The 144,179-nt window shown below is 37.2% G+C and overlaps 2 protein-coding genes and 1 long non-coding RNA gene across 5 annotated transcripts; all 3 read right to left on the minus strand.

The window, feature by feature from the left end:
• Positions 1-12,044: 12,044 nt before the first annotated feature.
• Positions 12,045-21,069, minus strand: EMB1144 (chorismate synthase, putative / 5-enolpyruvylshikimate-3-phosphate phospholyase). Its single transcript, XM_089992407.1, has 13 exons — positions 20,749-21,069; positions 18,653-18,806; positions 18,424-18,500; positions 18,225-18,283; positions 17,989-18,072; positions 17,813-17,905; positions 13,814-13,894; positions 13,574-13,705; positions 13,243-13,345; positions 12,967-13,061; positions 12,824-12,889; positions 12,636-12,720; positions 12,045-12,557 (listed from the first exon to the last, which is right to left on the minus strand). Exons 1-13 carry the CDS (start codon positions 20,909-20,911, stop codon positions 12,427-12,429), a joined length of 1,323 nt encoding a protein of 440 aa, XP_089848533.1. The 5' UTR covers positions 20,912-21,069; the 3' UTR covers positions 12,045-12,426.
• A 9,877-nt stretch (positions 21,070-30,946) lies between these two features.
• Positions 30,947-54,612, minus strand: LOC149814005 (putative E3 ubiquitin-protein ligase LOG2). 3 transcript variants are annotated; one of them, XM_089991303.1, is made up of 4 exons: positions 53,921-54,612; positions 45,059-45,551; positions 31,258-31,400; positions 30,947-31,169 (listed from the first exon to the last, which is right to left on the minus strand). In XM_089991303.1, the coding sequence occupies exons 1-3, from the start codon at positions 54,436-54,438 to the stop codon at positions 31,281-31,283; spliced, it is 1,131 nt and encodes a 376-aa protein (XP_089847429.1). In that variant the 5' UTR covers positions 54,439-54,612; the 3' UTR covers positions 30,947-31,169; positions 31,258-31,280. The 3 variants fall into 3 exon arrangements, with proteins under 3 accessions (XP_089847429.1, XP_089847428.1, XP_089847430.1); XM_089991302.1 differs by having other exon boundaries at positions 30,947-31,400; XM_089991304.1 differs by lacking the exons at positions 30,947-31,169; positions 31,258-31,400 and adding an exon at positions 32,196-32,331.
• Positions 54,613-74,262: 19,650 nt separating this feature from the next.
• LOC149814006 (uncharacterized) lies at positions 74,263-85,445 on the minus strand. The gene is made up of 2 exons (XR_016428195.1): positions 85,399-85,445; positions 74,263-74,788 (listed from the first exon to the last, which is right to left on the minus strand). It is a non-coding gene; the product is annotated as an uncharacterized LOC149814006 (long non-coding RNA).
• Between the last annotated feature and the right edge of the window lie 58,734 nt (positions 85,446-144,179).

The raw sequence follows: 144,179 nt of genomic DNA on the forward strand, positions 1-144,179 counted from the left end.
CTCCAACGTCAACTCCTCTTTCTATTTTTCATGAATCAGCATGCAAAAGCAAGGTACGGGTCTCTCTTTCTTGATTCAATAGGCGAGGAAACCTAGCATTGGTCGATGCAAATATAAGTTCAAGAAAATATAAGATTCTGTTTATCTTGAAGATGTGTGTTTTCGGTCGCATGCCTGAGAAACAAAACGGAAAAATAAATTGGGTTTTTTATACTGTTTTTTATCGCATGGCAGAATTGATTGAATTCTGATTTCTTTTGATTTTGGGTATCACAAGATTCAAATTGTATGGTAGGATACTTTGACTAAGAACATATGTATAGACTTGGGTATGCATAGATTTCTCACATTAGGAAATTTCTGTATGTTTTTTTTATCTTGTTAGGATGATGAGGTTGGTTATGTTCTTGGAAAAAACTGAGATATGTTTTTATTGGAAAAACTATGATTTTGTTAGCATGGTTGTTTTAAAAGAAAAAAAAAAACTAATTCTAATAGGTTTGGTTGTTGAGACTTTTTCAGGGTGATTTATTTGGTAAACAGAGCAAAAGATCATTTTTGGGTAAGTCGGCACATGCATTTTTCTTTCTTTGTTATTATTCTTAGATTTTCTTTGTGTTGCAAACTATCTGCGTTGAATATTGGTAAGGCTTTGTGTTTTCTTTTCTATATTCAGGTTGAAACATGGTGGTATAGGTTCAGATTTTTTTGAGTTTTGTTTACTGTATGCTCAGTATGAAGTATACCTGTACAAGGCCAAATTTCAACGTTTTTTTTTTGTGTTCAGATCCCCTGAATAATTACATATGATCAGGCCCTGTGTGTATACACAAACACATGTATTTGGGGACAAGGTTTGAACCATGCACTAACAAGTATAATCAGACCCACACGTCCATAACTGATATGGTCCGTGCATTTTGCGCAGGATCGGATCCGTGTATGGATGCCAATGATTTGATCTACATGTTTGGCGCTGGATCAGATCTATGTATTTCTACTTATGTTCATATTAGTGGGTCTGCAAAAATAGTAATCTAGATAATATATATATATATATATATATATATATGAGTTCTTAGATTTATGCATCATCTTTGGGGTAGCTAATTCGATGTTTGTGTCGTTAATTCAGGGACATTGCTGAATATTCTGCAATATGCAGAACTTTGCAAATGCAGAATATTGCAAAGTCTCTGCAGAACGTTGCAAAGTTGCTGCAGTGTGCAGAACTTTGCAAACACAACACATTGCAAAGTTTTTGCAAGGTGCAGAGCATTGCAATGCTCTACAAGGTTCCTACAATGTGAAGAACATTGCGAACTCTCGCAATGATAGTGTACCTACGGTTTATATTGCTTAGACTTTTGAATTTTTCTTGGTGCAATATGAAATCTATAGAAGATGAATTTTGTTGATTAAAAAGGAATTTTTGGATGTTTTGCTATTATGATAAATCGGTGTTGTGTGTTACAATATACAGTGGTTCATGTGCTATGACTATGAATATTTCAGTATGATTGCACTGAAAATTTTGCAATGCCATTACATTAAATTATGTAGTGGTTATGGGCTTTTGGATGCTAAGAGCATATGTTGCTTATGAAATAATAAATTTTAAATGCATTGCAAAACTGTGTTGTATTACTTTTGAAATAATTATATTATTGAAATTGATAGAGCAAAGGCTCAAATTTGTTATTGCATGTTGATTTGCATAATTATTCTTTTGTAAATAACTCTTAATTGATAAAAAATGGTAAAAGAGACCAAATAGTATAATAATTTTTTCTTTTTGGTGGCCCTTTGAAAGGGCTAAAACCCCAGATAGTGGTCACGTGGGATCGTGAGGATTCTAAACGCCATGTGTATTATTTTTCTCAATAACCCGATGTGTGGTTTGTGTTCCTAGCTACGGTTCTAGAGAAAAATCTCCACTTTACCTGGGAGTGGTATTGTTAAACTCAACTATTGTTATTGGTATACTAAGAAAATGACATCAATGAATGTTAATTTTTTTGTCATCTTGACATTATGTGATGATTCCTAATGTTCTGATTGATGATAATAATTCATGACGTCGATCGAAGAATATGTGTATAACCAAATAAATAAAATACAAATTATGTGTTAAGATATTAATGGAAACTGCCTTAAACTTTGAAAATTTGACCCGTTTTGAGTATCTGCGAGTTTTATATAAGTAAGAATTTAATTATGTGCATTAAGTAGGATTATGCATTCAAAATCATTACTGATAATTAAAGTTAAAAAGTCATTCATGCATATTGCATTGAGTCATGCATTCTTAAATATTTAATTTAGCATGAGATAGTTTATTGTTTTAATTGAACTCTTATATTGCAAGCTTGTTCTAAATATGTGATGTTTGTACCCTCTTAAACTTATGTTTGATTTGATTTATGCTAATTTTCTTACTATTAGATTTTGAGAGGGTCTCGTACGAGAAATTCAGTTCTTACCTTATTTTTAATGGAGAGACCAACTTGCTGGAGGGAACGAGGGTTATGATATGGTAGCCTGAATTCTGACAGAGGTGCGAATTTTTGTTTTGGGAAAACATATTGAATCTTAAAGAAGAATTATTTTATTAAATTTAATTCAATTTAAATTCCTAGTTTAATTTATTCTCTGTGTAGAATAATTGTTAGGTTGTGTGTATTAAATCTTTAATGTGCTCTGGGTTCTTAGGATATCTTTCTACAATGCTTTAAAAATATTTATTTGTTTTAAAAGAACAAAATTTTTTTAGAGTCTGTTTGGGTCATTACATGTAAGAGGCATATATTTTGTCAAAAGGTGAGAGAATACGCCGTATGTGAAAAGGGCGCTTTTGGATAAACTTGGCAAATAAAAGTCCACATTCTTTTTTCTCACATTTATTTCCCTCTCTACGGTTTTCTGGCTCTCATGAGTGGATCATTATGGACTTTTTCCATGCTTTTTGGTACTTTAAACACCCAAACACCTTAACTTCAAATCTTTTGAAGTTATCATCATCTTATAAACTTTAAGACTTCAGAGATAAATTCATGAAATCATTAAGTTGGACTTTCAAAAGCTTAAAACCCCATAAAAGAGAGGACAATCAATCGAGGAGAAAAGAAAATATACCACTTAGCCATGTCACGTTGACATGGTTCATAAAAGAAAGGGACACACTATTCTTGTGTAATTCGCCATTGACACTAACACACAAGCAGAGGTTCCCATTTAACCTACCTTGATCCAAAACCAACCCAAAAAATTGCAAAAATAATAAAAGAAGAAATTTCCCCCAAATTACTTGAAATTGCTTAATAAAAGGTATGCATGAAATAAATATGAGATCTTGGCATGCCTAGTTAAGGTCATCGCTATACATCTCTGGGGTAAATCCTGTCAGCTGCGGTCGCGACAAAAGGAGTGTGGATCAAGTGTAGCGACACACTATAGTGTGCAATGTGATTGCACTTGATATGTCATCTCAGTTGAGTCTGGCCATCAATTCGTTAGTTTTATTATTATTATTATTATGAGAAAACATGGGGAGGGGGCATGTTATGGACCCTTTCCTGCCCCGAGTTCGACCAGCTAGATTTGCCCCAGTCAGGACCCATCCAGCTAGAGTCTTGCTCAATTGGGACTGCACAGAGGGAGTTTCTTTTTTTCCCAAGACTTTTAGAGAATCTCGTCCAGCATAGAGTCCTGCTCAAGTTGGAACTCTGGTGGGACACCTACTAGAGTCCCCTTTAAAATGGAAACTATGTTTTTTTTCATTTTTTTTTTTCATTTTATCCTCTTATACATTTATAACTCCGCCTGTGTAGTTATACACTGCCGGTCCCAAGCCCGGATAAAGGAGGAGGGTTGCGGTAGGCCTGTGACAGCCAGCATAAAAACTTTGTCATATCCTATGAAAATGAACCAATATGAGAATTTCGTTGGGGCGTTCCCTACTGAGCGACGCGTTGTACTCTCTAGGCCCGGAGGCAGTGATAAATGTGCAAGGGTTGCTAGGTCGTCGCCCAGAAGCGACGCGTCACACCGGCGCCCGGGTGTGGTGTCAAATAGGCAAGGGTTCCCTCACTTTGTTGGACGGGTGGGGGTAAAGAAGTTAGTCCAAGACCATAAAATTAGGTTAGCCACTTGGAACATAGGGTCTTTAACTGGTAAGTTGGTAGAGTTAGTAGATGTTATGTGTAGGAGAAAGATTGATATTTTATGTCTTCAAGAGACCAAATGGGTAGGTGAGAAATCTAAAGTGATAGAACCTTGGGGATATAAGATTTGGTATACAGGAATAAATAGGAATAGGAATGGAGTAGGGATTGTTATGAGTCGTCAGTTTATAGATAATGTAGTTGAGGTCCGTAGGAAGGGTGATAGAATTTTACTTATTAAATTAGTATTAGGTACGGATATTATTAATATTATTAGTGTTTATGCACCTCAAGTAGGTTTAGATGATTCCATTAAGCATCAATTTTGGGAAGATTTAGATGGAGTAGTACAAGAGACATCTTATGGAGAAAAGCTTTTCATCGGCGGTGACCTTAATGGACATGTAGGCATTAGTAGGGATGGATTTGAGAATATCCATGGAGGCTATGGTATAGGAGAAAGAAATGAAAGTGGAGAAAGGATTTTAGATTTTTGTTTGTCCTATGATATGATCTTAGCAAACACTTGGTTTAGGAAGAGGGAGTCTCACCTAGTAACATTTAAAAGTGGGGTTAATACGAGTCAGATAGATTTTTTCCTACTTAGAAAGAGAGATAGGGGTTGTTGCATCGATTGTAAGGTTATACCAGGAGAAAGTGTAGCTACACAACATAGAGTCTTAATTTTAGATCTTAGAATTAGACAATGCCGCAAAAGGGATAGACATAGGATAGATCCTAGAATTAAGTGGTGGGCACTGAAAGGAGCTAAACAAGGAATATTTGTAGAGCAGGTAGTTAAGGAAGTTGATTGGTGTCTCGAGGAGGATTCAGAATCAATGTGGAATAAGATAGCGGGTGGTATGAGAAAAGTAGCTAAGGAGGTATTGGGTGAGTCTAAAGGCGGTGCACCACTAGGTAAGGATACATCATGGTGGAACGAGGATGTCAAATTAGCTGTTAAGGTTAAAAGAGAGTGTTATAGAAATCTAAGTAAGAGTCGTGATAATGAGAATTTGGAGAAGTATATGATAGCAAAGAAGGAAGCTAAAAAAGTTGTTCGAAACGCGAGGGCTAAGGTATATAAGGAGGTTTATGACAAGTTGGATACCAAAGAAGGCGAGAAGGATATTTATAGGCTTGCAAAGATGAGAGATAGGAAATCGAAGGATTTGGGTATGGTTAGATGTATCAAAGATGAAACGCAAAGGGTTTTAGTCAAAGATGAGGAGATTAAGGAGAGATGGAAAGATTATTTTGATAAGCTATTTAATGATAGTCATGCTCAAGATCTTGGAGACTTCTCCATTCCTTTTCATGAGATAAATCGTGACTTCATGCGCAAGATTCAAAAGAAAGAAATTGCAGAGGCTTTGAAGAAAATGAAATCGAGAAGGGCAGTTGGCCCAGATGGTATACCTATCGAGGCTTGGAAATGCTTGGGAGAGAAAGGTTTAGAATGGTTGACAAATCTTTTTAACTTGATTTGGCGAACAAATAAGATGCCTAATGAGTGGAGGAAGAGTACTTTGGTGCCTTTATATAAGAATAAGGGTGATATACAAGATTGCACAAACTATCGTGGTATAAAACTCATGAGTCATACTATGAAACTTTGGGAGAGGGTGATTGAGTCTAGGTTGAGGAAGGTTGTCATGATATCGGAGAATCAATTTGGTTTTATGCCTGGAAGATCAACTATGGAAGCTATACATCTTCTTAGACAACTTATTGAAAGATATAGAGAGAGGAACAAAGATTTGCATATGGTTTTTATTGATTTAGAGAAGGCATACGATAGAGTACCTAGGGACGTTCTCTGGTGGACAATGATGAAGAAAGGTGTTTCTCTCAAGTACATTAGTACAATTAAAGATATGTATGAAGGAGTAGTAACCAATGTCCGCACTTGTGGAGGGGTGACAACCAATTTCCCGATAACGGTTGGGTTACATCAAGGATCTGCTTTAAGCCCTTTCCTATTTGCAATAGTGATGGATGAGCTTACGAGATCAATTCAAGAAAATGTACCGTGGTGTATGTTGTTTGCTGATGATATTGTTTTGATTGATGAGTCTAGAGCTGGGGTTAATGCTAAGTTAGAATTATGGAGACAGACATTGGAAGCTAGAGGTTTTAAGTTGAGTAAGAGTAAGACTGAATATATGGAATGTCGGTTTAGTAAGCAACGAAGTAGTGATGGAAGTGTAGTGAAGCTTGGTGAGCAAGATATACCGGTGAATGATTATTTCAAATATTTGGGATCCATCATTCAAAAGTATGGAGAAATTGATGGAGATGTAAATCATAGGATAAAGGTTGGGTGGATGAAATGGAAAAGTGCTACTGGAGTGTTGTGCGATCGTAGAATGCCATTGCGGTTGAAGGAAAAGTTTTATAGGACGACTATTAGACCCGCTTTACTATATGGTACGGAATGTTGGGCTGCCAAGAGACATCATATTCAAAAAATGAGTGTAGCTGAGATGCGGATGCTTAGATGGATGTGTGGAAATACAATAAAAGATAAGATTCGGAACGAAGAGATACGTAAGAAGGTAGGTGTTGCACCCATTGAAAATAAGATGCGAGAGAATCGTTTACGGTGGTTTGGACATATTCGGCGAAGGCCTAATGATGCTCCAGTTAGAAGGTTGGAGAAATGGGAAAATCTATTAGTTAAAAGAGGTCGGGGTAGGCCTAGGAAGACTTGGATGGAGATGATAGGAAAGGATATGAATGCTTTGAACCTCACCGAGGACATGGCGTTGGATAGAAATGATTGGAGGAAAAGGATTCATGTGGAAGACCCAAAATGAATTTCTTTTTTGGTTCATATCGCTGACCCCAATTGTTTTGGGATGAAGGCGTAGTTGTTGTTGTTGCCTCTTATACATTTATATATAGATGTATCCTGCTTAGTTTATTTAGAGATTTATCTAATCTTCATTCTTGCTTTGTATTCTTGTTCTCTAAGGGAACATATTTCTCCATCGCCTCTCTTCCATGTCTGTCATTGGAAACGTTTTTCTCCATCCCTTGTCATTGACCTCCTATCCACCTCACACTTTCCTGATCAGGAGAGATATCTCTCTCCCCCAACGTTGCAAAACCCTCTTGCTCGTGGTGTGTGCCTCTCTGTAGAGTCATGCCTTATGTCCAGCTCACCAGAATCCATAGAACCATCTCATGTGGAATTTCAAGTTCTAACAGTTGTATCAAAGCATCGTTCCCGAGAACCACATCAATTGTCCAACCGAAAGGACCTTCGGCAATAAGGGCCCAAGCCCTTCATGCCTCTGCACGATAAATCTAACTACAACCAATGGTGATTTGCATCAACCGCAATGATCTACATCCCAGAATCTCTCCTCTGATCATTCCAAGGAGATCACATCGACATCAGGTTATTAGATTCTCGTACTTTCAAATTATTTTTTGAATCGTTAGAATCTAACCTCTTGTGACCAGGATTCGACTTTTAGAAGTCAAACTAAATTTCTCCATGTTCTTAGAAAGAATCGATATAGGCCTACATCCAAGTCCGGCTTTTTAAAAATTCATTCTAGTGGTGACAACTCTAAAATCTTAAAAAAAAAACATTGTAGATAGCCATGTCTGTTTTAAACCAAACCCAATTTACATATCGGAAAAATCAGATCCCAATTTGTAGATATCATCGTTTTACCCAAACCTATCAGATCTAGTGATTGGATCCTGACAACCTAACATTTTTTAAACTTCAAAAAATTTATAGGCTTGATCCTAGATTCACAAATCCTAAAACTTTTACCCTAAAAATGTACATCTATTAGCTTTCAAATTCAATTTACAAATTCCAAAAATTCGTCTGGATAACTGAGATCTAGTTTGATCTCTAAAACCTGTCAAAACCCAGAAAACTGAATTGAACATGTAACATCTTGACCTAACGTATAAATAAATTAATCTTGACATTAGAAAACCCTAAAAAAATCCCAAATTTTTTGTTTCCATACCTGATACCCTAGACTAAACAACCAAACGCAAAGTCTTCCTTAACCCTTAGCCTACCCTTCTGCATCACCCAAACTTCAGACTGACAATAATCTATCATGCATGCAGTGTTGTCATGGAGGAAAATCACATTGTCTTTATACACAAATTCTACCCTCTTTACACGCAAATTCTACCTTATTCGAACCCAAAAGTCTTGATTCTTTTTGCAGCTGGGAACATGGGATTCAGACCTTTTACCGGAAGATATTGAGTTTTCAATCAAACAAATTCAAGAGTTGTATGAGTAGATTAAAGGATGATGACTTGGTGAGAATGATATCAACATGATGAGGTATATTAGTTTCATCAACGACACACTAGAAATAGTTCATTGGATTCTCACTGATGTGCAGTTAATGGAACAAATTACTGCAGTACAATTCTTACCCAAGGATCATGATATGTTAATCATCTCACTCAAGGCTTATAAGGATCAATATGCACACCCAATCCAAGCTGAACATTTTATGTAAGAAAGGCTAAAAAATGTCACTTGCCAAGTGTTCAACGAAATGCTCGAGTTGCTTTCAATAGTTGCTATGAGTGATGACTCATCAGCCATTGCGAGGACAGTCACATCCGATAGAGATTTGTGTGAAGGGATGGAAGAAGGTATAATTGAAGCACAACCCTTCAATGACCATTGCGGATGCACCGAAACCCAGTAAGAGTGTAATTTAGTTGTGGGCAAAATGAGTATTGATCTTTCTTTGCTGATTGTTGCCTTTACTGACCATCAAGAGCAGTTAGTGAAGGGCATTGTGTTCCATATATTCACCCATCTAGACCAGATCAAGCTACTTTAAAATGGATCTATATTTTGTCTCAATAAGTCAGTCGCTCTGGATCCGTTTGACCTGTTTCAATTTGGAGGCTTGTCACATGACTTTGGTTAAATAAAAAAGAATGTTTATAGCTTCAATACGCATGTTGGGGTAGATCCTGCTTGGTTCATTCAGTTTATAGAGCATTCATGAGATCGGATTTCATATTTTAGACCCATAACACATAAGGTGGAACGAGATTGAAAAAAAAGGAGGATCGATTTTACAGCTCAATGCTCGGAGTTCTCACTTTGAGGTTAAGGCGAGTTTGAGATGAGTGGTTTGTTACAGAACCTTTCCTGCTCGGGGTTCGACTAGCTAGATCCACCCAACTAGAGTCTCACCCAGTTGGGATTGCGTAGACGGAGTTTTCCTTTCTCCCAAGACTCCCAGAGAAAGCCGCCTAGCCTAAAGTTTTCCTGAGGCTGGGACTCTGGTGAGACCCCCCCTTAGAGTTCTCTTTAGGATAAGAAATGTGTGTATTTTTTTACTTTTTTGCGCCGTCAACTCCCCATCCACCTCACGATTCCCTGTGCAGTCAACCAGGAAAATGACTCTCTCTCTCTCTCCCCTCCCCAATGTTGCAAGCCCCATCTTTTTGGAGTTGTGCCTCATGTCCAGCTCACCGAGATCCATAGAACCATCTTCTATGGGAGTTCGGGTTCTAACAGGGCATCAATCCGATAATTGTTGATATTAATAACTAAAAATAGAGATGAAAACATTTTAATAATGTTTGAGAAACACTGGATTATCGGCCACCTGATTGTCCTCCTCTCATCGATGCATTCTAGATATTTGTTCGCTTGTATAGTTGAATAAACTGGTACGGATCTGCCTAACCTCAGCTTGCCTGAACTATCCATTTTACACTTGTATAGTGGTATGGTCCATGAACTCCGCCGGACCTAGAGTACACCCAAAGCATTACTTGTAACTGAAATATCCATTTTACACTTTATACGTTTGCAAATAACTTCATATCTCAAATCAACCATGAACCATCAACAACCATGGACAGATTAGAAAGTGTTTTGGTCCAACGGAGTTCATGGACTGATTTGAAATGGTTATTCTCCAATGCCTGATTGGCACATCACTCCATTGCAGTCCAAGTTTTAACCAAGATCGACAGGCGTTCTGGCAAAGCCCTCAATTAGCAAGGATCTTGTGTCCTGGGGCTCCGCTTGTTTGGCAGGAGCAGTTAGTGTACGTCACCACGTGTTGGGACATTGCAAGTTCGAATCCCAATGGTATATGGTTGTGTAACTGGTAGGGGTCTGCCTAACCCCAGCTTTATCTGTCGAAAAAAAGGGATCTTGTGTCCTTGAAGAACATAGACAGATGCTGAGTGTGTTTAGCCGATTAATTGTGACCAAGCCCATGGCGGTTTGAGACCTTCTTGGCTATCTCGCTCAGGTGATTTGATATATTCATGGCCATGACAAGCTGTGTGGCCCCTCGCCAGGAGAAGAAGGGCACAAAGGTTATTGAGTGGAGGGTACCCGATAAAAAACACGGAATCCGGTTTGCAAAGAAAGTTACCAAACCACGCCTACCACTACGATTTATCTAGAAATATCTACCATTATCTAGTAAAGCAGAAAAAAAAACAAAATAAAGAGATTGAAATAATTGGAATTTATCTAATCTCAACTCTGAATAAAACTCCTAAATAACCCCTCTACTTATAAGGGTTTCCTAATTCTAAACAAAACAAAATTATCAATTCTGATAACCTTCTAAATAGATCAAATAAATATGGATCATGCACAATGATTCAATCTTTAAATACAAAAGAAAAGTCCAAATGCCCAAATACAAAATATCTAAATAACAAAAGAATTCCAAATAATAAAATGGATTTGGATGGACCTTCCTGGAACCTATTCGCTTCGCTCTGCTCCTGTATTAGAGACTAATATCAAAGTTGCACCACGGAGTGAGATTGTTCAGCGGTGGGGTTGGTAGACGACCCACCTTAAATTTGAACTTGTGCAACTTACGCAGCATTTGCAGACCTTGGTCAATGGCAAAACGCCTTTATCAATAGGCTTGAGAGGATTTCTACTTCAATGCAGTCTCTATCATCAGTATCAATAAGCATACTGGCCCCTTCACACATTATTTACCGAAGTACTGCATAATCTTGGTTGGGTATCAAGTGGACCCTTAACTGCAGATAATATGAATCTTAATCTGTTCAACACAGCATTTGCTCTCTCTCTCTCTCTCTCTCTCTCTCTCTCTCTCTCTCTCTCTCTCTCTTACGGACACAAGTACCTTGGTTCGCCCTCTTCTATTCTCCCTTCCTACCTGGCAATCTATTCTTCCTCTTTTTCCTTCCCCTCTTTCCTTCAAAACGCTGAATGATCATTTGTCATCACAATAATCCACCGGATACAAAGAATAAACAAACATGTATTTCTTTGAAGGTGCATCTGCACAGAGTTCAGCTCACACACTAAAGGTATACACATCCCATTGACGACCTCGAGCAGACCATGAATGAATGTGCCATGTAAAGAACAATTATTTTTGCAAAGCATATGAGTTTCCATGTCCTGGTACTTGGCTAATACATATTATAAACAGAAATAAATGAAAGAAGCATAAAATGGTCACAGAATTGTACTCAAACAAATGAACAACCGGAGTTTAATTTCAAAATAAGAGATTAATTACACCAATAATTAAACTTATATGCTCTGTGTTCCATCTTCTGTGCACAAAGTATCTGCTGAAGACCTTGTTAGTTAAATCTCATCTATAATTAATCCTATATGCTTCTTTAGTTATCTTTACAGAATATATCAGCTCAACATGGTGGACTGTTTAGCTCATTTTGATCCAACATCCACAGATCCGCCACAGTGACCCTCCCCACTGCCGAAAGAGATATACTATTGATCCTACAGTGAGAGGCTTCCAGAAAAGCAAAAGATATTGTGTATGTGCATGCATTTGTGCGCATATGTGCACAAGAGAGAGAGAGAGAGAGAGAGAGAGTATGAAGGTATTTGCTCTTCAAAATTTCACAATCTTAAGGTAGAAACAAATAACAATATGTAGGAATTGTGTGATTTTAGGTTGCAATAAAATCCCCACTAAAGATTCTTGGAGCTGCTTTAGAATACAGGATACTAGAAATAAAGAAACTACCTCAAGAATCCTGGAATCAGAAAAAGATATTTCTAAAATATATAGTATTACAATGACTCAAATCCTTGCATAGGACCCAGCTAAGAAAGCAAATTTTAAAGGGAAAAAAAATCTTATTGGTCAAGTTCAACAAACGGCACTAAAGACTAAATTGAACATAACAATCATCTCTGCTTCAAAGGCACGGTAAAAAGAACTTATGATATTTCCTTCGATCTTTTCCAACCAAAGATTAACAATTATCTGGAATGTCCAAGTGACAGAGGTTCCTGGAGATCCAGGTTGATTGGGAACAACTCGCACTGTGCATACTGAAGCATCAATTGATCCAAAACCACCAAGGCTACCATAGCTTCGACCATTGGCACAGCTACAAAACAACAGCACCAGATCCTTTAGTTTATACAGACAAGGTAAAAATAGAACACAGTAAACCACAAGCCCATACCTCTAGGAACAACACATGGGTCATGTCGACCACGAGCTAGGAGTTCGGTTTCTTGTTTGTCTCTAGTAACTGTATTTTGCTTTCTCTGCATGTACAGTAAAGGCAGGAATGTTAAACAAATTGAAGGCACTTGTTCATTCCCAGCTTACCAAACTAAAGAATATTTACAAACTGCAGAAAATACTAACTGCAATAGTAGAAGTTGGCTTGAAAGCTATTCTCATGGTTATGGTTTCCCCATTTGATATCCCACCCTGTACAAGAAAAACATCAATGTAACAGACAAATGTCTTTGAGCACTCATTAAACACCATTGGTTTAGAAATATTACCTGTATTCCTCCAGATCTATTCGTTCTTGTCCGGATTCTCCCATGCTCATCCGTGTAGAACTCATCATTATGTTCACTTCCAGTCATAAAAGTACCTTGGCATATTCAGAGCATAATATAAGATAAAAGCCACACCTTTATGAGGCTTTAACACAAACTAGGTCCTAAATCACCAAAAGCACCAAGCAAAACACTGTTTATTTACTCATTTATTACCGCATAAGCCCACTGTTGTATTTTTTCAGCAAAGAGTTATCTATACGAATACTACCCTACCTGAAAATCCGCTGCCAATTTCAAATCCCTTGGTTGCGGGCAATGACATCATAGCTTTAGCAAGCTCCGCCTCAAGTTTGTCAAATACTGGTGAGCCAAGCCCCTGCGATCAATAAAGCATAAGCACATTAATCAGTGGAAATCCCAAAGCACAGCATATATAAAATTAAGAGGCTTTCAAACATCAACGAGGAAATAAGAATGCAGAGGCAAAAAAGTAAAAGGGACCCGTGAGACACAATAACAGAAACTAAATATGATAAACGGACTCACAAAACCTTGTGCGCTTACGATTCAACACAACTAAACACAAATTTTGGGATATACATACACGGGGGACATTTCTCACAATGCATGTCACAACACCACCAACAGAATCCCCTCTAACCCTGACAAGGTCAATAGCATCAATCATCTTCTCAGCATATTCTGGATCAGGACACCTTACAATATTGCTTTCAATCTGGAAAATTTTCACAAAGTTTTGACATTTAGGAAATGGCTTGTGCCAAATGAACTCCACAAATCATTAGAAAAGAAATCCATATGAAAAATTAACTTGTGCCAATACCTGATCCAATGTCACACTCTCATTATCAACAACCCCATCTGGGAGCACAACTTTGTGCACTTGTGAAACGTATGCAAGAATCTGCAAGAAACAGAGAAACCCAGGTGATCAGCAACATGTATATGCAAGTGCATTTGTGTTTCATGATGACATTGTTAAAATATATGTAATATATATATATATATATATATATATATATATATATATATATATATATATATATTTATCATTCCCTACCCGATAAGGGGTAGTTATGTAATCTCGCCCAGTAGGGGCATTTTAGACTTTTTCTATTTCTTCTTTTTTCCTTTTTCTTTTCCTATTTTTCCTTATTTCTTTTTCTGTTTTTTGTACCTTTTTGTGCATTTAATGCACAGCCATTGGGGGCTTCAACAAAGAGTCGTTGGGCCCCCAACGGTCACAATTGTGACCGTTGGGAGCCCAACGACTCCTTGTTGGGACTCCCAATGGTCCCTCTCTCTTGCTTTTCTCTAACTCTCCCTCACTCCTCTCTTGCCTATAAATAAGTGGGGTCTCCCCCTTTGTAAAGTGTGGCTTCTTCAAGCCCTTTAGTGCCTTTATAAGATTTTATGCTTTCTAGCCATTATTGGCTTTTGTGTATGTTCTCTTTTGGACTTGTTCTTTGATTTCTATGCTTGAATGTCCATTGTAGGACATACATTTCTTTTCCGCATATTTCATTACAGACATGTCTATCTTTCAGCTTACATGTATCCAAAGATGTTACCTTTTTAGAAAATGAGAACGGCTTTGAGAAAAATAAAGATATTGATGAAAGCGAATATGCTTTCTTATTTGATCTTCTCTCTCAAGAAGATGTTTCTCCTCACGTAGAGGATGTTCCTAATGATTTAGAGGATACTCCTCTTAGTAATGTTGAAAAAGAAAGTAATGATTTTGAAAATAGGCCAATTCAAACCTATGCTAGGCGTGGTCAAGAAACTCCCATAAGCGCGTTAGAAAAATATTCTCAAAGTTCCAACATGGAAGAAACCTCTTTAAGAAGATCTAGCCGAATCTCCAATCCCCTTAATAGGTTTGTTTCCTATGAGTCCCTAACACCTAAATATAGGGCATGCCTAATTGCATTACACTCTTATCATGAAACATCACAAATATAATGAAGCCAAAAACATTCCTCAATGGGTTGAAGCCATGAAACTAGAACTTAGTGCCCTTGAAAAGGCTAAGACTTGGGAAATAACTTCATTACCCACTGGGAAGAAGTCTATTGGATGTAGATGGGTCTTCAAAATTAAAACTAAAAGTGATGGGTCATTAGAACGTTATAAAGCTAGGTTAGTAGCCAAAGGATATGCTCAAGAGTACGAAATAGACTATGAAGAAACCTTCGCTCCCGTAGCTAGAATGACTAGTGTTAGGACTCTTATTGCGGTTGCATCCGTTAAAAAATGACTTATCTATCAATTGGATGTTAAGAACGCATTTCTTAATGGCGAACTAAGTGAAGAGGTCTATATCGATCCTCCATCAGGAGTATCTATTGGTGAAAACAAAATTCTTAAACTAAAAAATGCACTGTATGGGTTAAAACAAGCTCCAAAGGCTTGGCATGACAGATTTAGCAATGTAATGACTAGCTTAAATTTTCGTTCATGTTATACTGACACAGAGTTATTTGTGAAAAGTGCAGGGTCCTCTGTAGTTATTCTACTACTATATGTTGATGATATGATCATCATTGGAAGTGATGAGCAAGGAATCCATGATATTAAGAAAATTTTAAAAGAAAATTTTGACATGTCTGACCTTGGTTTCTTAAGATATTTTCTAGGTATTGAAGTTGCATATTCTGCGAGAGGGTATATTCTCTCTCAGATGAAACTTGCTGCTGACATTTGTTCCAAGTCTGGAATTTCGGATGATAAGAAGACAGAAACCCCTGAGGTTATCAATGCAAAGCTAAGGCTGAAAGATGGGACACTTCTCGAGAATCCTACTCCCTACCGTCAACTCGTTGGGTCTCTGACATACTTATCCATCACTCGGCCAGACATAGCTCATGCAGTTCACTCCGTCAGTCAGTTTCAACATGCACCTACAACTGTGCACATGAGTGCAGTCTTAAGGATTGTCAGATATATTAAAAACACCATAACTAAGGGAGTTTTTCTTTCCTCTTCATCATCCCTTGATTTAATTGCTTATACAGATGTTGATTGGGGAGGAAATCCCAATGATAGAGTCTCAACCACTGGTTTTTGTGTTTTCTTAGGTGACTATGATTTCTTGGAGATGCAAGCAGCAGCAATAAGTATCATTATCCTCAATTGAAGCGGAATATCGTGCAATGGCCACTACAACCATGGAGCTTGTGTGGCTTAGAAGTCTCCTCTGTGATATGGGCATCGTCATCTCAACTCCTTCGAAGATGTGTTGCGATAACAAGAGTGTTATCTATATTGCAAGCAACCACACCTTCCATGAGCGCACTAAACACATTGAGATGGATTGTCACTATGTTCGAGATGAATACCTAAAAGGAACCATAGCACTGCCCTACGTCACATCCGAGTACCAGTTGGCGGACTTCTTCACCAAAGCTCTTGCTGCTCCTCGGTTCATGTTTCTTCTCAACAAGCTTTCCGTTGTATCCCCGTAAAGCTTGAGGGAGGGTGTTAAAATATATGTAATTTATATATATATATTTATATATATATATATATGTTTATCATTCCCTACCCGATAAGGGGTAGTTATGTAATCTCGCCCAACATGGGCATTTTAGACTTTTTCTATTTCTTCTTTTTTCCTTTTTCTTTTCCTATTTTTCCTTATTTCTTTTTCTGTTTTTTGTACCTTTTTGTGCATTTAATGCACAGCTATTGGGGGCTCCAACAAAGAGTCGTTGGGCCCCCAACGGTCACAATTGTGACCGTTGGGAGCCCAACGACTCCTTGTTGGGACTCCCAATGGTCCCTCTCTCTTGCTTTTCTCTAACTCTCCCTCACTCCTCTCTTGCCTATAAATAAGTGGGGTCTCCCCCTTTGTAAAGTGTGGCTTCTTCAAGCCCTTTAGTGCCTTTATAAGATTTTATGCTTTCTAGCCATTATTGGCTTTTGTGTATGTCCTCTTTTGGACTTGTTCTTTGATTTCTATGTTTGAATGTCCATTGTAGGACATACATTTCTTTTCCGCATATTTCATTACAGACATGTCTATCTTTCAGCTTACATGTTAAACATTGCAATGCAATCTCCCAACACTTCTTTTTTCAATTTCCCCCTTCCCCTAGAAGGTGTAGGGCTAAGAGGAGCAAAAAGGGTTAGCCACAGGGCTGCACACAAGCCAAGCCTGGGCTGCTCAAGCTTGGCTCGTTTACTGAAATACTTGTTCAAGCTCGGCTTGGGGGTAAGCTAGAGCTGAGCTGGTGTAACAAAAAAACTTTTACATTGAATTGTGGATGGGGTGGGATTTGAACCAGCCATCTCTTACCTACAAGGCAAACATCATACCCATTACAGCAAGAGTTTTTTTTTTCTTTTGGGCCTTACATTCATCAAAATATATGCATATTATAATCCTAAACCCTCATACAACTATATATGCCGAGCTTAATTGGGCTAACCAGGGTTAAATGAGCTCAAATTCCTGATCAAGCTTGGCTCATTTACATGTAACGAACCTGAGCCCTTGCTCGAGCTCAGCTTATTTACATAATTGAACGAGTCTGACCAGGGCTTAAATGAGCCGGGACCAGGCTAGCTCAGCTCCTTGTGCAGCCCCAGTTATATATGAAATGGAAACTGAAAATTATTAGGCCCGTGCAAGACTTATGAATAAGTAATTGTCTGATAAAGAGCAAGAAACGCCTTTCTACTAAACAAGATCTATTCAAACTCATAATTCATAAATATATTTTATGAATGTCAACCAAGTAAAAGGATCAGAGGAGCTACAAGAAGCATCCATAAGCATAGGACAGATGTCTAACAATAGAAGGAACACAAAGCATACCTCTGTTCCTGATTTCATTTTAAGAATTTTTTTTGCTACAGCTCCAGCTGCAACTCTTCCAATGGTTTCCCTCGCTGACGATCTACCACCACCCTGAATTTGCACGGAAGCTTCAATAACTTGACTCATTTTTTTATTACTAAAAATCTACATTAGGAGCAGGAACAAGAAGTTACCTGCACAGATCTGACACCATATTTAAAATCATAGGTTGCATCAGCATGAGAAGGCCTGTAGGCCAGTGACATCTCACTGTAATCCTGCCAAGCAGAACAGTGAAGGAACACAATCCAACTTAGTAGTCATCATAACAGAAGATGAACGACATAAATATTCAAACTCAACTTCATATCAATGATGCAGTTGATCTATTTTCCTTGGAACTACAGTAAGCTTTTAATAAGGTACTCACATGTCCTCTTTGATCAGTATTTGGAACAAGGACAGCGATTGAAGCTCCGGTAGTCATTCCTGCATTTGTAGCTCACATTAACCTCCAACGTGAAATTACATGTAGATCAACTAGTAAAGGGTTTGATGATGAATGCTAAATTGCAAAACATTAGTATCAAGCAAGTTTGAAGTATAAACCAAGATATCATTATATCAACCTTCAGAAATTCCTGAAATAACACGGCACGTGTCAGTCTCTTTTCTTGGGGTGGTTATTCGGCTCTGTCCTGGCCTCCTGCAAGCATATAATATAATCAGAGCTGGACCATTTGGAAACATTATGACGGCTTATGCATGTTTTCTCAGTTGAACTTTAGCATTCAGAGACAACTTCAATTCTGTCACAGGGGATCAATAATGGAAAGAATATGCAGTTAGAAACAATACCTCCTATCAAGTTCCACCTGCATGTCAGCTTCAGAAAGAGGAACTCGAGGAGGGCATCCATCAATAACACAACCAACACCACCTCCATGCGATTCTCCAAATGTTGTAACACGAAATACTGTTCCAAATGAACTTCCAGTGCCAGCATGCACTTCTGTTAATTTATTCATGGCCCAGGATGTATTTTAGTTCTTAATATAAATTCTACAGAACTCCACATACAGAAGAGGCAGAAACAGAAAAAGAAAAAGCAACTATCTTGATTTGCTGAAAACTACAAACAGAATCAATAAGCCTGCAAGACTGCCAAAGGAAGTAGAAAACCAACCAGAGTCCGAGATCAAAATATTGAGATGTACAATCATGTATATGGATTTAGTGAAGCATATTGTAGAACAATAACACCCAGTCTTGAGGCCACAGGTGAGATAAATATTATGAACAATCTCGATGATGTTTTAATACACGTAAAACAAGTATCATGAAGTGCATTCATATTGCTGCTTTTTTTCTTCTTCCTAACCATATAATTGAGCAATATACAATATTAGCATGACATACTTGCACAAACAATCTAGATGTTTTCCCTACCGTTGAGAAAATTGTCATTTCAGGATATCTTAATACTTTCATTTATATATGCTACCCAAACTTGAGGAACCTGAAAAGAAGGAAAGAAAGAAGAGAACAGAACAGAAAAAGCAAAAGGGGAAACAATATTATTTGTCCAACTTTTATCAATGCTACATGTGTCATGAAAGATTTGCTGCATTTGCAAAATGGGAGTATGGTCATATATTACATATGAACATGGTTTTGACCATGTCCGATACAGGTTTGATTGTATTCATGAAGTGTTGTGGCATACCCGGTGTATATCAAATATTATGTCATGTAAATGTTCATGCTAAGTGAAGCATCTGTGTGACATCATACGTATTTTTAAATGTTCACGTTTAGAATTTCCATCTTGGGTCAACAGTATGATGGCCAGCTTGTTAAAGTTTCTCATTTTTTTCATTCTTATCTTTATTTTCTCCATTTTTCCTACTGCAAAACTCCCCCAAGATTTTCCAATGAAAAATCTAAAAGAAACTACACTTTGTGTAGTTGCTTCAGCCGACCTTTGTTCATGGATAGGAGAGTTTAACAGTTAATCACAAACCTAAGCGTTTCTCCCTTTTTATGTACAACCCAAAAGAAACATTGATTTCCACTATTCTGCCTTTCTTGTAACCATGAATTAAACAATTTCCCCCCAAACAGCCTTGGAACTAACTTCCGAGGCAGACCTCATACCCTTGTTTGGAAGCTATGGCGGGTCCCAGCGAAAGCAGTATGAGGGAGTAGAGTTGCCGTGGTTCGGCATGGACTTCCCTATTGGAACCCCCATAAGCCATAATTAAGGGGGTTGGAAGCGAGCATAGAAGGATGTGGTAATGGATATGATTTCCCTTGCTCAAAGGGTACCAATCCCACATTCCTTCCGAAATTGATTCTGAAAGAGGGGGGGCTGGAGCTGTTATCATATCTGATGATTGTTCCACGAAACCGTGTCATCTGGGGAAGATGCAGTGACCACCTTTGCGTCTTGATGGATGGAGGGATGATTCCCTGTGTTCCGTCATTCAAATGCAGAAAGAGTGCCGCGTTGGTAAACGGGATGGTGGAAGGCCACGGAAATGGAACACAGAGACAGGGGGCGGAGGGTATTAGTAGGGAAGTGGGTGGTTTTCAATAGCCTACCACGACTGACAACCTACCACGGATAGAGGCAACTGCTTGTTCATTCTAATCACATACGGCCGCAAGCAGAAAGAGAATTGTGGTAAAACGACACTGCCATCGAGTTCGGTCTATGTCGATAACTTCTATGGATTGTATAAGAAGCCTCTGAAAGAGGGAGATACGAGCAATCACACCATCCTAAACAATCTACAAACAATTATGCTGTTGTGAACACCATTAAACAATTGAAGAAGGTGGAAACATCTTCGTCTGTCGCAACAAAGGATCCATGCAAAAGAATTTTGAAAGATAGATATAAAAACTATTTTTATCAGAAAAGACGATCAGAGAGAGAGAGAGAGACTAACCAAGCCTTCTTGGGGAAACCTTATTGTGAGATGGACGGATCGTGGAAAACCTGGCAAGATCTGTGCCGTTAAGGCGGCGGAGTCCCAAACGAGAGTCGGTTGCCGCCCTCCCCAGGAAGGCTTTGTTGGAACTCAGGGATCCCGACATTGCCGCCATCGACATATCGGGAAACCTTGTCAACAGGAGCAGCCCAAACCCAGAAAGAGAGAGAGAAGCGAAAGAGGCGAGGAACTCTTCACACCCAATGTTAGCTTTTAAAGAGAGGAGAGGAGAGGTAGTCCTGCCCTCCTACCAACCTTTACCGTCGCCTACCCCTCCTCTTGATTTCCCCCACCAACTACCCTTTTCTCTCTCTCTCTCTCTCTCTCTCTCTCTCTCTCTCTCTCTCTCTCTCTCAAGTCAATAGTCCACACATCCCACCAAATCTGTAATGATGAGCGACGTGTATTTGTATCACAAGTAAATGGGCTGACCGTCCGTCTAGCTCGTCAACCGCGGTTAGCCGAAAGGGCAGAGCTTTGTCTTAAGTTGGTTCAAACTTGGCTTGCTTTGCTCAACCCGCTCGCATGTTCGAATTTCAGCCTACCCCAAGCACGGGCTATGCTCGAGCTGGTTCATTTTAGGAATTATAATTTTCATTGGGACAACAAATTAAAAAAGGTGTTCCAATTTATAGGGAGTGAGAGGGAACAAAAATTAAAAGAAAAAAAGTTTCTATCAGCAATTTAAATAGAGGCCGGTCATGACATTCTCTTTCATGGAAAAATGGACATTAGAAATTTTTACCCTAAAGACTTAAAAGACGTGCATGTTCAGGGCATGTTTGATGGCTTGTTCATGAAATTATGGAACAAAAGAACAAAACCAACAGAATAAAGGTTCTCTTCGTTCTATAACAATTGTACTAAGTTCAACATTTGTTTAGACCATACTGGGATGTTGTGTTCTAAAATCCAATGTTTGTTTTACGTTGTGCGTAGACAACATGGACAGACAAGAATAATGGGTCAAATTACTTTGTTTTGGATCATATGACCCAATCTGCCCACCATTTTATAAGTTTTAACAAGTTTATTATAGATTTTTTGCCCGAATATGAATCCAATTACAAAGGTATGTCTAAAATTATGGATTTTTGCCCAGAATATAGATCTCAAATTGGATCCAAATATCAAAAAATAGAAAACATCATATTTTTGAAAAATAAGATTTTGAGAAAAAATAAGAATTCATACTTTTTTATATACAAACCCAAAACCCTAAAATGCATATTTATATTAATTTTATATAAAAACTAAAAATGCAAGAAAATAAACCATATTCATATTTTTATACCAAAAACCAAAATGCAAGAATTCATATTCATAAAACCAAAATGCAATATATTTATAACAAACCAAAAACCAAAAAAATAAAATTAAGAATTCATGTTCATATTTTATATAGATAAATCATAAGACCTTAAAATGCAAAAAAAATAATCATAAATAAACCAAAAAACCCTAAACTATAAGAAAATAAACCATAAATTAAATATCCAAAACCCTAATAAAAAAAAAACTAATCAATGAAAATCAAAGAAAAAAACCCTAATCAATAAAAATCAAAGAAAAAATCTTAATTAAAGAAAAAAAGCCCTAATCAAGAAGAAAAAAAAAGAACAAAGAAGAAAATCAAAGAAAAATCAAAACAAGAAGGCAGAGCCAAATAAGTAAAAATTAAAGAGAAAAAATCTCATCAATAAAAAAGACCCAAGGTGTGTGATTTTGACGATGGTGGGAGAGCCTGCAAAAAGGGTTAGTCTCCTCCCACCACCATGCCTGATAATCCAAAGAAGAGGGTGACATCTTTATCTGTTCTCATATTGCAACTGGAATACAGAGAGCGGATTTGTTTCTTTGGCATAAGATTGTGCATGATGCTGAACAAACTTGTTATTATTGCAAAATTTTACTTTTGCAAGTCAAACTGACCTTTGAAAAATATTTTGAAAATAACTCACCTCCGTTTTTAAAATACGGGAAAATTCTGAAGAATGAGACTCGTCTGTCGGTACGAGGTTCAACCGTTTCTGGCACCATAACAAGGGGTAATCGAACCAATGATCAATCATGTGCTTTGCTTTGCTCAACTGTCTAAATCATGGTTCTATTCCTAAATGCATAATGAATCAGGCATGTGCTATGAACTTTAGAAAATGCAGATTGAAAACATGATGTATGCTTCAAATATCTTGAAAATACTTGAAAAAAGATACTTCAAAAATTGTGAATCACATTGAAAAAGGTTTTTTTTTTTTAAGAAAAGGAAAAATTGATTTATGAAGAAATCCTAATGTTTTGAGAAAATCGATTTTGAGAAAACTTAAATGACTTTGAGAAAATCAATTTTTCTGGATTAAACTTTGAAGTAAATCAACAGGGATGGGCGTGTGGCCCTAGGAAATCCTTTTCATGATGCAATCTAACCTAGATGAATGAATGAATGCAATTTGCAAAAACTATTTTCTAAAGAATTTATGAAAGATCTTTGATAAAAGAATTTTTGTGCCTTATAGAATTTAGATGAAATAAATTTTCTACATATCCTTGACTATGGCCACAAATGTGTATTGAATATAGTTTATTCAATTCTAAAAAGAAAAAATATTTAGAAAAGTTTAGAAAATATGCTATGATTTTTTAAAATGCCTAAGAGTTTTGGCTGTTTGTGGATAAATCTGGATATTGTTCGTATTTTGACTATGACCACAAATACGAACTCAATCAAGTTTATTAACTCCTTAGAAGCGAGTGCATGTCCCATTCGTGTAGACCATTGCGAATTTGAATATGCATGAATCAATCTATCACACGAATCATATTATTAAAGTAAACTATATGCAATGCAACCCTAATCTAAGCAGAAAATTAAATTCTTATTCTAATATTTATAATTTACATCAATAATAAATTAAAAAAAAGAATAAATAAAAATATAATCTTGAATGTCCCTGCAAAATTAGCAAACTTATTAGTGGACAAATGTCGGCCTTTCTGGATTTATCCAACAATATCTGAAAATTGCTGGATTTATCTGGATATAAGCCTTTTTCTATGTTTTCCTGAAATAAACATAATAAAAGATGATGCAAAATCAAATAAATAATAAAAATAAACAACTTTAAAATTTAGAATTTTGGAAAAATAACCAAAATGCCCCTGAAAACAAGACTATGGCCTTGAAATCAAGGTTTTCAGAAAAGTTTTTTGTAAAACTTTTAATTCAAGGATCAAACAGATTCAAATCAACACCAAATTGGGTGTGGAGCACCCTAGCATGATTATGAACATGATCAAACCCTAAAAATATAAAACTTTTCATAAAAAATAGGAATATTATAAAAATATCAATTTTTGCTTGTGTTTCAGTTTAATCAGGACTCCGCAGGCATCCTGTTTTCATGATTTAACTAAACAATATATCAAATGAATTCCAAAATCTGTAAAAATATACATGGATACTTTTAATAACCTTAAAATTAAAGTGCATTAAAAAAATATTTTTGGTATTATTTTGATATGAAAATTAAATAAAAAGCACAAAAATATATGATTCTGCCCATGGGCATATATCTGTCACAGTGTCAGACCCGAATCAGGCATCAAATAGTATTAAAAAATAGTAAAATTTCACATTGAAAAACTAACATCTTAACAAAAATAATCCTTTTTACAGATCAGGAAAAGCATCTTTAGTTAGGGAGATATTGTTTCGGTAATAAACACTTGATTCTGACAAATACGTAACAGCTCCAGAAAAGACAATTCTGATTTTGGCTCAAATAAAAATAGCAGACAGAGTTCAAAAATTACAAAAATCACATTAATAAAACTAGACATACTGTTGAATATGTGACTTCTTACAGATCATCAATCGGATCTTCGATTAGAGAAATATGATTTACACAAGTTGAACTAGGGCTTAAACAATACATGACAGTTATGGTAAAACATATTCTTATTTCTGGCAGAGGAAAAATAAAAAACGACCATAGAAAATTTTGAAATTTTCACAGAATATACTAGACATCAGGAAGAACCAACTTTTTTTATGGATTGTCAATCGGATGTTCGGTGAGGGAGATATCACCTCAACAAGCCATCCCTGATTCCATGTAGCATTTTCATGGTACAAAAATTAGGGTTTGGTTTCTGATTTTTTTAGCAAGGTTACAGAAACCAAAATAATCCAAATTTTTTATGGAGGGTCTCTGACAAATATATTATTCAACCCTAAAAAAATCAGATTTTATTGAAAGAAAAACGCATATGAAATAACATTGTTTTCGTGTGCCCAGAATCAAGATACACATATTATCAATAAAGCACATTAACAACATTAATTTAAGCATGTAAAATCATAAAAAAAATTATAAATAATGTAACAAATCATGATTTGATGCTTGAACAAACAAAATAAACATTAATATGATAAAAAAAATAAAAAAAAATCAGGGAAAACATGGTTGAAATTTGATTTAGCCATTAAAAGAGAGATTTGACCCATCGAACAGTCGAATCTCGATCTCTTTTGGGCATTTAACATACTAAACAAAAAGTAAACATGGTTAATGGATCAAAACATGTAAGGTACCCTCAAACATCCGTTGATCATCATCTTGGGGTCCTCACATGATTTCTTGAGGTGAAAAAAAAAGAGAAAAGCATGCTAAAAGGGGCAACAATGGCAAAAATATAAAAAATAAAATAAAATAAAAAAAGAAGAAGATGACTCACCTTGGAGAATGCAACAATAGAGGAGAGAGAGGGCCACGCTTTTGAGAGAGGGAGAGGGTGAGAAAACATGTGAGGGTTGACCAAGAGGTTCCCTATTTATAGTTTTTCAAAACCCTTTTGATTAGGGTTAAAGAGTTTTATTTTTTTCAGAACTTTTCTAATTAATCCAATTAAGGGGGGGGGGGGGGGGGCTTTCCTTGGGAATCTTATCCTAACTAAACTCTAATTAGTCAACCCTAATTAACCTAATTAAGACTCGTAATTAGTATTAAGAAACCTTAAATGTGGCACCACCCATGTGGGTCCACATTTGGTTTTTAAAAAGTTCTAATTACAAGTTTTAAAAACAAGGCTTTAAAAAATGAAAATAAAGGTTAGGTTTTAAAATCGATTTTAATATTTTTGAAATTTTAATTTAATTAGGACACTAACCAAACTTGAACTAGCCTAGACTTCTTCAAATGTGGCGCCACCTACTGTGGGCCCTGTTTGATTTTTCAGAAAAATGATTTTTAAAACCTGAAAACAAAAGGGTTAAAAACAAGATTTTCAAAAAGGGTTTTAAACAAAAGGTAAAATTCTAAATTCTAAATCTTCTAGAATCCTAGATGAATTAAAAATCTCTCGAATGTAGTACCAGGTATGTGCACTCCACGTCTGAGTTTTTGAATAGGTTAAAATAAAGATGAAAAGAAGTTTTTAAAACCGATGAGAATGAAAGCAAGGAACAAATTCGAGAAAATTAGAGTCCTAAAATTTTGAAACTCTTAAATTTTGGTTTTTGAAAGACAAACAAAGAGATTTTGAAAGATCTTCTTAGAGATTAGCAAAAATGAACAAAAAGACGAAATCAACGTTAGAGTCCTAATCAACTGTGACTCTAGAATAGAGTCCTAAGATTTTGAAACTCTTAGAATTGGATCACCTTTTAAAAAACAGGTAAAATAAGAATAGAAAGATGAAATCAGAGTAGAGTTCTGAATCAACTGAAACTCTGGGGTAGAGTCCTAAAATTTTGAAACTCTACAATAAAGTCCTAGAATTTTGAAATTTGGTTTCTGGAAAGATGAATGAAGAAGTTTTTGAAAGATTTTCTCAAAAACGAAGTCAGGGTTATAGTCCTAATCCGACTGAAACTCTGGAATAGAGTCCTAATCCGACCGAAACTCTAAATTTTTTATTTCTTTTGAAAGATTTTGAAAGGTTTTCTTGAAAACAGGTAAAAATAGAAATGAAAGGTAGAGTCCTAATCCGACTGAAACTCTGTTATAGAGTCCCAGTCTGACTGAAACTCTAAGATTTTGGTTTCTTTCGAAAGATTTTCTTGAAAACAGGCAAAAATAGAAATAAAAGGTAGAGTTCTAATCCAATTGAAACTCTATGATAGAGTCCTAGTCCGACTGAAACTCTAAAATTTTGGCCTTTTAAAAGTTAGATGAGAAGGTTTTTTAAAACAAGTGAAAAACAGGAATAAAGGATAAAATCGGGATAGAGTCCTAATCCGACTAAAACTCTGGGATAGAGTCCTAGTCTGACTGAGACTCTAAGAGTTTGGCCAAAATGAAAGAAATGAGCAAGGGGTAAGGCTACTTCAGATTTAAAACTAAAATAAAATTTTGAAAAGGGTTTAAAAGGTTAAAAACAGAGTTCTAATCTGACTAAAACTCTGAAATTTGAGAAGTTTGGATGAAAGAAGGGGTCCAGAAGCGATACCACCTAGATGGGTCTCATTCGAGAATTGAGATCAATTAAAAATTGATTTTAAAATGAATCTAGATCGCTTTCTAAGAAAAATATTTTGAAATAAAGGAATGTAAGATCCTGGGGGTTGACAAATGGCAAATGTCGATTTAAAACCCAGGTTTTTTAAATTGGTTTCGAAAGAGGGTTTTAAAATTTGAATCTGGATTAAAATTTTCAAAAAACAGAGTACTGGATCTCGAGAATGACATGCAATATGATGCAATGCGATGAAATGACATGAAATAATAAGAAATGATATGCAATGACATGCAAAATGCAAACCCTGGATGAGGGATTTGAAATCCAGACCCCTAACAGGGATAAGGTATTACAAATTTCTGTCTAAAGATAAGAGTTGATATTTGAAATTGAGCCAAAATAGAGATTAAATCTTGATTGCAAGATGAAATATTTGGGTTTTGATGTCAAACTTGGGCTTTGAATAGCCTTGGCTCAGGTGTCGACCAGCTGGTTCTCTGAAGGCTTAAGAAAGTGGGCCCTAGTGGCAAAAGGTAGGTGTTTGTGAATGAAGGTAAAAAATTGGGGTGTTTACAGATGCCCCTCTTTGCTACTAAGTCAGTGGAAAGACGAGCTTAGTGAAAAAGAAAAACACACTAAATTTTGGCTCTAAAAATGCCCTAGTTAGAAGAATCTCACTGGGTATGAAAGAATTTCCTATGGTGATAATGATAGATATGGAATGGAGAAGAAAATTCACCTCATCGGAATGAGGCTCAGGCTTGACCCTTAACCTAAATATGATGAAAATACCTCATGGAGGAGGCTCAGGTGTAACCCTTAACCTGAACGGGTATAGATAAAATACCTCATGAAGTGAGGCTCATGTGTAACTCTTAACTTGAACATGTATAGATAACGAAATCCTCGAATGAAGAAACTATGATGGAACCTTTGGATTTTGCACAATAAATCCGAGAGGGGTTTGCAAAAGGATGAAAATGGGGTTCCCTAAAGCTTGAAAAATGGTTGATCTTGGGCATCTCATTGCTGAGACTGAATGGCTTTTAAAACAATAATCTTTCACAAAAATAATTTATGTTGAACCCTTACCCTGAACGAGAACTGTCTATGGTGGGACAGTGGGGAACACAGGGAAGTATGCGAATCTGAGAGCCCAGGCGCTCAGATTAAAAACAGAAGGGAAGGATCTTGAAAACTCATGTTATCAAGTCCTAAAGAGGGATAAAAACAACGCCGGGATATATCAAAATAGACATCAAACTCTCACTTCATATTGGGATAACTTAAAAAGATTGTCAAAATGATAAAAATTATAGTTGAATAAAAATGATTAAAAGTAAACACATATGTCAACACTTGTTATGAGCCAATACATGATCTTGGTATGTCTCATTCTCCATTCCTTCCACTTTTTTTCGTAAGTGGAGATGACTTTAATTCTTTCTACCTCCGTGAGAGGTATTTTTTTCTCTCCATCTTTTGTAAGGATTAGGAGAGGTTCCAACTCAGTCTCATCTACTAATCCTCATAGTCTTTTTTTCATATAAGATGCTTCATGATTGAAGCCCATGTGACATAGTTGAAGTCATTGAGTTTGATGGGCTTAATGGTGACATTATCATTGTCACCCATTTTTACAATTTTGAGAAAGAAGAGATAAAGAGGAAAATAAAGAGGGTAAATGCAAATAGGAGACAAAGAAGATGATACTCTACCACAAACGGTGAGTACAAGTATTCCTCCAAGCTTTCACACGAACGTAACTCCAAAGAAACTTTACTTCATTTCAAAAACTTGAATGGCATGCTTCCCAATGCACTAAAAAAACTTAGCTTGATCACTTCAACCAACAACTCTGATACCATGTAAGAAGATGCAACCCACAATTTGAATCCTCAAATGATTCTCATAAAAGATCTTCCACACAAACCATAAAGGTTCATAAGCAAAGCTCACTCACAGGAACAAATGAGGTTCATATACAAACATTACCCAAGAGAGAATACAAATCCAAAATGAAAAATATAATTTCATTCATGTGGGATATGACCCACAACCAAAAAAGAATACATTACAATGGGATTAGGCCCCATATTTATAGAACTAATAAAGAAGAGGGATAGGGAATTGTTGGGCTCCCAACGGCTCTATTTAGAGCCGTTGGGAGTCCAACGACTCTCTGAGTGCTTTTTTACTTTATCTAAAAGGCATAAAGCCTATTACATGTCCAAAAAATAAAAAATAAGTGATTTATACATTTTGAGCTAGTCGAAAGGCATAAAGACTATTACATGTCCAAAAATAAAATAAAAAAACTAACTAAACTATGGAACTAAACTAAAAAGATAAGATTACATATGATAGTGATATATTACATATGAGATTAGCTATGAAATTATAATTTTAACATTTTTTCATTTTGCCCATGACCAATTTAAATATTTACAAGTATACTCCTAAAATATGAATCAAAATAAATATTCAAATTTGCTAAAAATATCTATTTGGATAATATCCAAATTCATTAAAAGATTTATTTTATTTTCAAATATAGATTTAGATCAATATCTAGATTCAATAAAAGATCCATATCCAAATATTATTTAAATCAAGCTTCTGAATTTTGGATCATGTCTAGATCCGGTTCAAGATCCATAGGTTTCATATAATAAATTTTATTTAATATTTAAAAATTACAATTATTACATCTATGCTTTTTCATTGACATTCAAAAAAAAAACTTATGAATGTGGTTGAAATGCATAATATTCTCAACAAAATGTGTTTGAAATGCATATATTTTTCTGTGTTTATTCATTTTATTTATCCTAAAAGATTAACAGAAACTCGACCCATCCATATGGATGTGCCGTTATGTTTTAATTTAAATATATATTAACCCATATAAAAGGGTATGTATTACCTTCAGTTACTCAGTTATATATTTTAAAAACAAGTTATAATGTGTTTTAAACATATACATATTTCTGTCTTTATCTATTCATTTATCATGAAAAGGTTTATATGAACATGATCCATCTAAGCCCGGCCACGTAGAAGGGCCGTTAAATATCTAAGAATATTAATAACAGTATTAATAAATTTAATCAAATTGAGACCATCGAAACACAACATTGCGCTGCCCTTTACACATTCCCACGCATGAGGGTTTTGGGCACCAATATAGATACCAGACTTGGCTATGAAATGAGAAATCCTGAGCAGCCGAAATCGACTTGTGACTGTGAGCAATGGCTGGCGGTGGGAACACCCACCACCTGCTGGTTCCAAAGGAGACAGATTTGTAAGGTAAAAACACGCAGAACTGGACCCTCATTGGCAGTAATCAGGATTTGTATTACAGCATTGGGGGCTATCCTGAAAGGATGAGACGTGCATGCTTATCTCTTGTGCCATTATGATCAGAGATGCCTCTCTCTTGCACTTCAGCACGCAAGGCAGCCAAAGCGGTAGGCACTCTCTATACTGCAGCCATGCAAAGTCTGCAAAGAAACACTAATGCAATTAGGACCTTAACCGGGTTTGGATTCCTTATACAAGCATCCACTGTTCTTCTGTACGCGGGGCATGCACAAGCCCTTCAGCAGCCCGCAAAACAAACAGTGGCATGCTTGCTTAACAAAACCCAAAAAATGAGAAATGATCATTTTGCTAAGAAAAACCTCTGGCGTAACAATCAGTGGCACACTGCCATTCACGAACAGAACACGAGGTTCAACTTAAAGTTTATCAAAAAGGAGTGGGTGGAGACGAGTTTTCCCTTTTCTTTCCATACTTCCTGTCCACGGACTGAAATTCACGGAGAAACTCCAAAGCATCCTGGCCTCCCACAGAAACAGTACATAATCAGAGGCCAACTCCATACATAGTAAAATACAGTTCCCTCACAACTGCAGCTGAGATGAAGCAACGGAAGAGAAATAGTGAAGCTCACACTTTCCATTATTCAAAACCAAGGATGCAAAGATGTTGACAGAATTTTACTATTTACAGGAGCCCAAGGCCTTTCAATCTTCAGTTATGTCGTTCTTCACGTTTATTTCTAAAAGTCGTTCAACTGGCTGGCGGCATATTGGACAGCGGTTTGTCTGAAACCTAAGAACTTTGGCACACTCGCTGCACATGCACTGAAAAAACAACGCAAAGCAAGCAATTAATTAGCATCATTTCACACTTTTCCATTCAACTTTGGCAAGGGACACCATTTGTCCTGAAACCTAGTTAAAATGACTAACGAGAGAAGCAATCGGAAAAACGAACGAACTAAAAAAGATGCACTAGAAGCGTACGAGTTCACAAAAGGTTAGTTTTAAGGTCATCCGAATAGCTAAACACAAATCTGAAGCTCCTAACAGATATTCTGATATGAACAAGGGCATAATAGTGGACTAACTAACAATGCTGCCAGAAATTTCAGGTGGCATGCTTACTAGCCATGCACTTCCTCTCTGCCTCAAGTCAACCTTGAAATTTTCTGAACCGTGATCACCAGGAGCAGATGCTCAAAAGTATGCAGTAAGTTTTTGTTAACCATTATTTAAGACATAATGTGAAAAAATGTGCAACATTTGATAAGTAAATGAACATCTGTGAAGAGGATATAATTTCAAGAGAAGTGACGGGTCCCCTCCTAGCGGATGACACAGTTAACTTGTAAACAATTAGAAGACTCATTGTAACGCCCCAAAAATTTTAACCTTAATTATAGTTCAAATATTAAAATTTTGATACCATTTTTTTATAAGTAAATCAGATCTTATAATGCGGAAACGATTTTTAAAAACGGTTAAGACTTTGAACGCGGTTACACTAAAGATAACAATCAAATCAAAATATACGGGATATACACATTTCAAACCAAACACGTACAATATAAGACTAAAATATGAAGAGTTTTAATTTCATTTCAAATCAGAGCATGAAAACAATATTTTAGTCTCTACATGATCAAGTACTTAAAACAAAAAAGATCATGAATACCAAGATCGCAAGGTAAGAGTGAACCCTCGAAGATGCAGCTCGACTAGCCCTTCGCTCAAACTACTCATCATACTTTACCTGCATTGTCCGTCCCCCATAAAACGGGGTCAGACTCGCTAAAGTCTGGTAAAGCAACCCAAACTAAAACTTAAAGAAAACATATCAAGCATTTAAAAGTAAAGATATTATATTCATTCATCGTCAAGTGATAGACAAGAGAACAACGTCCTATGAGTCAATCATTTCAAACATTCGAACATAAAGCATTCAAAAGCATTTCATCACTTAATATTCTATTCTACCTTAACTCACGTAATAAAGCATAATTTATATGCATTTAAGTCATGCAAGTCACCGCATATATATATATATAAGACATTCAGATTATTGCATCATTTTCATATGCATTCTTAATTCTTATAAACAATAAGTCAAATCACATTTGATCGTTCCAACGTTAAGTAATTTAGTTAGATATTCATGATACACATCAATCATGAAACATAGGTATGATAAATTTACTGAGACAATCATAATGCAATCATTTGCAAAGAAACTATGTAGGCGTGATGTATCATTCACCTAATAAATCAAAATTAGTCATTTGTAGGCGTGATGTGGCATTCACATATACGCTAACATAAACGTCGCAATCATAACCTCATATCAAGATCTAAAATCAATAAGGATTTGATTATCATATCTGAGTTCAATATATAATCTTGCTATAATGGAAAAGCCAAATCTATAGATTCATAACTGGCTATCTCAATCTACTCAGAAGATCATCACAATTCATCATAACATTTCATTTATTAATAATAAAGATTTACAAAATCCACGCCGAATCACCTGGTCTGAGAAATGTACAATATCACAAGAAGTTATTGCCCTAGACAGATGGTCTACCTAATCTAGGACAATGCACTTCCTCACAGGAATATACCGTATTCGCGGGCTACCCACTCTTGGACAATGCACTTCCTCACAGAGACTTACCGCTCTAGCCGGATTACCTGATCTGGTCATGCAAACCCTCGCAGAGAATCCTTTGGGAACAGTTCTTCAACAGGTACCATATCCAGTGAAAACTATTGTGATACATGCATCAATACAATTGACCACTCTCAGGGTCGATAGTCATCAATACGGGCATAAGCATGTATACAATCAAAGCATCACATCATACATCACTTCATATGGCATTAAAATTATAAAATCACACATTTAACCAATAAGGCTTCATGAACTAAAGTTCACTATTGAACTTAAACATTTATCGCATGCATTCATAATTTCATTTCACGTGGCATTTAAATCATATCATATATAAGCATATTATCCTACCCATCATATCATCACCACAAAGAACATTGAACTTCGTAAATTGAACCTCGAAGGATGCGTATACAAAACATGAGTTCTATGCATGCATACGTGAACATGCACATTCCATAATACGACGCAACTAAACCTCAACATACATAACTCCTACGTAATTCGAGATTTGCACACACGATAAAAGTCATATGCATTTTTCACCACATGAATCGATATATCACCTTAGATATAATTGTGTAAAGGTTGGTCAAAATCTCATTAACCATCCTACCATACATCATACGCATATATTTCTTAAGCAAACAAGACATACAAGTTTAAAACAATTTATAGCATTCGCATATTTTTTTCTATACAAGAATAAATGAGTTCATCATAAAACAAGACAATATATATAACATTCACACTATGCATCGAACACGACTTATACATATACATAGTAGTTATATGTGCACCATGTATCAAATTCATACAAACACACAAAGCAATATAGTATGTGCAAACCAAAGTATGATGACACCCATTGCGTACATATTATACAATCATAAGTGCACATGCATTCACACTCACACACAAGTGTACCTGCAGCAAACACACTCCATATTCTGCTAACTACAATCATGACAAGCATGATCTCCGAACTACAATCACAAGAGTCCTAGATATCCACAACTTAGTGAAGTGTATGAGCATAACTTGTATTTGCAATTCATTTAGATATCCAGTGTAACATTATGCTTACACAATTAGTGCATAAACATGCTCTCTATAAGTTCAGTTAAGGTATCTTACCTTAATAATGTGAAGAACAATGAATCAAAACTCAAAAGACCGATGAGTTTCGAAGTGCGTAAAGACCACTACCCAAGCAATACAACGAACCCTTCGTGTGCGATCGCAAATGCCAAAAACTCAAAAAAAATGTCAATTATAACAAGATTAGCCAAAAATAACAAATTACCTTATAAATCATTATCAAGAGTCAAATAACACACAAATACACTCCAATAATTTGCAAACTCCATCAAAAATATATTTAAATATAATATATATATATATATAAATAGTGATTTATAGCCCAAAATAGTTCTATAAATGCAAATTATACCCTGATTGGCTTGAATGAACAAATGAATATGTAATAAATAAATAAATGAAATTCAAAAGCTAGAAACACATTTCTAATTTGAAGATAAAAAAATGAGTTCTTTATTTATTAATAATCCTTAAAAATTACGGGTTTTACATCCTACCCCCCTTAAAAGAAATTTCATCCTCGAAACTTATACAATCATTTAAACCGGTAGGAGTATTTATCAGGTCATTAACTCTTTTTACCCAAACCATCTGACGAAGAAAAGATCACAAAATAAATATAAGTCTTAGGCATATTTTTAAGTTAACATCAACAACATTTCAAACTTCACAAATCATACAGGTCTTTCACATTTAATATTGACACATTTCATATATGTGCATCTACAGGATTTAGAAACGAATACCTTACTTGTGACAGTCGTCTTACTCGCATCTCGTGGCCACTGTTACCAAACTACTCTGATACCATTTGGGTATGGAGGGATTCATACAACCTCTCTTCTTCACAAGCAAGAGTAGGCATTTACATCCAGCCCTTTGCCCATGGATTCCCACCGAATCACGCATGGAAACCCATTCATATTCGATCCCTCATCCGAATCAAAAAATAGTACTCGTACCTTTAGAGGAAAATACGAAAGGAGGGTTGTGGAAGGTGCTTAGCTGAGCAATAATGGTCTCCACCCTTGTTCTTCAATCACCTCCTTCCTTCTCCTTCTCCTTCTCCTTCTCCTTCTCCTTCTCTCCCCTCTATTTTTTTTTCTCTCTTTTCTCTCTCCCTTGTTTTATTTTTATTTTCTCTTTGAGCAAATGAGGGAGAAGGGTTGTCGCCCCCCCTCTTAATAGCTAGAAACTCTCTAGAGAGAGTTTCCAAAGATGGGTCTCTCTCTCTATGGAAGTTTCCAATTTTTTTTGAAACTCCCTTTTTTTTTACTTTTTGACTTTTTAGTTTATTTGAAAACCTCTAGTCTCCTAATTAGTTAAGGAAGAGGGTTAACCCTAAACCTCATTAACCCAAATCCCGAAATTAGTAAAAATTAATAAATTTATTTATTTATTTATTTATTTATTTGAATTTATTTATTCTTAAATATTTGAAAGCTTCCAAAATTGGTCATATTGACTAGGAAGACTTTTTATATGAAACTAACTTCAATTTAAAGCCCCTAGCTGAATTTAAAGTTATAAAAAAATGTTGGGCTTGGATCCGGATCCAAGATCCAAACCCATACCCAAACAAAAATTTGGAGTCAGATTTTTATAGGACCTAACTAGGACCCAAATCCATAAAAATTCAGATCCTAGGCCTTGGATCCAATCCAATCCATCTCTAGATCCATTTCGATAAACTGCTAAAATTTTAGAAAAACATGATTTTTGGGCCAACCGAAACTCGAATTTAGAAAAGTAAAATACCATTGCGCTCAGAATTTCGAGACGCATCCAACAATATATTACACGAATATCAAATTCAGAATTTCGCCCGAAAATAACCCGAATTTCGCTTGAATTTAAAAGTCGAAATTAAAACTCTTTACTACGTTTTGATTGGCTCCCCTAAACCTTGTCGATGAGACTTGGGTCAAACCCAAACTCTAAGACATTGGTCTAAAAATAGAGCCTCAAACGATTTTTCTACCAGACTTAGCCAAATTTCGAAAATTTTGATGAATTGACTAATGACCAAAAATACGCAATCTTACATCCCTACTCCCTTAAAAGAATTCCGTCCTCGAAATTAGAACGTACCAAATAAATGAGGGTAGTGTTAACGCATATCCGCCTCAGGTTCCCATGTGCATTCATCTAGCCCATGATGCTGCCAACACACCTTCACGAACGGAATCGTCCTACTGCGTAGCACCTTTTCCTAGCGTTCCACAATCTCTATCGGCTTTTCGTTCATAGTTAAGTCAGGTTGTACCTCGATCGCCTCATAGTGAATCACGTGTGAGGGGTCCGGTAAGTACTCTCTTAACATTGAGACATGAAACACATCGTGAATCTGTGAAAACTGAGGAAGTGCTACACGGTATGCAGTCTGTTCGACCCTTCCAAGGACTTCGAAAGGGCCAACATACCTAGGACTCAGTTTTTCTTTCTTTCTAAACTGGAAGATACTTTTCGTAGGCGAGATTCAAACAAACACGTAGTCGCCTACCTCAAAACTGAGCTCTCTACGCCGCTGATTGGCATAACTCTTCTGCCTACTTTGAGCTGCAATCAACCTTTGTCGGATTAAACGCACATAATCCGCATAGTGCTGGATAATTTCTGTAATCCACCGCTCTCACTCCAACTTCATCTCAACATACAGGAGATCTACATGGTCGGTCATATAGTGCTTCATATGGGGACATACCAATACTAGCATGAAAGTTAATGTTATATGAAAACTCTGCAAGTTTCGCATGCTTGTCCCAATCACCTGCCCAATCCAAAGCACACGCTCTCAACATATCCTCGAGCGTCTGGATTGTTCGTTTTGACTGCCTGACTGTCTGTGGATGGAAAGCGGTACTGAACTTCAAGGTAATGTCAAGGGCCTTCTGAAGTTGGCGCCAAAATCGAGATGTGAACCTCGGATCTCGATCTGACACTACCGAACGAGGCACTCCATGAAGTCTAACAATTTCATCCACGTAGAGTTCGGCCAAGCTTTCCAAGCTTTGACTTATCCTGATCGGAAGAAAATGAATACTCTTTGTCAAGCAATCCACAATCACCCAAATGGCATCTCGCTGTCGTCGGGTCTTAGGCAACCCTACGATGAAATCCATTAAGATATCATCCCACTTCCACTCTGGAATCTCGAGTGACTGCAAAAGTCCGTCAGGTCTCTGGTGTTCAATCTTCATCTGCTGACAGGTGAGACACCGGAACACAAACTCCGCGATGTCCCGCTTCATCCCATTCCACCAGTAAGTCCTCTGAAGATCTTTGAACATCTTGGTGGAAACAAGGTAAATGGAATATCTAGACCTGTAAGCTTCACACATCATCTCCTCCCGCAACACCTTCGGAACTCACCATCTGTCTCCGAGCATGATGATTTTGTCCTCTTGGCGAAATTGCGCTTCTGGCTTCTAGGCACTTTCGCATAACTTCTTAAAATCTGGGACTATTGACTGAAGTTCTTTGATCCAATCTATGATCTCTGGTCTTGCCTGCATCCTCGCACAAAGGATGCATTCAGAGTAACCATTTGTAACGCTCTAAAAATTTTAACCTTAATTATAATTCAAATATTGAAATTTCGAGACCATTTTTCTTTTATAAGTATAAGTAAATCAGATCTTATAATGCGGAAACGATTTTAAAAAACGGTTAAGACTTTGGGTGCGGTTACACTAAAGATAACAATCAAATCAAAATGTAGGGGATATACACATTTCAAACCACGTGCAATATAAGACTGAAATATGAAGAGTTTTAATTTCATTTCAAATCAGAGCATGAAAACAATATTTCAGTCTCTACATGATCAAGTACTTAAAACAAAAAGATCATGAATACCAAGTTCGCAACGTAAGAGTGGACCCTCGAGGATGCAGCTCGACTAGCCCTTCGTTCCAACTACTCATCACACTTTACTTCATTACCTGTCTTCCATAAAACGGGGTCAGACTCGCTAACGTATGGTAAAGCCACCTAAACTCAAACTTAAAGAAAACATATCAAGCATTTAAAGGTAAAGATATATTATTCATCCATCGTCAAGTGATAGACAAGGGAACAACGTCCTAAGAGTCATTCATTTCAAGCATTCGAACATAAAGCATTTAAAAGCATTTCATCACTTAATATTCTATTCAACCTTAACTCACATAATAAAGCATAATCTATATGCATTTAAGTCATGCAAGTCATCGCATAAATATATATATATATATAAGACATTTAGATCATTGCATCATTTTCATATGCATTCATAATTCTTATAAACAATAAGTCAAATCACATCTGGTCATTCCAACGTTAAACACGCGCACATACCTTATAAGTAATTTAGTTAGATATTCATGATACACATCAATCATGATACATAGGTATGATATATTTACTCAATCATAATGCAATCATTTACAAAGAAACTATGTATGCGTGATGTATCATTCACCTAATAAGTCAAAACTAGTCATTTGTAGGCGTGATGTGTCATTCACCCATACGCTAACATAAGCATCACAATCATAACCTCATATCAAGATCTAAAATCAATAAAGATCTAATTATCATATCTGAGTTCAATATATAATCATGCTATAATAGAAAAGCCAAATCTATAGATTCATAACTAGCTATCTCAATCAACTCAGAAGATCATCACAATTCATCATAACATTTCATTTATTCATAATAAAGATTTACAAAACCCACGCCGGATCATCAGGTCTGGGAAATGTAAAACCTCACAAGGAGTTACCGCCCTAGATGGATGGTCTACCTAATCTTGGACAATGCACTTTCTCACAGGAAAATACCGTCTTCGTGGGCTACCCGCTCTTGGACAATACACTTCCTCACAGAGACTTACCGCTCTAGCCGAATTACCTGATTTAGTCATGCACACCCTCACAAAGAATCCTTTGGGAACAGTTCCTCAACGAGTACCATATACAGTGAAAACTATTGTGATACATGCATCAATACAATTGACCACTCTCAGGGTCGATAGCCATCAACACGGGCATAAGCATGTATACAATCAAAGCATCACATCATACATCACTTCATATGGCATTAAAATTATAAAATCAAAGAGACTTACCGCTCTTGGACAATGCACTTCCTCACAGAGACTTACCGCTCTAGCCGGATTACCTGATATAGTCATGCACACCCTCACAGAGAATCCTTTGGGAACAGTTTCTCAACGGGTACCATATCCAGTGAAAGCTATTGTGATACATGCATCAATACAATTGACCACTCTCAGGGTCGATAGCCATCAACACGGGTATAAGCATGTATACAATCAAAGCATCACATCATACATCACTTCATATGGCATTAAAATTATAAAATCACACATTTAACCAATAAGGCTTCATGAACTAAAGTTCACTATTGAACTTAAACATTTATCGCATGCATTCATAATTTCATTTCACGTGGCATTTAAATCATATCATATATAAGCATATTATCCTACCCATCATATCATCACCACAAAGAACATTGAACTTCGTAAATTGAACCTCGAAGGATGCGTATACAAAACATGAGTTCTATGCATGCATACATGAACATGCACATTCCATAATACGACGCAACTAAACCTCAACATACATAACTCCTACGTAATTCGAGATTTGCACACACGATAAAAGTCATATGCATTTTTCACCACATGAATCGATATATCACCTTAGATATAATTGTGTAAAGGTTGGTCAAAATCTCATTAACCATCCTACCATACATCATACGCATATATTTCTTAAGCAAACAAGACATACAAGTTTAAAACAATTTATAGCATTCGCATATTTTTTTCTATACAAGAATAAATGAGTTCATCATAAAACAAGACAATATATATAACATTCACATTATGCATCGAACACGACTTATACATATACATAGTAGTTATATGTGTACCATGTATCAAATTCATACAAACGCACAAAGCAATATAGTATGTGCAAACCAAAGTATGATGACACACATTGCGTACATATTATACATTCATAAGTGCACAGGCATTCAAACCCACACACAGGTGTACCTACAGCAAACACACTCCATGTTCTGCTAACTACAAGCATGATCTCCGAACTACAATCACAAGAGCACTAGATATCCACAACTAAGTGAAGTGTATGAGCATAACTTGTATTTGCAATTCACTTAGATATTCACTGCAACATCATGCTTACACAATTATTGCCTAAACATGCTCTCTATAAGTTCAGTTAAGGTATCTTACCTTAATAATGTGAAGAACAATGAATCAAAATTCAAAAGACCGAGGAGTTTCGAAGTCCGCAAAGACCACTACCCAAGCAATACAACGAACCCTTCGTGTGCGGTCGCAAATGCCAAAAACTCAAAAAAAAATATCAATTATAACAAGATTAGCCAAAAATAGCAAATTACCCAATAAATCATTACCACGAGCCAAATAACACACAAATACACTCCAATAATTTACAAACTCCATCAAAAAATATATTTAAATATAATATATACATAAATAGTGATTTATAGCCCAAAATAGTTCTATAAATACAAATTATACCCTGATTGACTTGAATGAACAAATGAATATGTAATAAATAAATAAATGAAATTCAAAAGCTAGAAACACATTTCTAATTTGGAGATTAAAAAATGAGTTTTTTATTTATTAATAATCCTTAAAAATTACGGCTTTTACACCCATGATGCAGCTGAGAGAGAGATAGTTATCTTATTAAAGACAAAGCCCTTAATGATGCACATCCAAAACATGAAACAAGGAGTAAAAGCATGAGTGTGCTTAGTACACATTCGATGTCACACTCCTATTAAAGAGTAGGCAACAAATATAACTTGACTAGTACAAGCTGCTTTTTATATTGCATGAAGTGGAGTAAATAGATAATAAATGATTTGAAGGTGTTTGGGTTTGCAGTATAACTCCCTACTAGTGGCATGTATGAACTTATGATATCTATATAACCAATATAACCATATCAGAGCCATAAACATTGAAAGCGGTATTGATGGCTTAATTTGCAGTTACTTGTCCTGCCATGGACTCCTTAAAGGCAGCAATAAACAAGCAAGTGACTCATGGACATAAGGGTACCATACATTACAGCTGATGGAACTGAATAATATTTGGAAATCAACTGGTTGACGATATAATGTAATGACGCCACTGAAACACATACAATTGTGAGCTGGCCACAAAAAATGGAGCAGAACTTTAGAGGCTCTCTTGTGTAACTGCAATCAGCTTAAAACAAAAGTATATCTAGTCTTTTAAGCTCCAGAAATAGCAACTGAAGAAACTGAACTCTAAATAAAAAAGCATGGACAAAGAGAACAAACTTACATGGTTGGAACCCTACTTGGATCATTCTTTAATCAAACCATTCTAACCAGGATTTAGATGCCCGCTTTTGGCCATATAAGACCTCCTTCAACCAAAGATAATACTAACCACATGCAATATACCAGGTGAAGGTTCCATATAAGACCTCACTCATATCACCATTCGGGAAAGCAAGCTTCATGCACAATTGATGAAACCATCCCCACCAAACAGTACTAGAAATGACCACACAGAGTTGTCATCCAGGAAATTAGTCCAAATTTCTCATTATAGTCAACAGCGTACTCCTCTCAATGACAACAAATCACAGCTAATGAATCCACATGAGTAGGGAACAGTAGGCTGATTCTTGTTTACATCGTAATACAGGCAAGTGAATACAACAAAGTGTATGCAAGGAAAATAATATCCCCAATCTATGTCACATGGGTGCGGGGATGCGGCACTTTCAAAAACCTTGGGTGTGGGGGTGCGCTGGGGTCCAGGGGGGCGCCCCTGGCGGGGGGGTCGTAGGGGGGCAGCGCCACCCGGAAGAAATTTTTTCTTGGGAGGGCCTCGGCCTCTCCACTGCCGAAAACAGGGAGGGGCTCAAGGGCTCGGCCCCTCCACTGCCGAAAACAAGGAGAAGCTCGGCCCCTCCGCTGAAATCAGAGGGAGCAGGTGGGGGGCTTGGCCCCTCCCCTACCGAAAACAGGGAGAGGCTCGGCCCCTCCATTGCCGAAAAAAGGGAGGGGCTCGGCCCCTCCACTGAAATCAGAGGGAGCAGGGAGGGGGACTCGGCCCCTCCCCTGTCGACCCAACAAGAGAAAGAGGGGGAGCAAGGAGGGGGGCTCGGCCCCTCCCCTGCCGACCCAACAAGAGAGCGAGGGGGAGCAGGGAGGGAGGTTGGGCCCCTCCTCTGCCGACCCAACAAGAGAGCGAGAGGGAGCAGGGGGGGCTCGGCCCCTCCCCTGCCGACCCAACAAGAGAGCGAGGGGGAGCAGGGAGGGAGGTTGGGCCCCTCCTCTGCCGACCCAACAAGAGAGCGAGAGGGAGCAGGGGGGGCTCGGCCCCTCCCCTGCCGACGCAACAAGAGAGCGAGAGGGTACCTGCGATGAGGGAGAGGAGGAGGAGGTGGCGTCGGGCTCCCCTACGAGACGTCGGGAGGAGAGGAGGCGAGCGAGAGAGCGGAGCTGCGCGGGAGAGAAGAGGAGAGTATTAGGGCAAAAAAAAATTGCCCTAATCCTCTTTCGCAGCCCCTTTTGATTTTGCATCAGAATTTTATTTTATTTTTATGTTAAAAAATGGACGAAAATGACCCTAGGTGTGTTGACCGCACCCAGCGTCGTGTTGACCGCACCGGGTGCCGCACCCACATCGACGTGGGTGCGGCACCTGCTTTGCCGAGTCCCTGTGACTTAGTCCCCAATACAAGTTCGAAGAATCAAATAACATAAAGACAAGGCCAAAGACACATGCATGCACACACACACATAAATGGTTGATCACGCAAAGTATTAAAAAATGAAAAAAAAAGGGGACTAAAGGACCAAGCATGTGCATCATTGCGACATTGGCACAATGATGCCACATACATAGGGTGAGACAAACAAAAAGTTGCCAATAGAATCCCGATGGTGACTACTATCAACTAATTATGTGACCATGGTCCTTACCCTCTATGAGTTTTCAGTTGTCTCTGAATATTGCAAGGGAAAAATGTGCTTTCACCTAAAGAAAATTGGTTAAGGTCAGATTGAGGTCAATTATCTATTCTTCTTTATTTTGAGCTTTGGCAGCAACTTTTATTTCCAAAAGCCAGGTTCTTGAGCCTTATAGAGACATATCTTTAGGGTTTGAGACACATGTTGTTAGTCTCTGTAATCCCACAGATCAGATATCAATGCATAATAAAGCACAGACATCACTAGGGAAATCTGGGTGGATATTGACATGAGTTGATCAAGCTGGCTACACTTGCTTCAAGCATGGCTTGACAATAGTTGACTTTTACCTAAACCGCTAAATTCATGAATGTGTTTTAGCTTCAGGACACGCTTGTCAATTTTAATCAAATTTTTAGGAGCACATGGAATTTCATCCCCAAGAAAGATTTTATGGATTAACAGAACGGACATTTTCTCCAACAAAGAAAACTTTTCCTCTTAATGACTTCTCTCCATCAAGTTGCAATTGGCATCACTGAGCCATTAAAAATCAGAAGGTATGTGATCAGAAGAACATCACAGTCATCCTACTCCAAAATGCTAACCTAAATATAGAATAGAAAAGCAGAGTCCCTTCATATATGAACAAAGTGATCATAAAGAAGAACATGATTGATGTGGGAGTAGAACCATAAAGCAACTAAATATCTAGAGATATAATAACACGTATGTCACAAACCAGAAAGTTATGCTTGGTTTGCTTCTCAATGTTTGGCATGTTACAAACGACCAATAGATGTTTGATTTGCTACTATTGATCTGTAAAAACTTGGAAGTTTCTTGATTGCTTAATTCACATCTTTCTTTTAATAATATATTCAAATACACATCTTAAATGATTGAACATATACTGTTATTTCTCTTTCAAGTATACAAGTGATTCAGAAACACACTTGCAGAACTTGCAGAGTAAATTTTAGAGTACAGGAAATGACCCATAATTTCTGTAACTAACTGATTATCTATACAGCTAGACACCATTCACATATGTGCAACGAAATGACTCATGTAACATTGCATCATTGCATGTAAGAAGGAACTCTGCCCCATAAATCTCTTTCTGAAAAAAAAAATCCAAAAAGCAGGACACCTTCTATAAGAAATATCATAATAAGTGTGATCCAGTAGAGTTTTCTAGAGAAGTAGACCATCACTTACATTAAATCTTCTAATTTTTCATTCTTCTGTTTTTCTTTCCAGGAAAACAAAAAACATGGTTTAAGGACTTTTTCAATATTTTATGGAAGTTAAAGTTATAATTTCTTAGTGAGAGCTATAGTGAGCATTTTCATATAGGAGTCTAGCAATTCATTTCCCCATGAAAGTGCAAGATCAAAAAGCTAATTTCAGTGACACGCAATAAGATCACATACACAAACCCAAAAAAGGCTTTCTAAAACAGGAGTGGTAGAAAACATTATCATTTAACAATGATGATGATGATGACTATTGCTATTATTATTAAAAAATAGCCATCTTTGGATTTTGAACTCAATAACCCCAAGAAAAGTGAGCTATCACAATCATTGCATTGCTATCATCATTGTTATACTACAATTACCAGTCAACCAACACCATTATTACTACCACAAAATAGCAGCAGTAAATAACTTACCATATGTCGGCAGGGAAGGACAGTTGTATCCCGTGGCTCTGATAGGCAAATCACACATTCTTTCCCTTGGTCGCTTCCATCAAAGTCATTATCAACTGAGTTTCCAATACCATAAATCTCCTGCAACTCATACCTAGTGGAATTCACCCACAGAATTTGCTTAATCACCTTAACTTGATATTTATCCTTTTCCTTCTTCTCAAATACTGCTTGAGTAATCTGTGAATTAGTAGCAGCTGTTATTTGGGCTCCGTCATCATCAGATGAAGATGCTTCGGCCTTCACTGCCAGGGGAAATACATCCATATCTCCTTTACATAACTCAGCCTCTTCAAACAGAGATAAATCAATTCCAGTTCCTGAAGGCTGCCTAAATTTCTGACCCAGTCCTTCTTTAAAAGATACAGTTACAGGTTCAAGTAAACCCTCCTTCACCTTCACTGATGTCAAGCTACAATCACTGCCTTCTTTTGCAAAGAAGAAAACACTTATTCTGAAAGCACCCAAAGAAAAAAGGAATATTTATATTTTTCAATCTATAAAAGTCTGCAAAATAATTCCACTAATAGATGCATAATCAGTGCAGAAGGTAATAGAGAGAAAATCACATCCTTAAAAAAGTAAAGTATCGACATTGTTTAGGAATTAGCAATAATCATCATGGAACAAATTCCATGTTTGACAGGGAGTTTTCTGCAAATATAAGATGGTTGATTATATTTTAATTATGTTAGGAATCAAATGCGGTCAGTGGAAAATCTTCAATTTTTTTCTCTCTTTCATATTTTTTGCAATGTAGCATTTTAGTTGCTTCAGACTAACAAGATTTTGCATTTATTGCACCTCTTTCTTGAACAAAGTTGAAGCCTCTCCATCAGTCATGTTGCTTCTAAAGTTCTCTTGTTTACAAACTGGTATTCATGACAAATAATGATTGGACAATGAAATCTAAACCATATTTTAATGCACAAGTTATAGAATATCTACTAAAATTCCATCTTCATAAGAAAGTGGAAATGGACAGCTGTGAATTGCTGCAGATGAGCCTGGAAGTTCAAGAAACACCAAATGCATGCAGACTCAAGTGACCCTGCCAAACAACTATGACATCAATGCAATGTGTGTTATTGACTGTGGACTGGACTACTTGATAGAAATGTAAAAGAGCAAGTTGTTAGAAGACTAGCTAGACTATTAGCCGGCTAGTCAAGGGTAAAATGTGAAGTCAAACTAGAACACTCATTAATGTCATGTAATATATACCAATTTTAATTCTCTTTTGTAAATAACCTTAATAAGGGTCTCATTTTAACAAGATTAGTCAAGGGAGCTGCCCCTCATGCAAATAATTGGGGCACTCAATCTCTCATCCACCTCTCCTTTCTCTCTCACTTCTCCTCTCTCTTGCTGGAAAATTATGATGGCATGAGAGCTAAGGATTAAAGAGGTGTGATTACTCCACCGTAAAGGCCTTTTCTCATTACTCGCAATCCTTTCTACGCCTTTCATCAATCTTCATTCCTCCCTCTGTCATTACCAACACAAATTTTATCAGTTTTCTCAATGATTTACATTCAGCCCGTTCAGACCTAAGATTTTCATTTGGGAACTTCATAATCTTTCACATCCAAAATCATGAAGCCCAAGACTAATCTCTATTCAAATCCATCAAGTTTTCTTACAAAACCCATCTATTCCATCCACCTTTTAGATCATCCTAAAGTGACACTACAGAAACAAGCCATTTCTCATCCAGAGTTTCCGCCTCAATAAGTGTGTCAGTGCATACATCATCTCAGATTGTGATTTTGGTGTGAACCGACCCTTTCGGTGGAAGTAAACTAAGGGAAAAAGAGGAAAGAAAAAAGTAAGATGAAAGAAGCTTAATAGTTATAATTGTGTTTGCAAGATTGTGTGATTAGTGCCACAAGATGGTTGAATTAGAGATATCAACGGGTCAGATCAGGGTCAGGTTGTGTCTACCCCAGAGTTACCGGAAGCGCCTAGGTAAGTGGGGAAGCGCGCTTCCCCGAAACGCGCTTCGGAAGCGCGAAACATCACGCTTCCGAAATGCGGGGGGAAGCACCATTTTTAAATGGGAAGCGTGCTTCCCTTTTATGGGAAACGCGCTTCCCATCATGCTTCCCCCATTTTTTCAATTTTTTGTATTTTTTATTTTTTATTTTTATTTTTATTTTTTTCACTTCCCCCTAGCTTCCTAGGTCGCTTCCGGTTCGCTTCCTAGGTCGCTTCCGAGCTATGTCACACGGACTCGGCTAGGGGGTCAATGCACCCGCGTCGACACGCCCCGACACGGGTGCGGCTTCGGACACGGTCAACGAAGAGCCGGACTCGGTCAACACACCGAGGCCGAGTCCGTCCACGTTTTGGACTCAGTCAACGTTGACCAAGTCTATATTCATCCATTTTTAGGGTAAATAACTTAATATATATATATATATATATTTTAAAAATATATATATATATATATAGATATAAACAGACTGTGTTGTGTGCACAGTCATAGGTCACAGTGACTGTGCAGACTGTGTTGTGTGCACAGTTATATATATATATATATATATATAGTCGAGTCCCCGTGTCCAAAATTTTTGAAATTGCGCCGCACCCGTGTCGCACTCGCACCCATGTGACATAGCTTCTGAGACGATTCCTGATTCGCTCCTAAGTGGTCCCACGCTTCCCGCTTCCTAAAATTTTGAAAGTGCCTCACTTCCCGCTCCTGCTTCCCGTATCGCTTCCCGCTCCCGCTTCCTCAACTGGCAACCGTGGTCTACCCTAACCCACCCAACTAAACAAGAATCAGGTTCTCGGGTTCGAGAAGTCGTCATGTCAAATATGAAAGATCCCATACCCAACTTGATAACATTTGCAATTGCCATACCCGTTCTAGTGTACCACCCGATCGGATTAGGCAGGGTTGGGTTGGACTAAATTTCAGGTTAGAAACAGGAATATATAGAAATTTTTTGCCATGATTGCTAGCAAGCAAGTTGTAGCTCACTGGTTGTGCATGATTCTTTCACAAAAGAGAATAAGGTTTGAGTCCCTCTGTTGTGATTTTTACTATAAACAAATTATGTATCTGACCTGGACCACTTCTTTGTCGGGAACATTTAAAACTTTTTCTACATCTGAACCCAAACCTGATTAGGTTTCAAATGCAATACCATGTCCAAACTTTTTTACTTGCAGGTTTTCATATTTTAATCCAAACCCTAAAAATTGGACCTGGGTTGGGTAAGAACCCAGACTCAGATCCAACCCATTGACAGCCCTAGGTTGAATCCTCATCTTCCAATACATGAAACACTTCCTCTACTCAATGCATTGCCCCATTTCTCCTTTTGAGCTCTTGTAGCATCCCATTTCTAAAAGTGAATATTGTTAAGATAAGTCGACCACTCTAAAGTAAAGTTTATTTATTCTTAAAGTTGTTTTTGGTAATTTATTAATAATGAGGGACTTTAATGTAAATTTGTTCTCTTGGCTAATCTCTATTTAAACTAAAGGAGATTAGACATAATTAAGTTTCTAAGTTCTTTCTTTCTCTCTTTCTCATTTCTGAGTATTCTCTGAGTTTTTCTTTTACATGGTATCAGAGTCGTCGATCTGGGGAGCGCGATCTCGAGTTCTGCGTCAAAGTTCGAGTGAAGGGTATTAGATCACGTGAAGAGGATCAGAAAAAAAAGGTTCACGTGAAGAGGATCAGATAAAAAGGTGTGTCATTTTTTTTTATGAGTGGTACAGATCTGATAACAAATCTAAGGTCTGACAAAAGTCATGACTCAGATCTGTAATCAAATCTAAAAGTCGTGTGGATCTATGGGTCTCTGTCGACCAAACTGAGTGGATACAGGTATGGGTATTGTTCTGAAGTCGTGCAGTGGGTGACGGTAAAAAAAAAAAATGGTGGAGATTAAATGCAGTCCATTGTCGTGGATCTTTTTTTTTACAGTATGCTCTGGGTAGTTCAGATCTGATCACAAATCTGAATGTAGTGAAGATTAAATATAGTTTTCAGTTGTGGACATGCATATTTTTAGTTTGATTCGTTCAAATCTGGTTGTCGTGAAGAAGTATTCATATTAAATAGTCATGGATTTGCAACTTTTTCCAGAGATCTGATCACAGATCTGAGTGTGGTGAAGATTAAATCTATTTTTCAGTTGTGGACCTGCATACTTCTGTTTTTTTTTTGTCCTTCATATCTCGGTGTCGAAGAAAAACAAATACTTTATATTAAATAGTCGTGGATTTTTTTTTGAGATCTGATTACAGATCTGACTCATCTGAGTGTGGTGAAGATTGGATATACTTTTCAGTCGTGGAACTGCATACTTCTATTTTGGTTCACTCATATCTGGTTGTTGTGAAGAACAGTTTATATTAAATAGTCGTGGGTTTTTTTTATCAGATCATTTGTTCTGGTTGGTTCAGATCTGATCGCAGATCTGATGTCATGGTGAAGACTCATCATCGTAGTGGATCTGCATAGTGTGGAGCCGATCTCTATCAGATTTAACATTTTTTTTGTGGAAATTCTATTGCAGCAGCACTATTCGTGGTGACTACTGAGGAAGTGTTATTCAGTATGGGTGACGTTTCGAAATTTGATTTCAAGAATGAGGCTATTGGGGAATATAAAGCCTTCGCAAATCCTTTCTCCTATGGGTCTTCTGTGAAATTAAATGAAACTAACTATGCACGGTGGTCCAGAACGTTTATGATGTCGGTGTCTGGAGTAGAAAACACATACTGTTGGAATTTGAACCAAATGATAAGACGGGAAAATACATTACTTGGGAAGAAGATAATGACATTGTTATGTCATAAATCATGAATAGCATTTAACCTTATATTGCAGATGGCCTAATTTACTACAATACGGCTAAACAGATGTGGGACAATCTTCGAGATACGTACTCTCAAGAGACTAATGTGAGTCGTATTCTCCAAGTTAAACAAGAAATATATAATTTGCAGCAAAGTGATCAGACATTGGACCAGTACTATGCTTCCGTCAAAGCTACTTTTGAAAGACTTAATGCTCATAGACCATTGTGTTGTTCAAAACAAAAGGATCATCAAGAACAGACTATGGTTGCTAGGTTCCTCACAGGCCTATCTTCAGAGTTCTCAGTTGCTAAAGTCCAAATATTAACCGGGTCTGATGTTCCTACTCTTGCTGATGCATACAATCGGTTGAGTAGACTTGCCATCTCTCTTTCACAATCTCAACCTGCATCTCAGTCATTTGCTTTAGTTGTTCCATCTAGTTAGTTGCTCATGGCTTGGCTCGACAGCTACACGAACCAATCACAAAAGAGTTTGTGGCAAGCCAAACTAAGCCAAGTCATGAGCTGGGCTGTTAGAGTAGGACATGAAAATGATATTCTTTATATACTATTATAACAAGCTTACTCGGGTTTGCCAAGATTCATTGAGATTGGTTGCCTTATCAAGCTCGGCATACGTCACATACATACAGGGGGCAGGTACATAGGGTACGATAGAGGACTTTCTAAAAGCAAGGGTAAGAGGGTATAGCTACACATATATACATACATATATGTATATATGTACAGTTTATTTATGTTTTCTTGAGAAAAATCATGTATGCATACATGTGTGGGTTATTGAAGATAGGGGTGTCAACGGGTCGGACCCCAGTAAAATGGGTGGGTCCAAATCTGGATCCAACTAAGTGATACAGGTATCAGATCCGGATTCGGGTCCGACTGGATTTTTCATAAGAAAAACCATACTTGAATCCGATAAGAATTACATAAACTAGACTCGGTAAAATAATTATTTTTTAAGTTTTTTACATTGAAATTTTGTGGATCTTAATCAAAACTGGGGCCGGACCCAGGTTTGGTATAAATTTCCATAAACCAAACCCGACCCATTTAATAATCGAACGTCATGGGTCTGACCCAGATAGTTAATGGGACCTCCTTCTTTGTAACCCAACCTTGACCCTATAGGATCTGGTACAGGTCGGGATAGGGTTATACCCAATCCGTTGACACCCCTAGTTGGAGTTACATGCCATTATTAAGGGCACACTTGTCTTTTTGTATGAAGAAGGCTTTATGTTTTGTTTTCAGGGGCATTTTTGTGTCAGCCCCGTTTCTTTTATAAAGAATAAGTACATGTTGCAAATAGAGAAATGAGAATACATGATTTGTGCTCTAACTCTCCTCTCTTTCCATTTTCTATTTCTCTACTTCCTATCTCTTCTCTCTACTTTCTTTTTCTTGGTTTCTTTGCTATCTACTAACCATGTAACATGGACATTCAATCAGAGTGGGTCTGATGCTTGGAGGGGGCTATCTTTATGGAACTTGAAACCCTAATGTGACATCAGCCATTGGAGATCAACTGGCACAAGTTGATAGAGTTATTGTTTGGGTTTTTGAGTAATGATATAACTCGCTTTTAGATGATTTTATATAATTTTCAAGAACCTTTGGGGATTATACGAAGCATTATTAGATTTCACTATGAATTTTCACTCACGGGCTAGTTTAGGCATTTTGTGTGTTGATTTCAAATCTGGTGCGAAATCTGTTGGCATTAATCAATTTGGTTGGTTAGAAATGTCAACTAAATGCCTGAAAGGAATGATGAAAAATCACAAGGATTTGATGTTGGGATCATTTTTTGAGTGTTATTAGAGGTGGTGGCAGGTTTCGGTGGAAACTACTAAAGTATCGACAGTTTAAATGTTGCTTGTTAGTTACTTTGATGTTTTGGGATGATATTTGATATTTTTTAGCATAACTTTGTGTCAGCATGTAGTTTGGTGTTTTTTCCTCGATATGTTAGTTTGTATTTTGATATTTTTTACTTGGATTGATGGTGCAGGAAGGCTGTTAAGTCTGTAAGAAAGTTGAGGAGAGCCAAAGAAGAGTTATTTGGTATTGAAGATGAACCCTAATACAAGTTCAGGTGAAGCCAAAGAGTGGGAGTTCTACAGTGAACCCCAGTGGAGGAGGCTCTATAGTCAGTTGTTAAGCAGTGGCTAGTGTTGAAGGGTTTCAAATAACCAATGTTTGTATAGTAAAAATTATATCCAGTGGGCTTAGTCCATGGAGTTGACTATTGTGGCAAAAGGCAAGTTTGAGTACATAATGGGTGAGGCCACTAAACCAGAAGAAAAAAGTTCTAGATACAATCTTTGGAAGAAGGAAAATGACCTATTTATTTCACGGCTTCTCGGTCTATGATTCCAAGTACATCTCAAACTTTCTTGTACCTTCAAACTGCAAAAAAAGTGTGCATAACGGTAAAAAAAAAAACTATCTTGAAAGAGAAAATGTGGCAAAGGAATATGACTTGTTGGAGAAGTTTATGAAATGCAAACAAGGAAATCAATATATAAGTGAGTACTACACTGAGCCAAGAAGTCTATGCAATGAGTTGTACCACTTTCATCAAACAGATTGTCTGTCACATGCACATAAGATAAATGAAAAGATTGAGAAAAGAAAAGTGTCACTTTTTTAAAGTGAATGTACAGGGAGTGCCTCCAGAATATGAAGCTATTAATGTGAATGTACTAGGAAGAGAGATTCTTTCATCTTTAGGAATTGTGTGTATATTGCAGATTAGAGGGGAAGATAAAAGGAAAATGGAACAAAAACTATGGCTGAGACTTCACTGCCTGGTAGGAGGCCTTGATGTTACGAGAGCACTCCCTTGATGAGAGTCGAGGATGAGGGGGAGCTCCAGGTTGTTGTCATGGTATGAGCAAATGGATAAGTCAGAGACAAACTGAAGTGTGCCCGTTGTGGCAAAACTAGAGACAACAAGGGGAAATATTGGAACATCATTAGGAAGCCCAACTTCTTCAAGAACAAGGCATTTGACTCTATGAGTTCAGAGACTTCAAATGAAAATGCTAAGGTTAAAGATGAAGATACACTATCCAGTTTGATAAAGGAGTTGGAAGAGCTCAAGATAAAGTTTGAGGGCAGGTCTACTCCTACATTTTCTCCTGCTAACATTGTTCATTCCTCTAATTCCACTCAAGGTAATCAAATTAACTCTATTACATTGCTTAAGAGTTAGAGTATATATTAAGGAGCTCCGAAACACATGGTGTATGCAAGGAATTCTTCATGGATTATACATCCTTGCCCATAAAGCATTCCATATGACAGATCGATGGCTCTACTATTTCTCATGGATGGGAAGGACAGTATCAAGATACAATATTTCACCTGATCTTTTGTCTTTCATATGCTAGCTTTTCCAATAAACATGGCTGCTTACGAGCAACTTTGAATACCTTGCTATTACCTCATCTTCTAAAGCTTGGCTTGTTTAATACAATGGAGAGCTGATTATCTAAGTTAGTCTGTGGTTTCCTTCAATAGTTGGCCTTTTTATTTTTCTGAAAGCAGCAACGATTTTTACTTACACTCATTAAGAAAATTCAATTTCATTTTCTACAATTGTAACTACTGTTGCTACTTATCTGCATTAATCTTAATTTTCCCATTTATTACTTACCATATCTCAACTTTGTTTCCTTTCCCAAACTAACTCCTCACTTAGGTGGAGAGGAGAGCAACGAACATAAACAACCAAACACGACCAAACTGTCGCACCTAGACCAATGAAGAAAAAAAAGAAAGAAAGAAAGAAGAGGACGAATACAAGAAAGAAAAAAGAGAATCGTCGAATAACTTCAACCAATCAGATGCCCGAATTGCAACCTAGATATCTTGTAGGGTAAAACGAGAGAAAGATTAACCCTGTGGAAAGAAAAGGACATCCAACATATGCATGCAGGGGGGAAGAAAGGAGGGTAGCGTCTAGGGACATCACCTTCCAGCAACGGTAGCATCAAAAGTGAAAGCCACGAGAAAGCGATCGGGGTTCTCCTCGTCGGACTCCATGTGGAGCGTCTCCTTCTTCAAATTGACGTCGTTGCGGATGGTGACAGCCTTCTGGTACTCCACAAAGGGCATAGAGACATGGGTGGCGTTGGGATGGCGGTGGTGCCTCCCCGGATACGCCCAACCGGCCAGGCTGTTGTCCTGCACGGCCTGAGAGCGATTGTGATGGGGGTCGTACGGTAAAGGAGAGGGCAAGGGCGGAGGGTAATACCCGTTGTAGTGGAAATATTGAGGGTGAAGATTAGGGTTTTGGTAATGGGGATGTGGGTAGGAGTTAGGGTAAGGAGTTGCTGCGGCGAAAACGTACCGGCTTCCCTGAATTTCAGATTGTTGAGGACGGTGGGAAGGTTGTGTAGGAGGCGCGGACGGGGGCTGGTGTTGCTGATGGTGGTGGCCGCCGCTTCTCCGTCTGCTACCGCCGCCGCTGCTGCTGCTTATATTACCCATCGAAAATCACGATTCCTTTTTCTTTCTTTTCCGAATTCAGTGTAGCTACAACTCCATGAATTGTGAAAAAGGCAAAAGAGGGCCAAACTGCATTTGAATGTGGAGAGAGAGAGGACGAAAATAGCGGAGAATTGGGTGATGGAACAGGAAGGCTCTCTCGCTCTCTCGCTCTCTCGCTCTCTCTCTCTCTCTTGTGTGTGTATAATTTTGTGTTGTCGGGGAGGGCATTACAACTAATTGGTTGGAGGTTGCGTCAGCTTCCACCAGAAGCAGATTCGAAGGCAGGCAGAACAGGATATAGAAAGAGGGCCCCACCAAGTGCTCTCCGCTTTTGCGTCTTTAATTAATTTAATTGTGAAGTACTTGCCGGTCTTCAACCCACGGTTGAGCCAATTAGATCGGGGTTAGGCCTTGGCTCTGCCATGTCCCACACTCTCTCAGGCCTCCAACCCACGCTTGCTTTGCATTGCACCTACGCTTAGTCTTAGCCGTCTCAACGAAATGACTGCCAAGGAGCAATTGTCTCGTCCGACTGCACGTGCCTTTATTCGGCCCATTATTCATGCCATGGTTGCCAAACCAAGACGCGGGTGCCAGAAGGCGTTTGATTCCCCATCTGCGGGATGCACGGACGCTAAGTTGGTGTGTTCTGCAGAGGGTTATTTGACGTCCGCCGCTGTTCAGTGCCCTTCTGCGAAACAAAAAACAAAACTAAACAAAAGAATTATGTTTTTTTGGGAGGGTGTGGACAGGGCCGAGTCTTGTCCATGCATGGACGTTCCGGCGCATACTGTTCACGCGCATTCACGATTCAAACGCTCCCTTAAGAAACACGTGCATGCATGCCTAACGTATTAAGCTTTTGCCAAATCATAATAAGCAAGTAAAACAATAATTGAAAAAATGACACCCCATTTGTTTTGGCATCGAAGTTCCTTTCATTTCATATGTATTGGCATGACATTACATTCATCAACGAAGGCAACTTCCAAAGTATGAGAATTGGCCCCCCTAGGTTGTCCATTTGGAGAGGATGGATATATATGGGATGCATGGTGGCGTGTCGAAATGGAAAGAAGTGCTTTAATATTTAAGTCCATTGTGACCTTTGTTGTTCGTGTGGCTCAACATATTGCATTGGACATGAACTACCCCAACTCATACTTGTGAAAAGGTGGCAATTTTTTTTTTAAACAATTACAAAAACATTCTTAGAGACTTGAGACCTTTACAGTTATAATACAATCAAATCACAAAGAATCTTATATTACTATTATCCAAAACAAACCAACTTTATTAATTGAATTCATATAGTCCAGATGACATATGCAATAGAGTCACGTTGTTCCAAAAAAAGTCTGTCAAGTAGTCGCATCACCCTCATAGCTCTTCGCAAAGCAAGTCCCTTCACTAGACCTCAGAGACTGTAAAAACACAAAAACAGGAGTATCAGAACCCAAAGATCATGCATACAGGTCTCTCTAATAAAACAAATAAGCAAAAAGAATTTAAATAAGAATCATATAATATTTTAGAGAGATATAATTATGACAAATTCATAATCCATTTAACAATTTATACAATAAAAAATAATCGTTAAATAATATAGAACAAGTGCTAAATAAAAGAGAACAATTATTATTAATAGAAAACATTAATTGAGCAATAAAGACATTTATCATGCAATAGAAAGCAATATCATGCAATCATCAATACATCACAAGTAAAGAAACAAGTAAATATGCATGATCTAATGCATAACAAAAACATGCATGATTCCAGTGCACATGCATGAATAAATTATTATTTTCTATCAAAATTTTTGTTTATATACATGTCTCTATTAAATACACATAAACTTTAGTTCCTCTTTTTATTATTGATGTCCGTGGATACTTAAAATGAATGAAAATTTTATAGGTCAAGTGGGTCCTCAGTTATAGATTAACACACAATTTGTATTTTATTATTAGGTTTCACACTCAACCCTCAACCGATATCAGGAATCAACAACATTCATCGAAACATTAAAAATAAACATCTAATGTCAGAACATTATGAAAATCAATATTCACTAATGTTATTTTTCTTGGAGTACCAAAACAACAGTTATGTCTATACACCACCCAGAAGCAAAGTGGTGGAATCTCTCTAAAACCGTGGTCGGGAGAAGAACCTCTATATCGGGTTAAGGAGCACAACAACGCATACAGAGTCTTAGTATCCTCATAGTTCCCCAAAATCGCAATGTCAAGGATTCTTATACTATAGAAGGGACATGAAGGAAGCGTAAATTACACTGTTCTCTACTTTTCTTTTATCTTATTATTAATTCATCTTTTTTTATTTGTAATTTAACATGTAGAATTAATAACATAGATTCGTAAATCAACATGTAAAGCTCTTCACGAGACCACAGTCTGTGGCAACATAGAGCAGTGCAACTAGAACAATAATATCAAGTATGATTTTTTTCATGCATAAACAATTAAATAAGGAGCAACACATGTTAAAGGCTCACACGGCCCACGACAACCCGTTTTGATAATCGATGCATCCATATGCAAAAATCATAAATAGCATGCAACTTATGCATTAATTTTACATGCTTTGTCAATGCACAATCACATATGCAAACTCAGAGATGTGAATAAACAACAATATTTATATGCATATATTCACATAACCATGCAATTTACATGCATTCATTCATGAACCAACTCAACTAAATATGTGAACACTCATGCAAGTATGCATATGTTGAAACACATAAATTTTCAGGTTTGCATATGCATAAGAAACAAAACTTTGGATTAATATCTTGATGATGTGTAGTATACCAATTCTAGGCATGTGAAAATCTTATTCTTAGCATACACAAAGTCAAATCTATTACAATAAACAAATCTGAAAATTAACATACCAAAACTGAATTTTTATTCCAGATTCAAATAAGCACATAGAATGAGCACAAGCTGAACATTTACATATACACTCTATACTACATTTATGAATAAACTAAGAATGCAAACGGGATCTGATGCATGAACAAATCACCCTAAAAGTTTGGACATTTTTTAGACAAGCATAACATGCATTACAAACCTTTTCTCTATTTTACATATATGATATTTTCAAACTCTGCCCAAATGGGGCCACACCGAGCCCATAACAAGTGTCCAACCGACGTGTAGTCGGCTGGAGCTAAGGCCAACAATGCCCAACCGACTGACAGTTGTTTGGGACTAATGCAAAATAATGCCCAGCTAACTGTCAGTCGGCTGGGACCTTTAGCTAAAAGAATGCCCAGTCGACTGGGTCTTCAAAAGGAACCCCTCTTTTTTTTTCATTTTACCTTTTAAAAATCCTGCAGACCGGGCTTGGCATGCCTGCACCAATCCAACCGAGTGGCTAGACTGGGCCTGATAGAGCCAAGGACTGCCTAGCCGAGCCACTCAGCTGAGCTGCCAGGCTGCCCAGCTGCCAACAACCACCAGAAAAATATCTTACTTTATTTTTTTTGTCTGCTTTCTTTTCTTGACTGTATGCCAGCCCAGTCGATCGGTCGGCTGGTCTGAAATTTCTAGATTCACAGATTATGTACGTAGGTATATGCATATCCAAAAGTGCATGCATGTCCAGATTTAAATTCAGATAGGCATATGTATATAATTTTACATTGAAGCATATACAAATTTTTCATCTAAGTAGGCATGAATATATAGCCCTACAATCATGTTCATCTGTTTTTACACACTCATATCTCAAATATGTATGTATAGGCGACTTACATTCAGGTATGCATAGACTCATGATCAGACTAGCATGCTTATGAAAGTGCTATAGGATTTAGGCAACGAGCACTAGAGGGGGGTGAATAGTGCTTTTAAATATCGTCTTTGGAATTTTGAAGGATTTTGAGATTCACAAAGCAATCACACAAAGAACATAAGAATTTATCCTGGTTCGGTCTTCCAGACCTACATCCAGTCCCTAAACAAAACCCGCTTGATATTTTCACTATCAACCTTGTGTAACCACAAGAGCATACAGACCAAATCTGGTCCCACTTCCAGTAACAATCCTACTGAAAGCAAACAACTCCTTTAAACCAAGGAGTCATTTCCTTTTACAGAAATAGTCAACTTACAATCAACCTGCGAGCCCTTCTTATGAATGCAAATGGAATGCAATTGGCTTTTGAGGTTGTTGAAATACTCAATTCATGAATTCACTGTCTCTCAAAAGAATTTGAGTGAAAAACTGGAGTGAAAATATAAGTGAGTGAGAAAACAAATACTTGAATGAATCAGAGTGAAAAGCAAAGAATTTGATCTTTGTAATTCAATTGGATTTGATTCAATTCGATGTTTTTTTAGTGTGGAATTTACTCATAATTATAGTTGAAAGATTCCATATGTTGAGGGTATGAAAGAGTGTCAAAATAGTCCATTTTGAACAATCAAAATATTTAAAAAATGAAAAGACACGCCTTTTAGAAGTTTCAGGAAAAATAACAAAATTATTCGACTGGAACAGTAGTTAGTTGACTGAAATCAAATATTAGCAGACTGACAGTTATCGTCGGTCGACTAATGTGTTTATCATAGCCGTTTGAAAATCTAAAGTTTTGAAACTTAGTCGACTAAAGAAAAAGTTAGTCGACTGATAATATCATTAGTAGACTGAAAAATCTTTCAATCGACTGCTGCTAAATTTTTCTGAAAACACACGTTCTGTCCGGTCGACTGATAAAACCTTCAGTCAACTGCTGCTAAATTTTTCAGAAAATAGGCATTTTATCCGGTCGACTAATAAAACCTTTGGTCGACTAATTTTATAAAAAAGATATTTTTGCTTAAAAATTTTGGCGCAAAAAGGTTGGTCGACTGGTGAGTCTATTGGTCGACTAATAAAAATGAAAAATTAAGTAAAGAGTTTTCTAAAACGATTTTCATGAAGGGTTCTTTTAGAAAAGTTTTTCTAAAGACTTTTTAGGTTAAATGCAATCGAAATATGCACTCTAAGTAAGGCTCTTACAAGAATCTAAGACTTTTAATAAATTTTATATTTGTGCACTAGTCTTCAAAGATTCTTCATCAAATTCTTCAATTCTTGTCATCTTTCTACATTGCCTTAGCTGAAATGCAGTTGATTCACTTGTTCATCATAAAAACGTTGTACTTGAAGTATCGTGTACGACTTCATTGTCGTAACAATCTCCCCCTTTTTTATGATGACAAACTAGTCAAAGATAGAACATTTAGATGCATAAATGGAGATTTTACTCCCCCTATCAATATGCTAGAAAACATAAGAAGTTAGCACAATCAAAACACATATATCATATATTGATTATTTTGAATTTCCATTATGGCTTCATGCATTTCTAAAAAATTTCATGAAGGCAATTTTCAATGCTTTCACATGATGCAATTGCCATGTTTGTCTTTTTCTCCAGCAATTTCCATCCATGTGTCTTTTTCTCTCTTTTTGTCATAATCAAAAGGAGTAAGTGCAGTCATAGTATAAGCAAAATACAAATTCAAGTCCAAAATATTACAACTCAAAAATTATCAAAGTTTATATAAAGTAATGTTATTTTATCAAAGCAATAACCGTAAACAAAGTTCAAGAAAAATGTTAGTCTTAAAATTTTTCAAGTAAAACAAAAAAATTTTAAAAAATTATAAGTATAATAATGAGCAAATGCCTAGTTCTTCAGACATGGCCAAAAGCCAAAATTCATCATCACAAGCCTCATTGATATTCTTTGGTACTATTTTAGATATGAAAGCAATATTTGCAATATATTTTTCCAATTGTCTTCTAGTTTGGACATCACTCTTTATTTCTTCATTAATCTGCTCATATGGATGATTGGGAACTTTTTTCCAAACTGGTGGAAGAGAAATATTTTCTTGAGAAGTGTTCTCTATCAAAGGTTCTTCTTGAAGTATGACTTCTTCTCCTTCGCTTAGAGTTATAACCTGCTCACAATTCTCATCAGATGGAACATGTAAAGATTCTTTAATGCAAGATGTTCTTTTATTAAAAACACGATAAGCTTTACTTATAGAAGAATATCCAAGAAATATTGCTTCGTCTGATTTTGAATCAAACTTATCAAGATTATCTTTGGTATTTAACAAGAAGCATTTACTAGCAAAAATTTTGAAATATGAGATCTTTGGTATACGATCATAATACAATTCAAAACATGTTTTATGTAAAATTAGTCGAATAAGAACACGGTTTATACCATAACATGTATTTATTGCTTCAGCCCAAAAGTATTTTAGTAAATTTTTATCTTGAAGCATGGTTCTAGCACATTCTTGCAAAGTTCTATTGTTTTTTTCAATAACTCTATTTTGTGGAGCCACTCTACGAAAAACAAAGTTGTGAGATATACTATGTAAATCACAAAACTTTAGAAAAGATTCATTTTCAAATTCACCACCATGATCACTACGAATTATAATAATAGATATAGATTTTTTATTTGTAATTCTTCTACAAAGTTTAGAAAATTCAGAAAAAGCATCATTTTTGCTTTTTAGAAAAATCACCCATGTAAATCAAGAATAATCATCTACTATAACAAAAGCATACTTGCTACCATTCAAACTTTGAATTCTAGATGGTCCAAATAGATCTAAATGTAAAAGTTCAAGAGGACGTTTTGTTGAAACTATATCTTTTGCTTTAAAATAACTCTTGATTTGTTTACCCATTTGGAAAGCATCACATAAGTGGTCCTTCTTATATGGTATTCTAGGTAGGCCTCTAACAAGATCATTCTTAGATAACTTAGAAACTATTTTAAAGTTAACATTGTCCAAGTCTCTTGTGTCATAACCATTGAATTTCATTTTAAGTGATAAGACATTTTTTATTAAAAGTGGATAACTCATCAAGATAAAATTCATATGCATTATTCCTTCTTTTACATTTAAAAATGATCTTTTTAGAATGAAAATCAGAAATTAAGCATAAATCATATTCAAAAGAAACATGAAAACCTTTATCACATAATTGACTAATGGACAACAAATTATGCATCAAACCATCTACTAAAAGAACATTTTTTATCAAGAGAAATTTTGAATTACCAATGTTACCAATACCGATTACTTTTCTCTTGTTATTGTCACCAAAAGTGACGATTCCTCCATCCTTACTTAAGAGGGTGGAAAATAACTTCGACCTTTCAGTTATATGTTTAGAACAACCGCTATCTAAGATCCATTTGCTCCTTATTTTGTGTACCTACAACAAAATTGGAAAACAAAGCATTTGACCCCTTTATATTTTTGGGTCCATGAGAGTTAGTCTTAGGAACCCATATCCATTTGGATTTTGGTTTCCTTTGAGAATAAATATTCTTTCTATAAAAAGATTTAGCATTTTTAGAGTAATCATGTCTAGGCTTATAAGCTTTATAAATCCCATGATTAAATGCATTTCTATTATGACTGAAAAATTGAGTTCTTTTAACAAATGGTTGAGAATTTTGTCTTTAATTCTTTACCACATAATTTGATCTGTTTTGGGTATCAAAGAAGTTATATCCCAATCCGGTTTTGTTAACCTAGCATCTTTGAGAACCAAGAAGTCTTTCTAGATTCTCTTTTTCATTAGTGAATTTGGTCACTATAGAAAGAAGATCATTTGATTTTTCTTTTAGACTTTTTATATCTTCTTGTAAGAGATTGGTTTTAATTCCAATTTCTTTTATCTAAAATGCTTGACAAGCGTTTTCCTTCTTGAAATGTTCTATCTCTTGAAGTAACACTTTGTTTTGAGAGTCAAGAGCTGAATTTTCAGTTTTTTAACTCTTTGTTTTTAGAACTTAGACTCTTAAATTTAGCATATAAATCATTAAATGCTTCTAATAAATTATCATACTCAAATTGACTTACCGAATCTTCTTGTGCTACAAAGCACATGTTGGCGACTTCTTCATTAGATTCTTCATCGAAAGAGGAGTCATTATCATCCCAACATACATGAAATGCCTTTTTCTTCTTGAATTGGTCCTTAGACTTAATTTTGAGAAGAGGACAATCTTTCTTGACGTGTTCAACTTTTTTGCAGTTAAAGCACTTGACTTTATTAAGATTGGGAGAATTTGTTTTCTTTACCTTTCTTTGAAATCTTCCCTTTTTGATGAATCTTTTGAATTGCCTTGTGATGAGGACAATATCTTCATATTCTTTTGAATCTTTAGAGTCAGAAGTGGCCTTAAAAGCAAGAGATTTCTTCTTGGGTTCTTCTTCTTGTCTATCTTGAAGTTGAACTTCATATGCTATCAAATTACCAACTAAGTCTTTAAGAGAAAGGTTATTTAATTCATTGACTTCCTCTATAGCTATGGTCTTTCTCTCCCATTCAGGAGTTAAACACCTCAGAACTTTTCTAACTAAATCCACTTGCGAATATTCTTTCCCAAGGGATTTGAGAGTATTAGTAATATCAGTCATCCTTGTTACCATGTTCGATATAGACTCATTTTGCTTTATTTTAAATAATTCGAATTTATGAACCAAAGAAGCAATCTTAGATTCCTTTACCTTTAATGTATCTTTATGAGTAACGAGAAGAGTATGCCAAATTTCATTTGTTGTGGAACATTGAGAGATGCGATTGAGTTCTACCTTGTCAACGGCACAATCCAGCGCATTCATAGCTTTGGCAATGAGTGAAGCTGTCTTCTTTTCTTCATCGGTCCATTGGCTGAAATAAGTTGATGGCATTTGGTACTTTTCTGAAACAACTCTCCAAATTTTGAGATCCATGGATTGTAGGAATATTGTCATTCTTACTTTTCAATGTCCATAGTTTGTTCCGTCGAATAGAAGAGGACGAACATAGGAGCATCTTTCTTTGTGCTGAGAAGATGTTGTTGCCAAGCTAAATGATGGTCAAATAAAAAAATTGCAAACCGACTCTAATACCAAATAAAAGTGCTATAGGATCGAGGCAACGAGCACTAGAGGGGGGGTGAATAGTGCTTTTAAATATCGTCTTTGGAATTTTGAAGGATTTTGAGATTCACAAAGCAATCACACAAAGAACATAAGAATTTATCCTGGTTCGGTCTTCCAGACCTACATCCAGTCCCTAAACAAAACCCGCTTGATATTTTTCACTATCAACCTTGTGTAACCACAAGAGTATACAGACCAAATCTGGTCCCACTTCCAGTAACAATCCTACTGAAAGCAAACAACTCCTTTAAACCAAGGAGTCATTTCCTTTTACAGAAATAGTCAACTTACAATCAACCTGTGAGCCCTTCTTATGAATGCAAATGGAATGCAATTGGCTTTTGAGGTTGTTGAAATACTCAATTCATGAATTCACTGTCTCTCAAAAGAATTTGAGTGAAAAACTGGAGTGAAAATATAAGTGAGTGAGAAAACAAATACTTGAATGAATCAGAGTGAAAAACAAAGAATTTGATCTTTGTAATTCAATGTAATTCAATTGGATTTGATTCAATTCGATGTTTTTTTAGTGTGGAATTCACTCATAATTATAGTTGAAAGATTCCATATGTTGAGGGTATGAAAGAGTGTCAAAATAGTCCATTTTGAACAATCAAAATATTTAAAAAATGAAAAGACACGCCTTTTAGAAGTTTCAGGAAAAATAACAAAATTATTCGACTGGAACAGTAGTTAGTTGACTGAAATCAAATATTAGCAGACTGACAGTTATCGTCGGTCGACTAATGTGTTTATCATAGCCGTTTGAAAATCTAAAGTTTTGAAACTTAGTCGACTAAAGAAAAAGTTAGTCGACTGATAATATCATTAGTAGACTGAAAAATCTTTCAATCGACTGCTGCTAAATTTTTCTGAAAACACACGTTCTGTCCGGTCGACTGATAAAACCTTCAGTCAACTGCTGCTAAATTTTTCAGAAAATAGGCATTCTGTCCGGTCGACTAATAAAACCTTTGGTCGACTAATTTTATAAAAAAGATATTTTTGCTTAAAAATTTTGGCGCAAAAAGGTTTGTCGACTGGTGAGTCTATTGGTCGACTAATAAACATGAAAAATTAAGTAAAGAGTTTTCTAAAATGATTTTCATGAAGAGTTCTTTTAGAAAAGTTTTTCTAAAGACTTTTTAGGTTAAATGCAATCGAAATATGCACTCTAAGTAAGGCTCTTACAAGAATCTAAGACTTTTAATAAATTTTATATTTGTGCACTAGTCTTCAAAGATTCTTCATCAAATTCTTCAATTCTTCAATTCTTGTCATCTTTCTACATTACCTTAGCTGAAATGCAGTTGATTCACTTGTTCATCATCAAAACCTTGTACTTGAAGTATCGTGTGCGGCTTCATTGTCGTAACAGCTTACACAGATTTACATTAATTTTTTTATGAGAAAATATATTTGACATGGACATACACCTTAACATATTGATTTAACATCAACGAAAATTCTGTTTTAGCATAAAAACAATCATAAATAGCAAATACACATAAAAAGAATACCTCTATGTGCAAATCACAACACACTTGTTCTTTTCAAAATGTTAAAACCCTAGATCTGCATCATTATATATATATATACTTTCACGTATATTTTTATTCTAAAATAAATTTTTGAAAAGAAGGAAATACTTTCACGTGATTTTCACCATGAATCTTAGAGTAAATATTCAGATTTACTATTTTCTCATGAATTTCACTAAAATTCTTGCATAGAATATAAATACATGCTCTTTTTTCTCATTCAAAACAAGAGAAAGATCCGTACCTTAATCATAGATCGAATGAAAACTAAGAACAAATGGGTTGTTTGGAGAAGAAGCATTCTTCTTCTTCCTTTCTTTTTCGCTATTTCTCTCTCTACTCTCTTTTTCTTTCTCTCTTTTTTTTGAGCTATAAATAGGTGAAAAGGGAGGTGACACCCCCCTCTTATCCATTCGGCCCTTCTAGAGAGGGCTGGAGACTAATCCCTAATTGAGACTCTCACTTTCTTAAAATTTTAAAACTCCTTTCTTTATTGACTTTTCAAAGTTTTCATTTTTTAAAAGTCTTTTACAAACCTTCTTTAGCTTTCTAAAGACCATTAAGGTCTCACTACAAAAAAAATGCGTATTAGCGATGGACGTTATCCGTCACAAAATCTGTCATTAAACAGTTTAGCGACAGATTTGTGATGGATTAGCAACGGATAACGTCTGTCGCATAATTCTTGTCGCTAATTAGCGACAGAACTGATTTGTTGCTAATTTTATTGCTAATTTGTGATGAATTAGCGACAGACATAATCCGTCATGAGTCTGACGCTAAATAAGCACTGATTGGGGTTTGCGATAGATTATATTTCATCGCTAAAATAGCGACAAAATTAACGATGAAATATAATCTGTCGCAAACCATCAAAAATTCATCGCTGAATATTAGCGACGGATATTATCCCTCGCTAATCCGTCGCAAAAAAAAAAAAAAAAAAAAAAAGAGCCCTGAGGCATGCCCCTCATATGCCTCAAGGCAAGGCGCGCCTCAAGTCGAGGCGTACACACCTTGAATTTTTTAATCAAATAAGGGACAAAGTCCTCATTTGACAAAAAAATTAGGGTTTTTTACACAGTTTTAACTAAGTTGCTAGTAAAAAATCGGGTATGATCCATAAGAAATAGGGTCTCAAACATAAGTCGGGAACTCCCAGACCCCCCTCTAGTAAGGAAAATATATGATATTGCTAAATAGTATAATACAGTTAACACTTAGAAAAAATGACATTCTTACCCAAAATGAAAAAAAGAAAAGAAAAGACTAAGAATGATTGAAGTATATTTAAATGAAAATAAAGTTAACACAATTGAAAGTGGACGAAGCAAACATGATTAAAGATAGAACAAAGTAGTATTAGGCCATGCCAGAATGCCTGCAATTCATTTAAGTTCATACTCAAAAATGAATCATGAATAGTTTTGTTCTTATAGGAGACACATGAAGAATGAATCATGAATAGTCACGTTCTGGGTTCTGGGCAAGAATCCATGTGCTTCTTGAGGCCTAGGTTAAGATACTCAAAAACCAAGTACAAGTGCTTTTCACTATGTACAACATCTTGCAATCTGTAATTCACAATAACCCTATCATCAGTGAAGGCTGACAAACATTTTATCTGTCTACATACACCTCAAACAGTGAATATAAGTACAGATATCAATATGACACAAATAAGTCAAGACATGAATCACATATTACAGGCATTTAGATTAATAAATGGAATAACCCTAAATGTATTTTACTGAAACAGAAGAAGCTGTATCTGCAGCAACCATCGAGTAAGTTCATCAGGGAGAAGAAAATTTCTAAGTCAAGCACAAGGCCAATTTACAGCATAGCAGTTGCAAAAGCAAACTTCAGCAATCCAAAGCCAACTTTGTACAAAATTGGCAACTAAAGTAACTAAATAAACTGAGTTCTTGTAACTGAACCATTCAATTGCTCTTTGCCTCTGAAAGCATTTGTTTATTACATTTGATGAGAGACAGTAAATCCTGACCTTCCACATCACAACATTTGCAACAAAAACCATTTCCCAAGTAATAGTGAGTACGGACCCAGCTCATAGGACTGAAATGAAAAAATCCCAACAAGAAACATAATCAATGAAACATCCAGCATGAAATCCTACTAACTTATAATCAACAAAGACAAAAAAAGGCAACATATAAATTACACCAAAACAGAGGCAGCATTAGAACCTACCTATATTCCCATGTTGCATCTCTTTGAGCAAGGAGATCTTGCATATTGCTATGTTGGGGACTTCCAAAGCCCTTCCTGCTAATATTAGAGTAGCAACAATATTTACATATAAATCTCAAAAGTCAACTTTAAACTTTTGAAGCTTGTCATAGCTCTGTACACAAGCATCCATTCTCCCTAAACGATAAAAAATCTGTGACTCTAGTTGCAGAACACTGGGATTTTTCTCCTTTGCTTTTAAACAATCCAGTGCTTCTTGAAGCCTATTCTGCTTGTAACTCTGCACTAGAAATGCCTGCAACACCCTTGTTGCAGAAGACCTCAAAAGCTTCTTTGAGTGCTTGTCGCAGTAAGAGACACACTCAGAAGGTGACAGAACATTTGACATTACACAAATCAACATATTGATCAAGCTAAGCTTCTGAAAAAGGTTGTGGTTTTGGAAGCAGTTGTTAACATAGTCCACATACTTGTCATGGAGCTCAATTACATAATACCTAGAGATGATAGGAAGAATTCAGCTATTGTAGTATACTAGCAGTCAGTCAGAGACAGTGTGAAACAAGGATTGGAAAAATATAAATACCTGATCTTGCAAACCAACATCTTTCTCTTTAGCTTGATGAAGAAAATGCCAATATTAGCAATAATTCATCAAAGAGACAATATTCACAAAAAAAGTGAATCTTACGCATCAAAACTAGTACATATAAGAGATGGGGGCCATTATGCAGTTAATAGACTCAATTTTTCAAGAAATAAAAGCTCACTGGTACAACATGGCAACATAGCATTTTTGAGGGGTGTTCCACAAAAAATTCAAATAACTGACAATCTCTAAAAATGAGAAATTCTTCTCCAAAAGGAAAAAGCACATGCAACAGTAACCTATGCCAGAAATATGGAAAAAAATTTCTTGTAGTGGAAAAAGCACAATGCAAATTTCCGTCACTAATTGCCATTTTTCTTGTAGTGGAAAAGACGAGGCAAACTATGCTAGAAATAAGTAAAAGTTTTCCAGAACTACCGAAGTTAGTCTCCATTAATGAAGCAAGACAATCATTCTCTACAATGACAAAATGATCACATTTAACCATCCAAATGACATAATCCCAGTTTACTTCAAACAATTTGGTTTTAAGAAGTCAGAACATGTGAATACATGAAGGTAGATACTAGTGTCAAATTGGCTCTTCAATGCATATTCATTGTAAACAGAGGCCAAAGATGGAACAGTAACCTACAGTGATTACTTGGTTCTTTGACAAGAGAATGAGCAGACTCATGCTTAACAATCATTCACTACGTGAAATGGCTAATGGCAATACATATTTTTCATACAGATACCTAGCATACAGAGATGGTTGTGATGATGATGGATCAGGATGCAGAGCCAACAAGCATTCATTTACCAGCAACTCAGTCTACAGTTTAGCATTGTTTATCATTTCAACCACCAACTGACAAATCAAACAAATGCTGGCAAAGAGAGACATGAAAACTTGCAACAAGCACCTTGGATCTTGGTCCTCAATTTGTGTCAGAAACAATAATTTTGTGCTTGCAAAACAATTGAAAGGAATTATTGAAGAAAACTGAACCTGTACATAACTTTTCTTTTTTGCAATTTCTAAGATGATACAGGCTCGTGAACATTACATTTACACAATTTAATACTCCAGAAGCATAACTAATCGAATCATATTAGCAGTACAGATAACTTCTAATGAAATGTCATCGAGTAGGATGAACTACAATGTATTGGGATCTACATAACCTGAAACATAAAGAATTAGCACCTTAAGCACCTTGTGATGCTCTAAATATCATTAGTCATTAAGATAATAAATACGTAAATGGTAAATGATTAACTTTTAATCCTATTTATTTTCAGGAAATACGCTGGTGGCTCAAAGAAAAGAAAGGTAGATTTGAGCTTTAAGGTGGGATTTAGGACAATGTCTGAGGTCGAAATAATGGACGATGGCTACAAATGGAGGAAATATGGAAAGAAGTCTGCAGATATGGAACTTAGTAACACCAATGAAAAATCACAAAACAGAGACGAGAAACAAAAACCTACGAGAAACTCCCATGTAAATAAATCACGATCAGGCTTCTTACCTTATGCAAATCGTCAGTAATTCCACCACCACAGCCACCTATCAGCCTCAGACTTAGGAACGAACTCCGCACCTCTTTTCCTGGCACAACACCCTAACAGGAGTCAAAATAAAACCCAACCTTAAAACCAAAAAAAGGGGAAAAAACTAAATAGAAGGTGGAGCCATCTTCTGCAACCAATCGCTGCCGCCATCGGCCTTGCCGGAGCCATCTTCTGCAACCGAGAAGGCGACGACTTTGTTTTTACAACATCAAAAGGGGATTTTTTCCCTTTTGCTTCTGCCGGAAGGCCGGTGGTGGTTGACGGCGATCGCCGTCGCTATCGATCGACCGTCTGGGCCAACTGCCCAAGTTGGCGACTGACAATCATGATCGATCGTCGGTGGAGGGAGCAACTCCGACGAGAAAAAAAAGTGCTAACCCTTACCTTTACTGGGGTTTTCGTCGTGGGTCATCCTCCAGACAAGGGGGTGACCTTCGTCGGGGGTCGCTGATTCACTGATAGCCTAGCGTTTCGACGGATAGAGAGAGGTGGCGATAGCCGAAGAGAGGGAGGGGGCGGTCGAGGGAGAGCGGTGCGGGTGAGAGAGAGAGAGAGAGAGAGAGAGAGAGAGAGAGAGAGAGAGAGAGAGAGAGAGAGAGAGAGAGAGAGAGAGAGTGCAAAAAAAATGAATTTGTGCCCTAGGGCATTTTACATCGACATTTAGCGACGGATGGACGACAGATTGTTTCTGTCGTAAACGCCATCGCTAACTTGCGACGAAAAACAATCCACCGCTATATCTGTCGCTAAGTGCACCGGGTTTTGTGACATAAAACTTCGGTCGTGAATCCGTCACTACTTAGTGACAGATTTGGAGACGAAATGTTTTTCGTCGCTAATTTCATAAATATTTATGCAATTAGTGGCAGATGGTTTGCTCTCGCTAATCCGTCGGAACGTTGCGACGGAAAAAATCCGTCACAAAGTTTTGTCGCTAATTAGCATTTTTCTTGTAGTGTCTCTAATAAGGAGTCCTAATTAGTTTTTAATTTAGAATTAATTAAAATTGATTAATTATTTATTTATTAATAATTAAATATCTAAAAACTTTCAGAGGGTACCTTATCCTTCTAAGAGTCTTTTTAACTCCAAATTAACTTTAATTTAAATATAAAAATGAATTTAAAGCTGGATTTTCATTGGGTATGGGTTTTGAATTTGGATCTGGATCCAAGATCCAAATCTATATCCAAACCCCAATTGGATCTTGGGCTTGATTAATTCCATATTAATATGGGTCTTGAACAGAGTCGAGATCTATATTAATTTGGATCAAATGCATTGGATCCAGTCCGATCCAAATCCAGACTTGGCCCGTCGAGCCGATTCTTTTTTGAAAAAATATGACTTTGGGGTCAATCATAATCATAATTCAGAAAAATAAAATATCATTACACTCAGAATTTCGAGACGCATCCATTGATATATAACTTGAATTTCAACTCTCAAATTCATCTGAATTTCGCTTAAATTTAAATGTCAAAATTAAAACTTTTTATCAACTTTTAATTGTCTCATTTAGGTCTTGTTGATGAGAACTGGGCTACGCCCAAACTCAATTATTGCATCCTAATATCGAGGGTTTTCTACAATACTTAGCCAAATTTTAGAAATCTCAAAATTTAACTAAGTATAGAAATGCACAATATTGCGTTGGACGTGCTCAATGTAATCTGTGTAGCCTGGCCTAAGGATGGGCTTCATTGGGTGTGTGAGCACCGTCCCCTCCTCTTGTTCAGCCAGGCAACTCGGCTGCTTTCTCACCTGTAATATTGTGGCTAATTGATGCCTTTTCCTTGTGGACTGCTCGTCCTCCTATTGTACATAATTTCTATTAATATTATTATCTTATTCTTCAAAAAAATTTCAAAAATGACGAAAACGGTTCAAACAAACACGTAAGAAACAATAATTGAAAAATGCTCGAAGAAAATGGCTCAAAATATAGTTACACATTTTGACACTTTTAATCAATTGTGTTCATTCTTGTGTGCATATTTTATAATAATGAAAGTTTCTTAACATGAGAACCACATTTACTACATCAAAGACATTTATTTTCGTATTGGGAGAAGAAAGCTCCTTATTTTCAGAAGTTTCTATAAAGTTCCCTAAGCGTGAAAAGCGCGAGCTTCCCAAGAATCAAGCTTTGGAGGCTTTTAGAAACTTCCGATACCTATGATTTATAATGGACTACATGTTCATCTGTATAGCAAGGTTTTGGACATTAAATGAGTTTTTCAATAAAAAATTTCTAATGAGTTTCGTAAGAAAAACGTTTGTTGTTCAAATTTTATTAAAGCAAAAAAATTCAGAAGGGCAGTATATATTTATAGTTTAAGATTTTCTAGGATATATTTATATATTTCTTTACTAAACAAAACATGTGGCTTATACAATTTAAATGAAACTAAATTATTACCTTTTATCACCATCGGAATTTGGATAACAAAATATTCAATCTAATTAACTAAAAGGTTTATGTTTAGATTTCATCCTTCAATTCCTGTCACACACACACACACACATATATATATATAGGTTATTACATACTTTTAGTTTTTGACAAGTCGATTTTCAAATTCGGAGAACGTCACTTATCATGTAATGTCATTTCCACTCATACATCGGGCATAAGTGGTACTCATTTTTTAAATTATTGCAGCAAAATAAGACTTGCATGCTATATTAACAATTAAAATATATATTTGAAAATCATAATGTCGATTGCTAAAATTGGATATTTATTTATTCATTTTGTAGTTAAATATTGTTTGCAAAGATTGCTATGCATTTTAGATCAAAGGGCTAGATTTACATAATTTGGTAATTGCTTTTCCTAGGTATATTTATTAGTTTAGAGTTATCTACATTAAAGCTGTACCACATTTCTTATCTCCTACCGTTTCTCCTCACAAACCAAATTCTTGCATTCACTTCATGTTAAGCGTTCGGGTTAAGCTGTTTGTTCTCTTAAAAGATCAACAAGTTCAAATGCTATCAAATGCAATTCTATCTTCACAAGTTTGAAACCCATGAGTGGCATCCCTTGATGCAAGGTCGAAACTGGGTGTACTCCCCGGTGGACAGGGACCTTAAGGGTTTTACCAACAGGAGGCCCCAATGTGCAGTCAATGATGGGGAAAAAAATGGGGGTTCCAATGGATTAACCAGAGAAAAAAAAAACAATTCTATCCTATGCTTATTCTCCATCTCCCTTTTCTCTTTACCATTTTAAAAAAAAATTCTTCATTCTTTTTTATCTATTTGTAATTAAGATTTTTTTTATTTATTCAAAACTAATTCAATATGGTTGGTGTTGCACGATTTACTGGACCATTTGAATCAATTTTAACCACGTTGAATTTGATAAATCTAACACCTCTCTTCCTTTGACCTCATCATTTTGAGTATAACCAGCTTAGTGAAGACACAAATTCAGCCAGACATGACAATTTAAGGGTATATTCGGTATTAATGAAAGTATAAACTATTTAGTAGAGCTCACCTTCTTTTCATAATTTTATTAGGTTGAACCTTTTGAATTTGATCTCTATATATGTAGTTTGTTTAGTAAGAATAATCTTTAAATCATTTTACTGGTGACGTGTAAGTGGGTTTTTGAAGTGCTTCAAAAATGGGGTGCTTCAAACATATTAAAACTTCATGACTCGAAAATTTGTATTATTCTTCCAGAAAAAAAAAAACATGATTGAAGGTTTGATCTATAGCAAAGAAACAACTATAAATACGTGTAAGTTGTTGGATTGAGTCAATGTAACTTGCACCTATGATTTGCAAGATTCTCGAATTTCATTACATCTGGCTTGTATTCACCGGCCCGCTACCTCTCTGGTAGTGTGCATTATAAATTAATTGGCAAAGGGAAGGTGGCACTTCTCCATGCCAGCCAAGTAATTGATCAACAATACACGACTAACCTACTTTTACAAAGAAAAAGAAGTGACAGATTTAGTCAAACAGAACACAAGATCCACGCAATCGATGCCCTTCTTCCATGCATGAATAATGCTTGGTGTAACCAGGATTGTTAAAAATAAAGAAAACTTGGGGGGCTTGGTTTTCTTTTTAATATACTCGGTCTCATGAGGTGATTAAGAAGCCATACTTTTGTAACCCATGATAATTGTCAAACGAGGACTTGAAGTGACTGGTTCCGGGCCCCTTTAGAATGTACCACTTTGTATCAGTTCTTGTGACCACTCTTTATCAGTGCATGGATTAAAGAGGGCAGAAAAAACCAAAGACAAAAAAAGACGCTTGTTTAGATGATGTGATTTAGCAGAAAAAAGCCCAAATCGACATGTTAGTCCAAGGTCTGCTGCTCTGCTTGTTGACTATAGCGCCGGTGAAGCAGGGTCTCTATTTATATAATTTTATAGTATTGTTATATTTCTTGGGAATCGACGTGCGAGGGTGAAGAGAGATGGCGACGGAAATTGGAAGCATTCCACTTGTGGATGGATGAGGGCAGGCAATAAGCTGCTGAATGGCTGGCCCACACATCGTCACTAGGGATGGCAGTGGATCGGGGGTGGGGGACAAGGTCTCCACCCCCACTCCGTCTAAAAAATTTAACCTCCATCCCCGTGGCGGGGGGACTTTGGACCTCCACCCCCGCCCCGTCTCAAAATAATTATCCCCATCCCTATCCCCGCCCCGATAAGAAAGGTAATTTCTATTTTTGATTCGTTTCCATCATACCAACTCTTTTCCTAATCGCTGTCATGTGTGGTTCAATTTTTCTACATTATCTCTTGTAAGCTCCGGTTAGCGAATACGTGTTTGTGCATCTACTCATGCACTTTTTGAATATTGTGTGTGGGGTGAGGGGGCGCTTTGTGTACCATGAAAGCTTGTGAATGTATGAGGGGACCAAAAGGATACATTGACAGCCATAGACATAGCTCACTCTTTACTTCCACATTTAAAACAAAAAGTACAATAGGTTTGCAACAATGTGACATGGCTCACTCTTTATTCTAACATGAGACTAACCTGCCCTTCTCCTATAAATAATGCATACTCATGTGTCACCCACACAGGCACCGCATTCATTCACTCATCCTCTACACCCTTGTGAACCCATGTGCCATGCCCATACACACATAAATCATTCTTGAAATGTAAAAACAGCTTAATGCAACTAATGAATTGCATTTAAGCAATAATCTAGCAACAATGTTCATCTAACTATTGACTTCCCCTACCCCAAACTCAAAAAAAGGCAAATCAACTTATGTATTAGAATTATGATCAACAATTAGCAACTGAAATAGAACATACATCATCAGAATCTGATCGCTTTCTGAACTACTGCTGAACTCTTTCTTCTTTAGCAATGAACCATTCTTCAGTACAGCTTGAGGTGGCTTCTTAGATGGAGCAAAAGCTTTTGCTGTGGGTTTAAAGTCCTAAAAAATTCACAAGATTTAATGCACATATCACAATGTGGAAGTAAAGAACGACAAATCTAACATCATACAGATGCCACAAGGCAAAACAGTAGAAGCGCGAGTTGCAAACTCTCCAAACCGGATGACATAGTGAACTTGGGGCAACGTTTTTCATGTTTATAAAGTTGTGTAGCCAGCATTATGCAAATGTCAAAAAGAAAAAAGCCGCACAGGATCACAACTATCCATAATAGATAAAACAAGACACGAGGAACTGACTATTTTTAAATAATTTGTAACTGAAAATATCGAAATAAATGTAAGAGAAAATTCTAACGATTTGCTAATGAACTTGCAAATAAAGAATTATCATTAGCTCATTAAACTCTAAATATCATCATCATTGATAGCATTTGTATCTTCTACTTCACTTTCCTATTAACCAAACACCATAGATTTTGTCAGCAAGTGATAGTAGCAGATAAAAGAGAGTAAAAGATAAAATTCATCACATCCATATCTTCCAAGAATGTGTAACACTATGGATCCTTCGATGATGATGAACCTATAAATGAAAAAATAATGCATTAGTTACACATTATAACATAAACATTCACTAATTATAAAATTATTATTTTATTACCTCGTGAACACCCCAAATTTTTCAAAATTTCAAAATTTTCCTTTTTGCCCCTAGAACCCACCTGTTGAGTCTGTCAGAAGAGCAATTGGGTCAATTTCTGGTTAATTCTCGGATTCACTTCCTTGTTGAAGATCCGAAATCCAATTTCATTTTTTATATTTGACTGAATCTCGGATCCAGATCAGATATCCAAATTCAATTATGAGCTCAGATCTTCTATTTTCAAAAAATCCAAAATCAATTCTCTGTATAGGCTCAGGTATTTTATCCAGATCCAATCTCCATTTGGATCCATTTCTCTCATGTTTCCTCAATTCGAAATCCAAACTCGATATTTGCTCAAAATCTCGGATCCAGATCCGTTTTGAAACTCGATTTTTAAAATTTAACCCTGTTATTTCACAAAACCTCCTTTCGAGGAATCTTTAAATTTCAAAGCAAAATATTTTACAAAACTTCTTAAAAACTTCATTCGGTTCCCCTCCCTCGTATTTTTAGGTTTTTTTTTCAAAAACATAAAAGAAAAAAATTCAGAAAGTAACTTTACCCTCTTCTTGAAAATCCTTGTATAGGCTCAGGTATTTTATCCAGATCCAATCTCCATTTGGATCCATTTCTCTCATGTTTCCTCAATTCGAAATCCAAACTCGATATTTGCTCAAAATCGCGGATCCAGATCCGTTTTGAAACTTGATTTTTAAAATTTAACCCTGTTATTTCACAAAACCTCCTTTTGAGAAATCTTTAAATTTCAAAGCAAAATATTTTACAAAACTTCTTAAAAACTTCATTCGGTTCCCCTCCCTCGTATTTTTAGGTTTTTCTTTCAAAAACATAAAAGAAAAAAATTCAGAAAGTAACTTTACCCTCTTCTTGAAAATCCTTGTAATTAAAACCTCCTTTTTGAAATTTTTTAAAACTTCGAGGGACCATTTCTGAAAAAAAATCTATAACGGCCTCCTCCGTTGTAAACCAACACAAAGGAAGGCAAGGGGACCATCGAGCACTACAAGGGGGCCTTTGAGCTTTACTCTCTCCTCTTCTCCTTCTTTCCTTTTCTTTCCCCCTTACTCTCTTCCTCTCCTTCTCCCTTCTCCCCCCCCCCTCTCTCTTCTTCTCCCTCTGTTTTTTCTCTTCTTGATCGACTGAAGGAGATCAGCCCAACAGTAGCATACAAAGACACGGTGAGAATCTCTTTCTTCTTCTTTTGGATTTTTCATAGCATTGGTTTCTTGTTCCTTCTCCACTGAAGCACCATATGCAACATCGATCTGCCTATAGTAGCATCGATTTGCATTTTGCAATAGGATGTCAACCATTTTTCTTTTATTGTTATCTTCCTTCTTTTCTTTTGTAATTCCTTGTTACATTTTCATTATTTATTCTTGCATTTGCTTCCTCCACATCCACCAGTATCATTTGACTAAACATCAGATCTGCAAGCTCTCTAGCTTCAGATCTGTGTCAAAATCTCATTCCATCACATTTTTTCTTCGCTATGTATATTTCTATCCATTTCATTTGATTAGTAACACTTGATCTCTCTGATTCATCATTCATCGCATATTATTGGATTTGTTGATTTTATATTCATCGGAATCATACTCCATCACATCTCATTTGTGAATTCTGTTTCGTTTCATTAATTTTGATCTACATCATATCAATTTGATATTTCTGCGATTTGCGATTAATATGCATGGCTAATTTAATTTTCAGCATTATTTCCTTCCATCTTCATTCGATCTATATTCCCACTTTCATTTTAATCTAAGCTGTAATGAATTGAGCCTGCAATTAGCATCTCCAGCGTCAGATTACATCTGTGTTTAATTGCATAATATCTGCATATGAAGTTTGCTTAAACATTGAGATACAACACGCAGCTCCATGATGCATCTCCCTCTCGTTCTGCTCTGAGTTATTGTTCTGCATTTTTTTTCTCTGTTATTTCACTTTGATTCACCACATTTCATCATCTATTCATTTTTTCTATTCATTTAATCGGCTAACTTAATTTGTTCATTTCATTTGTTACATTTCTTTTATTAATTTCATTTGTTTGATCTGATTCTCTGTGTTTGATCTGATCGTTGATTTCATTGGTCACAATCGTCTGTTTCATAAATTAGGGTGGTTTGGTTGATTTGATTTGCATTCTCTATGCTGAATTTGGATAAATCTGTTTTCATTTCATCGCATATTAGTTGTAGCTGGAGTGTCGCACTTCATTCTGCATATATTTTCATCATTTGTGCATTATTCTGCATCACATCATTTATCATTTGTCCATCTCTGCAGCATATGTTCATTATGCATTAAACATTTCTTCTATTCATCGTCTAGTATCATTTGTGCATCTGCATTTTCTTTACAGCACAACTTTAATCATCATTGCATTTGGTTTCATTTGCATAAAGTCTGTGTTTAATTTGCATCAAAGTCTGCATTTCTGTTCCGCTAATGTTAGTCGGTGGCTATTTTGGAGCTAAAGCAACTCCAATTGAATACCCAGCGTGGTTCTTGGTTCTGGGAGCTGGGACACTACCTCTTGGAATTCTCTTCATTGAGCTCTTCTTTATCATGTCGAGTCTATGGCTCGGGCAAGTCTATTATGTTTTTGGTTTCCTTCTCATTGTTTTGGTTCTTCTTGTAGTAGTATGTGCAGAGGTCTCCCTGGTGCTTATTTACATGCATCTTTGTGCGGAGGATTGAAAATGGTGGTGGAAATCCTTCTTTGCATCTGGTTCTGTTGCAATCTATATATTCCTCTATTCAATCAATTACCTTGTATTCGAGCTCTGCAGTCTTAGTGGTCCTCTGCTACTCTCTATCTAGGATACTCACTTTTTGTGCTTCTAGCAATAATGCTTGCTACAAGACTGTTGGTTTCCTTTCATCCTTTTGGTTTGTCCATTTTCTTCTCTCTTCTGTCAACCTTGATTAAGCTCGAAATTGGTTGAAACACAAATCTTGCTATTGTTGTACTTGAGAACAAATCAAGAATGATGTTTCCTTTGTTTGGTTTGTTGCATTTGGATTTCTTTTGTTCTTTGGTAAATTAGCAAGCTGTATGTCTCTACTGGTGACAGGTTATGGCACAAGAATAGTGATACAGGTTCCTTTCTACAATCAAGACTCCCACACCCCCACAACCCCTCTCTCCGGCATCTCCGATGCCCTCCTCTGTGTACGGTCTATGAGTGATTTTGCTTAATGTCGTATTTTCAATCAATTTGTTATTGAAGAGAATTGTACACTATTCAAAACTTGAATTGAATTATCAGTACAACTGATAATTCCTTTTTTTTATGGTTCCTATCTCAATATGGCGAGCCATCCTGATGGTAGCAGTCGTATATTTCTATCCAACCAAGCTGGAAAAATATGGTTGGCAACCGTTCCTAAAGCTGGGTCTGTTGAAACATTACAGCTCGATGAGTCCAATCCATTTCTTGATTTAACTGATATAGTACATTTTGATTCAGAGTTTGGCCGAATGGAAATAGTATTTCATCTAGATTTTGTTAAAAATGGGCATTTTTTTTGTTTCTTACAACTATGGCAAGACGAAGACACCAGGTTGTTCTGGAAGATGCGCATGTAATGCTGCGATAGACTATGACCCTACTAAGTTTGGTTCAGACAGTGGTTGCAGAGCATTCTGCAAATGGCACAATACCACCCTCCCAGTCAACAACTGCTAATTCTTTGGAAATAAGGAGAATATTTACTATGGGTCTTCCCTATACATCTCACCATGCTGGACAGATTCTCTTTGGTCCTGCAAACATATACTTATACCATATGATGGGTGATAGTGGAAGTAGGGGTGACCCTTTCAATTTTGCTCAAAATAAAATAAAATCTTGGCTTGGAAAGATTATGCGCCTTGATATTGATAACATTCCAAGTACTGCTGATATAGTCAAACCAGGTTTCTGAGGAAATTACTCAATTCCAAAAGACAATCCATTTTCTGAAGATAATAAGTTACAACCTGAAATATGGGCCCTTGGACTTAGAAATCCATGTCATTGCAGTTTTGATTCCAAAAGGCCCATATACTTTCTTTGTGCAGATGCTGGCCAATAATACAAGCATTTTCTCCTTTCAACAACCTAGACATTTTCCATTTTAGCATTATGTGCATCTTCACTTTAGCATGTGCAATTCTCATAAGCATAAGCACTGCACTTTAACAAATGCATATGCATTTCTCATTAGCATAAGCATTGCACTTAGGCAAATGCATATGCATTTCTTCATTAGCATAAGCATTACACTTAGGCAAATCCATATGCATCTCATTCATGCATAGGCATTGCTTCTTCACATATGCATATACATTTTCATTAGAGCATAAGCATAATCATATGTATGTTAGTGTTAACATAGCATTTTCAATTTCTTTCTATATTCTGCATTTCTGTTGCTTTGTGCTATATCATATTTTGTAGAAAAGCATGGAAGACCCGGATTTCTTTTTCCTAGATTAGAAAATTTCAACATTCAATTTTAATTTAAGATTGTAATAACTTCATATTAATGAGAACTTCTGCCTTTCTGTTTAGATTAGAATGTATGAGCATTTAGTTATACTTTAAATTCTCGTAATTACTTGTGACATTTCATTTTATTTTATTTTTCAAAAAGCACTATGGTATAACACGAATGGCACGTGCACCATTCTAATAGGAGGCAAATAACCTTAAGTAAATGATTCACATTTATGACCATAGTTAAAATGCGAACAATACTTAGGATTTTTATCTTTTATAGAATAAAACTTAACCTACACTTCAGGCCCCTTTTGAAAATCATCATATTTTTCTAAAATAAATTTTCTTTTTTTTCTCTATCAGAATTTAAGATATGAATTAATTTGAGATATATTCATGGTCATAGTCATGAATATATTGAAAATTAATTTTGTTTTAAATTCTATAAAGGCACAAAAATCTATTTTATTCTTTGTTAGAATTCAAATAAAGATTAGATTAGAATATATTTGTGACCATAGTCATGAATGTATTACAATTTAATCTTATTTCAATTCTATTAAAGAATGAAATTTGCTTCTTTCAATCTTTAAACAAATTCTTTTAATGTATTCATCATTTAAGATAGAGTTACATCATGATTTGCCATCTTTTCCAAATTCTTTCAAGTTATTTTCAAAATTCCAAGTGATTTTTGAAATGAATTTTAAAAAAACACAGTTTTCATTTCTAAAATTCAAAATCATTTTTCAACTTCCGTTTACAAATGCAGATTTATATTTTCAATTTCATTCAGTTTTAAATCTTACTTCAAATTCCAACTTTCAATTCTTATTTCTGAACTTCACGTTTTTTTGAATTTCACATCTTAAACTTTGAATTTCACTTCAAATTCAAATGTCAAGTTCAAAATCTTTACTTCTTTTCAAAATCCCAAAATTTTGAAATGTATTTTTATTTTCAAATTCAATTCTGAAGTTTATTTCAATTCTCAATCAAATTTTGGAATTCACTTTGAAATTCAAAATTCTAAGTTCAATTCTGATTTCAAACATCAAATCAAAATTCAAAATTAATTTAAAGTCTCTAATTCAAATTTCAAGTTCCATTTCAGAAACAAATTCAATTCTCAAAATTCCAAACTTTAAAAATTTAGTCTTTTATTTTCCAATTTCACTCTCTTCCAAATCCATTTTCAATTTCAAATATTCATTTTAGATTCAGATTTTAAATTCTAAGTTTTAAACTCTCAAAATTCTATTTCAACTTTTGATCTCAGTTACAAATTCAACTCTCAAAATTTCAAATTTCCTTTTCAATCTCAAATTCACTTCAAATTTTGGATTTAAATTTCAATCTTTTCAAATCAAGTTCAATTTCTGAACCATTTCCTAAAGGGTATTTTCAAAACCTATTTCAAAATCACTTGAAAATCCCAAATTTCTGAAATATTTCTAAAAGCATACATCACAACACAAGCATGATTCTCTGTGCATTTAGGATTTTAAATAATCACTTAGACAAATTTAGGCAAAGCAAAAGGCATTGATTCGATCCTCTGTTCAATTACCCCTGGTAAAGGCACCAAGAACAGTTGAACCTTGAACCGATGAGCGAATCTCGTCTCTCCATTTTCTCGCAAAAATTTCAAAACGAAAGCGAGTAATTTCAAAACATCTTTTTCAAAAAGATCAAGTGAGACCTTGCAAAGAGTTTCTTCTTCTTTTTTTCCTAAAAAATGAGGAAAAGGAAAAGGGAAATTTTTTTCAACGATCACACCCGTGCTTCAGCCCACAACCAATTTTGAGAGCACATCAAAGCCTCTACTATAGTTGGAAAAAGTTTGCTACAGTGTAGACTCACCATTCTCCCGCTTGTACTAAAAGCAGACTCTGAAGCAACTGTGGAGACATGAATAACAAATATATCCTTTGTAATCTTTTGTAGAGGAGAATACTTGGGACCACTTGACTTCCAAAAAGATAGTATATCAAAATATGTAGTTCTTGGCATCATCACATCTTCTAAGTAATGTTCTAACTCCGATTGTCCACCTACTTTTTTCATGTCTTTAGATTATATAAACTTATCAAAGTCAGAAAGATCATCAATTAATGGACATTTGGATCCAATACTTGATTAAGGAGGAGAAAGTTGACGTTCATTGGAGTTTTTTCTTGTTTTTTATATTCATTAATCAACTCCAAACAAAAATTATTAATCCTCGTGATTTCATTTAAAGCTTCATTATCTCCATAAATCTTCTTGTAATAATACTCCAACATGCTCAAGTTGTATCTTGGATTTAAAACAATGGTCACTCCCATAATACCATAGATCACACTCCAATACTTATTAAAATTTTCTAACATTCTAAGCGCCATGTTTTTCACATCTTTTGGATCACTTAGTCATCTCAATTCTAATCCCATAAATAATTGAAAAGTAGGCATTTGTTGTAAGATACTTTATACATAAAAATAATTTTGTTGCGTGATGAAATAACTCTCTCACAATTATCTTGTGCCACCTCCCAATCCTCTTCTGTTGGACAACGCTTATAGTGGGGATCTCAATATGTCAAACGAGTAAAAACATCTTTATAAAGCAAAGTAGTTTGAAGCATGAGAAAAGTTGAGTTTTATCGAGTTTTAACATCAATAGCAAGTTTCTTGGTAATTGAAATATGCATCTAATGGGCATCCTCTTCAAATCTTTGTATTCTCATGAAAGATGATGTCCAATAAGCAATACTATCACAAATTCTTTCAGTTCTTTCTCCAATCACAATCAAACCATCTTGGACAATCAAGTTGAATAACACATATGAAACAACCACCCATGTAATATTAATGAACCAAATAGAAGTTTATTCAATAAAATATCCACAACTGCATTATTAGTGATGCAATTATCCATCATCAAACTTATCAACTCCCTATCAAGGTTTCACTCGGACAAACAATCCATCAAACACTCAACAAGAACTTCCTTGGTATGTTGATAAGGCACATATAAAAACCTGAACATAATATAATGAAGGTGATTAAATATCGATATTGAAAAAATATGTTAGTAAGGATTGAAAAAAAAAGAATGACATTTGACAGGTAACTTATGATTCGACTTTGCAAGCTTCAAGAATTATCAATGAAGTGTGCAGTGATAGCCATGTATCCATTCTTTTGATTGGTAGATGATCATATGTCTGTAGTGATGATAACTCTACTCTTTATTTTTTTCTACAACTTCATTGTCATGTCTCGTTCCACATTATAAAATTTTTAAATATTTCTTCACAGTGTTTCGAGTAATCATTTTAAACAAGGGTTGAAGAGTATTAGAATATTTTCTAAACCCATAATGATCAACCATACTAAGAGGATATTCATGTAGAATAATCATCATAGCAAGATCCCTTCTCCCAACATATTAAACAAATTGTCAATTCTCTATTGTTGGTGGCCAAAATATATTGTTGAATATTATTATGCTTAAGCCTAAGACAAATCTTAATATGATCATGCAAATGGGTAGTTTCAGCCTTAGCACCACCAGCAAGACATTTATGACAATAATTATACTCTGACTTATCCTTTCCACCAATCTTTTTTCTAGTGCAATATTTTCATACAACTGATTTATGCCTACTTGTATGTTCAAGTGCCAATGTACCCTAATTAGTTGATTGATCTTCATTATCTTTCATTGAAACATGGTTGTTATCAACTAGTGTTATCGAAGCTTGAGACATACTATGTGAACTTGAAGGTTGAGAAATTAAATTATTGGTTCTTGGTTCTTTCTCTTCCATATCAAATTACTGCCCACCAACTTATTGATCTACAAAACATTCACAAAAAATTGGCATACATATAACAATTTCACTAAAATCTGGTTCAAAATAAAAATAATAGAAGTATAGTAATAAGACAGAATAATCTTTTAGAGAGCCAGAATGATGCAATAAGAGATGAAAAATTGAGGAAAAAAAAAACATCAAGAATGAGCTAGTGATAGAAGACATAAATCTCTGCACAGAACACTCATCCAGCACAAGCCTATAGTTTTCCAAAATCTATAAAACCTTTACTTTTTCCATTAAGAAGTGAAGAGAATTACATTCAAGCCCAACATAGGCACCTTCCATAAAAGTCTATAAGGTTTTAAATAAAACAGCACTTGATAAATCGTGGTAATTCTAGTAGAGATCATACATATTATGCCCAATTCTAGATTGCCCACTGATTGTCCATCCTGCATATGTCAACTCATGGGAAAGGTAAAACAATAACCTATGCTATAAAGCAGAATATGCATAGACTGTATTAAGGACACAGTTGTCCCCAGGCTTTACCCTTGCTCCCAGCAATAGCCAGGTAAAGTTCCTATCAGTATCACAGTTGTCCTCTGCCATCCCTCTCACAGTTGTCCAACTAAAAACCTTGATGAGATGGCACATGCCTAAATCATTGAGTGTAAATATATCCTAAAACATGTCCTATCACAGTTATCATTCTTGAAGGGAATGTTTTTGGTTATTTTTCTTTGAAATTGTCCTTTTGGAAATCTCCGTTGAACCTAACATGTGCTTGCTTGTGTGTGTGCAAGTGAGAGCCTGATTTCTTCAGGCACACTATTTCACAAAAAGGTCCTCTTTTGTGATTTTTCCAGTTGATTTTTAATCAGCCATGTTACCTGCACATAGATATAATATCAAAAAATATAATATATTGGAAATAGAAACTCATATTTTACGAGTACTTCAAAATTTATCAAACCATGGATAATGATGACAACAGGAGAGAATTGTTGTTTGACTGCTCATATATTGTTAGATTAAGGCGAGTGGCTTGGCTGACTTCATATCAACTTCCAATCAGTTTGTTCAACACTTTTGCTGCTGCTTTTAGATTGATGGTCCTATGGTTTGTGTGAATAGATTTTTTCCCCTTTACCTAGGATATAGAAGTTACAAGCATATCAGTGCCTTTTTAATACTGAAAAAGTTAATTCGAGTAGAGATTTCTCCCGAGAAGTGAGATATGTGACATTTATCTGCAGTTGTTACCATTCGGCTGCAATTAGCAACATCATGCAATATCTCACACAGATTTTTTACTTGTGCTAAGACGAAAAAAGATCGTTATCGCATACCCCATCGAAACGGACACACTTTTCCCAAACAGAATAAGATCCTAAACCAACAACCATCCAAACCGCACCGCAAAATCGTCCGTTCTCAGTCTCAGAGCGATAAACTCCCTACTAATCATTCTTGATCTGCTGCAACCCGAAAATTATTCAAGACGACAAGTCAACAACAAACCACAGAAAAAGAAAAGAATCCTAATCTTCAAACTGTAGCAAAACGAAAATCACCCCGTTTCCAATGAAATAGTAACAGTAATAATAATAATAATAATAATAATAAAGCAAAAAAAATAAAAAAATCAAGGACGAACTTGATCGAAAGAGATTACCAGAAGACGCCGATCCCCCAAAACTCTCTCTCGGGCGGAGACTAGCTCCGTTTTGACGAGTAGGATTTAGGGTTGGTAACATATACATTGTGGTTTTTTTGTAATTTTACTAATTAGCTTAGGATATTTTAATAATTTTGTTAACAGGGATGGGGCGAGGCGGAGGAAAGTGTAAATCTATCCCCGCACTGGGATGAATTTTAACCTTCGTTCCCCCATTTCATGCCCTTTATTCTCGGTCCAAACGAGGTGAGGCAGGGCGGGCCCCCGTTTTCCCCCGGTCCACTGCCATCCCTAATCGTCACCCTCCATTCAAAGAATCAACAACGGCACAGGCAGCAGGGCCGGTCATGACGATCGTTTAACGGCACAGGCCAAGGCGTAATGAATGCGCGAAAGACAGTGATGATGCCAAGATCAGTGGCTAGAAATGCTATACAGACGCCCAAGGGGTCTGCTTAGCACGCTGACCAACGATCTCCTCAACTCATTTGGACATCATCCATCTATTGGTGGAACCTGTTCCGGTTCTCTCTCTCTCTCTCTCTCTCTGGTATGCTTATTTTCCTCTCTATGGTGGATCCTATCTTGGATTTAGATCATAACGATTCTTGAACATGAATTTTACAGTTACAGTTTTTGTACCCTAATTTATTTTTCATGGAAAAATCTCATATGACTTATTTTTACTTCATTTTATAAAATTAAAACAGAATCAAACTTGTATGTATTACCCAATGATTTTTTTGCAACTTGTTTTTTTTTTTAATGTGAATCCTTTCAAATAATGTATTCAGTCTTAATGATTTTTTGCAGTCTCACGTATTGCTAACTGTGCTCTCAAAATGGGCTTGGAGTCGGGCTCATCTAGGCAAACGGGCTCATAATTAGCTTGAACTTATCTCGTCTACTAAATGAATAATCCGGTATCCAGCTTTAACCAAGTCGAGTCCAAGCTTCTCCCAAGCTAAAATAGGTTCAAGGAGCCCACAAGCTGGTAATTATTTGTTGAACCTGTTTTCTTTGATAAACAAGGGTTGCCTGGAAGATCCCAATCACTTGGAGAGAGAGAGAGAGAGTAGAGATTAGAGTAGGTAAGTTTTTAAAATACTGTTCATCTTGTTATGAAATATAGCAAATGTTAACAAATACATCTGATGGGCAAGTACAACTTACACAAATGGAAACTACTTATGCGTCAAGATACAATCACTTAAATAATGTCACTTATGTGTAGGGATGGCAGTGGGGCGGGGCGGGGCGGGGGACAAGGTTTCCACCCCCGCCCCGCCTCAAAATTTTATCCTCCACCCCCGCCCCGCCTCCGCGGCGGGGATGGATTTTATCCTCCACCCCCGCCTCCATCCCCGTTTCATACCCTTCATCCCCGGTCCAAACGGGGATGAGGCGGGGCGGGGCGGGGATATTGCGGGGAAAAGTGGTCGGGGCGGGGTTGGGGCAGGGATTAGGCGGGGATCGTGGCGGGGACGGGGCGGGGCGGGGAAAAGTGCACGTTCACCCCCGCTCCGCCTCCGCGGCTGGGATGGATTTTATCCTCCACCCCCGCCTCCATCCCCGTTTCATACCCTTCATCCCCGGTCCAAACGGGGCGAGGCGGGGCGGGGCCCCGCTTTCCCTCGGTCCACTGCCATCCCTACTTATGTGCAAGAGATACAACATAAAAAAAATAAAAAAATCTATTAAAAGAGTTCTTGAGAACAAGCATTAAATTTACAAAGGGGTTTAACCCCTATATATTCACAACACATATCTCATAGTGCCTTGGGACCATCCCCAACGGCTAGAAATAAAGTCATTGGAGAGGTCCCAATGACTCTATGGGATAAAAACTATAATGTCCAGCTTTTAGCTAAAGAACATTATATACATAAAAAAATAAAAATACTTAAAGTGCCCCTAGTGAGCACAGCTAATTCCATATGATAAAATAACTAAAATACCCTTAATAGGTTTTACATATAATATCAAGAGATATATATCCATATTAATGTATATATATGTACATGTACAAAACAATAAGTATATATATACTTTAACAATACCCCTCAAACTTACGATGTAATCACCAAAAGTTTATCAAGTAACAAATAAAATTAGAAAGGAGGTAGAGTTTTCGTAAATAAATCAGTCAACTGAAATTTCGATGCTACATTGGCAAGATGATGGTATTTTTCAAGTACTCATGAACATAGTGGCAATCCATTTTGATATGTTTTGTAAACATGTGATTGCCGACCATGTAGATGGCACTTTTATTATCACAACATAACCTTGTGGGTAATTGAATATATGCACTCATATCTTTAAGCAATCTTTGCAATCAAACAATCTCTAATGTTTTAGCAGTTATTGCACGGTACTCAACTTTAGTAGATGATAATGACACTTTATATTATTTTTTGCATTTTTATGACACGAGAATCATCTAAAAATACATAAAAAGCAATAGTTGAGCAACCATCGTTTGAATATTTTCTTCAATCTAAGTCAGAATAAACAATCAACTCAAAAGAAGATAAAGAGGATAACAAGACACCTAGAGATAGAGTTTTGTAAATGTCTAGCAATTCTCATATAAACTGTGGTGAGAGAATGTTCAAATTGGCTAGCAGTATGAACCACATGCAGAATATCAAGCCTAGTAATAGTTAAATTAATTAAGGCGTCAATCAATCATTTGGCGATTCAGAGTAGGATCATCAATCTTCATTTTGACATTAATAACTTCTGAGTATCCACCATTTTTTTGTCAGTAATTCCTAACATGCCAATAATATCATTAGCAATTTTGGTTTGAGAAACTAAATATCCCCTACGAGAATAAGCAACCTCAATTCCTAGAAAAAATCTAAAAAATTCAAAATCAGTCATTTCAAAATATTTTTTAAAAATATACTTAATATACTTTCCGATAACGGTTGGGTTACATCAAGGATCTGCTTTAAGCCCTTTCCTATTTGCGATAGTGATGGATGAGCTTACGAGATCAATTCAAGAAAATGTACCGTGGTGTATGTTGTTTGCTGATGATATTGTTTTGATTGATGAGTCTAGAGCTGGGGTTAATGCTAAGTTAGAATTATGGAGACAGACATTGGAAGCTAGAGGTTTTAAGTTGAGTAAGAGTAAGACTGAATATATGGAATGTCGGTTTAGTAAGCAACGAAGTAGTGATGGGAGTGTAGTGAAGCTTGGTGAGCAAGAAATACCAGTGAATGATTATTTCAAATATTTGGGATCCATCATTCAAAAGTATGGAGAAATTGATGATGTAAATCATAGGATAAAGGTTGGGTGGATGAAATGGAAAAGTGCAACTGGAGTGCTGTGCGATCGTAGAATGCCATTGCGGTTGAAGGGAAAGTTTTATAGGACGACTATTAGACCCGCTTTACTATATGGTACGGAATGTTGGGCTGCCAAGAGACATCATATTCAAAAAATGAGTGTAGCTGAGATGCGGATGCTTAGATGGATGTGTGGAAATACAATAAAAGATAAGATTCGGAACGAGGAGATACGTAAGAAGGTAGGTGTTGCACCCATTGAAAATAAGATGCGAGAGAATCGTTTACGGTGGTTTGGACATATTCGGCGAAGGCCTAATGAGGCTCCAGTTAGAAGGTTGGAGAAATGGGAAAATATATTAGTTAAAAGAGGTCGGGGTAGGCCTAGGAAGACTTGGATGGAGATGATAGGTAAGGATATGAATGCTTTGAACCTCACCGAGGACATGGCATTGGATAGAAATGATTGGAGGAAAAGGATTCATGTGGAAGACCCAAACTGAATTTCTTTTTTGGTTCATATCGCTGACCCCAATTGTTTTGGGATGAAGGCGCAGTTGTTGTTGTTGTTGTATACTTAATATACTTTACCCCATGTTTGTCTTCACATGTGATGAACTTGTCAACAACATAAAGAAGGAGAATAACAATTCATACATCAGATTTTTAATAAACATGACAGTATCAGTATAACAAGATTTAAACCCAGTTTGAGCATAACAAAGCTAAAACGATCATATCAGGCTTTGGATGTCTGTTTTAAACCATAAATAGTCATTCTTAATCGAAGCACCATCCAAGGATGAGCTTCATATCCAAAAAGTGTATCTATATATACTTCTTTTATATTTTCATTTAAAAATGCATTTTTTACATCCATTTAGTAGATAACCCAACATTTAATAGCAACAAAGGCTATGAGGATCCTAACTGAAGTCATCGTAGCTACAGGTGCAAATGTTTCGTCATAGTCTATCATGTATTCTTATGTGTAACCCTTGGCAACTAGCCTGACATTGTTCCATTCTATGGTCTTATCACTCTTAGTTTTAACTTTATAAACTCATCTGCAACTTATGGTTTTCTTATATTTAGATAAATCATATATTTTTTCAAGTCTTAGATTTTTCAAATACTCATAATTCTTCATTTATAGCTTTTATCCATTCAGAATATTCTTTTGCCTGATTATATGCAGCGGATTCAAAGTAAGACAAAATCTTAGTTAGACAAGCTCTATATTATGGAGAAAAATATTCATATGAAATAAATCTACTAGGGGTCTAGAGGTGTAATATGATCTTCTAACCCCTAGTTATTGGGCTTCTAAGGTAGAATAATTTTTTAGAGCACTTAATTGTCTATTATTTGCACGTCTTCTATATTGAATTACACTAGGTTCTTCTGATTCAATATTCTCACCATCTTGGATATTGAGTTGATGTTCTTTATTACTAATATTCTTAAATAAAATATCATTATTATTTGAGGTAATATCTCAAATAAAAAAGAATACTCAAAGTACTTCTTAAGCACATTTTGAAAGAAACTTTCATTCTCCAAAAAATAACATTCCTTGAGATATAAAGTTTGTCCTTTTTTGAATCAAAACATGCAAATCCTTTTTAGGTTTCACCATATCCAAAGAGTGCACATGATATAGCTTTAGGAGAGATTTTATCATTTTTTGTTACTGAGAACAAAGTATTTACATCCAAAAGGTCTTAATCTAAGATAATTAGAGAGAGATTTTAAAGAGTTTTTTATAAGGATAAATATTTTGAAGCTTAGATGATAAAAGTCTGTTAGTAAGATACATGATAGTCAAACAAGCTCCAGCTCATAAATATTTTGGAACATTTTTTTGAATTTAAAAGGATTCTATTGGTGTCAATTATGTGCTTATGTTTTCTTTCAGCTAATCCATTTTATTGAGGTGTATAAGCATATGATCTTTGGTGTAAAATCTTATTTTTTTAAAATAAGTTTTGAAATCACTTGACATAAACTCTTACCTAGAGTCGAAGTGAAAGATAAAAATTTCATTTTAAATTAATTTTTAATAAGATTATAATATTTTTTAAAATTTTCAAAAATTTACTCTTGTGTCTAAGAAAGTATATCCAAGAAAATCTAGTATAATCATCAACAAAAAATCACATAATATGAGTAACCACCTTTAGATAAGATAGGGGAAGGTCTTCATACATCTATCTGAGTGCATTAATTCAAATGGTTTAAAATAAAAGGTTCATTTAAAAAAAGAAAGGGCTTTCATTTTGCCAATAACGCAATCCTCACAATGAAATTTTTATTACAAAATTTGTTCAAATGGGGTACATGGGATAACTTTGATAAGCTAAGATGTCCTAGTCTTTAATGTCATAAAACTATGTCTATATTTTGAACAATATAGCAAAATTTATTTTTTTAGAAGCAACAGACGATCCATGTAGTAAAGGTCACATTCTCTATGTTCTTCCACAATTTGCTTTCTGGACTAAAGATCCTGCATCAAACATTGCTTAGATGATAAGATGACATTACACCCATGGTCAGTAAATTTAGAAACAAAGAGAAGGTGTAAATTTAATTTTGGGTCAAATCTAATTTTTTGAACAAAAATTTTTGAAATACTTTTGAAATTTTTAATGCCTTCTATATTAAGAGAGGATACATCAATAGTAAAAAACATTATTTTGTGTTGAATGCAACATTTGAAAAGCAAAGACATATGTGAAGTCATATGAAATGAGACTCCATAATCTAAAAGTCAAGAAACCTTATCAGAAGGTGAGAATGTAGAGACTGTGACTCCTGAAAGAGAAAAAATATGAGTTCTTGATTAGTGGATGAAAGGTCTTCATGATTTGAGAGAACATGGTTCCAATGGATTTTGAATCCTCGTTGGTTTCACTTCTTTCTTCGTGAGACGTTTCCCCAACTAACCCTCATGAAAAGCAATTTTTTTTTAACAATTGCGAAAACCAAAACCCAAGGATCCGTGGCCTTACAGACTAAACAACATCCAAACCACAAGTGATCTTTACATTGAACCAACCAACAAATACCCAACTTCATTAATCAATAAATAAATATCATAGAACAAAATTAAAATAATGAATATAATTTAGAACCACTCTATCAAGAAATAACAAAGCTAGTCACGTGATATCGTAGGCTCCCTGTGGCAGTCATCCTTATCACTGAGCTCTAGGTCTTGAGAAAAATATTTGAAATACTAGGTAAGAAACAAAGATTCTTTGTATGAATTTCTCTAAAAATTCAAACAGATAAGAAAATAGAATAAATCAAATTCATGCAAAATATTCAGACAAATTTAATAATAACAATCTCACAATTCGTTTACCATTCAAACATCTAAAAGTAAGTATCATGAGATAACAATTTTTTACATGAAACAAAACAAGTAAGAATGCATGAACTAATGCAGAACAATAAAGATGCATAACTCAATGCACATACATGAACAATTTATTAAGTTATTATCAAAGTTCTATTTTGTACGCATGCTCCTATTAAATGCACATAATTTTAGTTTCACTTTTCATTAAACCTGTGGATACTCAAAACAGGCACAACAATTCGCGACGCCCAAGTTAGGTTCTCAGTGGTGGCTTAACACACAATTTATATTTTATTATTAAGTTTCATACTTGTTCCTCGACTGATATCAGGAATCAACATTATCCATCAAAACATTAAAAAACAACATCTAATGTCAGGACACTAGAGAAATCAACATCCATTGATATCACTTTCTTGGTATACCAATAACAATAGTTGTGTCTACAATATCACCCTCAGGCAAAGTGGCTGAAAATTTCCTAAAACTGTTGTCGGGAGGCGAACTAACATATCGAGTTCAGGGGCCCAAACGCACATAGAGTTTTAGTATCCTTACGGTTTCTCCAAAACCGTCATCCATGATTTCCACATTATAGAAGGGACATTCAGGAAGAAAATTAATTACATTTTTTATCTCTTTTATCTTTTTAACAAAAATCAAGTTCTTTACACAAGAACTGTTTTGCAACTCAACATGCAAAACTCAACATGGAACCTGCCCCGCTATAATTTAACACTGCAATTAAATTAGAAAACCAATAATTTTGAAATAAATTTTGCAATGCATAACACAAATCTTGGAGCTACACATGCTCCTGACCCACACGACCTATAGTGGTTTATATCTGAATACCAATTCATCTTAAGCAAAAAATCTCAATTAACATGTACACACACAGTTATTCAACATGTTCACAATGCATATTCATACACACACAACAAGAATGTACATATAAAACAAATTACATATGTATACGAACAAATGCTTGCAACATGCATTTTTCATGATCCATCATATATATATAAACTCTCAAATATGCACATGATCATATTCATGCATGTAATAAATTTAATGAGTAAGACATAAGCATGATAATCCAATGCATATCATAACCAATAAATACTCTTTCCATTCATATGCAATAAGTTTAGGCATTCAACATTGCTCGAGATGCATAAGATAACCACTGTGTCATAATTAAGCTGCCACAATGCACGAGACAACATTAGTATATTGTTGGTAGCATGTTTCTCATGCAGAAATATGCAGCAAAAAGCAGTGAACAACGGACAATGTTGCACATAAATATGCAACATTGATCTGTCATACAACAACCCACCAAAAAACACAAATAGAACTCATTTAACAATAATAGAATAACTCATTTGGCAGCATTGAGAGTAAGTGAAAATTCACCTTGAACATAACACCATAAATTTTTTTTAACAATGTGCTTACATAACTCGGCAAGCATGACATCAAGGTTGGTTTGATGCCCACACATGTGGCAACATCCAACTACATAGTGACGAGAACATAATATAAATAAAACCGAGCATAAACAGCCTACTCATGCCCCTTACAAGGTTGGTCTTATAAAATCAAGAAATATATGATGAATTGAATGGAATATAACACAATTGGCAAAACCAAGTTTCTTTCTAGCATAACAGTCAATGGATCACATGTATAACAATGTCGGACAGTCCTTTCACAAGTCAACTTAATGGCCAAGACTCAAAAAAATTCATTTGCGAGGTCGGTTTTGAAGGACTGACCCCCAAAGCAGTCGGCCAACACACTCAAAGTGGCCTAGACAGATCTGGACCAAATCTGTTCAGAGCATGTGCATCAATAGAACAGTTTAAATATGTGAGTGCACACAACCAACACTGCCCATGTATATATATATATATACACACACATATGTATATACCTATGTCACATGGGTGCGGGTGCGGGGATTCGGCACTTCCAAAAAACCCGGGTGCGGGGGTGCGGCAGGGGCAAAAATGTAAAAGTATATATATATATATATATATATATATATATATATATATATATATATCGTTGAAGACGTAGGAAATGTAAAAATATGTAAGCGTTTGTTTGGAGGGATTAGACTCTAAAACAGTGGCACAACCAAATGGAGTATCCCAACTACCGGCCCATCAGTTCACTGGTTCTGACTTCTATCATCTTGCTTTGGGCATGTTCAGGGCCTTTAATAAATGGCCACGATTAGTTGGGACCCTTTTGAGGGCTCTTACTGGTGCATTTTGTACGCCAGATTTTGGACCTTTGATTACGTTATACACTCTGTCCCCATAAAAACATAACCAACTAGCACCCGCACCCGCGTTGACGTTGAAGATAGCGCACCCATCTCGTCAGGAGAACAGTGAATGCTAATAGCCAGCAAGGCTACCACCATCATATTATCATTTATTATGGAGAGAGAAAATCCTTTACGAAAAAGAAGGATTAGCAAGGCTACCACCATCATTATCATTTATTATGGAGAGAGAAAGGCTACCATCATCATTATCATTTATTATGGAGAGAGAAAATCCTTTACGAAAAAGAAGGATTTTGAAAAGGCAGGAGCAGCAACAACTGTCAGTAGCTGTCAGCAGAATTTTTTTTAAAAAAAAAATCCGCAGCCCATTTCATAGGGATTTTTTTTTTAAAAAAAAAAATCCAAAAAAATGGACCTAAATGATCCTGGGTGCAGTCAACGCACCCGGGATCGGGTTGACCACACCCGGTGCCGCACCCGCACCCGCTCCCGCATCGAGTTGCGTCGACGCGGGTGCGGCACCCTGCTAGCCGAATCCCTGTGACATAGATATATACATATATATATAACCAGTTGTCGATCTGTTCATGACAACAAAAAGGGGTAGAATTGTCCAAATTATCTATATGCAGTGTAAAAATTTAAAATAAAACACAAAACATAATTTTGCAGCATTTCAAGTGTCAATATTAAAACCAATTTTACAAGCGCAGACCTAAAAACAGCATACTGGACATATACAACTAATGCACAGTCATAATCAAATGCAAAAAAAAAAAAAACATGTTGGAAACATGCAGCTGATGCAAATGCAGAAAAAAAACCATCATGTTGGAAACATGCAGCTGATGCAAATGCAAAAAAAAAAATAGCATGTTGGAAACATGCAGCTGATGCAAATGCAAAAAAAAAATAGCAATTATGCTACTGATGCATATTCATAATCAAATGAATAAAAAAAACAGCATGCTAAAAATATCCGCCACAGGTCCAGACTTTGCATGGTCAGCCCCCCCCCACCACACACACACACACACACACACACACACACACACACATATATATATATATATATATATATATAGGGCCTACGGCAAGCCTAGTTTGGGGTCAGATCTGATCCCAAACTAGATCCATGATGCAGCCAGCAGAACTATATATATATATATATATATATATATATATGTTCACACTATGTGCATGAACAGAAAATTTCCTAAAATATAAATATGCCCACATGTATAACCCTTATATCAAAACAAAAAATAAAAATTGATATTGAATGATGTATCTTTGCTTGCATAAGTAGGATAAGCCATTAACATGCATTAGTTCCATAACCAAAGAAATCGATTACTATCTAGATTTCTCGTATTTTCAACAATGGATGCTTTAGGAAAATGAATACAACCAAAGAGAAATAAAAAATTGTCACTCTATATATAAAATATCCTTTTTGAAAATAGATTTCCATTTTCTCCTATGAAAAATACATGCATAAATCAAGTTATGCCTATTTCTTCCTCATTCAAACTTAGAGAGGAACTCATACCTTGGATCAGAAATGGAAAAAGATCAAAAAGTATTCGTTAGACACTAGAAACGGAAAGGGATCCTCATTTTTTTCTTCTCCTTTTCTTTCCTTTTCCTCTATTCTCTTTTTTTATGCTCTCTTTCTTTGTTTTCGCTTCTTCCTTCTCTCTCTCTCTTTGTCTCTCTCTAGAAAACAAAATCTAGAGAGTGGGGGGAGTTAAACCCTTATATATATAATTTTTTTTTTGGTCTTCTAGAGAGAGGGTGACGTCCCTTCTAGAGTCCTTCTATAGAGGATAGAGTTCTACAAAATATAGAACCCCATCTCTCTCTAACTACTTTTATTTATCCTTTTATTATCTCTTATTTTATTTGATTTCTTTTTTAACTAATTTAGAATCTATCTAGCACTCTTATCTAAGTAAAGTTCTACCAAATATGGAATTTTCTCCTTATCCAGATAATTAAAATTTATAATTTATTAATTAATATAATTTATTAATTATTTAATATTTAATTATTAAATAATAGATTTTTTTAGAATGTTCCAAAGGGTATCTCACCCCTCTGGGAGTCTTCTTAACATAAAATTTTACTCAATTTAACTTTTTAATTAAATTTAAAAGTTTTAATTTGGTTGGACTTGGATTTCCGATCTAGATCTAGATTCAAGATCTAAATCCATATCCAAAATTTATATGGATCCCAACCTGAACCAGATCCTAATTAATATGGGTTTTGAATTGGGTCTAGATCCATATCAACTCAGATCAAGTGGATCAGATCCGATCCGGTCTAATCCAGAATTAGTCACATCGAGGCGAGTCATTTTAAAAAAAAATCAATTTTTGGGCCAACCGTAGCTTGAATTCAGAAAAACAAAATATCAATATTTTCAGAATTTTGAGACGCATCTAATGATATACTACCTGATTTTTGTCTGAATTTAACCTTAATTTTGCTTGGTTTTAAAGGTTACGAACAAAAGGTTTTACAAAATCTTGTATGCCTCATTTAGGTCTTCTCAATGGATCATGGGTCACGCCCAGACTCAGCTGACGTCGCCTAAAATTGAAGATTTTATCAACTTTACTACATACGTAACCAAATTTTAAAAAATTTCAGAACTTAAAATTATAAAAAAATACACGATATTACACCATGGATGCCACTCTTTTGTCTTCTCTTCCTTTGAACTTGGGATAATAGGGCTTGATGTGCCCCGATTCTCCACAATTATATCATGTTATTATATTTCTTCTCTTATTGTCATTATATCTAGTCTCTCATAGTAAGGTTTTGAAAAATGCGATGGCTTGTAAAAATTATATTGGCACCCAGTCTTGACATAACCAAAATATTATCTGTTGAGAGTAAGAAGTTTCAAGTTTAAGTTTTCTTAGATTAGAGGTTATTTGAAATTTTAAGTTAATGAGGGACTTATATGTAATTTCTCCTTTTTGACATCTCTCTATTTAACATAGAGAGTAGCCCTAATATTAGATTAACGAGTTTTCCTTTTCTAAACAGCTGTCTCTCTCTCTCTCTACCTAGGGTTCGGTGCATCTCATATATTCTTCAACATGGTATCAGAGCACTGATCTCGGGAGCGTGATCAATCTGCAATCGATCTACACCAACGAGAAAAATATTGGAACCAGGTGTGTATTATATTTTTTTTTCGTAAGATCTGATAACAGATCTGGTGTCTGACTATGGTCATGACCCAGATCTGTCATCAGATCTAAGAGACATCGTGGGTGTGTGTCTTCAGGTCTGGCAGCCGTAACCCTTGAGCCCTTGAGTTCCACCATTCTTCCTTGAAACAGCTGCTGTGATTTTTGGGTTTGGGAGCAACGAAAATCTCTTTTCATATGCTGCTATTTGTGATCGAGCTCGAGATGTGCTGCTGCCGTGATTTTTTTTTTATCGTGTCCCCTGAAGAAATGAGATTCCTCTTTTTGGCTGTCGTGCTTTATTTGTCTGGGAGCAGCAACTGTCGTGATTTACAACACCTGTCAATATGATTTCAGCAGTCGTGATTCCCTGCTGTGTTGTGATTTTTTTATGCTGTGAAAGAAGCATGTTAGTATCAGTTGTGTTCATGTCGTGGAAGTAGCAGGTATGAGTCTCTGCTGTGTTGAAAAATATCCTGTTTATGTGAAAGTTATTCTGCTGTCGTGGGATTCTGTGTTGGGCAGCAGGCGTGATTCCCTACTGTGTTGGAAAATATCCCTGTTTATGTGAAAGTTTCTCTGTTGTCGTGGGATTCTGTGTTGGGCAGCAGGTGTGATTCCCTGCTGTGTTGGAAAATATCCTTGCTTATGGGCTACTGTTCATTACTGTCGTGGCATTCTGTGTTGGGTACAGCTGCTGGTTGTCATATTGGCCGACGCGTGATTCTAAAATTTGCTATTCAAGTGAGTGAATTTTTTTTGCAGCTGAAATAGTATTAAATCTTCGGTATGGCTGAAACTTCGAAATGTGATTCCAAAATTAAACATATTGGGGAGCATAAGGCTTTTGCCAATCCCTTCTCGTACGACTCTTCTGTAAGGTTGAATGAAACTAACTATGTCAGGTGGTCCAGAACTTTTATGATGTCGATATCTGAACATCGTAGAAAACATATTTTGTTGGAAGACGAACCCACTGAAAAAGTGGGAAAATATGTTACTTGGGATGAAGATAATGACATAGTTATGTCATGGATCATGAACAGTGTCGAACCCCATATTGCAGATGGTTTAATTTACTATAATACAGCCAAACAGATGTGGGACAATCTTCGAGATACGTACTCACTAGAGACTAATGTGAGTCGTATCCTGCAAGTTGAACATGAGATATATAATTTACAGCAGGGAGATCAGACCTTGGCCCAGTATTATGCCTCCGTCAAGGCTGCGTTTGAAAGACTCAATGCTCACAGGCCTCTTTGTTGCTCGAAGCAAAAGGATCATCAATAACAGACTATGGTTGCTCGGTTTCTTACAGGTCTATCCTCAGAATTCTCTATTGCAAAAGTCCAAATGTTGACTGGATCAGATGTACCTACTCTTGCTGATGCATATAATCGTCTGAGTAGACTTACGATCTCTCTTCCACAATCTTAGCCTGTGACTCAGTCATCTGTTATAGTTGTCTCCTCTAGTTATGGGCGTGGAAATCTTCAGAATATCAGATGACGAGGTCGTGGACGAGGTATGGGAGGCAGAGGAAATCTTAAATGTACATTCTGTGGAAAATCTGGACATCTAGAAGATCGTTGCTGTGATAAGCATGGTCGGCCAACCACTTCTTCATCAAAGCCATATGCTCCTAAAGCAAATGTAACTACACTAGAGGCAACAAATGTACATGATAATATCTCTGCAAGTGATAGTATCACCCTCAGTCGAGCTGAATATGATGAGCTGATAGCTCTTCGCCCCTTGAGCTCCGCCCCTCCTGCAGCCGGTGTTGCCTACTCAACAGGGAATCATCTTCCTCCAAATGACAGTAAGTGGATTATTGACTCTGGTGCATCCAGACACTTGTGTGAAAATTCACTTGTTTTTTCAGATCTAAAGGACATTACTGTTCATCGAGGAGTCTCATTAGCCGATGGGAGTTCCTCACCGGTTGTTGGTCAGGGAAACATTTCTATATCCTCCTCCTTATAGTTGAAAAATGTTCTTTATGCTCCCAACTTTCCTCAAAGTTTACTCTCTGTTAGTTGTCTTACAAAAGAATTAAACTGTAGAGTGATATTTGATCCGATGGGTTGTCATTTTCAGGATTTGCTGACAGGGAAGAAGATTGGTGGAGGCTATGAAGAAAATGGAGTCTACTACCTACATCATCCAGTGGGGATTGTTCATGCGGCAGTGGAACACTCATCCAGTCCTGTTCAGTGGCATCGGCGTCTTGGTCATCCTTCATTGTCAAAGCTTTGTTCTGTCTTTCCTCAAATTCCTTCCACTATATCATTTCAGTGTGAAGCATGTCAATTGGGAAAGCATCATCGAAGTTTGTTCCCTTCAAGTCAGAGTCAGTCTTGTCATAAAGTCTTTGAACTTCTTCATGCAGATGTATGGGGTCCTAGTAAGATTTCTACTAGGACTCAGTGTCGATATTATCTTGTTATTGTTGATGACTTCTCTAAGTTGTCATGGGTGTTTTTAATAAAGGAACGATCTGAAGTTCCAAGTATTATCAAATCCTTAATTCTTGAAATAAAAACTCAATTTGAATCTATTGTCAAGATTGTTCGTACTGATAATGCTCTTGAGTTTAAATCAAAACTTCTGTTACAATTTTACTAAGATCATGGCATTCAACCCCAAACTTCCTGTGCCTATTCATCGCAACAAAATGGGGTGGCTGAGCGAAAACATATGCACCTGCTTGATGTTACCAGGACCATTATGATTCAATCCAATGTTCCTGCGTTATATTGGGGTGATGCGATTGCCACTGCTTGTTATCTGATCAACCGCATGCCTTCATCTTCTGTGGGTGATCAAATTCCATTACATATCCTAAAACCTAACGCCCCACTCTTCTCTTTCTCACCAAAAATATTTGGATGTGTTTGTTTTGTACACAAACTTGGTCCTGACCGTGATAAATTATCTGCTCAAGCTACAAAATGCATATTTATAGGTTATCCAAAAAATTAAAAGGGATATCGATGTTATGATCATATTTCTCGCCGAGAGTATGTCAGTGCGGATGTATCTTTCTTGGAATCCACTCCATATTTCTCTAGTTCTGGTTCCCCGCTGCAGGTTGGTCCAGCTGACCCTTTTCCCTTACCTGTACCTCATTTTCCTTTGGAATCTGTGCCCTTGGTACCTAACCAAACTTCATCCTCTTCACGATTTAATAATCCTCCATTGGTATATGTACGTAGAGCTCCACCTCTGCCCGTGCCTCCACCATCTTCTTCTCCTGAGGTAAGTACTACTGACAACAGTGATCTTCATGATGATGATAACATGCCAATTGCTCTATGCAAGGGGACACGACAATGTACCTTATATCCCATATCTCATTTTGTCTCTGATGTCAGAATTGGAAATCAGATGAAAATTTTTATTTCAGCCCTATCTGCTGAAACGATTCCTCTGAACTATCACCAGGCAGAGCTAGATAACCGCTGGAAGCTGGCTATGCAAGAAGAAATAGATGCTTTAGTGTCTCAACATACATGGGATTTAGTTGATCCCCCAGTAGATGCTGACATTGGATGCAAATGGGTATATACAATAAAGTACAAATCAGATGGATCTATTGAAAGGTACAAGGCCAAATTAGTAGCAAAAGGATATACTCAGACATATGATATTGATTTCTTTGAAACTTTTTCTCATGTTGCACGAATGGGCACCATTCGTCTTATTCTCTCAGTAGCTGTTCATCATGGTTGGAGCTTATGTCAATTAGATGTGAAGAATGCATTTCTATATGGGGATCTATCTGAGACTGTTTTCATGCAACAACCTCCAGGTTTCGAGGTTGAGGGAGAGTGTCAGAAGGTGTGTAGACTGAAAAAGGCAATTTATGGCTTGAAACAAAACCCTCGTGCATGGTTTCAAAAGCTGTTTGAAGTGATGTCACGCTTTGGCTTCAACAGGTCAGCAGTAGATCATACACTATTTATCAAGAAAACTAACTCAGGCATAGTTGTTATGGTGGTATATGTGGATGACATCATTCTTACAGGAGACGATGTGGAAAATATTGAAGCCACTAAGGCTCATCTTCAAAAACACTTTGTTACAAAAGACCTTGGTTCACTCAGATACTTTCTGGGTATAGAAGTTGCCAGAAACGGTGAAGGGATGGTTTTGTCTCAACGGAAGTATGTTCTTGACTTATTAAAGGAAACATGAATGTTGGGAGCTAAACCAGCAAATATTCCCATGGACCATAAAGTTCAGTTGTTTGAAGAAGGGTCAAAACCGGTTGATAGCAAAAGCTATCGCTCACTAGTAGGGAAACTATTGTATGTAACTGTTACCAGGCCGGATATTGCTTTAGCAGTAAGCAAAGTTAGCCAGTTTATGGACAAACCAACTGAGGTACACTGGAATGCAGCTATAATGATTCTCAGGTATTTAAAATCTTCTCCTAGAAAAGGGTTATTGTTCAGGAAAGGTGGTAATCTGGAGATAGTGGCCTATTCTGATGCTGACTATGCAGGATCTATAGTGGATAGAAAATCTACCACAGGATTCTGTGTATTTCTGGGAGACAACCATGATTTCATGGAGAAGTAAGAAGCAAAATGTGGTTTCTAGATCGAGTGCAGAATCAGAATATAGGGCTATGGCCCAAACAACTGCTGAATTGATGTGAGTTCGTACTGTTCTTCATGACCTTCAGGTGAAAGTTTCTTCTCCTATGACCATGATGTGTGATAACAAGGCTGCCACATATATAGCGAACAATCCTGTCTTTCATGAGAGAACAAAGCACATTGAGGTTGATTGTCACTATGTAAGAGATATGGTTCAAGCTGGTTATATCTCTATCAAATATCTAAAGTCGGAGGACCAAGTTGCAGATATGTTTACAAAGCCTCTTGCTAGACCAAATTTCTCAAAATGTTGTGACAAGCTGAGCATGATTGATTTCTATGCTCCAGCTTGAGGGAGAGTGTTGAGAGTAAGAGGTTTCAAGTTTAAGTTTTCTTACATTAGAGGTTATTTGAAATTTTAAGTTAATGAGGGACTTATATGTAATTTCTCCTTTTTGGCATCTCTCTATTTAACATAAAGAGTAGCCCTAATATTAGATTAACGAGTTCTCCTTTTCTAAACAGCCGTCTCTCTCTCTCTCTACCTAGGGTTCGGTGCATCTCATATATTCTTCAACATTATCCTTGATCTCCTTAGAATCAAACATGGATTTCAACATTGTCAACTCCATACATGAGCCAAGACTTCATACAAAGTAAAAGATTTTTTCCTATGATTGATATTGACCAGAATTATTCAAATTCGGGTCTAAGATCTAAAAATTTGAAACAATTATTCATCGTGCTTGTATTTCTTCCATTCTTGAGCATCATTACATTAAGTGTCTCGCATATAGGCTCAATCATAGCCAATTGAACCCAAATCTTTTGAGGGTACTATAATATTCTCTCACTGTTTTATCACCTTGTTTGCAACTATGTATTTTGTCTTTAAGATCCCACTTGTGAGCAACATCTTTTTTGGTATAAGTTTGTCTAATATTTTCTCAAGCTTTATCCGTTCTTTCAAATTCAAGAATATTGGAGAGTAGCTCCTCATGCATACTACCCGTAAAGAGATGAAAAACTTTTGCATAACCCACTTCCCACTCTTTATAGGCTTTTTTTTTTCAAGCATAGTTTTTTTCCTTTCATCTTCCTTAAGATTCTCTTCCTTAGATTCACCATCAGCTCCAACAATCATTTTTGTGAGAATTAGTTGCGGTTATAACGTGGAACCATAAACAAATTGCTACATATTTTTATTTATGAGGATTCTTTTTATCATTGCGGCCTGCATATTATTGTTTTTTCATCAAATTTGATAGGAACGATAATTATAATTTTTTCATCAACCATAGCGGAGAGAAGAAAAAGACATAGAAAGACAATAAAGAGATGAAAGAAGAGGAGAAGACTACAAAAAGGTGTTGAAGAAGTTTGATGACACGCTTTTCAAAACAACAAATCAATGCTTCATCAATCTCGTGATTCTCCTCTTGATTTTCACGTATAAGTTACAACCCAAGCGCATCAATGCATTGATACCATGTAATGAAATATATAGATACTAACAAATGCTTCTTATGAGCAACTACAATATACACAAATGAAGACCACTTATGAGTCAAGATACAATCACATACACAATGTCATTTATGGACAAGAGAAACAACATAAAAAAATATAAAGAATCTATTGAGAGAGTGATTGAGAACAAGCATTAAATTTACAAAAGGGTTCAACCCCTATATATGCACAACACACATCTCATAGAACCCCGAGACCATCCCCAATGACTAGAAATAGAGTCATGGAGGTCCCAACGACTCTATGGGATAAAAACTATAATGTTTTTTAGCTTTCAGCTAAACATTATACATATAAAAAAATAAAACACTTAAAGTGCTCTTAATGAGCATAACTAATTATATAGGACAAAATGACTAAAATACCCTTAATGAGTTTTACATTTATAACATCAATATATATATGTGTAAAATAATAAGTATACACATATTAGCATATATGTCCACTTTAACGCATCTTAGATTCTTAAAGTGAAGAAGGAAAGCAGTGAGGGAGATAAAATAAGACGCATGCCTTTCCCTTTTGAAGTGAAAACTGGCTCTACCGGTGGAATAGGTTCCACCAATAGATGATGTCCAAATCGATTGAGGAGATCGTTGGTCAGTAGATTGTATAGCATTTCTCCTTGGCATATCGCCTATATATTGCCACATTGGAATTTGGTGTCAAGCTGTCAGTACCTGCCAAAAAAGGGAGCATCTTTTTGTAGGCCAAGCCAATCTTTGTATTGATTGGAACTGGATGTTTTGTGAGGAACAACTTGGGAATGGATTTCTAAAAGCAAACTCATTTTGGATCATCTACACACTGATCTAAAAATTTTTAACCCTTTATTACAGTACAAGGAGAAATAGATTTTAGGGGATACTAGTTCAGGCTCAGACTAGGGGTGGGCAATGGGTCAAGCCGACCCAGCTTGCCATTGGCCGAGTTTGGGTCAAGGTTTTAGGCTTAGGGTTGTTAGCTACCGAGCCGAAACTCAGCACGGGTTATCGGGCCTGCCCGATGGGCCTAAGCTATCTATTAATTTTTTAATAATATAAAAATTATGGAAATTAACTAATTGCATAGTAACTTAGTAACTATTGCTATTTGTCTAATTAGCTGCATTAATTTTATATAAACTAGAAAGATAATTAGTTGGGTATATGAAAACTTGTTAAGTATTATTATTTACCTAATTAGTTGTACTAATTTTATAAGAATTAATTTATTAATTTTATTAAAAAATAACCTACAAATGGGTTTGGTCTAGGCTGGACCCGGCTCGCTTGACATTGGTCAATTGGGCCAATGAGCCGAGACATGGGCTGCTCTTCAAACCCCAATATGTCAAGAATCCAGCCAAAACCTAGCCCATTAGTAAATGGGTCAAGCCATCTCAAGATCAGGCCACACTTAAAACCCGACGGGCCGAGCTCTAAACAAGCCTAGGCCGGGCCGTCGTACCAATCTTGTCAGATCTACATTGTTAACAATGGGTTTAATCCGTATTAGTTTCAATGTTTCATAACTATACAAAAGGATCTACACTATAACATTTTGGACCCATCAAGAAAAGAAAAGAAAGGGAGAATCGTTTCATCAACAAGCGAGTCATAGAAACACAGTCGAAGAAAGCCAAGTATGTGGCCTGAAAATTTTACCATTGGAGCTATCGGGGGCACAGGCAGAAAGTGTGCCCTAGGTGCTGTGAAAGTATCTCCAATAAGATACTAATATCAAGACCTTAATATTCTTGATATTAAACCCACCACGAAAGCACAATAAGAACACTTTAGAACACTTGTGCACAAAAAGCACAACCCACAAATAACTCACAAATGCACAAAGGCATAAAAACAATGGAATCAATTTATTGAGAACTTGGGCTTTGACTCAAAGCCATAAAAAATACAAGGGGGTGAAACCCCTATTTATAACAACACAAGAGGAGCCTTGGAGGGGCTCCACTCATAGACGTTGGAGCCCTTCCAACGGTCACAAATGTGACCGTTGGAGAGGGCCCAACGTCTATGCTAGTGGGCCCCCCAAGGTACCTTTTGGTACTTTACAAAAATAAAAATAAAAATAAAGGAAAATAAAAATAAAAAAACAAATTACAATCACATTCATAAAATGAATGTGCGTAAAATAGAGGAAAAGACTATTCTACCCCTACGGCTATAATAAGTAGATACATATACATATATATTAATATATGTATATGTATTACCTTATATATATAAAATATATATATTACATTTGAATGATTAGGTATATAATTTAACACCCCCCCTCAAACTTAGGGCAGGATGACCGAGAGTTTGCTAAGAAGAAAGTTGAAGCGCGAAGCACACAAGGCTTTAGTGAAGAAGTCCGCCAATTGATATTCAGATGTGACATATGGTAGGTCAATGATTCCTTTGAGGTATGCCTCCCGAACGTAGTGACAATCCATCTCTATGTGTTTGGTCCGCTCATGAAAAGTGTGATTTTTAGCAATATAAATTGCACTTTTGTTGTCACAGCAAAGCTTGGTAGGCCCTTCAATAGTGATCCCCATGTCTTCCAACAACTGATGAATCCAGACAATTTCCATGGTAGTAGTCGCCATAGCACGATATTCCGCTTCAGTTGATGATAGAGACACCTTTTGCTGCTTCTTACATCTTCATGAGATTAATGAGTCTCCTAAGAATACACAAAAACCAGTGGTGGAGTGACGGTTATTTGGGTCACCTCCTCAATCAGAGTCAGTATATGCAATCAATCTTAACTCAGAAGAAGAAGACAAAAAAACTCCCTTATTAATAGTGTGCTTTAGGTATCTTACGACACGTAAGATAGCACCCATGTGAACAGAAGTTGGTGCATGCTGAAATTGACTTGCCGTATGCATCGCATGTGAGATATCTGGTCTGGTGATACTTAGGTACATCAACGATCCTACTAGTTGCCTGTAGGGAGTAGGATCGGAGAGGGGAACACCATCATCAATCTTCATTTTAGCTTCTACTATATCTGGAGTTTCACAAACTTTATCATCTGTAATACCTGACCTGTCAATAATCTCAGATGCAAGCTTAGTTTGAGATAGAAAATATCCTCTATGAGAGTAAGCTACCTCAATACCCAAAAAATAAGTTAAGAAGCCTAAGTCAGACATTTCAAACTTATCCTTTAAAATGGATTTTATGCTTTTAATCCCTTTAGAGTCGCTCCCAGTTATAAGCATGTCATCCACATAAAGTAGTAGAATGACAATCCCTGCATTAGATTTTCTAACAAACAAAGCAGTATCAGTAAAGCAGGATGAGAAATCATTTTCTAACATTATGGAGTTAAACCTATCATACCAAGCCTTGGGAGCTTGTTTTAAACCATAAAGTGCTTTCCGAAGACGAAGCACTTTTCCTTTAGGATACTCCATTTCAGGAGGAGCATCCATATATACTTCTTCGTTTAAATCTCCGTTTAAAAACGCATTCTTGACATCCATCTGATAGATGTTCCATTTATTGATTGAAGCAACAGTTATAAGACATCAGACGGTGACCATTCAAGCAACGGGAGCAAAAGTCTCATAATCAATCCCATATTTTTGACCATATCCTTTTGCAACTAAGCGGGCCTTATATCTCTTAAGAGTCCCATCACTCTTAGTTTTGACTTTAAATACCCATCTACACCCTATTGCTTTCTTGTCTTTAGGAAGGTCTTGAAACTCCCAGGTCTTTGCTTTCTTTAGGGCTTCAAGTTCATTATTCATAGCAACTATCCATTCTGGGCATTTTCGTGCTTCCTCGAAATCCCTAGGTTCTATGTATGAGTGAATGGCGCTTAGACAGGCTCTATATTTTGGTGAAAAAGACTCATATGAGATGAACCTAGAAGGAGGTCTTCTTGATCTTTCGGTCCTACGAAGATTTCCTTCACTTGGAGGGGTAGACTCACTATCATATCTTTCGAGGGCACTTCTAAAAGTACTCCTATCTCTATGAGAGTAAGTTATAGGATCTCTATGTGGTTCTTCATTGATTTGTTGATCAGAATGAGTTTCATCATTTTGATTTGTTTCATCATCACTAGTATCATCATCTTCAGTTAATAAATCAAACAGAAAAGAATAGTCAATATTCTCGTCATTGGTTTCAAGTTTTTCGAAACCACTAACATTTTCCAAGAAGCTTACATTTTTGGAAACATATAGTTTATCACTCTTAACATCATAACAGCGAAAACCTTTATGAGTTTCAGAATAACCAAGAAAGGCACAATGAATGGCCTTAGGAGAGAGTTTGTCATTTTTATCAGTAAGGACAAAACATTTACATCCAAAAACCCTTAACCTGCTATAATCAGGTTCTTTTTCATATAATTTTTCAAATGGGGAAATCTTGTTCAAGTTTTTAGATGGAAGTCTATTTATGAGATAAACAGAAGTAAGAGCGGCCTTCGCCCAAAGTTTTTTCGGAATATTTTGGGAAATGAGCAAAGTTCGTGTGGTTTCAATAATATGCCTATGTTTTCGTTCAGCCAACCCATTTTGTTGGGGAGTTTTGGGACAAGACTTTTGATGGAGAATTCCATAGTTTTCAAGATAGCTTTTGAATTCATTGGAAAGGTATTCACCACCCGAATCGGTTCTAAAATTTTTTAAATTTCCATTGAATTGATTTAAAACCATCATATGAAATGTTTTAAATGTTGAAAAAACTTCATGTTTATGTTTAAGAAAATATATCCAACTAAACCTAGTGAAATTGTCCACAAAGATAACATAGTAAGAGAAACCTCCCTTGGATATCACCGGAGCCGGACCCCATACATCGGAGTGAACAATTTCAAAAGGTTTTGTTGTAAACATGGATCTTTGAGGAAAAGGAAGACTTCTCATTTTTCCAAGAATACATTCATTACAAACAAAATTTTCATTACAAAGATGCTTAATAAAAGGCAAATAAGAGATTTTAACAATGTTGGGATGACCCAATCTCTTATGCCATACATGAATATCTTTGTTTTGAGCAACATTACAAAATTGATTCTTGGGAATTTTAAGAAAATCAACATAGTAGAGGTCTCTTCTCCTAGAGCCTTCCCCAATCAATTTCCCGGACTGGCGATCCTGTATCCAACATTTATTAGAAGAGAATTTTATATTGCAACCACAGTCCGAGAGTTGAGAAACGGAAAGTAAATTTAAGTTTAGTTTTGGTATAAGATGAATTTTTGGGATAAAGAAGTCTTGTTTTTCAAAATTGCCCATTCCTTTAATTTCAAGAGGGGTTCCATCCGCCGTTGAGACAAAAGATGGAAGACAATTTTTAGAATAATTAGAAAGAAAACAATGGCTTGGAGTCATATAAAACGAAGCACCGGAATCAAGTAACCAAGATGTCTTACCAAGAGAGGAAGATGATGACATAGCGGCTCCAGAAATGCCTCCTTTGAGAAGAGGTTGAAGAGCGTCCACAATTTGATGAAGCGAAAGAGGTTCATTTGAAGTTGAAGGCCGTTCCTCCGATTGGGATGCTAAAGCCGCGGCAAGAAATTTCTTCCATTTGGGACAATTGGGTTTGATATGTCCCGGTTCTTTACAAAAATGGCAAGTTAATTTGCTATAATCTCTCTTGCCATATCGATCATTTTGCCCTTGATTTTTGAAATGGGGCGGTTTGTAGGTCTTTAAATTATTTTCGGGTCTTGACACGGCATTAACCACTTCATAGTCACTTTGAGAAGGTGTAGCAAGGATGCTTGGGTTATTTTTACTAATCCCCATACGTGTTTCCTCACCACTTAGCTTGGTGATGACATCTTCAATAGATGGGGAGGTGAAAGCCGATAGAAGAGAGGACCGAATTTGCTCAAATTCGGGTCTAAGACCATTTAGGAAGTTGAAAAATCGATTTTCCTCTAGTTGTTTGTGCCTTAATTCAATAGCTTCTCCGCTCCATTTTGGTTCGAGCATGGCAAGCTCGTCTCAAATAGATGACAATTCGGCAAAATATTCCCGAATAGATAAATCATTTTGTTGAAGAGTCAAGGCTTTCTTTTGGAGATAGTATTTGTGAGACAAGTCCCTTGAAGTATACATTTTTTCAAGGTACAACCAAGCTTCGGAGGCCCTTTTAAACTTAATGATGTTGGCATTGATCTTGGTTTCTACGGACGAAAAAATCCAAGACAATATTTTGAAGTTCTTCATTTCCCACTCATCATGCATTTTGGAATATTCTTCTAAGGCTTTTTGTCTATCTTCTCCTCCAAGAATCTTAATTTCCCCTTTCTCTATAATAGAAAGCTTGGGTTCGGGTTCCGATATGGAGCCTTGAACGTAACCCCAAAGGCCTTTCCCTTTGATATGGGCTTCCATATTGCCGGCCCAAACATGGTAGTTTGAACCACTAAGTTTAAACCCAAGGGAGAAATGAGAGTCTTTTTCACCCATTAGAGAGAAGAGAAGATGGAAAATAATGCGTACCTTAACGGATTTTCAAACTTTTCTTGACAAAAGTTGCTTCTAAAATATTGCCCGAAGTAAATGCTTCACTCAAAAACTTCACTACCTTGAGGGCACGTTTTTCGAGGTGCTTCACAAGAGACGAGATGCACGATCCTCTTTCTTCCAACGAGGCTCTGATACCATGTGAAAGTATCTCCAATAAGATACTAATATCAAGACCTTAATATTCTTGATATTAAACCCACCACGAAAGCACAATAAGAACACTTTAGAACACTTGTGCACAAAAAGCACAACCCACAAATAACTCACAAATGCACAAAGGCATAAAAACAATGGAATCGATTTATTGAGAACTTGGGCTTTGACTCAAAGCCATAAAAAATACAAGGGGGTGAAACCCCTATTTATAACAACACAAGAGGAGCCTTGGAGGGGCTCCACTCATAGACGTTGGAGCCCCTCCAACGGTCACAAATGTGACCGTTGGAGAGGGCCCAACGTCTATGCTAGTGGGCCCCCAAGGTACCTTTTGGTACTTTACAAAAATAAAAATAAAAATAAAGGAAAATAAAAATAAAAAAACAAATTACAATCACATTCATAAAATGAATGTGCGTAAAATAGAGGAAAAGACTATTCTACCCCTACGGCTAAACAAAACAAAAATATATATTTTATATATATAATAAGTAGATACATATACATATATATTAATATATGTATATGTATTACCTTATATATATATAATATATATATTACATTTGAATGATTAGGTATATAATTTAACAGGTGCCACACCCCAGTCTCCTTCTCTCGACTCTCTGCACTCCCCCATACCTGGACCCCACACTTTTCCCTCTATCTGGTCCTCAAGAGGCTGAAGCGTCAGTGCTGCAATGCGCCACCAGGCCCACCACCTCCGAAGTCCGAAGGGCAAGTTGTCTCTCTCTCATTAGCATCATAAAAAATCGTTGCATCTTGTGTCAATGTGTGTAGTTCTTGTGTGTATAATGTAGTTTTCCTTTTTCTTTCTTTTTTTCTGGGAATCTTTCTCACCCTTGACCTGTCCCTTTGATTCAAGGGGAAATGTTTTATTTTTCTCATTTGTTTTTTTTTGTTTCATTTATGTTTTTTTCTTGCTTCTTTTTCTTCTTGATGTGCCGTGAATCATAATGGGAAATGGGAGTGCCCCATTTTGGTTTTAGATGAGCACTAGATTCCAAGGTTTTGTTTGGGTCTAACCGTAACCGCACTATACCATAACCCTTACTTGGAGATTGATTAAGGTATGGCTACCTGTGAATGTTATATTTGTTGGGATGCTTATTACAAGCATTTTTTGGTACGGTCCAACCTTTGGTAATGTACTATTGTTCTGTTCTGTTGATTTTTTTCTTCTTCTATGTTCTAGTCTCTTAATTTTTTATTATGTTCTCTCTGTTTTTCATTTAGTTTCAGCTACTTCTTTATGGAACATGCTAGGTTGTTTTGCTTGCAACTATGCTATGCTTGCTGTTGTTTTGCATGGTAAATGTGCTTTCTTCTCAAGTGCAAGATTTCAATGAGATGTCTGTAATGAATGACAATGAGTATTAATGGCAAAATAAGTATACTGGTTTTAGTATAATACACTTGCACAATCTTGTAAGCAAGATTTTTATGCATTCACGCATTTTGGATATATGCCTCTGGATAGCTAAGTTCCAAATTGTAAAATATTAACATGATATCATCTCATGAAATTACAGCTTTTCTTCATCTTGTTAAGATTACTTGGTGAGTATACAATTGCTTTGGTTATTAAGTTTTCCATTTAGAGATGTCAAAATTTAACAAATAAAAAATATGTTTAGCTATGCATTATCTCTTCAAGTCAAATCATGTTGATCAAGGAGGTGAAGAGATGTTTATTTCTCAAGAATTTGATAATTGGAAAGACAAGAAGAAACTTGATGTGCATATTGGAGGTCTTGATAGTTGTCATAATAATGCACGGATGAAGTGTGAGAACCTAATGAAGCAGGCACAACATATTCGGGCAATGTTTTACAAGCAATTAGATAGTCAAAGAAATGAATACCGAGTTTATCTCAATACAACCATTACTGTGATTAGATATTTACTATATTTACTGAGGCAAGGATTGGCATTTCGTGGGCATGATGAATTGAAAGAATCTTTCAATAGAGAAAACTTTCTTGAGTTTTTGAAGGTTTTTGCAGGTATTAATGATATAAAATATGTTGTACTGCAAAATGCCCCAGAAAATCTCAAATTGGTATCATCTGACATAGAAAAAGATGTGAGAGTCGTTGCTAAGAAAACAATAAATGTCATTATCAAAGAACTTGGAGATGCATTTTTTTCTATTTTGATTGATGAATCTCAAGATATATCAATTAAAGAACAAATGACTATTGTTTTGTGATTTGTTAATCAGCGAGGTAAAGTAGTGGAGCGATTTTTAGGCCTTGTACGTGTTTATAATACAAGTGTTGTATCTCTTAAAGCAATAATTGAAGATGTATTCTCTAAGCACATATTAAGCCTAGAAAAATTGTGTGGTCAAGGTTATGATGGAGCAAGTAATATGTGAGGAGAGTTTAATAGACTCAAGACACTTATATTGAGAGAAAATGAATCGGCTATTTACATTCATTGTTTTGTACATCAACTCCAATTAGCTTAGCAGTGGTTGCTCTCGCAAGAAATCATTCGCAGATTGATTCATTTTTTAATTTAGTTTCTATTTTATCAAATATTTTTACAGCATCATGCAAATGACTTGACCTTCTTCGAGAGGCACAAGCTATTAAAATTGTTGAAGCACTTGATTTAGGTGAAGTTGAAAGTGGGTAAGGATTAAATCAAGAAAAGACACTCAAAGGGCCTGATGATACATATTAAAGATCTCATTATAGTGCTTTGATCAATTTAATCGATATGTATGCTTCTGTTATTAATGTATTAGAAGTTATTGAAGAAACTTCAAGTTCAAAAAAAAGGAGGAGATGCACTTACCTTGTTAGGTATTCTGCAAGACTTTGACTTTATATTTTGTTTACACTTGATGTATGATATTTTGGGAATCACTTATGAACTTTCACAAGTACTTCAATGACAAGATCAAGATATTGTCAATGCTATAAGTTTAGTTGCAATATCAAAGGAAAGGCTTCAAGAAATTAGAGATAATGGATGAGATTCTCTTTTGAAAAAAAATTCTGCATTTTATAACAAACATAAGTTTGTCATTCCTGATATGGCTGGTCTCCTCGAGAATGATCAAGACGTAGGACTGAAATTATTGCAGTGTTGCATCATTACCATATTAGCATGTTTTATACAATTATTGATATGCAGTTGCAAGAGTTGAATAACCGTTTTACAGAAGCAAATACAAAAATACTTCTTTTTTGTGGCATGTTTAAGTCTAAGAATTTTATTTTTTGCATTTGACAAAAGAAAGGTTATAAGTCTTGCTACATTTTATCCTAAAGACTTTTCTACATCAGATTTATTGATGTTTGACAATCAACTGCAAACATACATCATTGATATACGTCGCAATATAGAGTTTTCAAATTTAAAACGCTTGACAGAGTTTGCATAAGTTATGGTAATGACTGAAAAGCATAAGGTGTTCCCTCTAGTTTATCTACTTATCACATTAGCTTTAACTTTGTCGATTACGACGACAAGTGTCGAGAGGATATTTTTTGCTATGAATATTGTCAAGACTCGATTGTGTAACCAGTTACCTACATCGAGAAGGAGATATTTGACACTATTAGCAATGACTGAATTATGAATGGTTTTCAAAATATGAAAAACTGACGAGGTCAATTATAAAATGTATGCTTTCAAATATTATTATTTGATTTTTTTTAATGTTATAAAGTTTATTAATATTTAATTTTCTTTTCACTGTGTACTGCCACTGCTTAAAATATTCACGGGCAGGTTGAATCTGTCCCTGTAGTCGGATATTGAAATCAAAATTCAAGCCAAAACACAAGCACCGGATAATCGGTACCTCTCTAAATCAGCTAGATCTACCCTCTTAAATCATGTGTTAGATAGTATCCCTTTGCATTGTCATTTTTCACATCCCCAAACAAGTGGAAGGCCGGTTTAACAAAATGTTTAGAAGTTTTCTTTGGGATGATGGCCGACCTTCAAAAATCATTGGTTTCTTGGAAGAATGTCACATGCACGACAGTGGCGGAGCCAAAAGTTTTTCCTTGGGTGGGCAGACTTTGGGTCTCGGGGACAATGCTATGGTCTTGAAGGGCGATCCATTTATTCAGACCAGTTGCGGAGCCAAAAAATTTTGTTGGAGGAACAGTCGTTCGTGGAGAGATAAAACTTAAATAAGCCTTTGAATTAAAATAACAATTGTTACAAACACAAACAACTAAATTTATGAACATAATAAGATAAAACCTTAAATTGTTGCCGGAGATTTAACGGCTTCTCTGTAAGGTCAAGGGGGTTTTAACTTTTAAGCTCTGGCCGGCCATCCAGCTACCATTGTCGAAAAGTACAGGGGATTATATGTTCGCCGAAGTCCGTTGGGCATCGTGCTGGCAGTCGTCGCCGACAGGTCTTTCGGTCGGCGACATGGGTCGTCTGACGCTTTGCGGTTTCTGAGAAACCGAAGGCTTCGGTTTCTCAGAAACCGCAAACAGGGTTATCGTGTTTTCAAAAGCAGGGTTATCGTGTCTGCCGATCGACTAGAAAAGCAAGTGAGAAGGGAGGTTACCTGCGACGGTCGGCGGCTAGCGATGGTCGTCGGCGAAGGAGGATGAAGGTCCGACTGCTACACCGGTGCCTCGCGTTGTCGGAGCTTGGGGGGCACCGCGGGTTCACCGAAGGGAGGCCGGCGACAGTCGTCGGTGGCTGCAGAGGACAGGGGAGGAGAGCCGGCGAATGGGGTTGCCTGTGACAGATGGGGAATGCCGGAACAGAAGGGCAGAGCACATAGGAAAGAGAAAAAGTGGCGAGGGTTTTACCCCTCGCCCCTTTCGGCAGGCTCTAGACTCATCTAGAGCCCGGGTCCCGAGTCGACTCGGTTTCACGAGTCCCGAGTCGGCTCGATTTCCCGAGTCACGAGTCGACTCAGTTTCAAATTCTAGGGTGGGCGACCGCCCACCCATGCCCACCCCTGGCTCCGCCACTACTGCATGCCCTAAGGGTATGTTTGATACGCCGTTCCTAGCGTGATTCGAACAAGCATCCTTATACCTATGATCTTTTTGTTCCACCCTCCCCCTTGTTACAAAAGTAACAGGGACGAGGGGAACAAATTTTTTTCGATGGGCGCACCTCTCTTGCCTGAAATTTTTGAGTGTGCAGCGATGGCCGGCAGAGGGGGAGGCGAGGACGGTGGTTAGAGGAGGAGGAGGTGCTGGACGGCCAACAGAGGGGGAGGCGAGGATCTGTTTTTTCGTCCCTCCCTTTTTCGTCGTTCCCTTTATTTTCTTGTGAATCTTCTCCCTCTTTCTCTCTGTATCTCTTCTCTCCATTGGGAAATTAGGGTTAGGGTTTTGCAGAGAGGCAGCAAACTCTCTCTCTTGATTGCGATAGAGTTCTTTCCTTTATGGTTCATAGAGGGAGAGAGAGAGATGAAGGAATTCATGGGCGTCGATCTGTCCATATAGTCTTCAGTGCCCTTTTGTCACTTTTTTGATGGTGTAATGAGAAAATAAAGCTCGGAAAAGAAGATTGCAACTTGAAGTTTTTGTCTTTGTTTTTTGCTTTGCAGTTGGGGAATTTCATTCATATGGTGACCTTCATCTCTGGGTTCATTATTGGGTTTACGGCGGTATGGCAGCTTGCGTTCGTGACTCTTGCGGTAGTCCCTTTGATTGCCATCATCGACGCTATTCACACAATTATGCTCGCCAAGCCTTCCACCAAGAGCCAAGATTCTCTGTCTAAAGTAGGAAACGTTGCTGAGCAGGTACACACAAAATCAATACACAATAAAGAGACAGATTTCCTTCTGTTTTTGTTTGTTTTGGAGAATGAAATTCTCTATCTGAAAGTAGTTATTCCCAGATAAGAAATGGATCCCATTGATAAACATTCCTGTTATAAGTTACGGATTGGTTGGCATGCCACCGGCATCGCCGACCAACATTGCTAGCTGGATGATCACTGGCACCGTATTCAATTTCTTTGGTTTTTGCTACCGGAAGAGGTGGTGGCAGCGCTACAACTATGTTCTGTCAGCTGCACTTGATGCAGGGACTGCATTCATGGGTGTGCTGCTATACTTTGCTTTGCAGATGTGCAATAGGAACGTCAAGTGGTGGGGGGACTAAACTGGATCACTGCCCCTTGGCTTCATGTCCTATTGCACCTGGAATTGTTGTTAAAGGGTGCCCTGTTTTCTGGCTTGTCTTTCTTCTTTTTTGGTTTTCTTGTATATAAAGGCTTCCTTGTGGTGTACTCTAGGAATTAGAATGGCCTGTGGGAGAGACAGGTAATCTAAAATCAATTGAGAGACAATGTGCGGAACTGTGTGTGTGTGCAAGAGAAAGCTGAGTTATTCCAAGTTGACCTGACTGATGCACCGAGCTTGTGAGTTAACTCTGTTGAGTCCTCGGTTGCAACCAAATGACAACCTCGGCTTCGATCAAGCAAAATAACCAGTAGGTTCATAGGAAAAAGTGAAAGAGACTAGGGGTCAAATTAGATAGCTGGATGGCTAGGTCTTAGTATCATGACCGAAGAGTCTTGGGTTTAAATCCCACACAGATAATCCCCCAACATGCCTATCAAAAAGAAAAAATGAAGGAGGTTAGATTATTTTTTTAACCCACAACAGCATTGGAGCTCAACAGTGGTTGCTGGTTGTTACAATCGAGCCAAGTTCGAGACCATAAAGAGCTAAACAAGCTGAGCTCGAGCTGGCTTGTTTACAATTGTTTCAGAGCTAGAATTAATGGGGTTTCAAAAAAATATGTTGTTTGAGAGATGGAAGCAATAAAATCTTATCTTTAAACCTATAGCTTGCAAAACCATATACTTTGATCATTTGTTTTACAGCATATTATATGATGTAAAATATATCTAATATGTATATTACCATTTAAAGAGGTTAATTATATGAACTGAGCTGAGCCGAACACCTGCTGTTCATGTTCAGCTTCTTGAGGTTATTTTATGAATTTGAATGAGTTCTTTACAAGCCAAACATGAGTCGGGCAATGAGCAGCTTGGCTTGTTTCTCAGCCCCACTTGTGCATATCGTTGTGCAGGATCTTTAAGAAAAAAGAAAAGATCAATAATTAACCTATGCCTATCACAGTCATTGAACTTTTGCTAGAGAATTGGGATTAGGAGCCACATATTACGTTACAGTCATGTTCTTCTGCACTGAAAGTAGTTCAAAGGCTGCACTGTTTTCTGTTGATATGCACCTCTTTTTCTCAGCTTTCATGCACTTTGTTGTTTGCCTTTCTTTCGTTTCATGTTGATTGTGTTTTTCTTTCATCTTGATGTAAGTTGTTATATTGCTTATGCTACAATGTCACAAGGTGCTACTGATCAAGTTTCCATTGCACCTGCTGAGGATGCTACTTTCACAAGGTGTTACTGGTCAAGTTGTATTATTGATGATTTCTGGTTTCTTTCAGCTTGTGTTTTTGAGGTTGCAGGGATTTACTGATTTGAGTTCTGGGAGGAGCTAAATTCTGGAAAATTTATAACTTCTTTTGGTGTCTGTAATTCGTTTTCTGGTGTTGAGCTTGAAGGGAAAAGTGAGTTTCACTTTGTTTCATGTTGCAGTATGTATTTGGCTTAGTTAATGCATGTTGGGAGGGATCAGAGAACTCTCCACTCTAAACGCTGCTTTATTAAATAGTTGGTGATGGCGTATGGCAAATAAAATAAAAACACCCCCTGATCCTCCTTATCCAAGTATAGGCTCTTGGATTCACCAAAGCATCGGAAGGGGAATTACACTTGGAAAGGGCCTTCCTTTTGAAAAGGTATTGACAAAACTTTTGATTCTTTCATGCAAAATGTTTCGTTTGATGATGCATCTATTCAGATACGTTGGATTCTATCTAATGATGGATGGTTCTCAATAGCTTTGTGTTATTCGGCCTTGTTAGAACCAGGGGTTTGCTGGATTCCGGATGATGCTATTTGGGGGAAGAGTCCTTCCCCACGTGCAGCTTTCTTCGCATGGCTTTTGCTGGCGGGCAGAATCAACACCCTCAACCACATTCAAAGAATGGATCATCACTTGGCGAACCGATGTCTGATGTGTGGTAATGACATGGAAACAGTGATCCATCTTTTTCTGTCCTGCCCTTTGAACCTCACCGAGGACATGGCGTTGGATAGAAATGATTGGAGGAAAAGGATTCATGTGGAAGACCCAAAATGAATTTCTTTTTTGGTTCATATCGCTGACCCCAATTGTTTTGGGATGAAGGCGTAGTTGTTGTTGTTGTTGTTGTATTCTAAGTGCTTCCTGGCCGAACGTTGTCATTCAAGTGGACCTCATCTCCTGTTTTAGACAGCTTGTATCAGGACCCACTTTTACGAAGTTTTCTAAAAGATGGAAAAAGATTTGGAAGTGGTGGATACTTTCTGCTTGGTGGAGAGTTTGAGAGGAAAGAAACAATCGTTGCTTTCCTGACAAGCAAGCTCTGCATTAACTGGTCACGAGGGCAATTCACAGCGATTTATTTCCTGTGGCCAAACTGGAATGGCCTGAGGAGGATTTAAAATGGATCGGTCTGCCGCGCCTTGGCAATCTCCTCCTTTTCATGTTTTTTTTTGTAAATTTTATTCTTGATGATCAAATCTGTATTTTTGTTTAGCTGAAATTAATTTTATTTTTATTTAAAAAAAAACTATAATAAAACAAAAATCAGATGTGGCTGAACGTGGGATTAATGATACGAGGCTTCTGATCAGGATTTGCTCGTAATAGGAACAGTTGTCTTGTTATTACAAAGTTAACCGAGGACAAAATGTAAGGAAGGGAGAGAAGGATTCTAGAATCACATCCGGTTGAGAGAGCACTTGATCTTAGAGGCCGATACGTTGTACCTTGTACATGATACTTATTTTTTATATATTGAAGCTCGGAGATTAAGGCTCTTCTTCTATACCTACAGTAGGCATGTCCTACTGTTCTACTGTTACTGTGGTTGAAAATTAAAATGTCATCAGGCCGTTAAAATTAAAACAGTTGGATGCTAGTGGTGGCCTCAGCGGAGGTTGTGGTGCCAGTTGGCAATATAGGATTGGATGCCATGCCAGCCATGAGGGGGGCAGTAGGCTTACCAGTGAAAGGTTGGTTGCTGGTCATAATCTGGGAGATCAGATTCTGGGACATGATCGTAGATCCTGATCTCCTTGGGATTGTCTAATGGCTGCCTGTCATCAAGGGTGACTTGCATCTCCATAATCAACTCATTGACAACTGACGTTGCAGCTCCATCTTGATGTGTAACCTCTTGTTCCAAAACGTGCTCACGTGGCCGATGACCATCACCTGCAAAGCCGGTTGGGGATTCAATATTCATGGCGTTTGGTGTCTGGGATTGAACATTTCTCCATATCCTTCAGAGTGTATTATATTTGATCGATTCCTCTTGGTTCTCCGGTGAAAGTACTCAAAATCCATTAGCAGGAGTATTCTTGGTTGGATTCGACTTTGGTTTTCGATTATGCTTAGTCATTCACACAAGCGTCCATCCGCCCTCTGTTGGTGGTCGTGAATTGTTCTCTTTAATCCGTTTGGGACATGTTACATCCGAATGATAGGGTGATCGACATTATTTATACAATTTAAGATAGCTTTCATATTCAATGATCTGCTCGAACCTTTTCAATATGAATCTCGAAGAACTGCTCCAGCGGGACTTCGATATGAATGCGGCCAAAGTGTCCTTTTTCGAGAGTGTGAGTAAAATAATCGATTTCGATAACAGTATCATTAAGATACTTAGCAACTCCTTCAAAAAAACTCCATGTTCCATAGTTTCAGACAAAGAAAGATTAGGCAGTCTAGTCCATATAGTTTCCTTATTATGGGGTTGAAGTTTTAGAGGCATGCCCGACGTCCAACGGTTAGCCGTGAGCGTGCGTCCTCCTGTTCGCCACACTCCTCATCACAACACCATTTTTAAGTCATTTTCATTAGCAACTAGGATGAGAAACAAAACAATATTGAGTTCTAAAGCTGAGATTTATGATTTTGGGTCATAGCTTATGCAGAGTCGAAAAGATAAACTTCAAATCCGGTTGTTTGACCTCTAAGGTGGTTGCCCACCAACATTCTGTGTCGTCATTAAAATGATAAGTCCCAAATTTATTTTTTTATCCTCGGAGACGGCCAACACACGAAAGACCTTCTCAATCTCTTGGATTCATGCTTTGGCAGCCTCAGGATCCGTCTTCTCAAAAAAAAAAAAAAAAAGAGGGATGTAACTCAAGAAAATTTTCATGTGTGATCTCTCCTTGGTTCTGGCACACCTCTGCAAGAACCGCTGGCGTTAGTCTCACTTGCGTCAGGTCTCTAATAGTCGTATCTAGATTATTGAGGGTCTCCATTATAAACTCTCGAGGTTTTTTCCACTTATTCGCCTGATTTGCTCTTGTCAGACAAGTCATCTTCAATTATGCACGAGTCAGATTAATATTATATCCCTTTAGCATATCTTTGTAGGTTATACTAAGTTTACCTGAATCCTATGTTATTATCGATATATAAACAATAATAAATTAACAAAAAAAACTTAATAATGCGATGTTGGTTACTAGACGTGTCGCAAGCCAATATTTTCAACCCGCTCTAATACCAACTATAACGCCCCTAGATTTTCAACCCTTGAAAAATAACGTGAAAATTAAAACTTTTTTTATCTTTAAAATCAGCATCGAAAACCTTTAAATCCTTTGTTAAAAACCTTAGGCAGGATACATTGTATACAAAAACAATTATATTGAATTTAAAAGTGAATGACATTACTCTTTATAAAATATTTCAACAAAATATTACAAAACCAAATCAAAGCAACATTAATCCAATTCAGTATCCGAAAAAGAAAAATGATTGACTCATCAGTGTTGTCGCAACATCCCACATCCGCTCTGCAGCTACTTATCACGTGTAACCCATAAAATGGGTTAGACTTCTGACAGTCTGGTAACTTGACACTAATTTCAAGTAATTTAGAATACTAAAAAATATATGTAAATGATGTACATAAAATAAAACATGAAAAAAAGTGCAACACAAGGACTTCCAAGGAGGTCACCCATCTAAATAATATTCTCGCCTAAACATACTTAACTTCAGAGTTTTGACGAGATCTGGTGCATCATTTACATAAAATGAGGCATAAGAAAGAGTACAACACATGTAAGTACAACACATGGACTACCTAAGAGGGCACTCATCCCAATACTACTCTAGCTCAAGCACGCTTAACTGTAGAGTTTTGATGAGATATGATGCATCATATACATAAAATGAGGCATCAAAATATCATTTTATGTGTAATGAACACAAGCGATATTAAAACATAGTTTTTCATGTAACACGATGCATGTGAATACAATATTAGTTTATACGTAACGAAAATATATGCAAGATCATCGAAACATAACTAATCATACATAAGCACATGCACAACAAGAATATATTTTTAGCATAAAAAATTATGTGTATTTGGTATAGGGATATACCTCAAAAAATTGTGTGGTGAGGTGAATGAGTGTAGCAAGACCGGACCGAGTTAAGGAGGTGAAGGTCACATTCTGGCTCAAACTGGTTGAACAATTAATTGGGTAGCAGCGAATTGGGTCAGTACGGAAAATCGGGTGAGTTAGGGGAACCGGATAGCTCAAGGGAATTGGGTTAGCTCAGCAAAAGAACTGGGTGGATATGGGGCGAGCTAGGTGGTTAAGGGGCGACTGGGTCAGCTAGGGGGCTAAAGGGGCTGGCTGGTAGTGGAAACCACCAGAAACGGTGGTGCTGATGGGAGAGGGGCTTAAGGGAGAAGGGAGAGAGGAAAGGGAGAGGGGTGAGTGAGGAGCTAAGAGGGGGTGAATGACTCCCTTTTATAGGGGTGGAGAGGGGCAAAATGGAGAGAGAGGGGTGAACATGGTGTTGCCAAGTGGCAACACCAAGCAAAACAAGTATACAAATATTTTTTACACTTGTTAAAATTTGGTAAAACCTTGGGAGAAACCCATGGGCTGGTTTGGGAGGGGCTTTAAGGTCTGGATTGGATCTTAACTGGATTCACTCTAGATTGAATATGATTTGGATCTATCTTGTATATCACCCTTATTCTTATATAGAGGCACCAAAGTACTCTTCCTCCACTCATTAGGCATCTTATTTGTATGTCAAATCTTGTTAAAAAGATTTGTCAACCATTTTACACCTTTCTCATCCGAGCATTTCCAAGCCGCGATAGGTATACCATTTGGGCCAACTGCCCTTCTTGATTTCATTTTCTTCAAAGCCTCTGCAATTTTTTTCTTTTGAATCTTGCGCATGAAGTCATAATTCATCTCATAAAAAGGAATGGAGAAGTCTCCAAGATCCTGAGCATGACTTCCATTATATAGCTTATCAAAATAATCTTTCCACCTCTCTTTAATCTCCTCATCTTTGGCTAAAACCCTTTGTGTTTCATCTTTGATACATCTAACCATACCCAGATCCCTCGATTTCCTATCTCTCATCTTTGCAAGCCTATAAATATCCTTCTCGCCCTCTTTGGTATCCAACTTGTCATAAATCTCCTTATATACCTTATCCCTCACGTTTCGAACCACTTTTTTAGCATCCTTCTTTGCTATTATATACTTCTCCAAATTCTCATTATCATGACTCTTACTTAGATTTTATAACACTTTCTATTAACCTTAATAGCTAATTTGATATCCTCGTTCCACCATGATGTATCCTTACCTAGCGGTGCACCACCTTTAGACTCACCCAATACCTCCTTAGCCACCTTTCTCATGTCACCTGCTATCTTATTCTACATTGATTCTGAATCCTCCTCGAGACACCAATCAACTTCCTTAACTACCTGCTTTACAAACATTCCTTGTTTAGCTTCTTTCAGTGCCCACCACTTAATTCTATGATTTATCCTATGCCTATCCCTTTTGCGGCATTTTCTAATTCTAAGATCTAAAATTAAGACTCTATGTTGTGTAGCTACACTTTCTCTCGGTATAACCTTACAATCGATGCAACAACCCTTATCTCTCTTTCTAAGTATGAAAAATCCATCTCACTCGTATTAACCCCACTTTTAAATGTTACTTGGTGAGACTCCCTCTTCATAAACCAAGTGTTTGCTAAGATCATATCATAGGACAAACCAAAATCTAAAATCCTTTCTCTACCTTCATTTCTTTCTCCTATACCAGAGCCTCCATGGATACTCTCAAATCCATCCCTACTAGTGCCTACATGTCCATTAAGGTCACTGCCGATGCAAAGCTTTTCTCCATAAGATATCCCTTGTACTACTCCATCTAAATCTTCCCAAAATTGACGCTTAATGGAATCATCTAAACATACGTGAGGTACATAAACACTAATAATATTAATAATATCCGTACCTAATATTAATTTAATAAGTAAAATCATATCACCCTTCCTACAGACCTCAACTACATTATCTATAAACTCACGACTAATAACAATCCCTACTCCATTCCTATTCCTATTTATTCCTGTATACCAAATCTTATATCCCCAAGGTTCTATTACTTTTGCTTTCTCACCTACCCATTTGGTCTCTTGTAGACATAAAATATCCATCTTTGTCCTACACATAACATCTACTAACTCTACCAACTTACCAGTTAAAGATCCTATGTTCCAAGTGCCTAACCTAATTTTATGGTCTTGAACCATCTTATTTACCCCCACCCGTCCAACAAAGTGAGGGAACCCTTGCCTATTTGACACCACACCCGGGCTCCGGTGTGACACGTCTCTTTTGGGCGACGACCTAGCAACCGTTGCCCATTTATCATTGCCTCCGAACCTATAGAGTACAACGCGTCGTTCAGTAGGGAATGCCCTAACGAAATTCTCATATTGGTTCATATTCATAGGCCGTGACTAAGTTTTTATGCTGGCTGTCACTAGCCTATCGCAACCCTCCTCCTTTATCCGGGCTTGGGACCGGCAGTGTATAACTAAACTGTTATACACAGACGGAGTTGAAGGATAATTTACAGTGGGAAATTGAATAATAAAATAAAGAAAGAAAAGAGAAAAATAAAGTCTTGAATTTTCTTACAAAATCAGCAAACATGTTAGTAGAAATATGTTGGTTTTTCAAGATTTATTCGATAATATCTAGAAATTGAAGGATATTATCCTAAAATAAGCCTTTCCTATGTAATCATAAAATAAAATCCCTGAATAATCTTAATGAAAATGCATCATTTAATAGACTATAAAACTAAACTTATTTCAGAAAATAAAATTTTAAAGTTAGAGGTAAAAGACTAAAATACCCCTAAAAACTTGGACGAATTGCAAAAATAGTATTAAAAATTAGGGTTTTAGAAACGAGTTTTGAAATATGTCTAATACAAAGGCTAAACAAGTTCAAATTGACACTAAATCGGGTTGAGAGCACCATGACACAATCAAGAAAATAATCAGATTTTAAAACTCTAAAGACCATTTGTGAAAACGATAATGTAAATAAGAAAAGGTTGAATCTGCACTTATTTTTGCAGAACAAGATTCTACAGAAAATCGGTTCTTAGAAAATAGCAAAATAAAATATTAAATGACATCTAAAATTGACATAAACACTCTTAACAACCCTAAAGATAGCATGCAATAAAAAAATAAATTTAATAAATATTCATGAAAAAGATATTAAATTAACAAGTAGAAATGGATTGTAGAAGAGGATATTTTATACCTGTCAGAGTTTCAGGTTAAAATAAAAGAGCAAACAAACCTAAAAATTTACAAAACTTTCTAAAAATAAGCTAGACATGAGTCACACAACAACAAAGAAATCCCTTTTTATGGATCCAAAAATCATCTTCGGTTAGGAAAATATGACTTCGACAAGATGACCTTGATTATGAACAATGGTCTGACAGTGCAGAAAAATAGGTTTTGGTTTTTGGATAAAATAAAATAGCAAACAGACATGAAAAATTACCAAACTCACAAGAAATAAACTAGACATGCAGATGAATAAGTCACTTTTTATGGATCTGAAAAATCATCTTCGGTTAGAGAGATATGACTCTGACAAGTTGACTCATACTGTGAATAGCGGCCAGACGGTGTAGGAAACAAGTTTTAGTTTTTATTTTTGAAAATAAGCCAAAAGATGCCGAAAAAAAATGAAACTTGGCTAGATTCACGTAAGCATATGGATGTATATCTCATAAAAAAATTTAGCTTAAAATGATAAAAATAAATACATAAAATAATGATGCTAACTTGAATGCCAAAATCAAGATTTAGAGCACAGGCTATTAAACAAAATCGAACTTAATCTAAACATGCATAAAAAAAAGGAAAAGATTAAATATTCTTGATTCTGTACATGGATGCAAAGATGATGTAAACCTAGATCTATCATGCATATAAATAAAGTAAAATAAAACTAATGCATGGTATTCATCTTGTTGTAGCCGATTGGAAGGAGGGACTCGGCCTATGAGAAACCGAGCTCCAGCCTTCTCATAGCTGTAAAAGGAAAACAACAAATATAAAATAATGAAATAAAAGAGAAAATAAAAAGAGTGTAAGAGGGATTACCTAGCTCTGGTTCCTCCTTCCTTTGTCGCAATCAAAGAAGAAAAGAAAACAAGGAAGAAAGAAGAAGAAAGGAGGGGCGACACTTATGGAAGAAGGAGGAGGAAAAGAAAAAAAGAAAATCAAGAAGAAGGAGAGAGATCTTGCTTTTTTTTTTGATGTCCCCCCTTGAGTTCTATTTATAAAAAAGCTTGGAAGAGGATAGGAACTCTAGGGGGGTCCCACATTTGCTAAACTAATTAGCAATTAATTAGCAAAATGAAGGAGATTAGAGAAATCGACCTCCCTAGTGGGGTCCACATTTGATTCTTTTTTTGACTTTTTCTTTTTCAATCTAATTAAAACACTTAGTAAAAGAAGGGATTAGGGCTCTCTAGATGTGGCGCCATTTGAGTGGGGTCCATATTTGATTTTAAAATAAATAAAAGGTTAAAAACAAAAAGGATAAAAATAAAAAGATAAAAAGCAAAACAAAGTCCTAAATCGATTAGTTATTTGAAATAACAAAAACTAGAAAATAAAATGGGGAGAATAATTAAGAGGTGACGCCACCTAGATGGGTCCCATCTAATGTGAACTGGATCTAAGATCCATTTTAAAATTCGAGCCTAACAAAAATCCAAATCAAAATTCAATCTGGATCCAGTTCTGGCGCACATTGTTTTTCTGAAAAAGGATTTCAAAATATCAAATGTAGAACACTAGGTTTAGATTAAAATGTAAAGATCAATTTTGAACCCAGGTTTAAAATTGGAAGTTTTGAATTTGAATTTGGATTTGAAGTTTCAAATGACAAAAGGATTTGGATCTCAGACAATGAGTCTGGCCCATGTTTAAAAATGGTAGACGGTTCCTAGATCAAAGATAAGACATTTAAAATGGATCTTTAATAGTAAAAGGGTAAGTTGGATCCTGGATCAATGATGATCTTGCAGAAGCAAATCCCGAATCAAGATAATGTGGTGGAAATGGATCCTAGATATCAAATAAGAATTGAAGAACAAATCTTGAATAGTAAATGATTGATAAGCGGACCCTGGATATCTAATGTAGAAATCCAGGTCTAAGAATAAGATGGATCCTGGATAATAGAGTGGATTGAATAAAAAATTCAGGTCCATAATAGAAAATGGATACCAAACATCAGATCCAACATTGGATCGAATCATATATCAAATGTTCAAATTGAAACATGAGTTGGATCTCAGATATAGATATAATCTTAGAAAAAGAATTGATCTGAGTCCAGACTTAAATTGCCCTGGCTTAAAAATTGACTGAACTGTCCCTCTGGATAGAAATGATCAAGATTGTAAATGATTTTGCCCTTCTGGGCAGAGGCATGAAGTAGAGTGAAGAGTGCACTTAGAAAACAAGGTTTGAATTGGTTTGAACAAGGTTCTAAGGTTCTTGAACTCAGATGAACTAAAAAGACACTATCTCAACTAGACTCTCAGACCAGATGATTGAAAACATACACAATTCTAAGTGAAATGGTGAGGAATTCACTATAGAGTGAAGTGAGTAACAAGAATGTACTGGGCATAGTGAACAAGACATTAAGTTTGAACTAGAATCATAGTCAACTGAACTAAGATGAACTAAATTCAGAGCTCAAACACACTAAATTTGGGCTAGGGTTAGTTCAATTATAGCTGAAATGAGCTAAAATGAACTCCAACAATGTGGGGAAACAGGTTTGAACTAAAGCTGGACTACTTGAACTTTTTGATGAGCTCAAGTTAAACACAGAGGAATAGAATAACTGGAATTGACTAACTCTTAGATAATTGGGTTGAATTTAAGCTAGAAATGAGCTCATTTAACATGAAATGAACCAAATTTAGCTAAAATGAGCAGGGTTTATGTTAGAAAAATCGCGAGCAAGAAACAACCGAAGGAAACAATAAACAAGAATGATCAAACCAAACACAACAAGGACACATAGATTTACGTGGAAAAACCTTCCCTCAAATCCGAGAGAGAGTAAAAAACCACGACCGCACATAGAAAAAATTGTATTGCTCTTTTTTGACTGTTACAAGAGAGAAAGAAAAGAAATAATTTATACAAGGCAAGGGCGACAACCCTAAACCTAAACAAGTCGGGTCTGATCCATAAGAAATCGGGTCTCAAACTTAAGCTCAAGAAAAAATTTCTTCTGGGGGAGCGGGACCCATGCCGAGAGGGAGCCCCCGGACCCCTATTCCTGCAAGAGCAAAAACTTTGAATCAGGCTCCACAACTCATCAATTTACTCATTGTGAGTTTAAGGGAGCTAAAAATAATTGATATTCTAACTCTTTATGCTTAAAATGAGTTTGGTTGGGCCTAACTGATAAGGATCTAAGGTTACCTAGGGGCAAAATGGTAATTTTTCTGGTAAAATGGGGTGAAATGACACCTAAATTAAAATGGATTTAGGGGTTAGACTCCTATATTATGCTAAAGAGGTTGGCTTATGTGAAATGGGGTGTCCGGAATGGACTTAGAAAATTTAGGGTGTTTATAATGAGTAACACATTTTCTTATACTAGGTTGCCCCTAATACACACTTGTTTACTACCAATACAACTGTCACTAGGGTTAAACTTTGCCAGTTGTCTGCTTCTCACCATCAGTCTTCATCTTTAGGCACTATTGGACATGATGACCCAACTCTTTGTTGTAGAAACAGGCACTCATATCACGAGGTCACGATTGTCTGATGTGGGGACAATGGCACTTTGGGCATCATTGATCCTACTCTAATTCGGGCCTTGTTCCTTCGTCCTACTTCTTCTTGTTGTCATGTGAATCGAGCTTCTCTTTGTCAAACTTCCTTTTCTGGCCTCCAAACTGTGATATCTTATTTGACTGATGCTTTTGTGAATCTTTCTAGTTTTCTTGGAGCAAAGTGGCCACTTCAATGGCCTTGTCCAATGACTTTGTTCTGCATGTGAGAGCTTTGGTTCAGACGATCGATTTTAATCCTCAAACAAACTTCATTGCCCTATCCTCTTTGGTAGTGAACACGTAGGGACAATATTTCTCAAGATTCCTAAACTTCGTGATGTATTTTGACAGTGTTAGTTCTCCCTGTTGCAGTTCAAAGAACTCATGCATCTTGCGACTCCTCTCATGCTTTGAGAAGTATTTGGCATAGAAAATCATGACAAACTGGTCCCATAAAACATGCCTACTATTAAATTTGAACTCTAAGGTTGTTTTTCACCAACATTCTACGTCGTCATGCAAACAAAAAGTCCTGAAATCTACTTTTCTATCCTCAAGAAAGGCCTTCTCGATCTCTAGGATTCATGCTTCGATGACCTCAGGATCCGTCTTCCCCAAAAAAGTTGAAGGATCCAACTTAAGAAAATTTTTGTACATGATCTCTTCTCGATTCTAATGCACCTCTGCATGAACCGATGGCGCTTGTCTGGCTTGTGTCAAGTCTCTAATAGTTGTAGACAAATTATTGAGGGTCTCCATATAACGTCCCAAAATTTTAACTTGTGATTTTGAAAGCATTGATGAAAAACCTTTCATATTTTAGGATTTTGACTTTTAAAGTCATCGGTGGAATGAATTTAGAAAGGAAAACATGTTGACAAATTTTGTGCACGTTAGCTTTAAAATCATCATCATCTATAAAATAACTATTCAAGAGAAGGGAGGAACAAAACCATAGATTATTAATAGAATTTGCAGTTCATTGCAAAAATGAGCATTTCTCCCATAATCCAAAAATCTAAAGAAAACCCCAAAATACAGAGCCAGAACCCCAACAAAAAGAAGAAAACCTTGAGCCAAGTTACATCATGCCATCAACCGTCTCTAAGGTCCTACTTGTCACCTGCCCATGAAAATGGGTCAATTTCATAACAAACTAGTAGGTGAACGAATGAACAATGCAGAATAAATAAAGTAGGGCATTCATAAAATAATAAATTTGTTTCATTAAAAGCAGTAATTGAAATGCGAGAAAGTAAATCTATTCTAACAGAAGCAACATATGCAAAGAACTACTGTACTAAAAGAGATATTTATCACAAGATATAAGTAACATCGTAAGTAGTATGAATCTCATTAAACTATAACTATTATGAACAAGATATTCTTTAAGTTTTGATATTAACTAGCCTGTGGGTACGCACAGACGCGAAACATAAAAACAACCAAGACCGATCCAGAGGTATATTATGTCAAGTATTTTTCATTAACCCGGATGGCTGACTGAGTCCGCTCCTAAGGGGATGGTCAGTCACCAAGAGAGTAAATCCCCGAAGGCATTCATGGGCCATGGATGCATCCAACTTCTGAAGAAGTACCTGGGAGCTACCACCTAGGATAATTTATGGTAGTCCAATTTCCTCTAACTTTAATAACTGGAGATGCCGAGTCTTTTGCCCAAGGGATGATTGCTAACAACCTGTCCATCAGAATTTTTGTACCATCCATCCTCTCCTTTGATGAATCGTGAAAGTCGAATGGTCACGATGAGGGTTTCTTAATCGTTGCCCCATTCTACATGCTCTGGTCTGCTAGACTCACTCGAGCTTCTTGCCTATGAAGGCAAGTTGTCACCATTTATGTACTCTCACTATTGTGCTATATACACGCTTTGAGATTGCCACAACCTCATCATCCAAACATCGTAACACCAACGTGATGTACTTGTCTAAAAATATGGTCGTACATATCTAAAGGTATGACTATGATGAGAAGGTAACATTTAATATGTTGAAATTCATTTGGTTCAAACTTGAAATGCATTGTTCTTTGAGCGTTTGGCCTATGAAGATGAATATCAGTATCTTTATTTATTTCAACAAAGTGCTCATTGCAAAGTTTGAGGTTCTCAACAACCTCTCATACTTCTCATTGTAGTGTACATACCGTACATGTCTAAAGGTCCGGATATGATGGTAGATCATGGGTTCCTTGAAGGATAACCCAACACTGTATTTCATAGGATGTAGTATAAGTGATTTTAGTTAGCAAACTTAGTTTTTACGAAACAAGAACACAAATCTCAGGATTGCCATTTATCCGAGTATCTCTCCTGAGTAACTAACTCAGGGTGCAGATAGTTGCATCTATCAACTCATAGAGAGAACACTAGCTTTAAAAGTAGGCGTTCGTGGTCGAGAAGTTGAGCCTTGCACAAAGAAGGCCATCTTCTTGATACCACAATGCATGTACTCAATTTCGCACCTCTTTTGAAAGGTGTGAAATGTTGTAAGCGCACCTGCATGCCCTGCGAGGCTTGTCTGAGGGCGACAAAAGAATAAACATGTACTGGCAAAACTAAGCACCTACGGTGCAACAACAACAGAAAGCAAATTCAGGAAAGCAGTAATAGAAATTCACTATAGAACAAGCCAATGCATATAGAATACAGGAAGGCATGTAAATTTCAGAAGCATAAGGAACAAGCAAGTACAAGATAGGCAGTAACAAGTCATATTTATTTACATGTACGCATGCATGTAATATCAATTATATTTTAATATTTTATTTGATTCATCCAAAGACCTCATGCAACTTTTTCCTACCGCGAAAGGTTGCGTCGCTGCGAGTGCCTACTAGTGTAGGTGATGTAGGACTCAGGCCGCGGGGTACAAGCGGGATCCATCGCGCGAACTGCAAAGTGTGAACACTTAGTATGATATAGTCATAATAAAGAACATAAATGGGTAGTGGTACAACCATTGCCCGCTGTGAACACCTCAAATTTTCCAAAAATTCTAAAAATTTCCCATTTTACCCCTGGGTCCATCTTTGAATAATCAGGTCAATTTTTGATAAAATTTTCATTTAATTTTGCTGGAATCTAAACTCAATTTCCATTTCTAACCCATTTTTTTCTGAAGGATTTTCCAAAAGAGCGACGTTAAAACTCTCAGAAAACCCTCCTTTTGAAAATATTTCTTAAAAAAAATAGTTTTAAAACCTTTGTTCTTCTAATTCTAAAGTTTCTATGTCAAAAATATAAAAATATCGAAAGTCTTTTAAAGCACCTTTTTGGAAAAAATCGGGTTCATATGAATACCCTTTCTCTAAGGGGTCTCGATTTGGAAAATGTACGATTTTAAAAGGGGGGCACTGAAAATCTTTTTTTTTTTTAGGGTTTCTCTTTGAGAAACCTTCGCAAAGAGGTCAGATGGCCGACGTCTCTCTCTTCTCTCTCTCTCTCGAAACCTCCCTCAACCATCGACTGCCAACAGCTTCATCTTCCTCAAACCCTCCATCTCTGAACCCCCCTTCCATCGCCCTTCATCTTCAACCGTCTGCCCTTTCACGAACCTTCCTCTCTTTCCTTAAAAGGAAGCACGTAGGGCTCTTTCCATCATCCGTCTCCACCCCAGCACATTTCACACATCTTCTCCCCCTTTCTCTCAATCTCCTCCCTCTAGTGCCTCCCCTCAAGAACGTTAGAGGGAGCCTCAACTCTCTCAGAAACTCTGCAAAACCACGAAATCTGAAAGAAGTCGATCACCTCTGTAGTAACAGAACTCCAGCATATCCATTTCATATGGGAAGCTTCACTCATTCCCCAAATAGGAGCCCCATCAAATCGAAAATCACCCGAGAAGCCAACCTGTGGGAGGCCATCTCATTTCAGCTAAACTGGTAAGACGCTCCCCCCCCCCTCCCCCCTATCCTTCTTCTTCTTAAGAATCAGATCCATTGCTTAAGATTGCTACTCGATCGATTCTCTTTATTATTTTTTTTTTTGAAAATCTGTTTATCCACGTTTTCATTCTTTTTGTTACATTTTTTTTCTTTTCTTTTCATATATTTCGCTCCTTTATCTAAGTCTGGTTCATGTTGCAATCACCAATATCGATGGACTGATATCGGCTCTGCAAGCTCGCTAGTTTCATGCCTATATCTAATTCTATTAAAATCATCCATTGAATCCCATCTATCGATCCCTCTTCTTCTTCTTGCAATTTTCTTTTGATTTGATTTTATTTTATTTTATTTTTTCTTCTTTTTAGCAATATATGCAATGTCGGACTACTTATAGCAGTACCGATTTGCCATTTGCAACAGTAATTCGACCCTTCCCTGAGTTACATTTTTTTTGCTTTGTTGTTGGTTTACATTTTTTTATTTTTATTTTTGGGTGTGGAAGGATATGATTTTTGTTCCTTAGAACTGATTTTGGATGATGGTTCTCAAATTTGAGGCATTTTGAGATTCATGGTTATCAGAAGTTCAAAGCTTGCTCCTAGTAGATATCGCTTCTTTTCAGATACATGCGTGTGGAAGGCTATGATTTTTATTGCTTAGAGCAGATTTTGGGGATGATGGTCATCAAAACTGAGGCACTTTGCGATTCATAATGATCAAAACTTATTCTGTGGTTGCTTTTGCTCATCATTCTTGCTGATTATGAACCTGAAAGAGGAAAATCTTCCTAAAAACAAGCTAGGATCTAAAATTGAAATAAAATATTCAACTGCATCGGGTGCGTGTGTGCTTGGAGCGGTAAACTACGGTATAATCATAGCTAGGTTCTGCAGATCTTGTCATGTCCATAAGTAACGTTCTCCATAAAGTCATCTGCCACTAATGTTTTTTTTTTAGTTTTCACTTGAGTGGCAGGGACGTTGCTGCTAAACTGTTGGAACTCTGGAATTTCCTCCTACTATGAGAGATATTTTGACTACAGAAAAATGAGCCTTCAAGTAACATGTGAAAGCACAAGTAGGTTGCAAAAAACTTTCTGAAAAGTCTCCTGGTTCACCAGGAAAAGCTTCTGTCTAACCTTGTTTTCTGCCAGTTTTGTGTGCCTGCTTTGATTTCTGGTGATGGTAAGCATATATCACAGCTACAACCCTCTTTTGCTTTATCATATATATGTCAATAGCATATGATATACTCATTAGTTAATTTTGAATGGGTACATATGTGTGTCCTGCAAAATTCTTTGGATATCTTTTATGGCAACAGTTAATCCATGAAACCACCGTGCTAAGCTTTAAATTCATTAAAGATATGAAGTTGTGATGAATTCATAACAGAAGAACTTGAAAGTCACCATTCATCCCATCCTATAGTGACCCCTTTGAAAGATTTTGCTGTCAAAAGATGACCTATCCCTGCTTTGTTGAAAATCTTTCCTGTAATATCCTTATTTCTTTGTTACATCAGATTTTGACATGGCATCTATGTTCATTTAGTATTTGTCACGTTCCCTTGTCATTACCTTCAAAAGGTGCGGGTGCAGAAAATGTTAAGGATATTGTGCTTGTAACGCCCCGGATTTCCAAAACAAAGCTAAGTTAAAATTTTCATGAATTTCTCTTTTTTTTTCTTTCTTTGCAGCGGAACTTAGAAAAGCTTTTAGCAGCGGAATAAGACGCTAATGAGTTGTCGGTTTTAGAAAGCTCCGAGCACGTTGCAGGTATGTGGCCAAGCAACTCATTGACCACCAAAGTGTTCCATTTTATCGAAAACCACATGTTTATTACAACACTACTGCTTAGAAAAGCAGTATAGGTTCAATAAAAGGAAGCAGTACAAAATCTGTCTAGAGAAACCCTGGAACTCGATGCCGCCTTGCTCCACATATCGCCACGCAGGTCCAACACCTGAAATCCCCATTAAACGGGGTCAGAACCACTGATGGTCTGGTAAGCATGCAGTCATTCATCCATTCAACTCAAGTACAATAAAGACCACTCAGGGTCGCAATGCGCAATAACGACGCTCAAGCCTCCAAGACTTAGCGTATATCGCAAGAGCCTCCTCAGGGCTATGAGTTGAGCATCCGCTCAAGTCCTCATGACTTAGAGCAAGCCTTTTCAGGGCTGTGATTTGAATAACCGCTTAAGTCTCCACGACTTAGCCATGACCTCTTTCGGGTCTCAAAGTGATGTCTAGCTCAAGTCTTCATACTTGGCACATCCGTATCCCACGCATCTAAGGACAACTCCTCGAGCTTCGCTTAGTCGTGCGGATACAACACGGGTCTTTGCCCAGTCGATCCAGTAGTATACCGAACATGACACCTTCACAAAGGTTATGCAGGACTGACTCAACAACGGCCATCCACGCATACATTCAAGCATCGCTGAACCTAAGCTAATGCATTGTTTCGATAATTAACCGCTCCCGCCTTTGGTACGCAGGTAGAGCTATTGTCCGGGCATCAACGCGACGTTCTGGGGGTTGATTATTCTATGTATTTTAGATACCCCAGAGGCCTGTTGACCCTATCCATAGTAGGGCAGTGTGTTTCAACTGGGAGAACCCTACTAGGCCCATATTCGGATGCATCATCTACTTGCAGTAGTTGGGTTCAATCCTTAGATCTTAAGGATAACCACGACCTCAAAACCCATGAGTGACTGAGGCCATCGTGGACTCTATCAGGTCCAAAGTAAAATACATGCCACTCAAGGCTGTACCATCACTGTCATTCCACAGTGAGCATAATTCCTGAAGGGGTCTGCCAGTCTTACAATTACTTGGACAGAATCTGCATGCCATTTAGGCAGCCCGTGCTTTTAGCACTACGGGAGTATGAAACCCGACCCCATTCAGTCTACCCCAACACAGTCATTACTGAGGGGGTACCCCTAACACGATTTTCAACCGCGGGGTATGTGCGACATTAAGTCTTATTCATATGCATGCAGAACACCGCTCTTGGCACTTCGGCCACCACGAGCATCACACCTCTTTGGGTGGAAACAACACACTCTGGTTCTTCGGCCCTTACGAGTCTGGTTGTGTAACCGTTCTCAATGAGCATGCATATGACTCGATCTAAATACATCGGCTACTCGGCGTATTTTTACACGACGAGTACAAACCTAGCCAAGGCGCAACCTCTACTCCGGCTCAGCGGCCCTTACGAGCAAGGTGCCCTTGTAGGCACAAGGATACGAGTCGATCTGGCATCGTTCCATCAACGGACATCATTATGCCATTCAACTGGTTCCGGCAGGTCTTCTGCCGACCATTTCGTCAGCACCTCCCCTGCTCTATCGGCAGCGGTGCGACGAACCCTTATATGTTTGTAGAAGGCAATACATGAACTGGGTAGCACTCTACTATATGTCAGAGTATCCTGCTACATTCTTTCTGAGCTATTCTTAGCTTCTTCAGAAATTTCAGCAGCACTTCCTCTCTTTTACGGAGCAAGTGTACGTTTCTTTTATCCATTTCAGCGACATCTCCCCTCTTTGGTAGGAAATTGCCACACTTAATTCGGGGAAATGGATGGGCACCGTTGTGCGTACTTTGCATCCATCAAGGTTGCAGGAACCCTGAGCCATATCCAAGTCGTACGTAATTGACTTAGTCTTTACGTAAAGAGCATTTTGCCAAAAAGTGAAGCCTTTCCAATAGGGGCTTCATTCGTCAAGCAGAATCTTGAACGAGGAGCGGTCAGGGAATTGCATTGGCGATTTGGAGTTTGGTCTCCATTTTGAACGCTCATTTATGCGCCATATATGTAGTATAAGTAGAAGCCTGTGCTTTATACAGCGGCGGCGTAAAGAAATGCATATACTATTGTTCAGGGTGTGTAACTGAACGAAATATTCTACATATATAACAAAACAGAAGCCTTTGCATCGTTCGACGCGACGGCGTAAGTAAATACATTGCAGAAAGCAGGAGCCTTGGCATCGTTCAACGCGACGGCGTAAGTAAATGCATAATCGGAAGTGCAGTAATCGGAAGTGCAAAAAACAGGGAGCCTTGGCATCATACGACGCGACAGCAAAGGTAAATTACATAGTCTGTGCGATATAAGACGCGTCGGCAGAATCAGCAGATATACACCTAGATCCGTATCCAACGATAGTTACGAGACGAGCGGGTGAACACCGAAGTGTTCTGAAGGGCTCAACCAAGAACTAGGGCGAGATACCATTTTAAAAACGCATATACTGCGTATTTGAACATAGATATATCCGACGATAGTTTCGAGACGAGCGGGTGAACACCGAAGTGTCCAAAAAGGGCTCAATCAAGAACTAAAACAAGATACTACTTCAGAAAGTATATTTTATATACAAACAATCAAATACTTGAGAGAGATGGATCAACGAAGCGAACTTACTTCAAGTCGTGGAAGAAACGGCTTCGGGTTGCTTCTTTGGCTTCGAGCCTTCCTTCGAGAGGTCAAACTAAGTCAGATGAAGCTGACTTAGTTGAAGAAGAGGTAGAGCAGGTCAAGCTACTCAACTTAAGTGGATTGAACCAAACAGGGTTCGATCCAAGTCAACTGGGTTCAGCAGGTTCGAACTCAGCTCAAGTAGGCTAAGTCTGGGTTCAGAAATCCAAACCGAAATCTGGACCTAAAAGGACTTTGACTTTGACTTTAAACCCAACTAGGTTCAAGTCAAGTCAACTGGGTTTGGACCAGGTCAAGTGGGTTTAGACCCAGGTCAGGTGGGTTAAGACCAGGTCAGGCAGGCTCAGGCTAAGTCAGGCAGGCTCAGACCAGATCAGGTGGGCTCAGGTGGGCTAGGCTAGGTAGGGGAGGTTTAGGAGAGAGAGAGAAGGCAAGAGAGAGAGGGGGGGTCAATTTTTATGAGAAGAGAGAGAGTGGGGAGGGCTATTTATAGCCCAAGCCCACCGCCTCTTGGGTTTTTCCATGCCCCTTCTACCCCCTTTGCTTCTTTTTAATTCCAAGAGGTTCCTTGGTGTGGGGCCCACTTGGATATTCCATGGAATATTTTTGTGGGTCCCACCAGATATTTTTTGAGGAATATTTCTGTGGGTCCCACCAATATTTCTGTGGGTCCCGCAAGAATTTCGGGTTTCCGACGATTTTTTCTGAAAAATTCTGAGTACGCCATTCCCTTCGTATTGACGTAACTAAGAAAGTTGGCTCGCAGGAATCCTTTGATTTCATTCAGGTAGAAAGTTATGGCTTCCAGAGTGTTTGAGCATATATTCGCGATTCGACGAATATCCTAAGTATAACTGGCTCGCAGGAATTGATTCGTTTCGCATTCTGAGAAAAAATGCTGTTTTTACCGGTAAATGCCTCATGAATTTTATTCAGATATTTTCTGAAAAATTGCGGGTCTTACATCATTACCCCCTTAAAGGAATTTCGTCCGCGAAATTCAGCTAAGAGTACAAGGTGAAGAGTTCAGGATATTTATCCCGCATATCCGATTCAGGCTCCCAAGTGCAATCATCGATTCCATGATGCTGCCACCTCACTTTAACAAGTGGAATGACCTTTGTCCTTAGCACTTGCTCTCGTCGGTCCATGATCTCTACTGACCTTTCTTCTACCGTCATATCTTCTCGAATGTCAATATCTTCATGTTGAATGACGTGAGAAGGATCATGAACGTATTTTCGAAGCATTGATACGTGAAATACATCATGTATTTGCGCGTATTGTGGTGGCAATGCTACTCGGTAGGCAGTCTCTCCGATTCGACTCAAAACTTCGAAGGGACCAACGAATCTGGGGCTGAGCTTCCCCTTCTTTCCAAAACGAAACACACTCTTGGTTGGAGAGACCTTGATAAAAACCTTATCTCCAACCGCAAAAGTGAGTTCCCTACGCCGCTGATCGGCGTAGCTCTTCTGTCGACTCTGAGCAGTCAGTAGCTTCTTTCTGATCATGTGGACTTGCTCAGTATAATGCTGCAACACAATGGGCGAGTCCAAGGTTCGCTCACCCACTTCACCTCAATGGATTGGTGATCGACAGGGTCGCCCGTACAAGGCTTCATACGGTGCCATCCCAATGCTAGCGTGGTGGCTATTATTATAAGCAAATTCCGCCAACGCTAGGTGAGAATCCCAATCACCTTTCCATTCCAGCATACAGGCTCTTAGCATATCTTCAAGAGTCTGTATGGTTCGTTCTGATTGCCCATCTGTTTGGGGATGGAATGCTGTACTGAACTTGAGTTTCGTCCCCAGGGCTCTCTAAAGCTGCTCCCAAAAGTGAGAGGTGAACTTCGGGTCACGATTAGATATAATCGAAATCGGTACTCCATTGAGTCTAACAATTTCCCGAATGTAGATCTCTGCCAATCGTTCAGTTGAGTATCGAGTGTTGATTGGCAGGAAGTGAGCAGACTTGGTGAGTCTGTCCACGATCACCCATATCGAATCGTGTTGTCTCTTTGATCGAGGCAATCCAACGATGAAATCCATCGTAATGCCTTCCCATTTCCATTCTGGAATCTCGATTCGTTGCATCTTTCCACCAGGTCGCTGATGTTCGATCTTAACTTGCTGGGAGATCATACACTTTGAGACAAACGTAGCCACATCACGCTTCATACCCTTCCACCAGTACTTCCTCTGCAAATCTCGGAACATCTTCGTACCTCCAGGGTGAATGGTGTACTTGCTATTATGAGCCTCCTGGAGTACTTCCTGTCTTAGCTCAGGGTTATTTGGAACCCAAATCCTTTCTTCCATCCATATTCCTCCATCTTCTTTCAAATGGAAGAAAGTGTCATCTCTTTCAGCACGAGTTTTCAATTCCAAGTACTGGGGATCCTTGAACTGTTCGGCTACGATGCGATCGAGGAACTCAATGTGGATCATCAAACATGACATTTGGATTCTACCTGAATCAACCAAAAATGGCTTCCACTTGACGAAATCCTCCATCAACTTCCATTGTCCAGTTAGGCTGGCCAGAGTGCCAACAGTCTTGCGACTAAGGGCATCTGCTACAACATTCGCCTTTCCAGGGTGATAGGAAAGCGTGAATTCATAGTCTTTAAGGAATTCCAGCCATCGCCGTTGCCGCATATTGAGTTCTTTTTGAGAAAAGAGGTATTTTAGGCTTTTATGGTCCGACATGACCTCAAATTTCTCTCCATACAGGTAGTGTCGCCAGATTTTAAGCGCGAACACTACCGCGACAAGCTCCAAGTCGTGGGTTGGATAGTTTTTTTCATGGACTCTCAACTGTCGTGACGCATAGGCGATTACTTTGTCGTGCTGCATCAATACACAACCCAGACCTGTTCCTGAGGCATCGGTATAAGCAACGAAGCCTCCCTGACTAGAAGGTAAGGTAAGGACAGGGGCAGTGGTAAGCCTCTATTTGAGAACCTCAAAGCACTCCTTACACCGATCAGTCCATTCAAACTTGACTCCCTTTTTTAGTAATTTCGTCATGGGTACGGTGATTCGGGAGAAGTCTTGTATGAACTTCCGATAATATCCGGCAAGTCCAAGGAAGCTACGGACCTCAGTAATATTTTCTGGCTGCTTCCAGTCCATCACAACTTCCACCTTCGCAGGATCTACTGCGATTCCATCTTTCGAGATCACATGACCAAGGAACATCACTTTGTCTAGCCAGAATTCACATTTTGAAAACTTGGCATATAGCTGATTATCTTGAAGGGTTTTCAAGACGATTCTTAAGTGCTCCTTGTGTCGTTCCTCATTCTCTGAATACACGAGAATGTCATCAATGAAGACGATGACGAAAGTGTCTAAGTATGGCTTGAACACTCGGTTCATCAGGTCCATAAAGACAGCAGGCGCATTAGTAAGTCCGAAGGGCATTACTACGAACTCATAATGGCCATATCTCGTTCTGAAGGCAGTCTTAGGTATATCCTCTTCCTTAACTCTGAGTTGATGGTACCCAGACCTAAGGTCGATCTTGGAGAACACTCTTGCTGTTCTGAGCTGATCGAATAAGTCCTCAATCCGAGGCAACGGATACTTATTTTTAATGGTTGCCTGGTTAAGCATCCGATAATCGATGCACAACCGAAGGGATCCATCATTCTTCTTTACAAACAGCACTGGGGCTCCCACGGTGACACACTAGGACGGATGAACCCTTGTTCCATCAGTTCTTCCAACTGACACTTCAACTCACTGAGTTCAGCTGGCGCCATTCGATACGGGGCTTTGGATATCGGCGTTGTTCCAGGTAAGGATTGAATTCCAAATTCAACCTCACGAAGTGGCGGAAGTCCTGGCAATTCCTCAGAAAATACATTGGGAAACTCCCGTACCACTTCCAAACTCTCAAGGGGTTGGTCGTTGGATTTTTCCACCGAGAGACTCAACAGGAAGGCCACACAACCCTTCCTAAGGTATTTTTGTACCTTAAGTGTTGATATGAGCCTTTTCTGTGGAACTGGTTTGGATAACCGGTACTCCATCTTAGGCAATCCGGGTCGAGATAGAATCACTCTGCCCTCGCAGCACAGAATCTTGGCATTATTCTGAGCCAACCAATTCATTCTCATAATGACATCGTACTGTATCATATCGATCAGGATGGCGTTAGTAGGCAAGTGTTGCCCTGCTATCTCAATATCCAAATTTTTCACACACCGGATACATTTGGTGCGTGAACCCAACAGGTTATATACTTCGATCATTTTATCAATCGGTTGCACCGAGGCGTGGAGTTGTTCGGTGAAATCGTCAGAGATAAACGTATGAGTAGCACCACAATCAAACAAGACGTAAGCTGCATGTCCATTAACAGGTACGGTGCCTTCAATCAGGTCACCATTTTTGACTTGTTCAGTCGTTACAACGTATACACGACCTGCAGCAGGCCTTTGTTCTACTCTAGGTGGAGGTCGTTGAAACTGAGAACGTTGTGGCGTTGGTCGAGAGGGTCCGGCAGATCCGGCATTACTCCTCTGTTCATCTGCAGCCTTCTTGGAGCAATCCTTTATAAAGTGGCCCATCTTGCCACAATACAAGCACCCACCAATGTCACGAGGACATGGCTTTCCAGGGTGGTTCATACGACACCTTGGGCAGCTGAAGTTGGACTGCTGACCATTCAGAGTTGGGTTCTGTCTTGGCCTCACGACTTGCTGAGTGTTGTTCCCTCCTTGGAACTTCTTCTTTTGAAAGGGTTGTCGTGAACCCTGGCCACTTGGGAACGTACTTTTACGATTCCCAACATTCACTATGGGCTTCTTTGTTATGATCACTTTAGATCGTGCCCAATCCTCTTGGATTTTTGAAGCTGCTGCTACCGCAGCCTGAAAAGTCAAAGGCATGCTTGTTATCACTCGAGATCGCAGCCCTTCGCGCAGACCATTCACATATTTGTCGGCCCTTTCTTGGTCTGTTTCGAACAATCGAGAGCAGTAGCGCTCTAGATTCTGAAATTTGGTGGTATAGTCCATTAGACTCATACCGCTCTGTTCCAACTCCAGAAACTCCATCTTTTTCTTGTTTCTGGAATGCAACGGGAAGTAGTTATCCATAAAAGTCCTCCGAAAGTCAGTCCAAGGAATGACTTCGACTTGTGAGAACTGGATAAGTTTAGTGGTATCCCACCACTTCCGTGCATTGTCTTTCAACCGATACGTGCCAAAGTTGGTCTTCTTTTCCTCTGGTACTCCCAGTACTGAGAAGGCACGTTCTGTCTCTTCGATCCAACTCTCCGCGAGCTCAGGGTCGGCTCTGCCAATGAAAACTGGCGGGTCAAGCTTGAGGAACTTCTCATAAGTCACTCCTCCCAGGTGCTCGTTTCGTGGTGCGACTGGTTCTGGCCTCGTTTCACGGATGGCTGTAACCAGGTTGTTGAGTGTTTCCAACAAGAATCCTTGCGTATGGACTCCTCGCTCGGCATGGTTCTCCTCGTCGTAGGAGCCATTTATCTATGCACACACAAGCACTTGTTTTTAGTTTCTCGATGTATATGAGGAAGTAAAAGCTTTATTTACTTAATATACATCATATTTACACAAGCATCGCCTTAAACAAAACGTCATGCCGCACTGGCAGACTTTAGGCGTTGAGAAACTATATACATGAGTCTACTGACTCCAAAACATCACCAGTCTCTTTAAGACTTGGATTTCTTTGATGAAGACGAACTCCAAAAGGTCCATCTATTGCCACATGGCCTTGGTGCAGGCACTACTAGCTTTGGCTTGGGCGACACTTCCGCACTTGCAACCGAATATTGGGGATACATGAGGGAATCCAGTCCACTCTCCCAGTCGGCAAGATTAAGACTCTGGGAGTCTGAAATAACGATCGGCGAACAAAAGGAATCCCCTCTTCCGTTCCTGCCATTTAAGCTCGGCGTATGTGATGCCGGATGGTAGCTTGGCGAGTGATAGACCTCCGCAGGGAAGTTCAAGTCAAAATCCTTCAGTCTTGGTAATTCATCAAGAGATGTTGGGGTATGGTTGCTCCCAACACTAGAGTGATGCGGTCCACTGACACGCGAAGTCTCATCCCTGAGACCCTTTGAAGCCCGCTGACCCATATCGGCGGTATATTTCCTTTGGCACTCGTTGGCGGAATGCCCATCTTCGCCACAGTATTGGCAGTCTTGGACTTCATACGGGCATATCCACTCATCGTGCATGACCTTGCAACGATAACAATATCCTCGGGAGTCATGAGTTGCCATCTATACAAAGATGCACCCAGATCAGAACAAAAGTATAAAAACATATACTTACAATGCGATATCGGGACCATGACGGATCTTGAACCAGGTTTCTCAGACTCATGCTCTGATACCAATTTTGTAACGCCCCGGATTTCCAAAACAAAGCTAAGTTAAATTTTTCATGAATTTCTCTTCTTCTTTTTTTTTTCTTTGCAGCGAAACTTAGAAAAGCTTTTAGCAGCGGAATAAGACGATAATAAGTCATCGGTTTTAGAAAGCTCCGAGCACGTTGCAGGTATGTGGCCAAGCAACTCATTGACCACCAAAGTGTTCCATTTTATCGAAAACCACATGTTTATTACAACACTACTACTTAGAAAAGCAGTATAGGTTCAATAAAAGGAAGCAGTACAAAATCTGTCTAGAGAAACCCTGGAACTCGATGTCGCCTTGCTCCACATATTGCCACGCAGGTCCAACACCTGAAATTCCCATTAAACGGGGTCAGAACCACTGATGGTCTGGTAAGCATGCAGTCATTCATGCATTCAACTCAAGTACAATAATGACCACTCAGGGTCGCAATGCGCAATAACGATGCTCAAGTCTCCAAGACTTAGCGTATATAGCAAGAGCCTCCTCAAGGCTATGAGTTGAGCATCCGCTCAAGTCCTCATGACTTAGAGCAAGCCTTTTCAGGGCTGTGATTTGAATAACCGCTTAAGTCTTCACGACTTAGCCATGACCTCTTTCGGGTCTCAAAGTGATGTCTAGCTCAAGTCTTCATACTTGGCACATCTGTATCCCACGCATCTAAGGACAACTCCTCGAGTTTCGCTTAGTCGTGCGGATACAA

Source organism: Nuphar pumila, chromosome 16 (assembly GCF_984573655.1).
Source record: "Nuphar pumila chromosome 16, dmNupPumi1.hap1.1, whole genome shotgun sequence".
In the NCBI taxonomy this organism is placed as follows: domain Eukaryota; kingdom Viridiplantae; phylum Streptophyta; class Magnoliopsida; order Nymphaeales; family Nymphaeaceae; genus Nuphar; species Nuphar pumila.

Excerpts from the sequence above, each read along its gene's own strand:
- EMB1144 (XM_089992407.1), bottom strand. The coding sequence starts at position 20,911 with ATGTCGATGGCGGCAATGTCGGGATCCCTGAGTTCCAACAAAGCCTTC. Across the intron at positions 18,807-20,748 it reads GGTTTCCCCAAGAAGGCTTG|AAGTGCATGCTGGCACTGGA; the intron begins GTTAGTCTCTCT and ends ATAAATTAACAG. Across the intron at positions 13,346-13,573 it reads TTGTGAGAAATGTCCCCCGT|GGGCTTGGCTCACCAGTATT; the intron begins GTATGTATATCC and ends TATTGATCGCAG.
- LOC149814005 (XM_089991303.1), bottom strand. The coding sequence starts at position 54,438 with ATGGGTAATATAAGCAGCAGCAGCGGCGGCGGTAGCAGACGGAGAAGC. Across the intron at positions 45,552-53,920 it reads GATGCTACCGTTGCTGGAAG|AATAAGTGTTTTCTTCTTTG; the intron begins GTGATGTCCCTA and ends GGGTGCTTTCAG. Across the intron at positions 31,401-45,058 it reads TCCTTCCCTGCCGACATATG|TGCATGTGCAGCGAGTGTGC; the intron begins GTAAGTTATTTA and ends TTGTTTTTTCAG.